Source organism: Meles meles, chromosome 2 (assembly GCF_922984935.1).
Source record: "Meles meles chromosome 2, mMelMel3.1 paternal haplotype, whole genome shotgun sequence".
NCBI classification, from domain to species: domain Eukaryota; kingdom Metazoa; phylum Chordata; class Mammalia; order Carnivora; family Mustelidae; genus Meles; species Meles meles.
Window position 1 is genome coordinate 121,526,641 of NC_060067.1, and position 144,179 is coordinate 121,670,819.

The 144,179-nt window shown below is 40.4% G+C and overlaps 4 protein-coding genes and 1 non-coding gene across 6 annotated transcripts; 3 read left to right on the top strand and 2 right to left on the bottom strand.

The window, feature by feature from the left end:
* Window positions 1-263: 263 nt before the first annotated feature.
* On the bottom strand, window positions 264-21,541 carry NUDT9 (nudix hydrolase 9). 2 transcript variants are annotated; one of them, XM_045997862.1, is made up of 8 exons: window positions 21,438-21,541; window positions 15,977-16,216; window positions 14,666-14,761; window positions 11,960-12,046; window positions 7,872-7,983; window positions 3,849-3,995; window positions 1,974-2,058; window positions 264-1,149 (listed from the first exon to the last, which is right to left on the bottom strand). In XM_045997862.1, the coding sequence occupies exons 2-8, from the start codon at window positions 16,171-16,173 to the stop codon at window positions 965-967; spliced, it is 909 nt and encodes a 302-aa protein (XP_045853818.1). In that variant the 5' UTR covers window positions 16,174-16,216; window positions 21,438-21,541; the 3' UTR covers window positions 264-964. The 2 variants fall into 2 exon arrangements, with proteins under 2 accessions (XP_045853818.1, XP_045853817.1); XM_045997861.1 differs by having other exon boundaries at window positions 265-1,149; window positions 21,156-21,541.
* Window positions 21,542-30,742: 9,201 nt separating this feature from the next.
* On the top strand, window positions 30,743-68,665 carry HSD17B11 (hydroxysteroid 17-beta dehydrogenase 11). Its single transcript, XM_045997046.1, has 7 exons — window positions 30,743-31,401; window positions 37,995-38,102; window positions 40,725-40,856; window positions 42,813-42,919; window positions 52,011-52,148; window positions 63,854-63,970; window positions 67,796-68,665. The coding sequence occupies exons 1-7, from the start codon at window positions 31,177-31,179 to the stop codon at window positions 67,884-67,886; spliced, it is 918 nt and encodes a 305-aa protein (XP_045853002.1). The 5' UTR covers window positions 30,743-31,176; the 3' UTR covers window positions 67,887-68,665.
* A 4,762-nt stretch (window positions 68,666-73,427) lies between these two features.
* On the bottom strand, window positions 73,428-74,216 carry LOC123937340 (cytochrome b5-like). Its single transcript, XM_045998115.1, is given in 2 exon segments — window positions 73,428-74,056; window positions 74,059-74,216. Coding segments are annotated over 2 exon segments (402 nt in total). The 5' UTR covers window positions 74,120-74,216; the 3' UTR covers window positions 73,428-73,715.
* A 5,003-nt stretch (window positions 74,217-79,219) lies between these two features.
* HSD17B13 (hydroxysteroid 17-beta dehydrogenase 13) lies at window positions 79,220-98,649 on the top strand. Its single transcript, XM_045998114.1, has 7 exons — window positions 79,220-79,534; window positions 83,307-83,414; window positions 84,413-84,544; window positions 86,691-86,797; window positions 88,465-88,602; window positions 91,795-91,911; window positions 97,573-98,649. The coding sequence occupies exons 1-7, from the start codon at window positions 79,325-79,327 to the stop codon at window positions 97,661-97,663; spliced, it is 903 nt and encodes a 300-aa protein (XP_045854070.1). The 5' UTR covers window positions 79,220-79,324; the 3' UTR covers window positions 97,664-98,649.
* Window positions 98,650-115,769: 17,120 nt separating this feature from the next.
* On the top strand, window positions 115,770-115,933 carry LOC123937627. The gene has a single exon (XR_006817506.1). It is a non-coding gene; the product is annotated as a U1 spliceosomal RNA (small nuclear RNA).
* The last annotated feature ends 28,246 nt before the right edge of the window (window positions 115,934-144,179 follow it).

Consider the following 144,179-nt stretch of genomic DNA (forward strand, 5'->3'; position numbering starts at 1 on the left):
ACCCACTGAGCCACCCAGGCTCCCCAGACCATCTATTCTTAATTCACTTATGATACATGCAGTTATAATAGAGTGAAATAAACGTATCATTTTACAATTCTCTGAACATATCTTTTAATTCAGAATTTTTTTTTTTTATTTATAAAGATTTTTATTTATTTATTTGACAGGGAGAGAAAAAGAGCACAAGCAGAGGGAGAGGGAGATGCAGGATCCCCACAGAGCAGGAAGCCCAATGCGGGACTCGATCTCAGGAACATGGGATCATGACCTGAGCTGAAGGCCACCGCTTAATTGACTCAGCCACTCAGGCATCCCTAATTGAGAATTTTTGAAAAGTGAGAACATGAGTTCTTGTTCACTGACCTTGATCTTTATTGACTAAAAGAGTGACTGAAACTTCCCCAAAACACTGATGATTCTAAAGTCAAGAAAAATATATAAGGTTTCCATTTTGAAAATTCCAAGATTACATAAAACAAAGTATGAGGCAAATAATTTAAAGATAGGCTAGACAATGGTGGTGCTCCTCCTAAAGGAGCCTGATGTGGCAAGAACATCCTTCAGACACCAGAAGATCAACAGAAAAAAAAAAAAAGAACTGATAAATAAGAACTAGATGGAAAACAGAAGTTATGGCTGACCATAAATTTATCTTTATTCAGATTATGATTCTTGAACAAGCATCAGTTGTTTAGACTTGGTTTAATCTATGCTTAATTAGAACACATACAAAATGATTATTTGTATTTCTTTTGACTGGAAAGCAGAAAATTCTGTGTTGCATTTCACCATATTTACTAATTATATTCTGATACGAACTTCTAAATGCAAATAGCTTTGAAAGTGAATAAAATAAATTCCAAGTGACCAACCCTGCCCTCTTGTAGGACGAGCTCTGTGATGCTGCTTTCTTTTCAGCACATGCCCCTTTGCTGGCTCATGGCTCCCTCAGTGATGCGGGCTACAACCCGCGGCACTCAGTTTCAGTTTCAGAGTCCTCATTCCAGTGTGCATCTCGCTTCTCGGCCACCAGTTTGATGAATTGAGAGTGACTGGCATAGAGCTGGAGTTGATCACTGATGTCCACCCATTTCACTTTTCCAGCATCATCGCCAGCTTCTAGGGTAAGGTTATCCATTACCTCACCTGTTACCAAAGAAAAAAAATATCACCAAGAAAAATTCATTCATTTATTTATTTTCAACATAATTCTGTAGCTTCAAGTAAATGTGGCCCAGTCCATTAAAAACTAGAATGTTCCAAATCTTCGAAATGTCCCAATTTTAATCAAGTTTCTAAATTTTTTAAAGAAAGATTTTATTTACTATTTACTTGAGAGAGAGAGGGGACGAGCAGGGAGAAAGGCAGAGGGACAAGCAGACTCTGCGCTGAGTGCGAAGCCCGAAGTCAGGCTCGATCCCAGGACCTTGAAATCATGACCTGAGCTGAAACCACTTAAATGAGCCACCCAGGCACCGCCCCCCAAGTTCCCAAATTTTAAGTAGAGGCACAAGTAAGGAAGCTTTTCTTTTTAAAAAGTAAGAATATCAGCCTTTAGAAAAAGAGTTCTATTAAATAAGTATGAAAACTTATGTCAAAATAAATTCTAGAGGGATTAGAGATTTAAATGTATAAAAAATAAAACAATTATTGGCAATTCATTTTACACTATTAAGGTAAGTGGGCCTTTCTAACCATGACCCCAAACCAGAAATCATAAATGAAAATATTTATAATTGTATTTACAAATAAATATAAACATATTAAAATACTTATCAAAAAATTAAAAGTAATGCTGCTCTCATTCACTATTGTACATTCATTACATATGAATGTAAATGGCATATTTCTGTAAGAAAATCTGCCAATGCTATCAAGAGCTTTGAAAAAGCAAATGCTCTTTGATGAGCATTCATTCCACAAGTATCAGAGTGCCTCTTACCCAGTTTAATAAACATAAGTCAGTTTACCTGTTTCATCATGGTAGTTCACAGCTTCTGTCTCCATCCATGCATTATCAGTGTTTCGAGGATCATCAACATATCCCTTATATATCTATTTTTAAAAGGAGGCAGAAAAAAAGTGTAGAAATAAATGGGGCGAGCAAATGTGTGTTACCTTCAGTAGAATCAGAAATATAAATATCCTGTTGCAAAACAGTGTGCATAAATAGTCAGGAGGCAATAATTATGCATTTATTTAGGATCAAAGAACAGCAACTAAGGGTACACAGATTTGGGTAGCAACCCACTGTCCCACTAGGGAGCAAGTCAGGGTTTTTTATTTTTTATTTTTATTTTTTTTAAGATTTTATTTATTTTGACACAAGGAGCAGCAGCAGAGGGAGAAGAAACAGGATCCTCGCTGAGCAGGGAGCCCAAGAGGGGGCTCGATCCCAGGATTCTGGGATCATGACCTAAGTCAAAGGCAGACACTTAAATGACTAACCCACCCAGGTGCCCCAATTCAGGCTTTTTTAAAGCTAGAAAGAAAATGCTTGTAGAAGTTGTTTACAAAGAATTCTGACTGGCGTTGGTACAGAAAACCAATCGCGGCTGAATGTAATTGGTTACTGAGGCTATCGCTAAGCAAGTCTGTTCTTTAGCAAGTTGCGGGTGTTTGTGTAGTCTTTGGAGTATTTGTGGTTTGGCCCAGTTTAAAAGTTCAGGGCTCCACCTGGTGAAGTGCATAAGGCCCACCTCCCTAAAGGCCTCTTAGCTTCATTTTAAAACCCCTTGACATAACTGACTCCATTATTTCACCTTTCATAAAGAAATGTAAATATCACAGAACCTTTCATGTAGCATTCTATATGCTTGTTTTAAATTTCCCAGGAAACAATATTGTCCAGAACCATTTGACTCAGCTTTAAAATTCACAAAAACCCTCAGGGCGCCTAGGTGGCTCAGTTGGTTAAGCATCTCACTCTTGATTTCAGCTCAGGTCATGATCTCAGAGTTCTGGGACTAAGCCTGGTATTCTGTCTCCCTCTGTCCCTTCTCCCACCTCCCATCCCCTCATGCGAAAATAAAAAATTCACAAAACCCTCAACTCCACAGACTTTAATTCCATAATCCCAGTCACATTTGGGCCATATGACTTTTTTAAAGGCTCTATAAGTATTTTTGTTTTCGTAATTTCTGTAATAATAGTTTCAGACATACAAAGAGTCTTTCAGTTATAAAGAGCTCTATAAATAAATTTGGTAAAGACTAATATTTAAGCTCTTAATACATGAAAAGATTTGGATCTAGCCATCTAACACAAATGTGACCAAAAACCTGAACATAAATAAGGAATCCCAATTCTAAAAGGAAACATAGCAAGTGGAATAAATGCCAGCATAAACAGAAGAAACTCTGTAGTACTTTTTCTTATCCTCAATACACATATACTGATGTGTACTTTTTTTAAATTACAAAGGGTATGTAGACAAAACAGAGATAAGACTTAAATGGTTATCCACCAAAAAAACTCTGAATAACGTAACTTAAAATGTAAATGTCTTTGTAAACAGCCAAATTCATATAGTTTTTTTTTTTTAAAGGTTCTCTGATGGATGGGTGAGCTCAGGGTCACATTAGCTCACATGTAGTCCAAAGAAAAACTCAGAGGAGAAAAATGTATTCTAATGTAATTGACCTAAAGTTGGGCTATATAACTAAGCAGAACTCATTTTCGGTGAAGATCTACTGAATTTAAGTTGTGTTTAGGAATATGTATTTCAAATACACAGGTAATTCACTTTATTCAGAGAATAAACTACTGGATTTCCAGGTGAACTTTTAAATAATTTTCACTTGTCCACGGGGCTAATTCCCTTCAGAGGAACCACCTTTTCTTACCACTAGATGTTCCTGGCTGAAGAGCTTGTGCAACTGTTCCTCTAATTCTCTCTTTTCTGCTCCAGATTTCTGTAAGGAGTTGAGAGCTTCTTCGCCAAACTCTCTTTTAAGTGTAGCACTAATCTTCTCTCCAGGATCCACCATCCCCTAAGAATCATATTTTAAGAGAAAAAAAAAGTAATACGCTTTAACTCATGCAACAGATATTTACTGGGTGATACAGTAAACATTGTTCTAGCTGCCCATAACGATGATCCCCATTCTCCTGTGCTATGTTCTTCTATAAACCATTTGATTCTAGAAGCAGCAGCCAGTCAGGGTATCCCATGTATTTGACCACAGTAATTGGTTCAAGGTTAGCATGTGGTAAACTGAGCCAAACAGACCTCTTTCCTGGTACCTTCCAACCTCAAGCTAAGGGGGAGGGCCTGGAAGCAAGGAAGAATACAGCAAGCTAATACTTCCCCATTGTTCATTCTAATCCATTTTTGTCCTATAGTGGAAAAAACCATTCTTGCAGATAGCAGTATATGTATAAAGAGTCGTCCTCTTACCAAACTATCTCCATTTCATAATATGGCATAAAATGTAAAATCCTCTACTGCTAAAAAAATTTTTAAATGTAAAAAAAAAAAAAAAAACACTGCTGGGGGCACCTGGGTGGCTCAGTTGGCTAAGCCGCTGCCTTCAGCTCAGGTCATGATCCATGGGATGGAGCACTGTGTTGGGCTCCCTACTCAGCGGGGAGTCTGCTTCTCCCTCTGCCCCTGTCTAACTGTGTGTGTGTGTGTCTCTCTCTCTCTCTCTCTCAAATAAGTAAACCTTAAAAACAAAACCAAACAAGTGGCGCCCAGGTGGCTCAGTGGGTTAAAGCCTCTGCCTTCAGCTCCGGTCATGATCCCAGGGTCCTGGGATCAAGCCCCACATTGGGCTCTCTGCTCAGCAGGGGGCCTGCTTCCTCCTCTCTCTCTCTCTCTGCCTGCCTCTCTGCCTACTTGTAATCTCTGTCAAATAAATTAATAAAATCTTAAAAAAATAAATTAAAATTAAAATTAAAAATTAAAAAAACAAAAATACCTCTGTTGCACAAACACCCGTTTTACTTTTTAATAAATTTTTTATTTTTTATTAACACATAATGTAATATTAGCCCTACGGGTAAGTTCTGTGAATCACCAGGTTTACACACTTCACAGCACTCACAGCACTCACCATAGCACATACCTTCCCCAATGTCCATAACCCAATCACCCTCTCCCTCCCCCTCCCCCCCACAACCCTCAGTTTGTTTTGTGAGATTAAGAGTCTCTCATGGTTTGTCTCCCTCCTGATCCCATCTTATTTCATTTTTTTCCTTCCTTACCCCTTAAGTCCCCAACTTTGCCTCTCAACTTCCTATCAGGGAGATCATATGATAATTGTCTTTCTCTGACTGACTTATTTCACTCAGCCTAATACCCTCTAGTTCCATCCACGTTGTCGCAAATGACAAGACTTCTTTTGATGGCTGCATAGTATTCCATTGTGTATATATACCACATCTTTATCCATTCATCTGTTGATGGACATCTAGGTTCTTTCCATAGTTTGGCTATTGTGGACATTGCTGCTATAAACATTCGGGTGCACGTGCCCCTTCAGATCACTGCATTTGTATCTTTAGGTTAAATACCCAGTACCACAATTGCCAGGTCGTAGGGTAGCCCTATTTTTAATTTTTTTGAGGAAACTCCATGCTGTTTTCCAGAGTGGCTGTATTCCCACCAACAGTGTAGGAGGGTTCTCCTTTCTCTGCATCCTCGCCAGCATCTGTCATTTCCTGACTTGTTAATTTTAGTCATTCCGACTGGCTGAGGTGGTATCTCATTGTGGTTTTGATTTGTATTTCCCTGATGCCAAGTGATATGGAACACTTTTTCATGTGTCTGTTGGCCATCTGGATGTCTTCTTTGCAGAAATGTCTGTTAATGTCCTCTGCCCATTTCTTGATTGGATTATCTGTTCTTTGGGTGTTGAGTTTGGTAAGTTCTTTTATAGATTTTGGATACTAGTCCTTTCTCTGATATGTCATTTGCAAATATCTTCTCCCATTCTGTTGGCTGTCTTTTGGTTTTGTTGACTGTTTCCTTTGCTGTGCAAAAGATTTTAATCTTGATGAAGTCCCAATAGTTCGTTTTTGCTCTTGCTTCCCTTGCCTTTGGTGCTGTTTCTAGGAAGAAGTTGCTGTGGCTGAGGTTGAAGAGGTTGCTGGTGTGTTCTCCTCAAGTATTTTGATGGATTCCTTTCTTACACTGTGGTCTTTCACCTATTTGGAGTCTTTTTGTGTGTGGTGTAAGGAAATGGTCCAATTTCATTATTCTGCATGTGGCTGTCCAATTTTCCCAACACCATTTGTGGAAAAGACTGTCTTTTTCCCATTGGACATTCTTTACTGCTTTGTCAAAGATTAGTTGACCATAGAGTTGAGGGTCTATTTCTGGGCTCTCTATTCTGTTCCACTGATCTGTGTCTGTTTTTGTGGCAGAATCATATTGTCTTGATGATGACAGCTTTGTAATAGAGCTTGAAGTCTGGAATTGTGATGCCACCAACTTTGGTTTTCTTTTTCAACATTCCTAGGGCTATTCGGGGTCTTTTCTGGTTCCATACAAATTTTAGGATTATTTGTTCCATTGGGATTTTGATAGGGATTGCATTAAACGTGTAGATTGCTTTAGGTAGCATAGACATTTTCACAATATTTGTTCTTCCAATCGATGAGCACGGAACATTTTTCCATTTCTTTGTGTCTTTCTCAATTTCTTTCATGAGTGCTTTATAGTTTTCTGAATACAGAATTCTTTGCCTCTTTGGTTAGGTTTATTCCTAGGTATCTTATGGTTTTGGGTGCAATTGTAAATGGGACTGACTTCTTAATTTCTCTTTCTTCTGTCTTGCTGTTGGCATATAGAAATGCAACTGATTTCTGTGCATTGATTTTATATCCTGACACTTTACTGAATTCCCGTACAAGTTCTAGTAGATTCGGAGTGCAGTCTTTTGGGTTTTCCACATAAAGTATCATATCATCTGCAAAGAGCAAGAGTTTGACTTCTTCTCTGACAATCTGGATGCCTTTTATTTCTTTTTGTTGTCTGATTGCTGAGGCTAGGACTTCTAGTACTATGTTGAATAGCAGTGGTGATAATGGACATCCCTGCCGTGTTCCTGAGCTTAGCGGCAAAGCTCTCAGTTTTTCTCCATTGAGAATGATATTCGCTGCGAGTTTTTCATTTTTGATGATATTAAAGTATGTACCCTCTATCCCTACTTAAGAGTTTTGATCAGGACAGGATGCTGTACTTTGTCAAATGCTTTTTCAGCATCTATTGAGAGTATCATATAGTTCTTCTACTTTCTTTTATCAATACAAACACCCATTTTAAAATACCACTGCAAATATACGCTGACATGAACGTAAAAAAATACACTATTCCTGATGATAGTATGGAATTTTTTTTAAACTACAAGAAACAGTAAGTAATAAAAGTTATCTTTTTTTAATGTCTAAAGTTATCAGAATTCAACAAAAGAATGCTCTCAGTTTTACTCGGACTTAGAGTAGAGGCTGCATTCTGAAACGGGATCCACCATTTATGAATACCTACTTTATGTCATGTGCTTTATCACTAGCAATCCCATGAAGCAGATATAATTATATTTATTTTAAAGAGAAGGGTTTGAACTCCAAATACTCAGCTCAGAGTAGAAAGACCAGGATACAAGCCTATGTCTAACTCCAAAGTCCATGTTCTTTTCCAAAGGTTTTATAATTAGACTCAAATTCTAACAACTTTGATGCATCATCTTACATTTGCTATTGACAGTGAGACTTCACTGCAGTGAGGAATGACAAAAGAATTCCTGAAGTGGGGAGGGAGGGAAGATAAATGAAGGGTAAAGATCCACACACAATAACCTTGCAGCAAATGAAGCAACTAAGAAGGACTTGAAACATTAATTTGATTTAATTTTAATTCTTACCCCTGGGATTGCCCATTCTCCACAGTCTTTCCTTTTTATTGCCACAAACTGTAAGATGTTTTTCCCAGAAATGGGATGGGTGATTTTATTTCCACTACTATCCCTTTTCCACCTATAAATAGTAATAGAAAATCATAACTGATTTAGAGCAAAGAAAAGGACCTGTCTCAAGCTTGAGACAAAGTTATAAAGATGTATTTTTCTTTATAACAAGACATATATAAGTTTACCTCAAATCAGCTAGTTTTACCAAAAAATTATTTTGTAATAGAAACACTCTGTATTTACAAACCAAGCCGGATATCTACTTTCCATAAAAGATACTGTATTCTCTGGAATAAAAATTCAGAATATAAATAGTTTTTACTACTTAAGTACTGTCAAAAAAAGAAGCTGAACAGAATTTAGAGACAGGGGCGTAAACTTAAAAAATAGTCCAAGGACATTTTTTAAGAATCACAAGTAGTGTATGGGCAACTGGGTGGCTCAGTCAGTTAAGTGTCTGACTCTTGATTTCAGGTCAGGTCATGATCTCATCAGGGTCATGGGACTGAGGCCCACACTGGGCCCTGCGCTCACTGCAGAGTCTGCTTATCCCCCACCCTTTGCCCCTCCCCCTGACTCTTGCTCACTCTCTCATATGAATAAAATCTTTTTAAAAAAATTTTTAAATAGGGGCGCCTGGGTGGCTCAGTGGGTTAAAGCCTCTGCCTTTCACTCAGGTCATGATCCCAGGGTCCTGGGATCGAGCTCCGCATCGGGCTCTCTGCTTGGCAGGGAGCCTGCTTCCTCCTCTCTCTCTGCCTGCCTCTCTGCCTACTTGTGACCTCTATCTGTCAAATAAATAAAATAAAAATCTTAAAAAAAAAAATTTTTTTAAATAGATAATTCCTTTCAGAATGCACTTCTTCTAACCATATCTTCTTTGCCAGAAATGCTGATACATCTCCCCCTTTCCCTTCTCTACCCCCACCACAGCCACCCTCAACACCCAATTTTAAGAATTATTCTAATATGAACTTAGGCAAAGATAAAGACTTTGAACTTCCAGTACTAAACCAAAATAGAAAGCCTAGTATCTAATCACTGCATGGCATTAGATTCAATGAAATAAATGAGGTGTTTTTTTTTTTAAGATTTACTTATGTATTTATTTTTTAAAGATTTTATTTATTTATTTGACAGAGAGATCACAAGTAGGCAGAGAGGCAGGCAGAGAGAGAGGAGGAAGCAGGCTCCCTGCAGAGCAGAGAGCCCGATGCCGGGCTCGATCCCAGGACTCTGGGATCATAGACCTGAGCCGAAGGCAGAGGCTTTAACCCACTGAGCCACCCAGGCGCCCCACCATTAACTTGTGATCTGATTTTATTCACAATAATATATTAACGCTTCCCATCACATTTTCATTTTAAAGTATCTAAAGGAATGTAAGATAGTTGTACACATAGAATTCCAGGAGAGGCACCTGGGAAGAGAAAAATTTAACACTTGCCCTGGAGAGTATGGACAGGAACATTAGTGAAATTCTATACTATACAATGCTGTTCTGAAACATGAAGGACTTGAAAAAAAAAGGGAATGGAATCTTTAAAAGTGACGAGGTGACTCCTAGGATTACTCATTAGTGAAAACCTGGTATAAAAGAGAACGTGCACAAGATCCGAAAACAAATACCCCTGATTCAAATTTCAGATCTACAAGATTTAGGTGAGTCACTTAACCTCAGTGAGTCTTCATTTTCAGATCTATCGAACAGATAGGTTAATACCTACTTTGAGTAGTTTTGTGAAAAACAAATGGACAAACTAACTTCCTACATTCTTCTCTTCCCTCCATTTCTACTGCCCCTCCTCAATTTAAAGGGACTCGGTTAACAGATCCATTACCCAGGCAGCAAAGAGCATCAACCTAACAGCACAGCTCAAAGCTAGACTCTGCCACCTGTGGGCTCTTTCACAGCCGTGGACCATCTCAAAGCCTTCAGGCGTCTCATTTTTATACGGACAGAATTAAGCTCAAAATGTCTATTATTTTGAAACAATGCAACATAATCACCACAACTCCCGTATATTTGTTCCCCCAAAGATAAAAATAAGCTAATGAGAAGCTAACTTTCAAGTCTCTAGCTTCCCTTTTCTTCCTGGCCCCTTATTAGCATTCCTGCTTCAAATGTTTCACACCTTCCTCATTTTAGCTAGTCTCAGCAAAACTGGAAAGAAACTGAGACTGTCATTAATATTTTTTACTTACATTCATTAATAAAAATGTATTAACTCTTCCCATTTCATTTGAACCATAAAGCTTCTAAAGGAATTTGAAACTGATAGGTAGGTTGGCAGGTGGATACGTAGGTAAGCAGATAGGGAGGGAGGTGGACTGGCAGGTGGGTAGGTGGATAGCTGGATGAAAGATTAAGTCTGGGTGGGGTGTGGGGTGAAGATCTCTTTTGACAAGAGAACTGAAAGGGCAAGCAGGCAAATAAGATGGGACAAATATTGGTGCCTCTTCAGTAACTTGAAAGTAAGGGAAATAAGCTACTTTCCTAGAGTTAAACTATGAAATCATATTCTTAGATCAGAGAAAAACAAAGTCTCCTGAAAGAAAGAAAGGCCTTTAAAATATCAAAACTAAAGAAGTAAAAATATTGAGAGTATTTACATCATTTAAAGAGAAGTAACAGGGGCATCTGGGTGGCTCAGTGGGTTAAGCTTCTGCCTTCTGCTCATGTCATGATTCCAGGGTCCTGGGATCGAGCCCCACATCGGCCTCCCTCCTAGGCAGGGAGCCTGCTTCCTCCTCTCTCTCTGCCTGCCTCTGCCTATTTGTGATCTCCGTCTGTCAAATAAATAAATAAAATCTTAAAAAAAATAAAATAAAGTAAAAAAAATAAGGGGAAGTAACAATTACATGTGAGAAGGGAATTGGTAAGTGAAGACATTCTAAAAATAAAGAAATTAAAAGAATGACAGAGATGATACAATATTCCAGATGTGCTGGAAAGATGATCCCTACGGAGACAGTCAAGTACATATAAACACTGGACTCACCTACCTTCTTTATTCTGATTCGTGCTCACCAAGGGGCCTTCTGAATACAATCTGGCTTACCAGATAGACTCCCTCAGGAAGAGAATGCCTGTTCCCTGTTCTGAAATCTTCACTGGCTCCAGTTCACACTCCTTAACTCTGGCATTCAATATTCTCCACACTAAAATTGCACAAAAATTAAATAAGCTTAATTACCCACTATTCTATAAAAATCTTCTGCTTCAACCAAGCTGGTCTTTTCACTGGCCCTCAGTACTCAGATACTACTACAAGCCTTGTTCTTGGCCCTCCTGCTGTCCCCCTATCTAAGCTTCAAGCTCAGCTCAAGTCCGCCTCCTTAACAATGCCTTTCTTGGGTGCTCCAGTTTACCATCATCATGACCCACATCTAAACTAATGGGGGGAGGGGGAGGGCAGCATAGGAGGAGAAGGATAGAGAAGAATTTAAGCAGGCTCCATGCCCAACACAGAGCCCACTGCAGGGTTTGAGCTCGGGACTTAAGATCATGACTCGAGCCAAAATCAAGAGTCAGACACTTAACCTACTGAGCTACCCACGCACATCTAATTTTCTAAAGCATCCTGTTATCACCCATGTTACCTGACATGTTTCTTTTTTTTTAAACCTTGACATGTTTTCTTATTGCATATTTTTCATCTTGCAAATGAAGCCATAGCAATTCTGTGACAGGGAGCTGAAACTTAAGATTCTTTTACTTTTTTATATCCTCCAAAACACCTACTCAATTCTGTGAACAAAGAGATGTTCAGTAAATACCAGGTGAGTTAACTTTGTTCAGATAATGCCTAAAATTATAGCTTTACACTTCTATCAGTATGATTTCACATGACGTCCATTTAAAATACAGATTTCACAAGTATACCTATATACACTCATGTATATATATAATCACACATACTTATGCAAGTATACATTATATATACACAAACATACATACATGTGTATATGTAAACACATGGTTACAGTCCGTATTTCTCCAATCACTTGGCTCTCTGCTACTGAAATGTTTTCATTCTTACCTGGTTATGATGGGATCTGCAGCATGATTTGGGCCCCATCGCCCCAAAAGCCCCCGGCCAACAAGTCCTGTCCGTCCTGCAGGATTTCTGGGACAAAAAATGTAATATCAATTGAATGTGTCCATCTTTTTTAACGTAACTTGATATGGCCCAGAAGAAGGCAGTAAGTACAGTAAGAGGGAAATAATATCTCATCTCAAATCCACTAGCATTATCACGTATCTGGCACTAAAATTACATATTTCCTTACACTGTTATTTAACTTTTTTGTGTGCATGTCTGAGCTCTGAGCTTGAACCAAGAGGAAGATCTCATTTTCAAAGTTGTTCTCAATATAAGAACTTTTTCAGTTTTCATCTATATTCCTAAATTTAAACCAGCACTTTTCTGGACTCGTACAACAGGGCAAACAAATGGTCTGTACCTAGTCATCATCTATCTCTACAACAGTGATGATTTATCTTTCAAGATACCCACCCTCATCTTCACTTTCTCACCATTCCCTTTTCTTAACTCCCGTCTCATACAATCCTTCTCATGAAAGTTTTGTTACTTTTTTTAAATTCATTTTTTTAAGTAATCCCTATGCCCAATGTGAGGCTCAAACCCATAACCCCAAGATCAAGAGTCACACATTCTTCCACCCCTATTTTTGTTACTTTTAAAAGTCCATTTCTTCTCAGTGGGTTCTGGATGTTTATTACCAATGCTATATATTTTGTAGCATATATGAGGTAGTAGTATTACTGAGGGTTTCAATATTTTTTTTTAAAGATTTTATTTTATTTATTTGACAGAGAGAGAGCACAAGTAGGCAGAGAGGCAGGCAGAGAGAGAGGAGGAAGCAGGGTCCCTGCGGAGCAGAGAGCCCGACGTGGGGCTCGATCCCAGGGCCCTGAGATCATGACCCAAGCCGAAGGCAGCGGCTTAACACACTGAGCCACCCAGGCGCCCCAGAGGGTTTCAATATTTTTAAAGAAAACAATTTTATAAAAATGCCAACTTACTGTTTAACCAAATAGCACAACCCAAATGTTAAAAAATCTATCAGGTAAACATGGCAACACTCACGCGTAATTTTATTCTAGTCATTATTCCTTAAACGTTCAACTTTCATTATGTACCAGTAAAACACTGTAACCTACAGTCCTACCTTATTATGATTTTATCTTTTGTTCTCCCAATACGTGAAGGTAAATAAACAAAGAGCCCAAATTTTCCCTATTGTCCAGCTCTTTTTATTCTGGTCTTCCCTGTGACTATTATTCAAGTTGAATGAGTTTTGCTATTGTTTTTGTACTAGGCTCTGAAATATTTCAGCAAGACTTACAAATAAAGACAAGACATCTGGCCAGGTGACAACAGTTTTACTTTTCAAGCTCACAGAGGGAGGGACAAGGTGGCCAACTATGTTTTATTCCATGTAACCAGACACACCTGAATAAAAATGATCAAAACCAGTATTAAGAGAGAGAATGTTAGATTTGTAGAAGGCCAAGCCTCTAACTTGTACATCAGAACTATAGAAAAGACACATAGACTATCCTGTAGCCTGAGAAGCAGAAAAAGTTGTTTGCAGTGAAAGAGAAATAAATGCAACACATAAAGAAAGCAGAGATGGATTTTCAATTCCACCCTTTCCTAAAGTTAGCTGCATTTATGCTTCAGGCTCCTTGAGATGATCCTATCAACCTAAAGTTCACCTGTTACTCAGGCTAGCTAGAATTGTTTCTATTAGTCAGACTCTTTGCTAAAACAATATGCTATCTTGCCTTTGCTGCCTTTCCTTTTACATGGGTATGTATCTTTTAACATATATCTTTTAATATATTTTACCCAGAAAAAGAACCCAAGGAATAAGTCAAATGCAATGTTATTAAAAAGATCCAATAAGAGGCGCCTGGGTGGCTCAGTGGGTTAAAGCCTCTGCCTTCAGCTCAGGTCATGATCCCAGGGTCCTAGGATCCAGCCCAGCGTCCGACTCTCTGCTCAGCAGGGAGCCTGCTTCCCTTCCTCTCTCTTGGCCTGCTTTTCTGCCTACTTGTGATCTCTGTCTGTCAAATAAATAAATAAAATCTTAAAAATAAATAAATAAATAATCAAAAGATCCAATAACACAGAAAAGTGAAGCTATGACCAAAGACTGAATTTAGCAAAACTGAAGGACCAGGTTATGGTTAAGAGGAGCACTATCACTGCCTTGTCCTTGAGAAACTAAGAATACAAATCACACTTTATCAAGGTAAGTGTGACTACAGATCTCTGCTCTTTTTTTGTTTTATTTGAGGCATGCTGATTTTCCAGTTCTTCCTAACTTCTTTACAGTAATACCTACACCTAATGTGGGTCTCCAACTCACAACCCCCAAATCAAGAGTCACATGCTCAACTGACTGAGCCAGCCAGGCACCCCTCCATATTCTGTTCATTAACTCAATTATTTCCACCTTCAAAGCAGAGTTACAAAAAAGTGCATTCAAATCCTGCTTCTCCCACTTACTATATGCAAACTGCTTACATTCTCTCTCCTTATCTATAAATGGAACTAAAATTATCCACCCACAGGGTTATTGTAATGTTTTAATTAGATCATACATATAAATTTTTCTGTACATTGTCTGGCACATACAAGCACTCGATAAATGTTAATTGGGTTTTCTACCCTTTGAAGACCCATTATTGTAAGATATCCATCCTCAGTACCTACCTGGGTCTTCCATTTTCAATCTCATACAAACCATTCTGGCTCTTTCTCTCAACATGCCCATCTTTTTCATTAAACTTGGGAGAGAAGTTACTTTCACTGGAATGAGAATACCAAAGCAAAATAAGAAATAATGGCCTAATACTACCAAGAGCTAAATAATGCCAGTCAATCTGTTATTTATAATAAAGTATGCCTGAAACTTAATTTTTTAAGAGCCAGTTTTCATTTACAAATCCATCTTACTCCTTCAAAACAGGTTCTTAAAAAAAGTGTTTACTGAAACCCCTTATAATACAAGGATGTGTATTATAATCCCTCTAGGAAGGACTATGCAGAAAATCTGCAGCTCCTCCCACATGCTACAAAAAAAGTCTATGTTACTATTAGCAAAGAGGAACTGTCTGTGGGCACAATACGGCAACTGATGGTTCCTATGTTTTTACTTATCTGACTAATAATCCCTTGGGAAGCATTTATAATAAATTGGCCCATTAAATCAAACTTATAAAACTGTTCTAAAACCACGGTGGCAGTTTAGCAGAGTGGTTAAAAGCATGAATCCTAGGAGTCACACCATCTACTTCACCATCTACTGGCTCTGTGACCAGATGCAACCTTTCTGTGCTTCCATTCTTTGTGTGTGTTTTTTCTACAAAGCAGAAATAACAACCCTGTCTGTCTTCCAGAACAATTTTAAGAATAAAATCATGCTTAGAAAACACTTAGTGCAATACTTAGTTCATAGTTAGTACTTAAAAAGCTCTATCATTATATTCATTAAAAGAACATAAAATGTGAAGTGATGTACTTCCATGAATTTAGGCAAAGGATTTTTGCTTGAGTGTTTGTTTTCTTCTCTATCCTTTAACTATCCCTTTTTTATTTTTGTCCCACTGCTCTAATTTTATCATCCTCCTGTTCTTAGTAATCTGAAAAAATTCTGAAAAATATTTTCACTACTTCAAATACGAGTCTAGCTATGGTGGAAAATAACCACAAAAGATATTCTACTGATAACCTAAACAGAACAAATAAAAATAAGTACCACCACGTGCCATTCTGTAAAACAGCTCCACAGTAAAACAGATTTACTTTTTTGGAAGAATCATCATAAAACCCCCAAAAGAACAGCAAACACGGATTGTCTTGCTTTAGCAAGAATTCAAGCCAATGTGGAAATTGAGTTTTGACAAAGTCAAACACTAGGTAAAAATAATTTTTCAGCTCTGCCAAAATGGTAACTTACAAATACAACCATTCTCTTCACCATCTTACACCCAGCTACCAGCTAATGCCAGCAAATCTGCTCACCTGATCTGAGGATCTGCCCACCTCGGTCCTGCCAAGACAGAAACTGCAGTGTACTCCACAGGATTATAGTCTTGCCACTCAACAAACCAGCCTACTTTCTCATTAGGAACCTGGCTGCGTTGGACTTTTGAACCCGGGTAAGGAGATGTCCGAGCCTTGCTGTGGGAATTCTCTCTGACACCACTAGAAGTAGACATGATGTTCGAGCTAAGATGAAACCCACAGGATGAAAATGTGTTTCTGAAAAGAATAAAAGAAAAAAACAATGTTTTACATAAATACCAAAAAAAAGAAATTAAAAATAAAGAACCTAACTCAAAGACCCAAAAACATACTTTTCAATTTCAAAGTATACAAGTCTAACATCTATGAGAAAATTATTTTCAAATATGAAAATTTTTAAAATATTGCCAAATTTTATTAATTGGAACCAACTCACTCTATTTCTTTTAGCTGAGAAAAAGGGACAGAAGCTTACATTTTTTAGCACAAAAGTTGGGGAAGTTTGTTATGAAAATTCAACCATAAAAACAAATGTAAAAGACTTTTTGAAACTAGTCTGTAATCTAACACATGTGTAAAATGTATGGCAAAATGGCTTGAAAAAGAACAAGAAAATGGAAATACCTGTTTTAAGTTCTTACATTGTACAAGAAGTAATGTAATACTACAGAAAGTCCAACTATGATAAACATATGAATTCTAAACTGATGACAGCATCCCTGCCCTGTTCTCACAGTATCAATGATCAGACAAACACCAACTGGCTAGGGTGGTGAAATAAGTCAATATGCTGTGTCTCCTTGTATCATACACTGGTAAGTACACAGTCATCATTTCTGAGGTATTCCTTACAAGAATGTATGACCAGAATCGAAAACATGAGGAAATAATAAAACAGAACCAGGTCAAGGGACAGCTTGCAAAATAAATATGTGTACTCTTTCAATCGGTAACAACATCATGAAAGACAGAGGAACTCTTCCAGATAGATGCAGACTAAAGAGACATGAAAACTAAATGCAATCAATGATGTGGGATTGGTTCTTGAACCAAAAAAGGAAAAAAAAAATTTTTGCAAGAGAGTCGTGAAATTTGAATGGGGTTATATAAATACTATTATTTTTTAAAGGATTTTATTTATTTATTTGTCAGAGAAAGAGGGAGAGAGCACAAGCAGGGGGAGCAGCAGGCAGAGGGAGAAGCAGGCTCCATTGTGGGGCTCCATCCCAGGACCTCAGGATCATGACCTATGCCAAATAACAGATGCTTAACCAACTGAGCCACTCAGGCATCCCTATAAATAATTTTAAAAGGTGATGCAAAAACCGTATTTATTTACTCCTCACAAAGAAACATTTGGGAGACAATGGCTTTTTTGGTGAATTCTATGAAACATGTAAAGAATTAACACCAATCCTCCTCAGATTCTTCCAAAAAAACTGAACATATCCAAATTTTTTCTGTGAAGCCACCATTATTATCCCGATATCAAAGCTAGACAAAGACACTACTAGAAAACTATAGACTAATATCCCTGATGCATATCGATGCACAAATCCTCAACAAAATAATAGCAAACAAGACTCAAGAGCACATTTAAAGGATGAGACATGATGACCAAGCGAGATTTATGGGAATGCAAGGATGTTTAAACATACAAAAATCAGGGACACCTGGGTGGCTCAGTCAGTTAGACCGCTGCCTTCAGCTCGGGTCATGATCCCAGGGTCCTGGGATCGAGTCCCACATCAGGCTCCGTGCTCGGCAGGGAGCCTGCTCCTCTCTCTGCCTCTGCCTGCCACTCTGTTGTGCGCTCACTCTCTCTCTCTCTGACAAATAAATAAATAAATAAAATCTTAAAAAGAAATACAAAAATCAATTAACGTAATACACATTAACAGAACGAAGGGAAAAAACACATGATTATCCCAACTTATACAGTAAAAGTTTGCCATAATCCAACACCCTTTCACAATAAAAACATTCAAAAAACTAGGAATAGAAGAAAGCTACCTCAAATAAAAAGCAAACAAAAGAAGAAGAAGAAGAAGAAGAAAACTACCTCAACATATTAAAAGGCCATATACAAAAAGCCCATTTTTTGGTGTGATAGTGAAAGACTGAAAACTTCCCAAGATCACAAAGAAGGGACCCCAAACAGTCCCTTGAAAACGAAAAAGTTGAAGTGTCATACTTCCTAATTCCAAAACTTACTACGAAGCTATAGTAATCATAACAGTGTAATACTGGCATAAAGACAGACATACATATCAATGGGATAGAATGGACAGCCCACATATAAACCCTCACATAGATAGTCAAATGATTTTTGACAAGGGTGCCAAGACTATTTAACAGGAAAGGACAGTCTTTTCAACAAATGGGGCTGGGAAAATTAGATATCCACATGCAAATGAAGATGGTCCCTTACTTTATAGCATATGCAAACTCTAATGCAAAATGGATCAAAGACCCAAACATAGACCTAAAACTATAAAACTCTTAAAACATACAGGGAAAATTTCATGTCACTAAACTTGACAATGATTTCTTGGATATAACCAAAAGCACAGGTAACAAAGAAAAACAGATAAATTGGACTACAACAAAATTGAAAACTTCTGGGCATTAATAAGCAGTCACTGGTTTTAGATATACCCTCACTTCACTCGGGGTTCCAAGCAATATAAAAACGAAGAGTAACTGGGGTGCCTGGTCGGTTAAGTGTCAGACTCTTGATTTCAGCTCAGGTCATGATCTCAGGGTCCTGGGATGGAGCCCCTCCTTGGCGCTGTGCTCAGTGGGGAGTCTTTTTGAAGACTGTTCTTTCTCTTTCTCCCTCTGCCCTCCCCCCCCATTCACACACAATCTCTAAAATAAATCTAAAATAAAATAAGTACATCTTAAAAAAAAGAGAGAGAGAGAAACTGGTAAGCAATTTTACATTGTTCTAGTGGCATCTATCAAAAATAGCACTCGTAACTTCCAAAGAATATAGTTTTTTTTTTTTAACTTGGAATATTTGTTTATTAATTTTTTAAATTTTTACTTTAACTGGAATTTGGTTGACACATGATGTTATATTATAAAAAGCACAGATGTTTATTACTTCCCTCCCAAATCCCACTGAAAAGAGATAAAGATGTACAAAAGGCAACAAAATCCACAGCAGGAGAGAGAAGAGACCACCACCACTGAATAAGAGATTGTAACCAACTCTGGAACACTGAAAAGAAATTTAAAAATTAAATAAAAATTTTTAAAAAAGAGATTGTAACCAATTTTAGGTAGAAAGTGGATGGGTTCATACTGACTTACAAACCAAAATACAACAAATTATATTTGAGAATAGGCACAAAAAGCTGGGTGAGAGATGCCATTCCTAAAAGAGGTGGCCTGAGTGGTTTCAAGCTTGAACTAGTGGGCCCAACTGTCCTAAGTGGGCAGTGGAGCAATAACCACGGAAATTGGTCACCCTCCTTCCCCAAATAAAAAGTTGGCATTAGTTATGTCTGCCCCTGGAATAAAGCCAAAAAGTTAAAATGGGAGACTAGAACCCCTATTGTGAATATTAGTGTTACAGAATACAGCAGCAATTTAGGCTTAAAATCACCACAGTTCACACGAGGATACACAATTAAGGCAGCTATGCTCAGCAGAGAATTCCCTCCACTAGTGTAAAGCCTGGAAAGGGGAAGGTGAGCATTCCCAGCCTGTGCACTGGCCACCTGCTCACACACACTCACCTGAAACCTTCCAGTCTATGTGCCAATGTTCTATCAGTCCTCCCGTTTAGAGAAAACAATGTCTATTACCTACATTAATCAAAATATAAACCAATAACTGGTGTCCACCAGATGTTTAAGAAAAAAAGAAGGAAAAAGGACTGAAAAGTAACAGGACCACTGACCCCTAACAGTTAATTCATGAAATAGAAGGTAATTTATTTTAATTATCATTTTTACAGATTCAGAAGTTTTTATATCCATAAAATACGAAAAGGCTGCTATTAGAGCAATTAGAGAAAAAGAAGTTCTTGTCAAAATTGGCAACTCAATAGAACAGATGACATAATAGACGAAATCTGAATTAGTACTCTGGAAGATAAATTTGAGTAAAATCTCTAAGAACACCATACAAAAAGGACAAACGAATAGAAAATGAGAGAAAAAGAGAACCAAGAGGTTCAATCCAGAAGGTCCAACAGTTATCACAAGAGTCCCAGGGTGGGGGGAGGAGGGAGACAGGACAAAAATGGGGGGAAAGGAGGGACAGAAGAAAATTTCCTTTTGCTCAAAGTAAACATGACATGCCATGGGGTGCCTGGGTGGCTCAGTGGATTGAGCCGCTGCCTTCGGCTCAGGTCATGATCTCAGGGTCCTGGGATCGAGCCCCGCATCGGGCTCTCTGCTCTGCAGGGAGCCTGCTTCCTCCTCTTTCTCTGCCTGCCTCTCTGCCTACTTGTGATCTCTCTCTCTGTCAAATAAATAAATAAAATCTTTAAAAAAAAAAAAAAAAACAAAAAAAAAACAAAAAAAAAACATGACATGCCAAACGAGAAGAATTTCTTGAAAACCATTCCTAGAGACATCAAACTCGTTCGTTACTCTGTACCTGGCATAATATCTAGGACCTCGTGTTTACTGAACAATGAATTAAAGGGGGGGGAAGCAATATAAAAGTAGGAGGCAGTATGAGATACCATAAATCCCTAAATTTATCCAGGAGTAAAGAGGTAGATGGTAAATATATTTTAAAAACTAGAGATGATAGGGAGGAATGACGACTTATACTTTTCATTTTACACCATTTATACTGTTCACATCTTTAAACTATATGCATGTATTAATTTTAATCACAATGTTTTAAGTATCAACCGGGAGGGGGGGTGGCACGGGACAACACCACAACCGAACAAGTGCAATTTAAACTCTCGGAAAACAGTAATACTGGTGACTTATGGAGGATGGCATAATTTCAGCATCAGAGACGAAGAAAAATTACTACCACCATTTTTCTTCAAAAGGTAAATAAAACATTTTGGAGCCTTTGTGAAAACATGAGTACCGCGATAAAAACTCAGGATGCAAGCAAAGCCTACAGAATCCGCAGGACCAGACGCTGGCTCCACCCACAACCCAAAGACTCAGAAGGCAGCACTACGAGAGAAAAATACCTGCACACCGGAATGCTGCAACAGCCCGAGGACTTGAGAGTCACAGAGGCCAAGGCCACAGAAAGAGACACTGTGGCTAAAGTCTTTCCCAGGATGCGATCAGCCATCAGCTGCCAGCGGGCGGCTTCGCGGAGCGAGGTCACGCTTAGCTGGGGCCACAGCCTCGGTCCGCCCCACGGCCCCAGGTATCTAGCGGGCACTAGGACCCGGCCCCTCCGGAGAAGGAGTATCTACGCCTTTCACAGAAACACACAAGACCGGGAGCGCTCCCCAAATAATCACCCGCTGGCACCGGTGAGACGAAGAGAACCAGACCCGCCAGCGACGCAGACAGTACCAGCGCCGGCAGCCGCGGAACCGCGACGCGGGTCCCGTGACCTCCCGCGTCCGTAACAGCGCTTTACAGCCGCGCCGTAAAGCAAGAACAGCGCCGGCTTCGCAGCGCTCTGCTTTTTCGACCTCCCAGTGCGCGCAGGCGTACTTGGAGTGGAGTGGGGAACTGTACCGAAAAAACGCCCGAAAAAGGAGAAAGTGAAAGAAGAAGGGGAGCTGGAAGGGGGGAAATGAGGAAGGAAAGAAAAGTGATTGAGAGAAGGTTGTTTACCTGTTTTTATTTTTGTTTATCGGCAGGAAGGAGTTACAGGCCCCTCACGTAGTGAACGACGGGTGTCCTAATCCTATCCGAAGAAGTTTGGTGGCAAAAGAGGTACTTAAGAGGTTTGCAATCCACTTAAGGCTTTTTTCTTCCTCTTACCAAGTCGCTAAATTTGACAGAGCTTTGCCGGATGTGGCCCTGGTAAACCCTTGGAGGAGCAAACCAGCTGTGAGCCGGCTGCTTAGCTTGGAGTAGGAATACAGAGCAACACCCAAGACAAACAAGGGGCAAAAATTAACCAAACCGTCAGACTGAAGATTGGTAATTCATATGTGTACAAAACAGTTTGTAATCTGGCCTTTTAATTTTTTTTAAGATTTTATTTATTTATTTGACAAGGCGAGATCACACGTAGGCAGAGAGAGAGGGAGAAGCAGGCTCCCCGCTGAGCAGAAAGCCAGATGCGGGGCTCGATCCCAGGACCCTGGGACCATGACCTGAGCCGCAGGCTGAGGCTTAACCCACTGAGCCACCCAGGTGCTCCCTGGCTTTTTAATTTTTTATATTCATTATCTTCTTAATGTGGCAAATATTTAACTTTTAAGTACATGATTCACTTTTTCAAGCGTGTGGTGTAGACACATTATAAAACATTGACTATCTCAAAAGCCAGATTAATCAAACTTTGAGAAGAATTGTTCTGAAGACTGAGGAATGCAGAACTTTTGGCGTATAACAGCTCCATCACAACCTCTACACTAAAAGACTTGACAAAACTAATAGGACTTCAGCACTTTGAGGCCTTGTTCCTAGGCTTGTCCCACAATAACCCTTAAAATGCCTGCGTGGAAAAGCTAACTGCAGGAGAATTGACTGTTCCAGGAAAAACCTCCTGATAGGGAGGCAGTACCTACACCTCTCTTAGAGCAGTTTCTTTCAAAAGCTTGCAATTATAAATCCTTTCTCTGCCCTTTGTGTTAAAAATCTGCTATCCAGAACTATTTCCTCAAGGACCTGAGAGCCCCTCACTTTAAAATGGAATCATTCAGAGAGAGAACTCTGTTCTATCTCCCAGTCCCTGTGAGAGAATAATGGCTTAACTTTAGTGGACATCTTTCTTCATCCTGGACTGCTGCCTCTTGTCATAAAGATAGAAGTTTTTTCTCTGACAGGCACCAGCTAACAAACCAGATGGCCTACTCATGTGAATCAGCAGCTCACCCCCCTTAACACCCCTCAGTGCCTTTCCCTTAGTACACTCCAGCCTTTAAAAGTCTCCGGCCTTCTGTTTCAGGGAGGTTTTTGTTTTTTTTTTTTTTTTATTAAAGATTTTATTTTATTTATTCAACAGAGAGAGAGATCACAAGTAGGCAGAGAGAGAGGAGGAAGCAGGCTCCCTGCGGAGCAGAGAGCCCGACGTGGGGCTTGATCCCAGGACCCTGAGATCATGACCCGAGCCGAAGGCAGCAGCTTAATCCACTGAGCCACCCAGGCGCCCCTGTTTCAGGGAGGTTTTTATTCACACAATAATTATTACTGAATAAAATGTGTCCTTAGCTAGTATCCAGGTTTGTTTATTTTTGACGGTTCTTTCGGATAGTAGAGTACTATTATTAAAATGAGTTTGCTTTTTAAAAAATAAATTTCTGAATTTGGCTTCCTCTGGTCAGATACACTTTGCCCTCATTGTTGACAGCCATTAGCCTCAGCCTTCAACTCAGGTCATGGTCTCAGGGTCCTGGGATGGAGCCCCACATCAGGCTCTCTACTCAGCGGGGAGCCTGCTTCCCTTTCTCTCTGCCTGTCTCTCTGCCTACTTGTGATCTCTGTCAAATAAATAAATAAATAAAATCTTTAAAAAAAAAAAAGTTTAGCTCCCTTGAGGTATGCTGACAAATGAGTCATTAAGAAGAAGAGAAATAAGGCAGTGAGCCACAAAATGTTTGACCAGAAACAAGAGAGAGACAGTTATTCTCACAGAACTTTCCTCAAGATCTAGTTTTCTAACTACATTCCATAAGGAGAGATTGGAATGTACTTAGCTTAAAGAACTAATGCAACTATGCAAACAAACCCAACTCCTCAGTACTAGGATATACCACTTTTAGCTCAGACAGCAGGTCTCGGGGTGGGGGGGGGGTTCCACCCTTTGGGAACATCTATTAGAGTGTAGTGAGTGTGGCTATTGCCCACTCTTGGGCAGAACCGAAATGCCATCTCTAATATTTACTGTTTTATACTACCTTCCATTTATCTAAATCCCAAAGAAAGTGGGTATCATTAGAACATAAGTAGAGAGAAGTGAGGGCTTTTGTATTTTATTTAATTTTTTTATTTAGTAACCACAAATCATCTGTAAGGGCTTCTTGCATTAGTTGGTGATATAGGCAAAAGATGCTGCTTAATGAATGTTTTTAAATAGGAAAGCAGTGTATGTGATTACCGGAATTGATTTCAGGCATACTAAAATTAAAAGTGATTAATAATTTCAACTGTTTCTCCCTCGTTCTGTTCATTTCATTACATAACAATATCTATGGATTGCTATTTACCAAGCAATGGTCTATGTTCCAGGAATAAAGTTGTGAAAAGACAGACAAGGTCCTGCTCTCATGATACTTACTGTCTAGGGGAGGTAAATGAACTATAAATAACTAAACAAACTAGGAATTGCCTATTAGGGAAAGTGTTATGAAGGGAGTAGACAACTTGCTGCATAAAAGAATAATAGAAACTGGAGTAACTATATTATAGGAGAAGAGTGTCAGCAAAGACTTCTCTGAGGAGATCACTCTTTTTTTTGAATTTTTTTATTAACATATAATGTATTATTAGCCCCAGGGGTACAGGTCTGTGAATCGCCGGGTTTACACACTTCACAGCACTCACCATAGCACATACCCTCCCCAATGTCCATAACCCCACCAACCTCTCCCTACCCCGCCCCCGCCCCGGGCCACCCTCAATTTGTTTTGTGAGATTAAGAGTCTCTTATGGTTTGTCTCCCTCCCATCCCATCTTTTAGCAGAAGTTTGTTTTTTTTTTTAATATTTTATTTATTTGAGAGAGAGAAATCACAACTAGGCAGAGAGGCAGGCAGAGAGAGAGGAGGAAGCAGGCTCTCCGCGGAGCAGAGAGCCCGATGCGGGGCTCGATCCCAGGACCCTGGGATCATGACCTGAGCCGAAGGCAGAAGCTTTAACCCACTGAGCCACCCAGGCGCCCCTCCCTCCCATCCCATCTTGTTTCATTTATTCTTTTCCTACCCCCCAAACACCCACAATGCTTCTCAATTTCTTCATATCAGGGAGATAATATGATAGTTGTCTTTCTGAGGAGATCACTCTTGAGAAATATTTAAGGATATGAAGCCGCCAGCCACTGGAAAACCTGGGGGAAAAGTATTCCAAGCAGAGAGGACTGTAAGTGCAAAATCTCTAAGGCAGAAAAGAGCTTGGCCATAATCAAGGAAATGCTATACTAAAGCATAGTAGTAAACCAGAAAGTGTGATCTGCAGTGAAGCCAGAGAGGTAGCCAGGATGATGGATGCAGCAGTCTGTTTCCCAATACCCATTTATTCATTCTTCTTTCTTCCATGTCACATGTAGAAATGTGTCGAGTTGGGGCACCTGTGTGGTTCAGTCAGTTGAACATCTGGCTTCAGCTCAGGTCATGATCCCAGGATCCTGGGATAGATGGAACACCATGTCTGGTTGACTGTTCAGTGGGGAGCTCGTTTCACCCTCTCTCTCAACGCCCCCCCCCCCCACAATTTCTCTCTCTCTGTTGAATAAATAAATAAAATTGGTGTTTGGGTTTGGGTTTTTTTAAATCTTTAAAAAAAAAAAAAAACAACTTACCCCCTATGGCAGCTAAGGGGACCACATGACCCTTTCCTGGCCAATGAGATGAATGTGGTAGCCTACCGTGTGGGTTTTCTGGGAAGGCCATTATTTTCCTGGCCAAAAGGGACTGGTGATTTATTAACTTTGCAATTTCCCCTCCCTCCTTTATTCCACTTGAAAGGAGGGCACATTTCCTAGAGAAGGAGTAGTCGTCTTGAGATTCTAATGACAAAAGCCATACACATGGATGGCGGAATAGGGTACAAGAAAGAACCTGAGGTTTGGGGGGGGGGGTTGTTTGTTTTGTTGTTGTTGTTGTTGTTGTTACTTCCTCAAGTAGTTGCACCAGTCCCGCATTGGTTGCTTCTGGGCTGATAAGGAAAATAGACCCCTTTATGACTAAGCTACTATAGGTTTATTTTCTGTAAAAATCTTGACCCAAGAACCAAATCATATAAGGTCTTATAGGCTATGGTAAGGAATTAGCAGTTTATCTCAAGTGCAATGGAAAGGCATTAACATTGTACCAAACTTCATTTCTCAAAACATGGAGAAGTAGGCCTTACAGAAGTTGGAACTGGATAAACAGCAACATAGCAGTAAAGGTTGGAATGAGAAGTCTTGTTACTAGACTCTTATTTTTTTTTAATATTTTATTTTATTTATTTGACACAGAGAGAGAGAGATCACAAGTAGAGCAGCAGACAGAGAGAGAGGAGGAAGCAGGCTCCCTGCGGAGCAGAGAGCCCGATGCGGGACTCGATCCCAGGACCCTGAGACCATGACCTGAGCAGCGGCTTAACCCACTGAGCCACCCAGGTGCCCCTTGTTACTAGACTCTTAATACTTGCCTCTACTGCTGTCCTCTCTCCTTTCCCATAATCCCCTGGGTCAGAAGTAGCCTACTTTCCTCTTTCCCTTATGATAAGGCTTTTCTTAATATCTTTTGTGTCCTTTCAATCAGTCACCGGTCCTGTCTCTTAATAAGTTAATGCATGTTGAAGGAAATTTAAACAAAAAATTTAAGTGACTTGTTGAAAATCACACAACTAGAGAGTGACAGCTGGAATTGCAGCCTAACTTTAGAGTTTTTGCTTTGACATTATGCTGCCTCGGTCCTCATAAAGGCCAAGAATGAATAGTTTTGAGATGACTCTGATTTCTTCTAGTCCAGTCTGCCCCAGTTCGTCTAATAGCAGCCTTCTGCTGAAGAAGGCCACTAATTAGTCATAAGAATGTAAATGCTATCTGTTGATTTTTGCTTTTAGAATCAACATAGACCAAGCACTGAAAATGTTACAATTACAAAATATAGATATGATCAGTCCTGAAAATATGAAAGTAAACCAGATAGGACAAGGTAGGAATGGACAGCTGAGGAAAACAGTAGGGCTTACCCTACTTTAACAGAATGGGAAGCCAGAAGTTTCATCATATAGGGGCAGGAGTAAGACATGAAAAGTGTCCATATAACCAGGGAAGGCTGGTGGCTTAGTCAGCTAATCCTCTGCCTTTAGCTCAGTTCAGGATCCCAGGTGCTTTTCCCTCTCTGGCTCCCCCTGCTTGTGCGCTCTTGGGCGCGCGCTCTCTCTCTCTCTCTCTGCTAAATAAATAAAATCCTTAAAAAATAATTTAAAAATTTTTTAAATATGACCAAACAAAAGTAGTGAGAATAGTGACATAATTGTATTGGGAATATATAGGGAGAAGGCTGTTAGGAGTGGAAAAAGTGAACTACATCCTCAGCTGTCATGGAGGAAAATCAATTAGTCTTGTCTAGTATTGATTAAGAAATGACACTGTAAGTCTTTCTTAGGAGCATAGATGTCAACTGTACAAGAGACCACTAAAAGGATTTAAAGTGTTTAATCTGAAGAGTTAGATAAGGGTAGGACTGAGGACTGTTGGTTTTTATTATCGACCCTGCTGAACCATTTCTTTTTTTTTAGATTTTATTTATTTATTTGAATGAGAGAGCGAGAGTGGGATTGGGAGAACAAGTGAGGGGCAGAGGGAGAAGCAGACTCCCCTCTGAGCGGGGAGCACAATGTGGGACTCAATCCCAGAACCATGGGATCACGACCTGAGCCAAAGACAGACGTTTAACAGACTGAGCCATCCAGGTGCCCCTTGTTGAACCATTTTTATTTTATATATTTATATATATATAAAATAAATTATAAATATATAAAAATAATTATATATTTATATAACTAACCATTTTTATTTGATATATTTTTATATGTTGAACCAGATATATTATTTATTTTGAATTCATGGATTCATTGCTTTAAAAAAAAATGTGGTCGAACAAGCTAACATTTAAATCCCTTCAGCTCTAAAAATCAGATTTCAGAGCCAAGTATGAAGATCATTCCATCCTAGAATGACTGAAAAACTATTGGAAGACCTCCTTTAGCACAGTCTGGCAATCATTTCTGAATGTTCTTCCTCAGTGTTCTTCAAAGTAACAGGGAAAAGAAAAGTGACTGTTCTTAACTGGCCTATGTAATTGCAAAGTATGGCGGCCTTTCCTTCTGAATCCACTAGGACTCTACAGAGCCAGCCTGGCAAACATAAACCTCTTACTGATGAGTGGTTAAAATACAGTAGTAACTATCATTCATTAAGTATATTTGTATGTAAGATGTCAGCTCTGTGCTTTTTAAATATCTCATTTACTCAACCAAGCTCCTAGTGTATCCATTTTACAGATGAATTAACTGAGAAGTCAGGAAAGGGTAAGTAATTAACCAGATATCACATAGCCAATAAAAAGTTGGCAGGAATTCAAAATCCTAGTTTTAAGGGTGCCTGGTGGCTCAGTCAGTTGAGCGTCCGACTCTGTTTCACCTCAGGTCGTGATCTCAGGGTCCTGAGATTGAGCCCCAAGTCAGGCTCTGCACTTAGGATTCTCTCCCTCCCCTACTACAACACACACACACCCCCCCCCCCACCCACCCACCCACACCCCCCCCCCCCCGCATGTGCTTGCCCTGTCTCTAAAAAACAACAACAAATAAAATCCTTGCTTTAATAGCTGCACTCTATTGCCTATTAATTAGGAATTAAGTTACCTAATGGTATGGGGGGAGGTGTAATGAATGCTGTAGGAGTTATGAACAATAAGAGATATTATGAGTAATAGTTTTTATCCTTTTGAATTTTTCAAAGTGATTTAGGGGTGGCTTAGCTTTTCTTTACCCTAAGAAAAAAGGCAGCATAGCATAGTGATAATGGCCTATATCTAAATTCAGCTCAACCATTTATACTATGACCTCAGGTGATCTGCTTATTTCTCTTAATCCTTTGTTTCTTTATTCATGAAATAGACATCTCATTGAAGCTACTTTTTTAGAATGTTGAGAGGGTAAAACGAACTGTGATTATATGTGAAGCACTTGGCATAATGCCTAGTTGTAGTAAGTGCTCAAATCATCATTGAAGGGCTCCTTAATATCTTTACCTACCCCCCCCTTTTAATGCCACTTCAACATCTGGGGGGGGGGGGCAGCATGTAATTAAGATGCTCCGCACAGAAAACATTTTAAACTTTCCCAATGAGAGGTATTTTTAAAAACCACAAATATGTAAACTTCCACACTTGGCTCCGTGTCAGCTTAGTAGCTAATTATCATTTACAAAACCATCCACATTATAATTTTATTAGTACTAATTATAGCACATTATAATGGATGGATAGTTGATAGAGCACTGTGCTTAATGCTAACTCATTTGAGCTTCACAAGAATCCTGTAGGATAAGTATTAATAACATCCCAATTTTACAAATTAAGAAATAACCCTCAGAGAAGTGAAGTCACATACCCATATAGGATTCAGGTGCGACTGTTTTCAAAACACTGCATTCTTTTCCTAGACCAGGGGAACTCTGGCCAACTTAGTGGGTTAAAACTACATGGTTCTCTTTAAATACAATTTTCTTTTTCTTTCTTTTTTTTTAGGATTTTATTTTTTTAAGTGATCGCCACACCCAAGGTGGGGCTTAAACCCACAAGTCTCATGGTCTACCAACCGAGCCAGTCAGGTGCTCCAAATACAATTTGCTTAATAAAAAATACTAGAGGGGCACCTGGGTGGCTCAGTGGGTTAAACCCTCTGCCTTCAGCTCAGGTCATGATCCCAGAGTCCTGGGATCCAGCCCCGCATCCGGCTCTCTGCTCCGCGGGGAGCCTGCTTCCTCCTCTCTCTCTGCCTGCCTCTCTGCCTAGTTGTGATTTCTCTCTGTCAAATAAATAAAATATTAAAAAAAAAATACTAGAGACAGAGTTTACATATATGAAAGTCAACACATATGAAAGCAAACACACATACACATGTAAAGTGTGTTTTCTTCCCATAGGTATTGGGCAAAAAGGTCTGACAAACACTGAACCTGTCCCTAGCCTTAGTTATGCATTTGCTTGTTGAGGGCGCTTTAAAGTTAATCCAACTGATCTATTCATTTAAAAGATAGGCAGATAAACAGTTTCTTTTCTACTTCCTAAGAGGCTCTTTAAAAATCTAGTGAGATAATATATGAGGAAAAAAGCTCTGGAAATGGGAAATTTTCTACGCAAGTATTTGTACTATTATAAACTTGGATCTGAGAACCATAAGAAAAGGTTGAAGATGATAGATGTATGAATTCTTTTTGAACTTTATTTTCTTTGTGATTTTCCTGCCTCTTAAATATAAAATGACCGTCAGTCATTCACATGGCAGAAGTCTCTTTCCAAGCACTGTAGTGTCACACAATTTGAATTACTCTCAAGATAATCTTTATGCAAGGTCATTTTCTATTTTATTACTCATTCTGGAAGCAGTGATTTATTAACCTCGATAAAGATACAATTATGTAAGTGTAATTTTTTTTCACAAATTGCAACAGGTTGAGTGAAAAAGGTTATCCAAACATACTGCTCTTCTTTGTCGAAACAAGGATCATAAGGATGATATGATACATTTCCTGGCCCTTGCTTATCGCTGCCCTTGAAAGGACAACATCTTCTCTGCCCTCCAGAAATCGCGTTTAGTTCAAACTAAAATGTGAGCCATAATTTCTCGGGGTGGGGGTGGGACGGAGGCGGGGGCTTGCGGAACAGCTGACCTTCTCCCCTTGTCCCTTTTAAGACAGGAAACTGCATTTGCATCCCTTCGCTAGCGGTGAGCATCAAGTTTCAAAGAAGCATCTGGACTGCGGACGCTGTCAGCCACCTTCGGAACTTGGGAGAGGAATTACCACATTTAGGAAAACAAGCGGGAGCTGTGCCCCGAAGGTCGGCTCGCGAGACCCCGAGGTAGTGGGTCAAAGGCGAGCGGACCGGGAAGCCGTGCCCTCCTCTGGACTTTGTCCCTCCCAGATTTCTGAGCCGGCGAGCAGCCGCTCCGCACTGCAGCCCGAACCAATTGTGAAAGACCTAACCAAGCCCAGCCCAGCGGAAGGAACGGTTTCAGAGTTGTTTTTCTCTGATAAAAGGAGCCCTTCCTTGTTCTGGCTTCTGTGCTCGCCGGTGTGTGACGGAACCAGCCCCCAGAAGCAGTTTGGAGGGACTGGGGGAAGGAAGCGCGCCCACAGCTCATGACAGCGAAAAGGATGAAATTCTTTCTGCAGTGCCTCCCGCTTCTGCCTTTACTCATCATCTTCACCTTAGAGTCTCTCCTGAAGCGTTTTATTCCTAAGAAGAGAAAATCAGTTACTGGGGAGATCGTCCTGATTACTGGAGCTGGACACGGAATTGGGAGACTAACTGCCTATGAATTTGCCAAACATAAAAGCAAACTGGTTCTGTGGGATATAAATAAGGTAATAGTGCTTCTTGTGTTTTACCTTCTGGAATCTTTAATTGTAGTCATGGATGCATTCTGTAAGCAACAAGCCGTACAGCATCTCTATGAAGTAGGGAGAAGAAAATTAATATTGGCATTTTATAGATCTATTAATGTTTATGATTACAGGATAAATGGACCTAGAGGATATAAGATTCGCGGTTACTACCATCACTAATTTTGCATTGTAAATGTATTCTTACTTTTGCCCAGAAAAGAATTTGTGATCTTCTCCAGAGCCTGATTTCACTGATCCCTCTATCTTAAATGGAAAGAGTAAAGTAATGGTTTTAAGTTAGTCTATTAAGAACTTGAACCTATTAAGAAAAAAATCCTACTTGCCATTACTGAGCTGAATGGGTTTAAAAGATACCCAACAGAAAAGAATATTACTGTATCATAGTAATTGCCAAAAATAATTCTTAAAATCATGTTTTAAAAACAATATAAAAGAAAAAAGCCCTTCGGGGTACCTGGCTGGCTCAGTTAGGAGTGCGTGGGACTCCTAATCTCAGGGTCATTGAGTTCCAGCCTCATGTCGGGCATCAAGTTTACTTAAAAAAGTAAAATTAAACAAAAAAAATTTTAAATAAAAATAAAAGGAAACACTCTTCAATATACATAATTTTTACAAGAATAAAGGTGTAGGCTTAGAATCTAACCTTTCATGTGGCCAGTGTTGGATGGACAGAGGGATTTCTGCGAGGCACCTGAAGGCCTGAAAAGCCATCTCTTACCCATTAGTCAACATCCAGCACTGTAGCTATAGACAAAAATTCGGGGAATGTGCCATTAGGAAGAGTTCTCCCAGTGAGTGGATGATTGAGATAGCAATCAGCAAGTACTTATTGAGTATCTGTTGTGGGGATAGTAAGGACAGAGCAAATAGGAAAACAATCTTGTAGGGAAAATAGACTTTAAATAATTATACATGCAATGGAAGGTACAAAGGAGGCCCAGTCTAGTCTGATGTGGTCATCGGTGGTGAATGTCAGGCATGGGGACAGGTCACAGTCGGCGGAGCCCTCCACCTCTTCATGAGCTGCCTCTGACTTCTAGAGCTTTAGATTCCTTTTCTGCAAAATGGGTAAAATAGCAGTACTTACCTTAAAGGAGTGGGAGGCTTATACCAAAGAGTACCCATAGTGTCTAGCAGTGTTTAGCAGTGTCTGGTATATGGTCTGGATAATAACACGTTAGTTACTATCCATTCACAAAGTGAAGTTTCAGCTAACATTGCAGGATTTAGGACTAAGAATTAGGTTACACATCTGTGTTAGTGGCTCCCAATGCCCTCTGCTTCATGAACTTCACACAAACTTCATGAACAAGGGACCGTAAATAAGATACGCTGCATAATAAATTATGTAATTGCTAGAAGGTGGTAAGTATAAAGAAAAGTAAAATATGAAAGGGGGTAAGGACTCTATTGTGGTGGTTGGGGGTGGGACAGGGAGGAACATGTTGATCTTACACAGAAAGCCTCCTGAGATGGAGAGAGTTGAGTCAAGATCAGAAGAGGCAGGCAGCCCCTCACATACCTCTGCAGGATCAGCAAATGCAGAGCATGGCACAGAGTGAGGGAAGGGAGAGAAGTAAAAGAAAAATCTAGATCTGTGCTTTTCAGTATAGTTGTGGCTACTAACCACTTAATGGTTGTTGAGCCTTTGAAATGTGGCTCGTCTGAATTGAGATGTGCTGTCGATGTTATTACACCCAGGACTTCAAAGACAGTATGGAAAAAAGGAATGCTGAGTATCTTACGAACAACTTTTACATAGATTACGTGTTGAAATACAGTATTTCATAATAATAACAAATATTCCAAAATAATATTTTGGGTATATTAAGTTGAATAAAGTACACTTCTTAATGCTATTTTTTCAAGTGTGGCTACTAGAAAAATTTAAATTAAGTATGTGGCTCACATTGTGTTTTATGAGACGGCACTGGTCCAGAAACTTCAACGGCAGCTCCTGATCATCCAGGTTCCTGGCAGCTATTGTTTGTGCTTCGGCTTTTCCTGAGGGAGCCAGTGGAAGGTTTTGAGCCAGATTCTAGGCTGTTGGATTGCAGGGAGAAAGAGCAGTTAGGAGACTGGTGGTAATCCAGGCCAGAGATGATGCTGGTTTTCCAGACCAGGGAAGTAGTAGCGAAAGTGGTCAGAAAATTCAGGATGGTGTAGTGAGTATTTATTATGTTAAATTCATCTCATTTAAATAAGCCATTTATTATTTTAAGGTTATATCCTCCCCACTTGTTTTGTGGGTGAAAGATACTTATATATTTAGTGAAATTACAACGATATTAACTGGTAGTTTCTGTGTTGGTGTTAACGTCCTTACTTGGCTAAATAAAAAGATGGGCAGTCCTGGTTCAGTATATATACTGCAGTCCACTGTTATTGAAATTCTACAGGTTTTAAAATTATGAAAGTGTGAGAACCACTAAACCTGACTGGGGAGGGAGAGTAAGGGTGGAAATTTCAAGCAGTCCAGGCAGCAGAAGCTAGAGATGTCCAACTTGTGGGTGGGTGACTAGGGAGGATGAGTGAAAAAGAGGAAAGCTTTAGATTGTTTTTCAGATCCCGCTGGAAGGGCTGGGAGGGGTCAGATCAAATTCTTCCCCTCCCCCGCCACTGCCCCAGGGTTCAAAGACCGATTATCTCCAGAGACAAATTTCTCAGATTAAGGCAAGCTGCAAGGGTAGCAATGCCCAAAGATACCCTTCTCAGGAGGTCGAGGGCAGACATCCTCCTACTCATCAGAAGTCCACAGAAAAGGAACATGAATTTAGGAGGGATTCATGGTAGCTTCAGCTTCGTTATTCTACTGAGACGGGCACCATGAATTTTTTATTGTTTCATGTAGATAATCACATTTCTTGACTAGTCTCACCCCCATGCCTGGTTAGATAAATTTGTGAAGATAAATTTATAGCAAGTGGTGAGCACCTATGATATACTCAAAGACTGTTTATCAAATAGAAAAGTGAATTAATGAATGAAAAAAGCACTGGAAACAATCAGAAAAACAGGTAGACGTTTAGTGGTCTAAGTAATGGGTAGAGAGCTTTAGTTGTGGGAATGAGAGGGCAAAGAAGGGTAAGTAAAGACTTAAGAGAGAGCCCAGGATTAAAAATTGAGAACTGAGTACAGCGCATTAGGAAAAAGGTTAACAAGGCAAGTTTTGAAGAATGATGAGCAGGTCCACTGTGCTGAGAAGAATTTTAAGGGCCCACTTTTTATTTCTCACCAAGTGAATATGGAGACTGTCTAAAATTTTTCGTGGCAGGATTTCCAACTTTAATTTGCTGCATAGTTCAGGAGGTATGGAGTGCAGACCTTGGCCCTAAGTGAGGAAGACCAGGGAAATAGACGAAAGCATGATTGCAGATGTAAAGGACGGGTATGCTTGTTGCTACACATGCTGCCCATTGACAGAGAAACCAGCACTAAGCAAATCTCCATCAATGGAATATAGGGCAAATGGAGCTTTATGTAGACTTTGTTTCAAGTAAGGACTGAATTTTGTGAATACCCAAAGAATCAGTACCATATACTTTAAAAACTTTCTTTATTGTAGTAAAATATGTGTTACATAAACATTTCCATTTTAACCATTTTTAAGTTTCAGTTTAGTTGTGTTGGCTACATTCACATTGTTACAAAATGACCTCTGCTATCCATCTCCAGAACTTTCTCGTCATCCCAAAATGGAACTTTGCACTCATTAAACAGTTACTCCCCAACCCCTGGCAACCACCATTCTACTTTCTGTCTCCGTGTATTTGACTATGCTAGGTATCTCATATAGCTAGAATTATGTAATATTTGTCCTTTTGTATGTGGCTTGTTTCACCAGGCTTAAGATCATCAAGGTTCATCCATGTTGTGGAATGTGGCAGCATTTTGGTCCTTTTGAAGGCTGAATAATATTCCATCATGTGTATATTCTACATTAATGAAATTATACTTTCAAAGGAAGGGGCCAGAAGCTGCCTGTCAGGTACAGGAGGGCAACATAAGGTTTACATGAGGTGTTCCAGTGTCCTTTGGGGAATAAGGGCTCCTCATTAGAGGACAAACAGCAGTTTGTGGGAGAGATTTCAGCAAAAGGGAAAACACCCTATTTCCTTTTACTGTCACACAGTAAGTTCACTGAGCAAACTGAATTCTTTCCATAACTGTCCAGATTGGGTTTTTCTGCAAGAGGAGTTAAAGTTTACCAGCAAATTCGTACACTAGTATTCTGCTCTGCCATTCTCTCTGTGGGTAAATGTAGTAAGTCTGTCCACTTGTGCGTTAGCTGATAATAATTTCTTGGGCTTGCAGAGCTCACAGCTAATCCTCGGTCCAAGGTATGGTTTGAGGCATTCTTTACAATGAAAAAGCTACAAAACTGGTAAAGGCAAACCAGCAAACAAGACAAATGGAAACAAAAAAAAAGAAAAATGAAAGCAGAACCCCTAAGGTCTAATCTTGAACTTCAGGTGACAAAATCAACACTCCAGACTGGGCTTGTCATCATTCCTTTTCTCAGATCCGCTTTCCTTGTGACTTGCATCTGACTGTTGCAACACCATGTTGCCATTTCCGCCCACTAAAAAGGAAGCACTTTTCAGCGACTGTTCTTCGCACCTGCCTCATCTAGCAGCCAAGACCTGCTGAGTTTGCCTCCTGAAGATAGGTTGTAAGGCTCAGTCTCTTCTCATTCTTTCCAGTTGTACCACAGCTCAAGCTTCTACCATCTGTTGGCTGAATCATTGTAAACTCCCTACTGTTTCTCTCTTCCTGCAGTGTTGACCCCTAAAATCTGTCCTCCATACATTAGCGAGAATAATCAGGATAATAAACAAATCTGATTCTGTAATTTAATCAGTGCCCACCCTCCCCAACTTTTTGGATAAAACCTAGTATGACACACAATGTCCTTTGATCTGGACTCCGGCTGGCCTCGAGCTTTATGACTCAGCAATGCCAATCTGCTAATATTTTCCCACTGGACACTTCTACTGTCAATCCCTTTGTTTACACTCTGCTTGCCTGCCCTTTTCCTTCTCTTTACCTGTTTGTTCTACTCACCCTGGTACCTTTTGTTCTAGAATTGTATTTCATGCCCCTCCTCTGTGTTCACATAACTCTATGTATATTGTTCTGTTATTATACTTATCATACATAGTGTATTAGTTTGAACCATATGAAACTGCCAGCATTCAGTCCTTTATTCCGACATAATAACAATTTCATGTGTCCTACCTAAATCTTATGCTTCCTTTATGTTTCTGCTAGACTGTGAGCTTGCTGAGGTTAATACTCTGTCTCTCTCATATTTCTGTCTGTAAGGTTGTTCTTTTTCTTAATATAACTTTTTAATTTTTTTAATTAACATATAATGTATTATTAGCCCCAGGGGTACAGGTCTGTGAATCACCAGGTTTGCACACTTCCCAGCACTCACCATAGCACAAACCTTCCCCAATGTCCATAACCCCACCACCCTCTTCTTACCCCCCCCCCCCCCCCCCCCCCCCGCAACCTTCAGTTTGTTTTGTGTGATTTAGAGTCTCTTATGGGGGTGGGGGGTGCCTGGGTGGCTCAGTTGGTTAAGCCACTGCCTTTGGCTCAGGTCATGATCCCAGGGTCCTGGGGTCAAGTCCCGCATGGGGCTCTCTGCTCAGCAGGGAGCCTGCTTCTCCTCTTCCCCTCTCTGCCTGCCTCTGCCTACTTCTGATCTGTCAAATAAATAAATAAAATCTTAAAAAAAAGTCTCTTATGGTTTGTCTCCCTCCCAATGCCATCCTGTTTGTTTCATTTATTCTTTCCCTACTCCCCAAACCCCCAAAACCTCTGTAAGGTTTTTCTAAGCACCATGACTGTGACCTACACATTAAAATGGTAAAAGAATGAATGAATGAATTTAATGAATTACCCCTTTTTATCTTGGCAGCTAGAAAATGGATGCTGGTGAATAGTTTTTAGTGACAGTAGTTTTTAATGGAAGAAAAAGCTCAATATTTTTAAAAATCTTGATGGTATTTATCACACATTCACAGTCATTCACATGAATGTGTCATAACACAATGTGTGTCATACCACACCTATTCACAAAGTATTAAAATTCGTGAATACAAAACAGGTATTTTAAGATTTCTATGTTCTTTTTTTTTTATTATTTTTTAAAGATTTTATTTATTTATTTGACAGAGAGGTAGAGAGAGCTCAAGCAGGCAGGGCCGCAGGCAGAGGGAGAAGTAGGCTCTCCGCAGAGCAGGGAGCCTAACATGGGCCTGGGATCATGACCTGAGCACAGGCAGCTGCTTAATCGACTAAGCCACCCAGGCACCTGTTCTTTTAAAAAACTTGCTTTAACTTTGGTTCTAATAAAAAACTAGTCAGAGTACTAAGAGCAAAGTGTAACTTATATTCCTGCCAAAGATCTGTCCAGTTAAATTCTTGCCCAACGCTAGTCCAAACAATTTGACTGTCCTTAATTTATTTTCACCTGTTGATACAATATGTTCACGGCATTTATGTTGTTCTCTTTATCAAATTTTTGTTGCCTTTTCTAGCACGGAATTGAGGACACAGCTGCTGAATGCCGGAGACTGGGTGCGAAGGCTCATGCCTTTGTGGTAGACTGCAGTAACCGAGAAGATATTTACAGCTCTGCGAAGAAGGTGAAATTTTGCATTTTGTTAGGATCGGATCGTGTCAGAGCCTGGAGGGATTCTGGAGATGACAGGGTCACGATGCAGACAAAGTAGCAGAAGTTTTGTGATTTGCCCACGATTGTGCAGTCAGCTAGTGGTGGACCCACAACTAGAACCTAGAACTGAATTTCCTAGACTTCAGTGTGTTCTAGACGCTTCCAGAGAGCCTGTTAAAAAATGACGCCCCTGAGGTTTGCTTTCGTGGATCCAAGCTTGGGCCCAGGAATCTGCCTGTTGAGTACCCCACATACCCACACCCATGTGATTCTGCTACAAGTAAATTCTTGGATGACACTGCAGATCACTGACAGGGTCTTCGGATGCCAAAGAACTGGGTTAAGGAGTTAGGATAAATTTAACTTTATCAGGCTCTGATCATGGATAGAGTTATCTCTATAAAGCAGTATTTGCCTCTTATATACAACTGAGATGTGCTGTGTATATATAATGATGGCTCACTCCAAATGCATTCATGCATATTCTTGTTAACTGAATGTCATAATAGTAAGAAAGCAGTAGGATTATCTGGGCAAATTCCTGAAAATACACATTCCTGGACCTTATCCCCGGATAATCTGATCCATTACAGTATAAAGATTCTGACTGAACCAGCCTTGAGAACCTCCTTGTTTGGGGACTTTTAGATTTGCAGACATTTTTAACTTCTAATTGTGAATTGTAACCTTGTATCTCAAGCTAATGCCTCTATTACTGGTGAGGCCTGAGCTAAGTAGACAAGAAACATCTGCATTTAACCATCACTATTTTACTTAAATTAAGGATGATTTTCCTTTAGAGAAATGTACACTCTTCCAGTTGCTACTGGCTATATGAGTGCGAGTTGCTTAACCTCTCTGTGCCTAAGTTTCCTCAGTTATAAAATGGGGATCACAGCAGTACCCACCTCAGGGTCGTTAGGAATAAGTGAATTAATGATGTAAAGTTTTTGGATCAGTACCTGGCACACAGTGATCGCGCCTCGACTTATCTGGGAATAAGCTGTTCTGGAAAAGGCGATTTCATTATTTGAACCTATTCCATGTGTTTTAACCCTACAGGAGAAGCGATATGCTTAAACAGAATATGCCCCATGCTGTGTGGTGATCAGCTATTTGGAAATTATTTTGATGTGGCCACTTTAGTATCAGGATGTTTTTATGTCAGGCTGTGGAGAGACAATAGGTGATGATGGGAAGCTCAAGGACGAAGGAAGGGACAAGTGTTCCTGGCCAGATTCTTCAGCAGGAGAAAGGAGCGGCTTATACATTCAGTCGTGCTAGTTTGGACGCATTACAGCAGCTCCATCGCTTCAGCCACACACCCTGTCCTGTTCTTCTCTGTATCTGAGGGGCATGATTCGGAACAACAGTTTTCAGATGGTGCTGGAGATGTGGCTGTAGGTACAAATAGTGTTGATCAAGGGCCCAGTATCTTAGCTTGACTCTTCCATACTTTCAGTACAACCTGATGAAGTTCATTTCTGAAGACAGGCCTTCAGCATTTGGCACACTGGTGTCCTGATGGGTTTTCCACCTCCTGGCTTCCTTTCTGTTTGAGCTTTGAGGTTTGTCTTGGCCTCTGAGGTCAGAAGATCCGGGAGAGTCTCAGCTCCAGGGGACCTTGAATAGTCATGTGACCTTGGTCAAGGAGGACCTATTCTGTGCTCCATGTTCCTCCTCCCTAAAGTAGCATACCCAGAGTTGCCAGCTCAAGGAATTATTGTGAGAATTAAATGAGATAAATAATGAAATCATGCAAAATGCTTAACACAATGAAAGCCTTTAACAAGCGATTTGCTACCTCCCCCTCAGTCCCCCAGCACACCCCAGCACTATCTAAATATGATAACTCCTAACAGAATTTAGCTTTTATTTGGAACACAATGTATAACAGAATGCATTGTAACTCTAGGGTCTATCCATCAAGAAGCTTAGTTACTCAAAGAACCGTAAAAATATCAGATAAGATATTGCAGCGTTGCCAACTGCCACCTGCGGGAGGAAGGCTGGAGAGGAACAGAACGGAGTGACTACAAAAATAAAGAAATAAAAGGTGTGACCAGCTTGATGGTATAATCAGTTTTACATAGACCCCCAGATAGTCCATGCATTTACCTACTCATTAAAAAAAATTTTTTGCTTACTTTTTAAGTAGTATTTAAAAAATAAATGCTGGGGGTTTTTTTGTTTTGGTTTGGTTTGGTTTTTTTGGCCACTTACTACATTTTTATTAGCCAAAGGCCTCTCAAGATAAAATCAACAGAGCAAAGTCAAGAGACCAAATTGCAAAAGAAAACTTCGACCTAACCAGACTTACAGGTAGAGCTCTTTTGAAACTAAGTAGCTAAGAATAAAAGGTTCTTTTTTCCATATTGGCACATAGGTTACAAAACTACTATCCCCAAATCTAATAGAGGAACGCTTAACTAAGTAGCTAAGAATAAAAGGTTCTTTTTTCCATATTGGCACATAGGTTACAAAACTACTATCCCCAAATCTAATAGAGGAACGCTTAGTTCTTTAATAATCCTTGCATGCAAACCTTCCTTCAGTATTCTTCATGATGCAGATAATTGTCTTAATTTTAAAGGTGAAGGAAGAAATTGGAGATGTTAGTATTTTAGTAAATAATGCTGGTGTCGTCTACACGTCGGATTTGTTTGCAACACAAGATCCTCAGATTGAAAAGACTTTTGAAGTTAATGTACTTGCACATTTCTGGGTAGGTATGACTTCTTTTATGAACACATTCCCTTTTGTAAAACCCAAAGACTATGTTTAAAGTGGAGAGTTCAGGACACCTGGATGGCTCAGTCCCTTAAGTGTCTGCCCTGGGCTCAGGTCATAATCCCAGGGTCTGGGAATCAAGTCCTTCATTGGGCTCCTTGCTCAGCAGGGAGCCCTCTCCCACTGCCTGGCCCTCCCCCGGCTTATGCCCCCTATCTCTCTCCCCTCTGACAAATAAATAAATAAAATCTTTAGAGATTTCAGCAGACATAAAAATGTATCAGATTAATATTGAAGTTTTTTTCCAGATACTAAGGATAATATGCAAAGAGGTCATTTTCAGGGTGCCTGGCTGGCTCCTTTGGAGGAAGAGCATGAGACTTATGATCTTGGGATTGTGAGTTCAAACCCCACATTGGGTTGAGATTATTAAGAGAAAACAGACTTTAAAAAAAAGAAGAGGTCATTTTTCATGCTCTGACCAAATCTCATCAACCATTCTTCTTCCTCCCTTAAAAATATTAATAACAGTAATTAATTAACAATAAACTTCAGGTGTTATATATGTTTTATAATTTTAAACTAGATTCTCACATCTATGTGATCTTGTTTATGAAGAAAAGGATTGGGGGTCATCTGAGTCCTCTTGTGTGGTTCTATTAAAGGTGAGCCCGGTTTACTTTCGGATTCTCCTGGGACTCGGGCCTTGAGTATTGTGTGGCCCCATAGTTGCAAACTTTATCATAAACCTCACCATTCAACGTCTATAGCTACAGATACATACATATATATAGAGAGAGAGAGTTTCTGAAGAGGCTAAAAATTGCCCAAATAATTCCTGAAAGGGTCCCTTAAAGTTTTGTTGGATGTGAGTTTGGGATACATAATCTCTAAAGAATATTGGAGTTAGTGAAATGTGGTATTATTTATGTCAATATTCTCAAGTTATTAGCATCTGTCTTTATATCTTCTTTTTGAAGATTTTATTTATTTTTTTAAAGGTTTTATTTATTTATTTGACACAGAAAGAGAGATCACAAGTAGGCAGAGAGGCAGGCAGAGATAGAAGGGAAAGCAGGCTCCCTGCTGAGCAGAGAGCCCGATGTGAGGCCTGATCCCAGAACCCTGAGATCATGACCTGAGCCGGAGGCAAAGGCTTAACCCACTGAGCCACCCAGGCGCCGCTGAAGATTTTATTTCTTATTTGACAGAGAGAGAACACAAGTAGGCAGAGTGACAGGCAGAGGGAGAGGGACAACAAGACCCCCCCCCCCCCCCCCCGCTCCCGCCACTGTCAAGCCGGGAGCCTGATGCAGGGCTTGATCCCAGGATCCTGAGATCACGACCCGAGCCAAAGGCAGAGGCTTAAGAGACTGAGCCACCCAGGCTAAAGATACCCAGTGCATCTTTATAACTGATGAAACTGCCTGTCTTTCTGCCTTTATTAGGATGTAGGGCATTGCCTTAATGTTTTGAATCCTCGTCACATAGTAGGTGCTCAATAAGTATTTATTGCATGAACAATTCAGTGACTACTGGAAGATTGCTATTCATTTCAGTATTTTGATGACATATCCAAACTATTTTCTAACAATTTCACATTATACATAAATTCTTTGATAACTCTAGTTATTACATCTATTCAATATACGAGATGATAGACAACATCAGTGATGAAAGACGTAGAGGCTCAGGGGATATTAGAAGTTCACAATTTTAGTGAAATGGATTCTCAAAGTTTTCAGTGTCCGTTGCTTTGCTTAGTTTTTCCAATCTAGGTATCATATCGAGGTGCCTTAATTTGCCACATTTGGCAATTAATTGGGGTTTTTTTCCCCTTTATTCTAGGAAAAATGTTAACAAAATATAGTTTTGTTTGGAAATTTTCCCAATGGGTCTGCAAATGAGAAATAACAGTATATTTTTCTCTATTCATAAACACTATTGCTAGACTGCAAAAGCATTTCTTCCAGCGATGATGAAGAATAATCATGGCCATATTGTCACTGTGGCTTCAGCAGCTGGGCATACTGGGGTCCCCTTCTTACTTGCTTATTGGTAAGTGAGCTTGTGTTCCCTTAACTTGTTTCTGTGTTTAACTTGTGTGTGATTTCTTATCCTGTCTAATGAAAACTACCATTAATGATGATAAACTTGAAGTTGCCCAAATAGAAAGTAGCACAAAGTCTCTTGTACAGCAGCATTATCAACCGTTAATCCCCTCCAGGCTGACCATTCTAGAGGTGGCTGCAGGGAAGTTATCTAATTAGAAGCCAGCTCTTTTTTTTTTTTTTTTTAATGTTTTGTTTATTTACTTGGGGGAGAGAGAGAGAGAGCTTTAGAAAGAGAGAGCAAGCACAAGAGGGAGAAGCAGGCTCCCTGCTGAGCAAGGAGCCCAGTTCGGGACTCAATCCCAAGACTCTGGGATCATGACCTGAGTCAAAGGCAGACGCTTAACCAACTGAGCCACCTAGGCGCTCCTTGAAGCCCGCTCTTAAAGCATTTTTCATCCCTTTTAGCAGCAAGAAGTGATAAGAGTAATATTTTTGTACCATGAATAAAAGTTAATAATAAATTTTAATAAAGTAATTTTATGGGAACAAAACAGTGTAAAGAGAAAGCATATAATCTGGAATTCTAAGTAGTAAAAGCATCCAAACAGTGAAATTGTTGTAAAAAAAAAAAAAAAAAAAAGAATCATAATAGTTATCCATTTAAAAACCCTTGTCGGGGTGCCTGGGTGGCTCAGTTGGTTAAGCAACTGCCTTCAGCTCAGGTCATGATCCTGGAGTCCCAGGATCGAGTTCCGCATCGGGCTCCCTGCTTGGCGGGGAGTCTGCTTCTCCCCCTGACCTCTCCCCTGTCACGCTTGCTCTCTCTCTCAAATAAATAAATAAAATCTTTAAAAAAAACAAACAAACCTATGCCATTATAATACCTGAAGAACTTACTGTAACAAGAATGGTGTGCTCCACTGTATACTGTGGAGAATTGTTCAGTGAGGCCACGATAGCCCAGGGGATCCTATGGGTTGCACACACCCCAACAGTGCCTGGCCATTTCTATATTTTAGCAAATAATGACTCTTAAAATGTTGAATTACTGTTCAAATAATATGTATTGTCAAATAAATGTACAGATATGCTCAAATTTGTTTTCTGCCATTTTGGAATTAAGTAACTATCTAAATTCTAGAAACAACAGATATAGTTGTATGGATATAAATTTATAAACATTGGCATGGATGGTATCTGTTTTTATCTAATATATACATATGTTTGTGTATGTGTGTGTGTATATGTGTATAAAAGATCTGTATCTTGGGGCGCCTGGGTGGCTCAGTGGGTTAAGCCGCTGCCTTCGGCTCAGGTCATGATCTCGGGGTCCTGGGATCGAGTCCCGCATCGGGCTCTCTGCTCAACGGAGAGCCTGCTTCCCTTCCTCTCTCTCTGCCTGCCTCTCTTGTGATTTCTCTCTGTCAAATAAATAAATCTTTAAAAAAAAAAAAAAAATCTGTATCTTGCATTTCATAAGTTCCCAAGGACACATATATACCAAGCCATTTTCCTCTGACCACACCTAGAGAGTGGTTATTCTTTGGTAATGATAAGTAATTTTATTTTGTTCCTTTTATTCATTTATATTTTCTTTCTTTCTTAGCATGTGTTTGTTTTCTAGTAGTTTTTAAAATCAACACAGACTTGGATTGAGGTTTTTTCTAAAAGATGAAAGGACTGCTGAGGCAATCACAGGACAGACCTGTGGTCCGGGGCCAGTAGAAGTTAGGTGATTGTCCCCCAGCCCTCTGAGGCTGATACGATTTAGCATTCCTGCACATGATGAAGGATAGCGGCAGGTGTTGCTTCTCAGCTACTATGTGACACCCTGATCCCCTGCCAGATTCTTAGTCCCCAGGCATGGGGAGAAGCCAAGAGAATCTAAGTCCCCCAGAGACTGGGAAAGCAGTCATGCCTCCTCCTTCTCTTTGCCCTAGTAAATACTGTAGCTTGTTTGATTTGGACTTGATTCTACTCCACTGAATGTTCAGCAGTGAAAATCAAGAGAGAATGTGTTTTGCAAGAGAAACAAATTTATTTTGGTCACCATTGGTAGTGCTTTCAGCAGAAGTAAAAGATCTCGCCGAATCTTGGCCAAAGCAGGAATGAAAAACACACAGTTGTGCGGATTGCAGACTACACAATTCTAGGCTGCACCGTTCATGTTCGGGTCCCTTTAAGCTCGAAAGATTCTCCAGGAGATGGCAGTAAAGTCATGTGAGAAGAGGAGTAGGTTTGTCTGCACACAAAGGCACTCTTTGGGCTGAAAGGCAGGGTCGCCAGCACACGAGTGCGTTGTCCACTTCCGGCGTTGGGGGGAGGGGCGGCTAGCTTGCCCCTGCAGGACTCCTTTTTGGCTCCTGGGCTGCACGTGGCCGGAGCTGCTGCAGTCTGTGATACTTCGTGATCGCAGCTGTCTTGGATTCACTTGACTGGTTTTTGCTCAGCCTCTGATCAATGATAGAACTTTCACAGAGACACACTGAAGACTCCTGCCAGCAGAAAGCAGTGTTTATCGGTGGTTGTTGTTAAGAACTGGGCGATACAGCTGAGACACTTTTTTTAAAACATAAACTTTTTAATTGAAGTATAGCCCTTCTTGGTAAAAATGCAGAGGTCATAAATGTGCAGCTCAATTAGCTACTGTGATGTGGACACATCTATGTAACCCTCTGCAGGTTCAAAAATAGGACAAGACCTTAGAACTCTTACCAACCCACAGTCCCCCTCTCCTTCTCGAAGGACTTGTATTGACTTGTCACACCACAGATGAATTCTGCCTCTTTTTAATCTTTATACACACGGATTCATGTTGTGTGTGTGAGGAATGTCCTGACTATTGCTGGTAGCCACGGATTCATCATTTTTTTGCCTGCCTAGTGTGCACGAGGTGACTAGATAGCGATGTATTTACCCATACTACTGTTTAGAAACTTCTGGGTTCTTTCCAGGATGGGACTGTTGTGGATCACATGGTTATGAATCTTGAGCCAGTCACTTACTAATGTGTGACCTTGGCAAGTTATTCAACTCCTTTGTGCTTCATTTTCTGCACCCATAGAAGAAGCTAATCACAGCAACTAACCAAATCCTCAGGATGCTGTAAAGTTTAAATCATATAACGTAATGCACTTAGAAAAGAATCTGGAGTCCTATAAGTGGTCAATAACAGGAGGGTTCCCGTTGGTGTTACATTCCACTTCGGCTTCCCTGTAGTTACACAGAACAGCAAAGTCCCACCTCTTATTTTAGCTTCCAGAATGGTTTGCCTCAGTGGAACTAATCCTGTATATTCTGGCTTCCAGTGTTGAGATGAAATGAGAGGGGATCTGGAATTACCCAGTTCTTTTCCCTGTAATCGAGCCTTCAGCTGTCACTGGCCTGAGTTGCTACAGCCACAGCAAAATAATTTATTATAGCTCCAATCACCTATGTTGGAAAAAAAAAAGTTGCAATTTATTTTGAAGTTACAGGTCAACAGTTTTAAATGATTAATGTGAAAAATCCAAGATCACAGAACTGGATTTGTGGTGAGAGACGTTCACCTTTTAATTCTATTCTAAAATGGTTTTGGCTGCTTGCTAAGTATTTTGTCCAAAAGTATCTGGATTTTTAAAAGAAAATATTTATTTATTTATTAAAGATTTTATTTATTTATTTGACAGAGAGGCAAAGAGATCACAAATAGGCAGAGAGGCAGGCAGAGAGGGGGAGAAGCAGGCTCTCCGCTGAGCAGAGAGCCCGATGTGGGGCTCGATCCCAGGACCCTGACAACTTGACCTGAGTCAAAGACAGAGGCTTAACCCACTGAGCCACCCAGGCACCCCTAAAAGAAAATTTTTAAAAGTACCATGAAACTCTGGCTAATATATCTTGTCAACTTAAAGAACCAATTTATGATCATGAAAGTCACCGGTGTGGGAAGACACGGCTAAATCAAGTCCTGACCTTTATTAGCTTATAATGAAATGTTATTTAAAAGAATGATTGGGATAAGAAATATTCATGTTATTAATAATAAGAAACTTGATGTAATATTTAAAAATGCAGAAAAAAATCCACTCATTTTTCACTTTCATATATACATATGTCTAAAGATTTATTTATTTATTTATTTGACAGAGATCACAAGTAGGCAGAGAGGCAGGCAGAGAGAGAGGAAGGAAAGCAGGCTCCCCGCTGAGCAGAGAGCCCAGTGTGGGGCTCGATCCCAGGACTCTGGAATCATGACCCGAGCCGAAGGCTTATACATATGTCTAAAAATAAATTCACCCTGAAGTTCAAAAATACAGAGTTCTTTTAATATGCTCAACATCATTAACTCTGAGCTTTTATGTACTTCTTCACTTTTGGTTCACTTAAGAAAAACCAGGGGCGCCTGGGTGGCTCAGTGGGTTAAGCCGCTGCCTTCAGCTCAGGTCATGATCTTGGGGTCCCGGGATCAAGTCCCGCATTGGGCTCTCTGCTCAGCAGGGAGCCTACTTCCCTCTCTCTCTCTGCCTGCCTCTCTATCTACTTGTGATCTCTCTCTGCCAAATAAATAAATAAAATCTTTAAAAAAAAAAAAAAAGAAAAGAAAAAGCAATAAAAAAGAAAAAAAAAAGAAAAACCAGAAACTACAATTTAGTAAAAGAAAAAAATTACTGATAGTCTTACCATGCAGAAATAATCATGGTTAGCATTTGTTATACTTTTTAAGGACATTTTAAATATAGGTATGTAGTCAAGCATTGAAAAAAATCTGCCTGCATGATCTTGGCTTTTTAAAACTTTTTTTTATTTTTATTTTTTAAAGATTTTATTTTTTTATTTGTCAGAGAGAGAAAGCGAGCGCGCGCGAGTACAAGCAGGCAGTGGGAGGCAGAGGCAGAGAGAGAAGCAGACTCCTCAGTGAGCAAGAAGCCTGGTGTGGAACTCAATCCCAGGACCCTGGGACCATGACCCGAGCCAAAAGCAGCAGCTTCACCAACTGAGCCACCCAGGCATCCCTTGACTTTTTAAAATTTAAAGATTTTATTTATTATTTATTTGACAGAGACACAGCAAGAGAGGGAACGCAAGCAGGGGGAGTGGGAAAGGGAGAAACAGGCTTCCTGCTGAGCAGGGAGCCCAATGCGGGGCTCAATCCCAGGACCCTGGGATCATGACCTGAGCTTTGAAAGCAGACACTTAATGACTGAGCCACCCAGGGGCCCCAAATTTTACATGAACATTTGGATGTTAATACATACATGTGCAGTGTCATTTTCATTTTTTGCATGCTATGCCGCTGTAGATATGTACCACTATTTGTGCAAATTATCCTTTATTGTTGCGCAGTTCATCTGTCAGGACTCTTTCAGTTGCGAGGAACACGACACTTAAACTGCTTCAGACCAGAAGACGGTTTTTTTTCCCCCCGCTCTGTAGTTCCACAGTGTCAGGCAGGCTCTCTGCCTCTGTCTGCTGGTGAGACAGCTACCAGCAGTTCCCGAGTGAAATCTTCGCAATAGCCAGCAGGTGGGGGAAAAGCCGTGATTTCTCAGCAATGCCTTCCAACGATCTAGTTGCAGAGATCACTCTAGGTTTATTCAGCCACTGGACAGGGGCCACCTGTGGCAGGCTAGTGACAGAGTGAGGTCTGCAGAATAAGGAAATAAAAATACCAAAGGGCAAAAACAAACAGCTGTCCACTCCACACGTTTAAAATTGTCTCCACCTATTGGCCTTCATGAACTATATATCCCAGAGACTAACCTTGAATATAAATCTTTAGGAACATGACCGATTATTTCTTTGGGATAAATACTTGTAAGAGGAAGGACTAGATCTAAGAGCATGGCGTATTTTTAATGAATTTGATACCTTTTGCCAAATTGCCTTCCAGAAAAAGTTGCCAATTAGCCTGTGCTTTGGAAAATAGAAAGCTGTGGAAAGTCCTCTCTCATCATTTTTGTTGTTGTTGTTTGTTTTCATTTTTATTTTTAAGCTTAGACACATACTGAAGGCTTAAAGAGAAAAGATTCCTAGTTCAGTGATTTAAAATGAAAACTTTCTGTACTTTGAAAAGCAACTCTAACAAATAAAAATTTCTTCATATCCTCACCATTACTGCTAGGCAAAAATCCCATCTTATTTTATCTTTTCAATTTATTTTTTTTAAAGATCTTATTTATTTATTTGATGGAGAGGGAGAGAGGCAGGGAGAGAGGGAGCACAAGCAGGGGGAATGAGAGAGGAAGAAGCAGGCTTCCTGCCAAGAGGGAGCCTGATGCAGGGCTCAATCCCAGGACCCTGGGATCATGACCTGAGCCGAAGGCAGATGCGTAACAACTGAGCCACCCAGGTGCCCCCCAACTTGTTTTAGTTTGTGTTTATTTTATTCCTGAAATAACACATTTTTATATGCATATACCCATTGGTATTTTTATATTGTGATTTTCCTGCTAATGTCCTTCAGCCGCTTATCAACTAGAGTACTGTCTTACTCATTTATAAAAGTTCCTGTCTTAACCCTTAGCCATGGCTTACGTGTTGCAACTGCTTTACCAGTTTGTCATTTGCCTCTTAACTAGGACGGGAGCTAATAAAGTTTAAAGTACATCTTACAGAGGCCTGGTTTATTGGCCTAATTTAAAGCCCGATTCTACCACTTTGTTTTGTGTCTTTGGGCAAGTCCTGTAACCCTGTTGAGGGAGCTCGTCTAGAAGACGTGACGGGCGAGCCGGACCTACGCAGTTGTAGGCTCCTTCCCACTGCCCTGTCCTTGGAACAGTATCCACATTCCCAAAAGCTGCCCCAAGGACACAGCCTTAAGATAGAAACGTTGTTTCTAAATGTTGTTTTCAAAAGTGTTGAGGGACGTCTGGGTGGCTCAATTGGTTAGGCGTCTGCCTTCGGCTCAGAACATGATCCCAGGGTCCTGGGATCAAGTCCCACATTGGGCTCCCTGCTCAGCGGGGAGCCTGCTTCTCCCTCTCCTGTCACTCTCCCTGCTTGTGCTCTCTCTCTCACACACTCTTTCTCGCAAATAAATAGATAAAAATCATTAAAAAAAGAAAGAAAAGAAAAGTGGCGTCAAGACTAACTGGATGGTATATATGCTGAACCCAGTTAAGGCCTCCTATATAAACTTTAAAGATTCTGGCAGGTGGGTGTGGAAATCTACTCACCTTATAGCTGCCCAAGATGAGCGTCCCAAGTTCCCTTGCTTATTAAGCCTGCCACCCACCAATACGGAGTAGTCTGCCTCTTTCTTTGGCCTCCCTACCCTGTGTGTGCAGCCGGGGGCAGTTTCAGTTTACACCCAACCAGCTCCCCCCACCCCAGTGCCTCAACTTCCTTTCTGATAAATGGGGATCATAGTCAAAGCTATTGCAAAGAGTCATCGTGGAGATTCAATGCAATAATACATCTGAATAACTGAGGACAGTGTCTGACAGGTAGTGATCAATTTTACATATGATTATTTTTGTGTCATTTTCAAGGTAAGATTTATATCTTACGTAAGTAAATCTAGCCATCTTTTAAGCTTTCAGTATATGTGTGAGCTCTAAAAAAAAAAAGTTGAGGGAACGTTCAACAGGTTTGTATTTTCCAAAGCACAGATTAATTGGCAAGAATTTACAACTACTTTGCATAATGGCTAATAAATACAGACTTATCGAAAAATAATCTGGTAAGTAATGGCCCCGAACTGCACATTTTAAAGTGGTTAAAATGGCAAATTTTGTTATATATATTTTCACACAATTTTAAAAAATTAAAATAATGTAATATTCCAAAAAACATTGAATTGTACACTTCAAATGAGTGGATTATAATACATGAATTTATTTCTTAATAAAAGTACTTTTTAAAAACCTAATTAGAAAAGTATCTGCTTAGAATATGATTAATTTTCCTTCTCTTCCCAAATGAAGGAGCTGTAACGATAAGAAGTGCTTTGCATTTTGATTCATTCATTTGACAAATATTTATTTATTTATTTATTTATTTATTAAGATTTTATTTATTTATTTGACAGAGAGAGATCACAAGTAGGCAGAGAGGCAGGCAGAGAGAGAGGGAAGCAGGCTCGCTGCTGAGCAGAGAGCCTGATGCGGGACTCGATCCCAGGACCCTGAGATGACCTAAGCTGAAGGCAGTGGCTTAACCCACTGAGCCACCCAGGTGCCCTTGACAAATATTTATTGAGCAGCTCTTATAAGCCAAGCACTGTGCAAGGCCCTGGGGATTTATTGGAAACCAAAATAATCATGAAACTTATAGTAAAAGTATGATGGGACGGATGTTTAAAAACAAATTCACCTCAGTGAATATTTAATCACAAATTCTAAGCAGGCTATCATGAAAAACTGAAGATTACTATACAGTGTGGAAATAATTTAGTCTAGGGGTCAGGGGAGACCTCTTTGAGGAACCTTTAAGTTGAGACTTAAAGGGAAAAATAAGAGTTGTCCAGGGGAGTTTTCCCAGGAATTCCTGTATATATTAGATAATTAATAGGCTATGGTGATATTAACTCTTAGGGAAACAACAAAAGCAAACACTTTGCCAATTTTCCTAGCGAGACCTTTGAACCTACTCAGTTCTTACTTCAGTAAGTGATGTGGGGATGTAGTAAGTGTTCTTCGCCAATACTTCTTAGACTTTAAGGATTGGTTTATTGATTTATTTTTGAGAGAGAGAGAGAGAGAGATCCACGCACTTAGCACAAGCAGGAGGGACAGAGGGAGAGGGAAAAAGAGAACCCCAAGCAAGCTCCGCTCTGAGTGCAGAGTCCAACCTGGGCTCCATCTCACCACCCTGAGACCATGACCTGAGCCAAAACCAAGAGACAGACACCTAACCAACCGATCCACCCAGGCGCCCTCCTTCTTAGACTTAAATGCCTATAAATTTACCTGAGGCTCTATACTCCGCGTTCTGATTCGGTAGGTCTGGGCTGGACCCTGAGATTTATTTCAGTTTTTTGAAATGAGAGATTCAAATGATGATGGCCATGAGGCCAGGCACAGGACCACACTTCACTAGGGAAAACGGACAGCGGAATTAAGGAGGTACAGCAGCTTCCTTGAATTATTTTGTGACCTCTCTCTGTTTGTTTCCAGTTCAAGCAAGTTTGCGGCTGTTGGATTTCATAATGCTTTGACTGAAGAACTGGCCGCTTTAGAAAGAACTGGAGTCAAAACAACATGTCTCTGCCCTAATTTCATAAACACTGGCTTCATCAAAAACCCACATACTGCGTAAGTTGAGACAAGAGGGTTGGTGATTACCACGAATATCAGCCATTCTGTGGGGTTTCTTAAATATTTTAATCCTTTAAACCTGCTATCTGATGCCCTTAGCTCATCTCAATTTCAGCTCCTATACAGGGTGGGAAAACAGGTGGTGAGACAGAGGGAGGGAGAATGTATATAAACAAATATGCGTTAACTCAGGTGAACTTGCTAATCCTTTTTTTTTCTTTTCCTGGGCAGTGGTTCTTTGACTTAAGTATACATACATTTCCCCAGCAGTGCTTGGGAACCATGTAGGGGTCCCACCCTCAGAGCTGTGGATTGCCTGGATTTGACTGGGAGAGGGTGGTGGTGGGAGGGGGACTTGGGGCTCTCTTTTAACAAGCACCATCAGCAATTCTGATACAGATAACCCAGGACTGGGTGAAAAACACCTTCCTTTGGTAATAGAGGTTATCCTCCAAAATGAGTACCAGTCTTTACTTGGTTAAAAAAGAAAATTATAGGGCCACCTGTGTGGCTTAGTTGGTTAAACTTCTGACTCTTGAATTCAGCTCAGGGCATGATCTCAGGGTCAGGAGATCGAGCCCTGCATGTGGCTCTGAGCGGGGCATGGACCCTGCTTAGGATTCTCTCTCTCCCACTCCCTCCACCCCTTCCCCACCCCATCTCCCTCTCTAAAATAAACAAATGAATAAATAAAAGTATAAAGGATCAGTTCTGAGGTTAACTTTTCATTTTTCTCCTCTTTGGGAATAGTTTTAATGTCTTTGTAAACATGATACGTACTTTTTGAAAATTCTGATACATAGAAAAATACAAATAAGTAGGAAAGTTTCTTTTTGAGTTTCCTTGAAACCCTCTATCCACTGCAGGCTACTCAACATTTTGATGAAGATCCTTCTAGACATCTCTCTGTATACTGTTTAAATGTCTGAATTTTATGTAAATGGTATATATTACAGTGGGGTTCTGAAGGCTATAAGTCAAGTACTTACTTCCCTCCGCAGTATGTCGTGGACATCATTTCCTGTCAGTGAATACAAAGTTTTACCATAAATTGTATTGATTACTTAGTCTGAACTGTTGTGTCTACTAGTGATCTTTTCCCCTGGCACAGCTGTTTTTGTTTGGTTTGGTTTGTTTTGTTTCTGACACAAAACTTAATTTAATAGAAATTTTGTTTGTAGTTCTTACATTCTCAATGTGAGCCAAGCTGGAACCCACTACTCCAGCCAGAAGTGGCCCAGTCCTGGGAGTAGGGGGAAAAGGGAGCTGGTGGGTGGGGGTCAGAGTTCAGGGGTTAGGAGCCCTCTTCTTAGTGCTGGAGGCTGGGGATGCCACCCTCTTTTCCTGTCCTGACTCTGGGATCAGGAAGGAAAGCAGATGGAATCTTGGACCTGGGGCTTCTCTTCCACACTCCCCTGCCACCCACCCCAGGTTGGAGGGGAAGTAAGGAATCGGGGGAGAGAAGGGGACAGAGGAGGGCAGAGATCTAATGCCAAATCCTAATGCCACACATTTTCATGTTTTGGTACCATCTCCTTCAGGTAGATTGGATTGGATTGAATTGAATTTTTTTTTTAAATTTTATTTATTTGTGAGAGAGAGAGAGAGCACGAACAGGGGGAGGGGCAGAGAGAAGGAGACTCTCCACTGGGCGGGGAGCCTGGCATGGGGCTAGAGATCATTCCTGAGCTGAAGACAGATGCTCAACCGACTGAGCCTCCTAGGCACCCCTCCTTGGGTAGATTTTAGAACTGGGGTTACTGGATCAGAGGGTAATACAAATTTTAAATATTCCTGTCTATTGCCCAGCTGCCTGGGGAGTGCTGCACCAGCCCGTACCATGGTGCTGGGAGAGCACCTCCACTTCCCACTTCCTCACTGGTCTGCCTTCTGCAGATGTTCTGCCCTTTCCCTCTGTGAAGCATCGTCTTTGTTTCCTGACGACCTAGTAGCTAGATTCAGGTGTTTTCTTTGGTTGTTCGGTAGTTTGACTTCTTTTGTGAATTGCCTGTTTTATGGCCGCTGCTCATTTTTTTCTACTGAGCTATCGAGTTTTGAAATTGGTATCTAGGAGTTTGTTGTACATTCAAGGTGCCTTTTTATATGTCATAGATGTTGCATGTATTTTGCCCCAGCTGGCTATTTGCCGTTAAACTTACTTAGTTCTACATTAAAACTTCTCAGGTTTTTTTTTTCCTTCCTGGCCTTTAGGTACAGCGAGGTGTTTATAAAGGTCTTCCCCTCCCCAAGCTTATGAAATTATCCACCTATATCTTTTTTTCTAGTACTTTTATGGCGGCATTGTCACATTTAGACCTTTGCTGCACCCACATTTACTTTAAGAAATAAGGTCATGGTCCTGCTTAATTGTTTTTCCCAAATAGTTAATAGGTTATTTTGCACTATTTAGTAAATACTACATCATTTATTTCAGTGCTTTGAAATGCCATCTTTATAATAAACCTGTGTATTTACTTGGATCTACTTTTGGATTATCTACTGTGCTAAGATTCGATTTTCTTTTTGAAGAGTTTATTTATTTATTTGACAGAGAGACAGTGAGAGAGGGAACACAAGCAGGGGGAGTGGGAGAGGGAGAAGCAGGCTTCCCGCTGAGCCAGGAGCCTGATGTGGGGTTCGGTCCCAGGACACCCAGGATCATGACGTGAGCTGAAGGCAGATACTTAACAACTGAGCCATCCAGCCACCCTAAGATTCCATTTTTAAATTTTATTTTGCCTTCTCAAAAATTTCCCCTCTTTCCCCCCATTCATCTACCTTTAATAGAAATATATTTTAAGTTAATGAAAAATATTCATTGTGCCACTTTGGGAAAATATCAGGTTCTATTTAAAAACAACTTAACCTAAATATGTCTACCCACAGGTAGAGTAGAAAGTCAACATCAGGTGGAAATTTGGTAGCTGTCCAAAGATCTCACACCCCCTGAAGAATCTATCAAATTGTCCAAGAGCCCATCTTTAAAAATTTATTTATTTTAGAGAGCCTACAGGAAGAGGGGCAGTGGGAGGAGAGAGAAACCCAAGTAGACTCCAGGCTGAGAGTGGAGCCCAGTGCAGGGCTTGATCCCATCACCCTGAGATCACAACCTGAGCCAAAGCCAAGAGTTGGACACCCAACTGACTGTGCCACCCAGGTGCCCCCAAGAGCCCATTTTTAGATACAGTTTTGTTAGAAAACAAAAGTGAGCATATTTACTTTGAGAAGGCCAGTGTTTTAATTCATCTGTATTAATCAAGTAAACCCTAATGGGACCCTGAAGAGAGAACATAAAGGACAAATTACTTTGGGGGCCTGAGGAGTAGAGCTGACCAGGAGGAGTAGAAAGAGGATAAAACTTCACTAACCTGTCAGCAAGTACTATATGATCTTACTTATGTGTGGACTCTAAAAAAGCTGGACTCATAAAAACACAGAGTAGAATAGTAGTTACCAGAGACTAGGATGGAAGCACTGGGGGGTGGGGGAGTGGGGGGTGGGGGGGAGCACTAGGGAGCTAATCATTTCAGAGCATAAACTTGCAACCAGTAGATGAATAACTCCTGGAGTTTCAGTGTGCAGCATAGTGATTGTAGTCAGCAATACTGCATTATAAACATCAAAGTTGCTAAGAGGTTAGATCTTAATTGTTCCCATGACCCCCACACACAATCAGTCATGTGGTAGGGGTGTTAACTAATTCCATGGTAATCATATTACAGTATATAAATGTATCAAATCAACACATCATACACCTTAAAGTTACATGTGTTATATGATATGTTGATTAGGTCTCAATAAAAATAAATAACTTTTTTTTTTTTTAAAAGAGTCCATTGTAATTAAAAGGAAGGGTGAAAGGAAGAGGTAAGTTCCATCCTCAAGGATAAGATTTGCCAGTTTCCTCCATTATTTTCAGGAGGAAAACCCTCATGGGGCCCTGATATATTTGGGTCAGTTTTTTCACCCTCATATATCAGGGGGCCTGATATAATATATTTGGCAGTTAAAAACAGACACCATATTTCTAAAAATTGTATTTGAATTTTTTAACCTTGCTCCCAGGACAGGGTTGCCCAAACTAACCTTCCTTGTGGACAAGAGTGCCCTCTTCTGGCAAAACTGTACTAGTGACAATTAAAAAAATAATAGGGACCCCTGCTGTGTATATATGTAGATGTGCATATGTACTTTGCTCACTTTTCTAACCATTTTGTTGCTTTTTTTTTTTAATGAAATTGCAAAGAGTAGGAACTTACTTACTTTTGATAGATTTATTAGATTGCCCTCCAGGATTCTCCCGAGTACTTTATACCCTATTCCCCTTACCTTTGCCAGCTTTGAATATTAGCACAAGTTTGTTTATTTATTTATTTATTTATTTTTATTATTATTTTTTTAAAGATTTATTTATTTGACAGAAATCACAAGAGAGGCAGGCAGAGAGAGAGGAAGGGAAGCAGGTTCTCCGCTGAGCGGAGAGCCCGATGCGGAACTCGATCCCAGGACCCCGAGATCATGACCTGAGCTGAAGGCAGCGGCTTAACCCACTGAGCCACCCAGGCGCCCTATTTATTTATTTTTAAAGATTTTATTGATTTATTTATTTGACAGACAGAGATCATAAGTAGGCAGAGAGGCAGGCAGAGAGAGAGACAGGGAAGCAGGCTTCCCGCTGAGCAGAGAGCCTGATGCGGGGCTCGATCCCAGGATCTTGGGATCACGATCGGAGCCAAAGGCAGAGGCTTTAACCCACTGAGCCACCAAGGTGCCCCAAGTTTATTTATTTTTTTTTAAAGATTTTATTTATTTATTTGAGAGAGAGAGAGAAAGAGAGAGCAAAAGCAGGGGGAGGGACAGAGGGAGAAGCAGGCTCATCACTGAGCAGGGAACCCAATGTGGGGCTCCATCCCAGGACCCGGGAATCATGACCTGAGCCGAAGGCAGATGCCTAACCAACTGAGCCACCCAGACCTCAACACACATTTAATCTCTATCAATATGATGAATAAAAAAGTACTTCTGTGTTATATTAATATATTTCTTAAAGATTTTATTTATTTATTTGACAGAGATCACAAGTAGGCAGAACAGCAGGCAGAGAGAGAGAGAGAGAGAGGGAAGCAGGCTCCCTACTGAGCAGAGCGCTTGATGCAGGGCTCGATTCCAGGACCCTGAGATCATGACCTGAGCCGAAGGCAGAGGCTTAACCCACTGAGCCACCCAGGCACCCTGTGTTATATTAATATTCTTTGATTATTAGAAAAGCTGATTGTCATCTTTTCATATTTAATAAGTCCTGTCATTTTCTTTACTCCACTCTGCTTATACAAATCAAGCTGCAGCATACAAACATTTATGAGATCAGCTTAAGGAAGTTCCCTGTGTTCCTAGTTTGTTGAGTGCTTTTTTTTTCCTCTATGAAAGCATGTTGGATTGTGTCACATGCTTTCTCTGTGCCTATTGACATGATCATGTGGGACTTTTCATATGATATATTATAATGATTGATTTTTATATGGTGAACCACCTAGCATTCTTGGGGTTTTTTGTGAGTTCTTTTTATTTATTTATTTTATTTTAGAGAGAAAGAGAGAGAGGAGCTGAGGGGAGGGCCAGAGGGAGAAGTAGAGAATCTCAAGCGGACTCCTCACCAAGCCTGATGCAGGGCTCAATTTCACAACCCTGAGATCATGAGCTCAGTTGGAACCAAGAATTGGACGCTTAACCAGCCAAGCCACCCAGATGCCCCCACCCTGCATTCTTGCAATAAATCTCATTTGGCTATGGTATATAATGTTCTTTTTTTTTTTTTTTTAAGATTTTATTTACTTATTTGAGAGAAAAAGAGTGAGAGAGAACACAAGCGAAGAGGGTCAGAGGGAGAAGGAGAAGCAGACTCCCTGCTGAGCAGAGAGCCTGACATGGGGCTTGATCAGGGTCTCCAGAATTATGACCTGAGCTGAAGGCAGATGCTTAACCAACTGAACCACCCAGCAACCTTTATAATCCTTTTACTATGATGCTGCATTTGGTTTGATGCTGGATTTTGTTTTATCTATACTCGTAAGAGATATTGTTATTTAGTTTTCTAGTGATACCTTAGTCTGGCTTCAGTTACAGGGTAATTCTGGCTTATAATAAGACTGAGCTAGGAAGTGTTATATTTTTTTTTTGAAGAACTTTAAGAAGGACTGGTGTTAATTCTTTAAACATTGAGTAGAGTTTCTCCTGAAGCCATTTGGTCCTGGGCTTTTCTTTGCCAGCGGGAGTTTTTTTGTTTTGGGTTTTTTTTTTTTTTTTTTTTTGGTTACTGATTCAATCTGTTATTAAAGGTTACACAGATTTTATATTTTTTCCTGAATTAGTTTTAGTGCTTTATGTGTTTCTAGGAATTTGTACACTTCTTCTAGATCATCTGATTGTGTTCATAGTATTCTCTTATAACCCCTTTTATGTCGTAAGGTGGGCAGTAATGTCCTCATTTTCATAATAATGTGTCTTCTCTCTTGGTCGGTCTAGCTAAAAGTTTGTTAATTTTGTTAATCTTTTCACAGAGCCAACTTTTGGTTTCATTTATTTTTTCTATGATAATCTATTCTCCATGTCATTTATCCCTGCTCTAATCATGATTTCTTTCATTTTGCTTGCTTTATATTTAGTTCTTTTTTTTAGTTTATTAAGGTGAGAAGTTAGGTTATGGATTTGAGACCTTGGGTTTTTTTAAATGTAGGAATTTATAGCTATACATTTCCCTCTGAGCACTGGTTTTGCTGCATCCCATAAATTTTGATATGTTGTATTCTTTCACTCATCTCAAACTATTTCCTAATTTCCTGTGATTTCCTCCTTGTCCCACTGGTTAATTTCCACATATTCGTGAATTTTCCAGTTTTCCTTCTGTTACTGATTCCTGATTTTATTCTGTTGTGGTTGGAGAGCATATTTTGTATGATTTTGGTCTTTTTAAAAATTTCACAAGAATTGTTTTGTGGTTTCACATACAGTCTGTCCTGGATGATGTTCTGTGTGCCATTAAGAAGAATGTTTTTGGATGGAGCATTCTCTAGATGGTGTGAGGTCCAGTAGGCTTTATACTATTGTTCAAGTTCTCTGTTTCTTTGCTAATTATGTCTAGTTTTGCAAGTCATTGTTGAGAGTAAGATTAATATCTCCAGTTCTTATTTTATTTTATTTATTTCTTTTTAGTGTTCCAGAATTCATTGTTTATGCACCACACCCAGTGCTCCATGCAATACATGCCCTCCTTAATAGCCACCACCAGGCTCCCCCAACCCCTGGTCCCCCTCCCCTCCAGAACCATCAGTTTGTTTCTCAGAGTCCACAGTCTCTCCTGCTCCGTCTTCTCTTCCAGTTTCCCCCAACTCCCTTCTCTCCATCTCCACATGTCCTCCGTATTATTCCTTATGCTCCACAAGTAAGCAAAATCATATGATTCCAGTTCTTATTTTTAAACTGTGTTTTCCCTCAATTCTGTCAATTTTTGCTTCATGTATTTTGGAGCTCTGTTATGTATATGAACAATTTTTAATTAAATATTCTTTCCTCACATAAGTTCTCTCCATTCCCAACAGCATAGCATAATCTAAATGTTTTAGATTTTTTGATAGCCAAGAATTTTTGCTCAACAGCCTTTTAAAAACATAAAACATCGACTCTCCTACATGAAATATACATAAAAATTTTTCTTTAAGAGCTTAATTTTCATCTGTGCTACACCAAGATAATAGTTTTGTTGCCTAGTACCATACAAAAGAAAATGCTATGTAAGAAGATGACAACATTTGTATAGTGTGACTGTGTACAGTGCTTCCATGCACATGAGCAGTGGCCTGCTGAAGCCAGCTTGTGTTCATTCAGCGACACCGTGTTGAGAGCTTGAAACCCACCCTGGTGAGCGTATTTACACCCTAGAAAGGAAATGCTACAAAACAGGGGAACTCTGTGCCCTAGAGAGCCAGCTGCAAAACATTTACTAGCATATCACTGCATTAACCCCGTTTTCAGATTAGATACAAAAACCAAAACCTCTAAACGTTGAAGAGTAGAAATATCTTCCCCAAACTTCCTCAACCACTTAAGTGGTAGTTAGATAATCAAATATAGTCCTTCTACCTGAAAATACTCTTTGTCCCTAAGGATCCCTATGCCCCCACACCAACAGAGAGGCCTGGAGTATTTTGGGACAGTTTCTACAAAATCCATCATGGGCATTTATTTAATAGGATTTGCAACTCTTATTAATAATAGACTGTCAGGGAAAAATAATTTTCCATGTACTAACATTTTAATGATTAAGATTTTATTCTGCCAAGATAGTATTTTCTGAAAGCCTTTTCTTTTTGGCCTTTTAAAAATCATGGTATTGGCCAGCCATTAAATTCAATGAAAATTTCTTTGGCAGAGGCTGAGACTTTGAGTAAAGCGATCAAGTACACGATCAAGTTTAGTCCGTGCAACACCATTTGACCCTTAGCTTCACAAGGCCACAGTGTGAGTGGGAAAGTATGCTGTTCTGCGTACACAGGTGTCTGTGCGTTTTCATGGAGCGTGGGAATAGTGAAGTCTGGTAGCAGTACGCTAGAAGTGAATTTCCTCCTGAACACTTGAAGGCACAAGCATCTTTCAGTTTCTGAGTTCATCCTTGTTGGCGCTCTGCTTATACCACAGGCCAAAGGAGGGCTTAGTCTTCTTCAGGCTTCGATTGCCTTTCATTTTTACCTCCTCTGGACCGAAAGCTGTCATCTTTGTTATTACATTTCCTCTTCTGTTGCATCTCCACATTTTTCCTATGTAATACTTCAGGGTCCAGGAGGAGCACAGTATTTTCATAAATGACTGCCCTATGCTGAGAATGAAAGATCGTACCATATATATTTTAAACTCTGCTCTCTGTCGTATATTCAATTATCATGCTCACTTTTTAATTTAAATTCAATTAGCCAACATATAGCAGATCCTTAGTTTTTGGTATAGTGTTCAGTGATTCATCAGTTGTGGATAACACCCAGTGCCCATTACATCACGTGCCCTCCTTAATGCCCGTCACCCAGTTACCCCATCCCCCCACCTACCTCCTCCACAGCAACCCTCAGTTTGTTCCTGGAGTCAAGAGTCAGTCTCTCATGGTTTGGCTCCCTTTCTGTTTTCTTCCCATTCAGTTTTCCCTCCCTTTCTTTACGATCCAATGCATTGTTTCTTATATTCCACTTAGGAATCGTGCTCACTTTTAAGTACAGTACTGTAGAATACTATATATATATGTGTGTGTATACATACACACACACACACACACACACACACACACAAATACTATATAATACTTCTCAACTGTCCTAATCTTACTTCACTGCATATTTTTTCTTTCCAAATGAACTATTCTATATTTGTTCCTAACAAATTTCATCCAATTCTTTTTGTCTCACTTCTCTTAACTAGTCACACACATTCAAAAATCTGCCTCCCCAGAATGTTACTCAAATAGTTTGGTGATGTTGGCAGATTTCATGAGTGGAATTAATTATATATCTTTTTTTCTAAGCCACCAATAACATTTTAAAAACTGAGGGCCAATTCTTGCATAACACTGTCCGAAGTGTGCATGATCTCACACGCAGATGGCAAAGGCCACCGTTTGGAGACCACCTGCTACTCCACAGTTAGTATGCCAGCGTGATTATACAGTGAGGATGCAGTACGGGACTAATAAGGCTGAAAAGTAAATCAAGACTTAGTAAATATACGGGCTCCCTATGGAGATGAAGGACCTAGAGCTGGGCACATTTTTCGTTTTGTTTTGTTTTTAAAAATATTTTTATTTTGGGGCGCCTGGGTGGCTCAGTTGGTTGAGCCTCTACCTTCGGCTCAGGTCATGATCTCGGGGTCCTGGGATCGATTCCCACATCGGACTCTCTGCTCAGCAGGGAGCCTGCTTCCCCCTCTCTCTCTGCCTGCCTCTCTGCCTACTTGTGATCTCTGTCTGTCAGATAAATAAATAAAATCTTTAAAAAATATATTTTTTTACTTTATTTTTAATTTAAATTCAATTAATTAACATACATTATTTGTTTCAGGGGTACAGGTCTGTGATTTATCAATCTTATATAATACCCAGTGCTCATTACAATGCATGCCCTCCCCAGTGTTTATCGCCCACTTACCCCATCCCTCCACCCCACTTCCCTCCAGCAACCCTCAGTTTGTTTCCTAAGATTAAGAGTCCCTTATGGTTTGTCTCCCTCTCTGGTTTCGTCTTGTTTCATTTTCCCCTCTCTTCCCCTATGATCCTCTGCCTTGTTTCCTAAATTCCACGTTATCAGTGAGGTCATATAATTGTCTTTCTCTGATTGACTTGTTTTGCTTTGCATAATACTCTCTACTTCCATCCATGTTGTTGCAAATGGCAAGACTTCATTTTTTGTGGCTGCATAATATTCCATTGTGTATATATACCACATCTTCTTTATCCATTCATCTGTTGATGGACATCAAACTGTAGACATCCATAGTTTGGCTATTGTGGACATTGCTGCTATGAACACTGGGGTTCAGGTGTCCCTTTTGATCACTACATTTGTATCTTTGGGGTAAATACCCAGTAGTGCAATTGCTGGGTTGTAGGGTAGCTCTCTTTTCAACTTTTTGAGGAGCCTCCATGCTGTTTTCCAGAGTGGCTGTACCAGCTTGCATTCCCACCAACAGGGTAGTAAGGTTCTCCTGTCTCCGTATCTTCGCCGATACCTGTCTGTTCCTGACTTGTTAATTTTAGCCATTCTGAATGGTGCGAGGTGGTATCTCATTGTGGTTTTGATTTGTGTTTCCCTGAGGATGAGTGACGTTGAGCACTTCTTCGTGTGTCTGTTGGCCATATGGATGTCTTCTTTGCAAAATGTCTGTTCCTATCTTCTGCCCACTTTTTGATTGGATTATTTATTCTTTGGGTTTTCGGTTTGATAATTCTTTATAGATTTTGGATACTAGGAGCCAGGCACATTTTTATATTTTAATTTTCTCTGACACTTTAGAAATTGTTTGCTGATGAGTCTTGGTGTATAATAAAACTTGTATAATGATATTTGACTTTTTCCCCAAGATTTCTAAAGATTCATTTTAAGATTTCATTTATTTATTTGAAAGACGGAGAGAGAAAGAGAGCACAGGCAGGAGGAGATGGAGAGGAAGAGGGAAAAGCAGACTTCCCACTGAGCAGGGAGCCCACTGATGTGGAGCTCCCTCCCAGGACTCTGGGACCATGACCTGAGCTGAAGGCACAGACGCCTGATTGACTGAGCTACCCCGGTGCTCCAAAACTTCTAAAGATTTAGAAGTGAATTTGTCAGTCCTGATCCAGTTCAGTTATTTTTGACTCCTGGTTACTTACATAATTCTCATTTGCAAAATAGGGACTGTAGTCTCTCCGTCACAGGTTGTTGCAAACTTCAGTGAGAGGACCTATGGAGCGTGTTTAGCTCAGTGCATAATACATGATAAGCACCAAATAAGTGGATGTTGTTAATATTCATGCTAAAGCAGCTACTATTTTTGAGCACTTCTAATGGGCCAGATGCTACAAGGCTGTTATGTTATGATTCCTATGGTAATTTAACTTCTTTGTTTAGCACCTAACTAAAGTAGACGCTTCTGTGAAGTGTTTTGTTGCTGATGACTGCTTCTGATTTCAGTTTGGGACCCACCCTGGAACCTGAGGAAGTGGTAGACAGGCTGATGAATGGGATCCTGACTGAGCAGAAAATGATTTTCATTCCATCTTCTATAAGCTTTTTAATAGTGGCAGAAAAGTAAGTGACATTTACATTTATCAGCATTAGAAGATTTATGTATTACATGTTTTTGTTTAGATTTAAACCAGACATTTGATAAAGTACAATTAAATGGAATTAGGTTAAAAAAAAAAAGGTAAGTTTCAACGTCTATCAGTTGTTTTTTCTTAAACATTTTTATTTGTCAAAGAGAGAGAGAGCACAAGCAGGGGGGGCAGCAGGCAGAAGGAGAAGCAGACTCCCCTCTGACCAGAGAACCTGGTGTGGGACTCAATACCAGGACCCTGGGATCATGACCTGCGCCAAAGGCAGACGCTTAACCAGCTGGGCCACCCGGGCATCCCAATCCATCAGTTTCTAAAACCACGTTTGTTAATCCTTGAAGCAACGTTTGTATAGCAGTTGAGTAAATGAACTAAATAATTTCCACAAGTTTTTAAGTTTTCTTTGTAGAGAACAAAAGGTGTATATTTCTGAAAGTCTTGTCTCTTGGATGAATGACTATAGAGAAGTATAGTTTTTAAGCATTATTACGTAACGGAATCCTAGAACAACAATATTGGAAGAGATCATAGTTAGGTTTTAGGTATTCATCTAAATACGCAAAGATAATCATCAAGCTCTTATTTTGTGCAAAGTCACACTGAGGGATAGGAATTGTTAAATACGCCTTTATAATTTTAAAGATCCTTGAGCCTTACTACTTGCACGGACCAGTGGCATCAGCATCACCTGGGGGTTTGTTAGAAAAACAGAATCTCTGGATATCCTGAGTCAGAGTTTGATTCCTTCAGGATCCACAGCTGATTGGAATGCATATTCAAATTTGAGAAGCATTTCTTTAGGGCAGTAGAGCTCAGCTTTGGTCATGTTAGAATTCGCTTGGGAGTTTTCAAAATAGTGAGGCCTGGGACCTGCTCCCCATGACTGATGTAATTGGCCTGGAGTGTGGGCTGGTCTCTGAGATACAACTTTCCAAGTGATTCTGATGTACAGCCAAGATTGGAACCCACTGGCTTAACTACCTTCCTGATAACACATTGCCTCATTACTCATATGGAAACACTGTGTGGCAGTGAGGCTGGTCCAGGTCGTGAGGGGAATGTGAAGAGGTGACTTGGGTTAGAAGAGGGAAGGAAGGAAAGAAGGAAGCCAGACAGCCAGCCAGCTTCTTGTTCTCAGTTCCTACAGTTGGGCTTCTGCAACATGGTGGGGTATCAGGATCGCTTGGGAAAATAATTTTTTTTTTTTAAAGATTTTATTTATTTATTTGACAGACAGATCACAAGTAGGGAGAGAGGCAGGCAGAGAGAGAGAGAGAGGAGGAAGCAGGCTCCCTGCCAAGCAGAGAGCCCGACGCGGGACTCGATCCCAGGACCCTGGGACCACGACCCAAGCGAAAGGCAGAGGCTCTAACCCACTGAGCCACCTAGGCACTTATTTGAGAGAAAGTGAGAGAGATAGCGAGAGAGAGCATGGGCAGGGAGGAGAGGGAGAAGCAGGTTCCACGTGAGCAGGGAGCCCGACATGGGGCTCGATCCCAGGACCCTGAGATCATGACCTGAGCTGAAGGTAGACACTTAACTGACTGAGCCACCCAGGCACCCTGGGAAGATAATTTTAAAAAATAGATGCTCTGGATCTCACCTCTAAAGGATTTAATGTAGGATATTTTGGTTGGGACCCAGACATCTGTATTTTAATAGGCAACTGTCACAGGCAGTTGGTTCAAGATTGTTCTTTGAGAATAACTTAACCTAGGAACTGAAAAAATTTCAAGAGATCAAAAGCATACATGATACATGTCAGGCTTTTTAGTCCCTTCTGCAAGGAGCTATAGTTGTACATCCCTTAGAAGTTTAGGTGGTAAAACTCAAGGATCTCCTGGGAATAACCAGGTTAAAACCTGCGATGTATTTAGCATTATTTTTGTTACATTTCATAAGTAAGCACTCAGTGACTACAGTCCCTTAGATTGTAAGTCTGTGAGGGAAGGAAGTTCACCTGTTTTCATCACTGTGTGTCACCCCTTACTTTGAAGAGTTGATGGACATATGGAGGGGCACCAGAATCTTTGTTGATTTAATAAATTAATTCTACTTCCTAGACCATTAGTATAGAGACTCAGATTTTGTGCTTTGGAGTTAATGGAAGCTGTGTTTGTGACTTGCTCACCACATGAACACAAAATGAGTTGTTTAACTTCCTTTTATTTTTTTAAAGGTTTTATTTATTTGTCAGAGAGTGTGTGTGCACCTGTATGAGTGGGGGAGGGGCAGAGGAAGAAGCAGGCTCCATGCGGAGCAAAGAGCCCAATGTGGGACTCAATCCCAGGATTATGACCTAGGATTATGAGCTCTGCCAAAGGCAGACTCTTAACCAAGTGAGCCACCCAGGCATCCCGAGTTGTTTAACTTCTTTGAAGCTCATTGTCTTCATCTGCCACATGGGGACAATAAGACATTATAGGATCGTGAGAAATAAAATAATGCATTTAAAGTATTCAGTATATTATAAATACTCAGTAAATGTTATATACAGCTATTATTATTATTATTATTAACATTGTTACTAGCATTGCCCTGATTTTTCTCTGACTGAATCACTTTGGTGCTCAGTTGCCAGGCCTTTTTTTAATGCCATCTGGTCAGATGTATGTATATTCAGCTGACCCTGAACAGCATGGCTTTGAAATGCAGGGGTCCAGAGATGGATTTTTTTTTTTTTTTTTTATACAGCACAGTACTGTAAATGTATTTTCTCTTCCTTATGGCTTTCTTAGTAACATTTTCTTTAGTTTACTTTATTATAAGAATATAGTATGGGGGAGAGGTAAGATAATATAGTGTATAATACATATAACATGTAAACGTGTTATTAACTGTTTAGCTTCTCAGTAAGGCTTCCTTCTGATCAACAGTAGGCTTTTAGTGGTTAAGTTTTTGGAGCATCAAAAGACACGTGTGTTGTGTAAGGTCAGCTATAGTTACGGCGACTTACATATTCTGTTTAGATTCTCTCAGTCTTACTGAAATGTGATGAATTCCTCAATATTCTTTTTTTTTAAGATTTTATTTATTTATATGACAGAGATCACAAGTAGGCAGAGGGGCAGGCAGAGAAAAAGGAAGGGAAGCAGGCTCCCCTCTGAGCAGAGAGCCCGATGCGGGGCTCGATCCCAGGACCCTGAGATCATGACCTGAGCCGAAGGCAGCGGCTTAACCCACTGAGCCACCCAGGTGCCCACAAATACCTATTGTTAAGTGGGGACTAGGGCAATAAGACTGAAGTCTGGTTTTTTAAAAGAAATATCCAAAAAACTTCTTTATTCTTAAAGAGAGAAAGAAAGAAAAAAGAAAGAGAAAGGAAGAAAGTCCAACAAAATAGTTTTCATCTTTTTTTTTTTTTTTTGACAGAGAGGAAGAGCACAAGTAGGCAGAGAGGCAGGCAGCAGAAAGGGGGGAGAGCAGACGGTTGAGGGGGCGGGAAGCAGGCTCCCTGCTGAGCAGAGAGCCTGATGCGGGGCTTGATCCTAGGACCCTGAGATCATGACCTGAGCTGAAGGCAGAGGCTTAACCCACTGAGCCACCCAGGTGCCCCAAAATAGTTTCCATCTTGTATGTGCCTATTCCTCCTTCCTCTCTTTGTATGTGATTATATTCCAGTATCTGATTTATACATTACATGTAGCTGCCTCATACATAGAATGTAACTAAAGTTCTTTTTCTCATACAAAAAAATGATGATACATGATAAATGTAAGTATTTTAAAAGACGAGATATTTACAAATGCACTTAATGTTAATTTCCTAATTATTTTCATGTACCTTTTTCTTTTTTTAGGATCCTTCCGGAGCGTTTCCTGGCATTTTTAAAACGAAAGATCAATGTTAGGTTTGATGCAGTTATTGGATATAAAACTAAAGGACAATAAGTCCTACACTGACTACATTCCACATTTGTTGATGTAAATACATATCTTCAAAAATACCAGCTTTCCAAAACATCATTATATCTAAGTAGCGTAACTTAAATTCTTCTTCATACATTAGCTATAAATAAGTAGGACTGATTTACTAGGATTAGGTTGATTTCATCTAATACTAATCATAACTTAAACGAATGTTTAGACTTCTGCTTTTCCTAATTAACTTTTCTTCTTCAGTATCATCTTTTGAGGCCCTGTAGGTCCTCATTTATTATCACTTGTCCTTAAGGTGAAAGCTAATTTCATATAATACAAAGAGGGGAGTATCTTGGGAATTCACCTTATAGAAAATGGAGAAAAGGAACAAAAATAATTTTATAATTTCTAAGATTTCGTGCCTTGTGAAGTCTTTGCAAAATTTGTACTATAAATGTATAAGATATATTTTTATTTCTAATTGCACTTAAATTTTATATAATTCACATGTTTCCTTTTCTAGTCTCCATAAAAACAAAAACTTAGGCTCTCTAAATACAGTGAAGGACTGTATCTACTGGCATTTCACAATGAGTTTCATATGATGTAAGAAATGTCACCGAAACATTTCATCTTACACATTACCACTCTGTTTCCTCAAAGATGCCTCACATTCCAAAGCCAAACATTTCAGCTCAAGGAAACTAGAGAGCCACACGTGTTGCAGGTATAAAAGCATCATTGGGATTTGAGGCAGAGAATTAGGAGAATGTACCCACGGTGGCAACAATAAACAGATTTAATCTCTTGTCTCCATCTTTTCATCTTGAAGAGAACTTTCCCTAACCTTCAAATGAAAGGAAAATGGATTATGTAATCAAAGGTCTTTTTTTTTTTTTATACCCAGAAATTTCTCAGATATGAGTGATGCTCAGTGTGATGAGAATGTAAGATCCAACCTATAAATGGAAAAACTAAGCAGGCTTGTTGGATTTCTATTGAAGAAAAATATTTCCAAGATGGTATTAGACACATACACAAAGGAGAGAACTTTGGTCCTTGTGTCAGAAGGTCCATACTCAGAAAACATATAAATCAGAATATTCACCCTTGTGAAATGGAGTAAATGAGTCACATTAGGTACATAACTTCAGGGTAAAAGATCTTAATTCTTCTTCTACACAGAAATATATTTATTTAATATTTATGGATTTACCTCCGGCAATTCTGTGTAGCAGGCGATGTTGAAGGCATTGTTGAAATTCCTGTAGGGAGCAGGAGCCCAGAAGAACCTTAGAGGTTGGAGCCCCAGCTCTGGCGAAAGCTTAATGAATACTATACAGGGTTCCGAGATTTTGTTCTCTGCTATCAGCATGAAGGTCTCTTCATGAGACTCAGCATGAGACTCTAGGTCTCGAAACTTGTAACATATATTTTAAGTCTCAACACTTGACTCAGTCAAAAAATTAAGTCATCTCATCAGTGCCACTGCGGATTAGAAGGATCATAGGATAATCTACTGAAGGAGGTTACACTGGAGATTCTATAATGAGAGAATTTCACAGCAGGTATTCCTACAATAAATTTCTCCCTACCTGTCCGCTTCCTTCTTCTGGTACAGAGAATCCAAATACAATTGCTGTCAGACTACATTCTACCTTCAGTGGATATCTGAGTCAGGAATACCTGCCTTCGAAAATGTTGTTACATTTATTTATTTAGATTTTATTTATTTGACAAAGAGATGCAACGAGAGCGGGAACACAAACGGGGGAGTGGGAGTGGGAGAGGGAGAAGGAGAAGCAGGCTTCCCACGGAGCAGAGAGCCCGATGCAGGGCTCGATCCTAGGACCCTGGGATCACGACCCGAGCCGAAGCAGATGCTTAATGACTGAGTCACGCAGGTGCCCCAACACTGTTACACTTAAATAACATAATTTGAGATTCTTCTCCACCCATGAGTTGTACTGTGGGAGCACTCTGTTAGAGAACCTGTGAATAACCCCAGAATTCATAGATTTGCCTCACCCCTGGCCTGTTAGCAGAGACTCACAGTAGAGGGTGGAGAGTCTTTTATAGTCTGCTTAGAAGTCATCTGAAATACATATCATGTTTGTTCTTTTCATGAAGTGATTCCTGTTCCAGCTTACCAAGCAGAACAATGAAGTAAGCGAGGAGAACATCTTCAGCAAACACTTCAGGAAGATAACTAAGGCCCCAAATATACAGATAACTTTGCTCTTCTCACAGTAAACATGTTCAGCTCTTAACACACTTGTCTGAAATTAACACTTTGGTGGGGTCTGGCATTAACCATGACTAGAAGGAAGTACTACTTGGATAGTGTGTTGACAGAGTGGGACTCAGTCCCTTTTAGGAACGTTAACCACATGCTAGCATGGTTTGCCGTTTAATTCTCCAGTAGTTCTGTGTAGCAGGCGATGTTGAAGGCATTATTGAAATTCCCACAGGGAGATTCTTCCCCAGAAGAATCTTAGAGGCTGGAGCTCCAGCTCTGCTGAGAGGTTAATGAATGCTGTAGAGGTTCAGGGCTTTTATTCTCTGCCTTGTTTCCAAAAAAAAAAAAAAGTTTGCTCTGATTCACTAACATCAGGCAATTACTGCTGTGACTCTAGGTCTGAAAACTTTTAACTGTTATTTGAGTGAATGAATTCTAACTCTGAACCCACTTCTCCCCCAATTTAGTAGGGAAATTCTTCTTAGCCATCAATAGGGCTACCTCTGAGAGTCACACGAAAATCAAAGAGGCTTAGGATGTCTTGGGGTAAACAGGAAAGACTCTAATTGTCAGCTCACGGTATTCTGTGGTACTAAACTGAGACCTTGATGTCAGATGACTTTCTGTTTTGTGGGGTAGGGAAATTCTGACTGTTGGCAAGGAACCAGCCCTCGCTGGACACACCATAAAGCCTTCCTGAGCCCTCGCTATCACCCTGGGAGCCTCGCCATGGGATGACTAGGACTGACTGGCTTTCCCTAGCCCCTTAGGGAATACTCCCAGGCTTGCCTTCAAAAACACTCTTCCCAAAAAAAAAAAAAAAAAAACACTCGGGGCGCCTGGGTGGCTCAGTGGGTTAAGCCGCTGCCTTCGGCTCAGGTCATGATCTCAGGGTCCTGGGATCGAGCCCCACATTGGGTTCTCTACTCGGCAGGAGGCCTGCATCCCCCTCTCTCTCTGCCTGCCTCTCTACTTGTGATCTCTCTCTCTCTCTCTGTCAAATAAATAAATAAAACCTTTAAAAAAAAAAAAAACAAAACAAAACACTTCCCCATCCCTGTCCCCAAGCCACCTATCCTCCCTCCCTCGCCAGCTCCCTGCTTTTTAATGGAAATGAGGGTTAGAAAGAGTGAAGAATCAGGTCAAGGCAAAGGGTTAAAATTGACTCTTAGTAGGTCCTCAACACCAGCTTGGCTAGTGCTTGAATAACTAATAAGGGTTTTGCTGTGGGGAAGGGGGCAATTACGAAGAGCGTCCTCTCCCAGGCCGGGTGATAGATTTACTCCCTTGAAGAATTCTGTGTGGTTTCTGTGTGGTTCTTCCGATTTTATAGCCCAAAGAGATTCAACAAATTTAACCTTAAATCACACAGCTACTCAGAGGTCAAGATGAGGCACTGGGTGTGGTGCATAAATGATGAATTTTTGGAACACTGAAAAGAAATAAAATTGTATAAATGAGGGGCGCCTGGGTGGCTCAGTGGGTGAAGCCTCTGCCTTCGGCTCAGGTCATGATCTCAGGGTCCTAAGATTGAGCCCCACATCTGGCTCTCTGCTCAGCAGGGAGCCTGCCCCCCCCCCCGCCTGCCTCTCTGCCTACTTGTGATCTCTGTCAAATAAATAAAATCTTTTTTAAAAAATTATATAAATGAAAAATGAATGCAAGTTTGCTGACCTCACTATTCTAGCATCAGGGGAATTCTTGGAGAGTTGAGCTATCACTCTAAACACAGTCTACTTGGTTTTACCCAAGCTTTTCTTGGTATTCAAACAATATTCCACTATCAGCCAATGCTAATCTCTGATTGAAGCTCTTTCATCTAGGAATTATTTTAAAGTGGAACAAAATGTTACATGCAGATACCCAAGTATTCTACCTGAAAAAAGTCTAGCCTGGACTGGCACAATATCACAACAGTCTGAAGTTTCCTGAAATTAAAATGCTGTGCCTGAAAATACTGGGATATTCTTGATCTGCCCTGGACATCACACGCTTCCCCAAAATACATACGAATTCCCACTTGACCATAGATCCAAACTGACCACTCAAGTTTTTTTGTTTTTTCTCTTTCATTTCTCTCTTTTTTTTTTAATTGGTATAGGGATGACTAGACAATCTAGGGATAGAGAGAGATGTGCCTTTTACTTTCATAGTCTTCCGTATGATTACAAGTGGCCTGGTATGGCCAAAAGAGCACTGGGCACTCTAATTCAAGCTCGCCATGCTGGAACCTCCATTTCCTCATCTGTAAAAGGACCGAATTTGACTGTATGATCTCCTCCACTATCTCCAGTTCCAGTTACATAAATGTCTTATAAGCAATACACACGAAACCTAGCATCTTCTCTATACCCTCCATGTTCCCTGACAGAGACTACCAAGTGTCCCAGCTAAAAACCTAGAATTACACCTGCCTCCTTCCCCTGGCTCACCTTCATCTCTCACCTCCCCCAAACCCCCCAACCTCTGGCACATAACATTCAATATTGGTCATCATGCCCACATTTCCAGCCTGACTCTCTCCTCTGAATGCCACACACATAAGCAATCACCTTCTTTAATGTCTCTGCAGGTGTGACCAGCAGACCTTTCACTCCTTGATTTCTGAAACTGAGCGGGTGTCCCAAACCTATTCCAAACCCCATTATTCCAGTTGCTCAGGCCAAAAAACTTAGTGTCACCCTTGACTCCTCCCCCATTCAATACAAAAGCAGTTCTGTTTGCTCTACCTTGAGAATATCTCCAGAATTCTATCACCTCTTACTACCCACCCCCTGCCGCCATCATCTCCTGTTCCCCCTAGCACAGCAGCCCAAATAATTCTTCATGAAAAAACACAAAAATTGTCAAAATAGGCTCTATGACCAGTGTGGAGCCCAATGTGGAGCTTGAACTCAGGACCCTGAGATTAAGACCTGAGCTGAGGTCAGAAGTTGGACACAACTGATTGAGCCACCTAGGCACCCCCAGAATGAGTCTTTAAAATACAAGATTATGTCATGCTTCAGCTCAGAATCCCCCATTAGCTTCTCACCTAAAACTTAAAGCTAAAGTCCTTACCATGAATTAGAAGGCCATATGAAATCAAGTCTTCTTACCCAACCTACCTGCCTTAGTCAGAGTTCTTCAGAGAAACAGAACCAGAAGGAGATTTCATATACATACATACATAAAAGGAGGGATAATATTTCAAGGAATTGAAGAATTAGGTCACGTTATTGAGGGAGGCTAGCAACTCTGAAACCTGTGGGAGGCTGGCAGGCTAGAAACTCTTGGGCAAAAGTTGATGCTACAGTCTTTTTTTTTTTTTCTTTGACAGGCAAACATGGTGGTATATTTTAAAAGCCAAATGTATTTTTAAAAGATCATGCTTACAATAAGTAAATTATGTAGTGATGGAACATCAAAAAAAGTTGATGAACAAAAGGCACATTCTAAGAGTTCAGGAGTAGAAAGAACAGAAGAGTTATTTTGGTTTGGTTTGAAGTAGGAGAAAAGGGAAACAGGTATGTTAAAATTATTTTTCAGGTGAAGGTTTCTGTCAGTTGAAGCAGTTAACATTGGCTTCTTTCTCCCTGGTCCAAAGCAGTCTCTTCTTTCCTTGGCTTCTGAGAATGTGTTTAATCTTCCGCGGTATAGAAGTGATACATCAGAGCCACCACAAGCGCAGAGATGGCTGGGATCACCCAGTTGGTCCACCAGCTGGAATTAGAATCAACAGTAGTAATGAGAGTTTCCGAAGGCTTGGCTAACTTTGCTCTGTCATCCGGATGGAGCTCCCCAATGATGTATGTTTGGGACAGTTCTCTAGCGTCTGTAGAGTGTCCCACGTCCTCAAAATTCTCAGTAGCATCCCCTCCAGCTTGTTCCCTTAACACTTCTTCCCCACCAGGATGCTCCTCCAAGAACTTGGTCAAATCGTACACCTTGTGGTGCAGAATCAACCAGGTGCTCTTGCTGTGTTGTGCTTCTGGATCTCTTCCAGGGTGTAGTACTTGACGGTCTGGTCCGACTGCTCGGCCATTTCGAACGCGGAGAGCCTCGGGCCGTGTAGACACCAGCGGAACCGGGAGGAGCGGAGCGCGCGTCTCAGCCAGCTGGGCCCGGGACATTCCCCGGGCCCCGGCTCGGCGCCCAGAGATGCTACAGTCTTGAGGCAGAATTTTTTCCAACTCGGGTGTCTTAGTCAGTTCAGGCTGTTACAGCACAATACCAAAGACCAGGTGGATTTTAAGCAACTCAAATTTTCCTCCCAGTTCTAAAGGCTGGGAGTTCCAAAATCAAGCCACCAGGACTTAGCATCTGGGGAAAGCCTGCCTCCTGATTCACAGCCAACCAGCCTGTCTTCTTGCTGTGTCCTCACATGGCAGAAGGGACAAGGGAGCTGTTTGGGATCTCTCTTACAAGAATCCTAACCCCATTCATGAGGGCTCCACCCATTTGAACTAATCATCTCCGCATACCATTACTTAGAGGATTAAGTTTCAATATCCAAACAGTCTACAGCACAGACTCCTCCTAGTCCTCGGATGTTCCATGATCTCTCAACTCCCAGTGACTCTACACGTGGTTTCCTGTATCTGGAAGATCCTTCCCCATGTGGCCAACCCCTACTCCCCCGTTACTTCCCATGTATGGCTCAGCTCCCACCCTCCCCCCATCCTCAGGTCTGGTGATGCTCACAGAGCACCTTACATTTAGGACCTTCATAGCCCTTTGCACCAGGTGGAGAGTAAAGAGGCAAGAGATTTCTCTCCTTCTAAGGAAATGGGGAGCCAGAAAACAGAGGTGATCACTGTGTAATGCTTTGATGGTATGATATGAAAGATGGGATAGCAAACAGGAGTGGGGAGGAAAAAGCTTTCGCAGAATATTTTTACAATGGTAGAGAACAGAAAGTAGTTGAAAGCCAAAGAGACAAGTCCTGTAGGCAGGAAGAAGTTGGAATTGATAGGGAAAGAATAATCAGAGGAACATGGAAAGAAATATTGAGATGTACACTCTAGAGATCAAGACCCTCTCTTTGCTATTATAAGGAAAGAAGTTGGATTGATATGCAGAGATGAAACAAGGGGTTTCATAAATTAAAAATACACTGATGCTGAACATGGAGGTTGTTTGGATAGAAACTAGGCTCCGGGGAACCTGGGGGCTCAGTCGGTTAAGCATCTGCCTTCAGCTCAGGTCATGAACCCAGGATCCTGGGATAGAGCCCAGTCAGACTCCCTGCTCAGTGGAGAGTCTGCTTTTCTCTGTCCCTCTGCCCCTCCCCACTGCTTGTGCACTCACTCTCTCTCAAATAAATAAATAAAATTAAAAAAAAAAAAAAGACAAACTAGGTTTAGGAGCCTCAAGAAATTTATAAGACATTTAAGATTACCTAATACTGCTTTATCAGCTTGGCAATACACAGAACCTTTGACAATGTACTAATGAGCTCTCCAGAAAGGAGGGAAGAAGTATTTATTTGAAGAGATTTTTTAAAAATTATTTTTTTAAGATTTTTTATTTATTTATTTGACAGAGAGAGATCACAAGTAGACAGAGAGGCAGGCAGAGAGAGAGAGAGAGAGAGAGAGAGGGAAGCAGGCTCGCTGCTGAGCAGAGAGCCCGAAGCGGGACTCGATCCCAGGACCCTGAGATCATGACCTGAGCCGAAGGCAGCGGCTTAACCCACTGAGCCACCCAGGTGCCCCTAAAAATTATTTTAATTAACATATAATGTATTATTTGCCCCAGGGGTACAGGTCTGCGAATCATCAGTCTTACACATTTCACAGCACTCACCATAGTGCATACCCTCCCCAATGTCCATAACCTGGCCACTCTATCCATCTCCCTCACCCCCTAGCAGCCCTCAGTTTGTTTTGTGTCTCTTATGGTGAGGCTAAGAATCTATATGCAGAAAACTATAAAGTACTCATGAAAGAAATTGAGGGAGACACAAAGAAATGGAAAAATGTTCCATGCTCCTGGATTGGAAGAATAAATATTGTGAAAATGTCTATGCTACCTAAAGCAATCTACATGTTTAATGCAATCCCTATCAAAATACCATCCATTTTTTCAAAGAAATGGAACAAATAATCCTAAAATTTATATGGAACCAGAAAAGACCTCAAATAGCCAAAGGAATATTGAAAAAGAAAGCCAAAGTTGGTGGCATCACAATTCCGGACTTCAAGCTCTATTACAAAGCTGTCATCATCAAGACAGCATGGTACTGGCACAAAAACAGACACATAGATCAATGGAACAGAATAGAGAGCCCAGAAATAGACCCTCAACTCTATGGTCAACTCATCTTCGACAAAGCAGGAAAGAATGTCCAATGGAAAAAAGACAGCCTCTTCAATAAATGGTGCTGGGAAAATTGGACAGCCACATGCAGAAAAATGAAATTGGACCACTTCCTTACACCACACACGAAAATAGACTCCAAATGGATGAAGGACCTCAATTGAGAAAGGAATCCATCAAAATCCTTGAGGAAAACGCAGGCAGCAACCTCTTCGACCTCAGCCGCAGCAACATCTTCCTAGGAACATCGCCAAAGGCAAGGAAAGCAAGGGCAAAAATGAACTATTGGGATTTCACCAAGATCAAAAGCTTTTGCACAGCAAAGGAAACAGTTAACAAACCAAAAGACAACTGACAGAATGGGAGAAGATATTTGCAAACGACATATCAGATAAAGGGCTAGTGTCCAAAATCTATAAGGAACTTAGCAAACTCAACACCCAAAGAACAAACAATCCAATCAAGAAATGGGCAGAAGACATGAACAGACATTTCTGCAAAGAAGACATCCAGATGGCCAACAGACACATGAAAAAGTGCTCCACATCACTCGGCATCAGGGAAATACAAATCAAAACCACAATGAGATATCACCTCACACCAGTCAGAACGGCTAAAATTAACAAGTCAGGAAATGACAGATGCTGGCGAGGATGCGGAGAAAGGGGAACCCTCCTACACTGTTGGTGGGAATGCAAGCTGGTGCAACCACTCTGGAAAACAGCATGGAGGTTCCTCAAAATGTTGAAAATAGAACTACCCTATGACCCAGCAATTGCACTACGGGGTATTTACCCTAAAGATACAAACATAGTGATCCGAAAGGGCACGTGCACCTGAATGTTTATAGCAGCAATGTCTACAATAGCCAAACTGTGGAAGGAACCTAGATGTCCATCAACAGATGAATGGATAAAGAAGATGTGGTATATATACACAATGGAATACTATGCAGCCATCAAAAGAAATGAAATCTTGCCATTTGCGACGACGTGGATGGAACTAGAGGGTACCATGCTTAGTGAAATAAGTCAATCGGAGAAAGACAACTATCATATGATATCCCTGATATGAGGACGTGGAGGTGCAACATGGGGGGTTTGGGGGATAGGAGAAGAATAAATGAAACAAGATGGGATTGAGAGGGAGACAAACCATAAGTGACTCTTAATCTCACAAAACAAACTGAGGGTTGCTGGGGGAAGGAGGTTATGGACACTGGGGAGGGTATGTGCTATGGTGAGTGCTGTGAAGTGTATAAACCTGGTGATTCACAGACCTGTACCCTGGGGATAAAAATACTTTATATGTTTATAAAAAAATAAGAAATAAATAAAAAAATTTTTTTAAAAAGAGTCTCTTATGGTTTGTCTCCTTCCCGATCCCATCTTGTTTCATTTTTTCCTTCCCTACACCCCACGACCCCGCCTGCCTCTCAACTTCCTCATATCAGAGAGATCATATGACAATTGTCTTTCTCTGGTTGACTTATTTTGCTCAGCATAATACCCTTTAGTTCCATCCACATCGTTGCAAATGGCAAGATTTTGGGGGTTTTATGGCTCATAGTATTCCGTTGCATGTATATACTACATTATTTGAAGAGATCATATTCCTCAACTTGAACATGGCAGATTACTATAGTTAGACTAAGCAAACAGTGGGTTATAGTAATGTACATAAATCCTCTAACTTTCTCATTTCATGGTCTCCAAAGAAAGAGTGGTATTTCCTGAAAATCAAGGTTCCAAACTCTGTCCCTGTGTATTTGACTAATTTAGGTCATTTAAGTGAAGTCATGCAATATTTGTCCTTTTGTGGCCCTCATTTCACCTAGCATGTTTGGAAGGTTCATGAATGTTGTAGCATGTATCAGAAATGCGTTCATTTTTAGAAAGGAATAATATGCCCTTGTATGTTTCTAATACATTTTGTTTATCCATGCATCCGTTCACGGACACCTGAGTTGTTTCTACTCTGGGGGTATTGGAAGTCACACAACTTTTATTGCTTCTCAGCCTTTTGGCTAAGACCAAGTGCAAGTTGTACCACTTTTTTTTTTTAATGTTTTATTTATTTGAGAGAGAGAGACAGTAAGAGAGAGCAGGAGCGAGGAGAAGGTCAGAGGGAGAAGCAGACTCCCCGTGGAGCTGGGAGCCTGATGCGGAACTCGATCCTGGGACTCCAGGATCATGACCTGAGCTGAAAGCAGTCGCTTAACCAACTGAGCCACCCAGGCGCCCACAAGTCGTACAGATCACAAGTAGACTTTTAAGTGCAGTCTTGGCTCCTGAGCTAATGCTCATTCCCATAGTATCACAGAGGGAACTGATTGCTTTATAGAACCTCCAATCTCCTCCAAACTAAGAGGTTTTCAGAGAAATGAGCACCTCCTGTAAAATAAGTAGTTCACAGAAATATTGATGCTGAGCTTTCCTGAATAAATGAATCACACTAGGGTTAGTGGGCCCATATTTAAGTCTCCTAAAGATAATATCTCTCCTTTCTCCTTTTCCTTCAATTAAACACCCACCCACAAACACACACAAACACACTGGTTTACAGAGAGATACCAAGAGACAAGCAAAACACCATTAGGGGATGTGCTCTCTCTGGAATTATTTCTAGAGGGGAAACTTCCCTGTGCAACACAGCATACAACTGCTTCTCAGTAAGCCAGTCCAAAGAGCACTTCTTCAAGGATTCCGTGTCCTGTGCCAAGCTTTCAGTAACAATTGCATCACTTCCAAACTCAGGTGTTTCCAATCTACTAGAACACGTGGACAAAGCCAGCAGCAAATCTGGCTTACTTCTGCCAGTCCCATCCACACTTGGAGCACAGCTCTTTCCGGGAGCTCTGTGGAGAGGGTGGCTCCCTGCTGGCGTTAGACGAGGACAGAGCCAGAGGAGAAGAGTACAGAGCAGAGCCATGAATATTATCCTGGATCTCCTCCTGCTCCTGCTCACCATCATCTACTCCTACTTGGAGGCACTGGTGAAGGTTTTCTTTCCCCGAAGGAGAAAATCGGTGGCTGGGGAGATCGTTCTCATTACAGGAGCCGGGCATGGAATCGGGAGGTGGACTGCATATGAATTTGCAAAACGGAAGAGCCGGCTGGTTCTGTGGGATATTAATAAGGTAACACATTCACGTGCCCATCTTTTGAAGTCACAAGTAAGACATTTGTTGTAAAAATTATTTAACTTAGCAACTGCTGACCTTTGTATTTTTCTTTTTCAACGTTTAGTAAACTCTCCAGTGCAGTATTCTACATATGTATTGGGATGGTTTGACAAAGGGAACATAATTGAGAACTAAGCAGTGATTTTTTTTTTTTAATGCCATGATATGCAGGTTGATAACACGGACTCAGAGGCAGGCTGCTTCCAAGCTTCCCCGTTTCCTTATCTTTTTTTTTTTTTTTAAGATTTTATTATTTATTTGAGAGAGAAAGAGAGAGCAAGCATGAGCGGGGGGAAGGGTTGAGAGAGGGAGAAGCAGGCACCCCGCTGAGCAAGGAGCCCAGTGTGGAACTCGATCCCAAGACACTGGGACCATGACTTGAGCTGAAGGCAGATGCTTAACCAACTGAGCCTCCCAGGTGCCCCACCGTTTCCTTCTCTTTGAGATTTTTTTTTTAAGATTTTTAAAGTTTTGTTTGACAAAGAGATAGAGATCACAAGTAGGAAGAGAGGCAGGCAGAGAGAGGGAGGGAAGCAGGCTCCCTGCTGAGCAGAGAGCCGCTGCGGGGCTCGATGCCAGGACCCTGAGATCACGACCTGAGCCTAAGGCAGAGGCTTAACCCACTGAGTCACCCAGGAGCCCCTAGGAATGTTTTTTACATTGTTAAAAGTATGTCAAACAAGGCAAAAACCAAATAAAGAAACAAAGAAGAACATACGATAGAACCTCTTAGTGCCTTTCCTCACATGCAGACCATCCTAAAATATTTACTCTGGCAATTTACACAATAGTTTGTGGACTCCTGGGCAACAGGATTAAACAAGTGAATATTAAACAAGTGAATGCTCGGCCGTAGTAAACATTAGTCGTGTTAAATAAAACCCACAACCAGTGGGTCGGGCTTTCTCTTGAGCATTCATATTTTTCTTGTACTGTTATTTGTAAACACTATATTAGCTACTCAAAACTGAAATAACTGAAATTTTGTATCATTTCCCCTAAACTTGTGAATTCTGGTAAGGCCATGAAAATATACATAGAAAAATGTTGCAGGATTTTAAGATTGGAAAAACTGTAAAGTTTTTTTTTTTAAGAATCAGGTTTTCCACAAAGCACAGTGAGATCTTAACTGCCACCGTATTACTACTCTCTGACGTTCTTTGCTATCATGTCCAGTTGGCCCCTGCTTCTGAAAGCCTCCAGAAATGTCACTTGGGGGCACCTGGCTGACTCAGTCGATGGAGCACGTGACTCTTGATCTTGGGGTTCTAAGTCCAAGCCCCACACTGAGGGTAGAGATTACTTAAAAGTAAAATCTTTAAAAAGAAAGGTCATTTGAACTTAGAAAAGTAATTCTTCTCTGGTTCTTTCCAGACACTAAGGATAGTATACAAGGAAAAGTTGACACATTTCTGTGTAACAGACCCAGGCATTTAATGAGTCGATGTACATGAAAGTGGTTTGGCTTCGGTTTGGTCCTTGAAGAGATTCCAGTGCAGTCTTTAGAAGAGGACGAGAATTTTAAATTGAGAAAACTTGTCTGCTGTTCTCAAGCACTCATCAAAAAAAGAGAACTAAGTATAAATCCATGAAAAAGACTTGATAAAATCTAACCTTTGGATCTTTCCAGATGTGTGTTTTGGGGGAGAAAATTCACACTTATTACATTTTTAAAGTTCCAGTGACAAAGAAAAAAAAATTGACTTATTTAAGATTCTGCCTGAAGGACGAGTTGCCTCACCTCACAGGATTTCTTTGAATCCTTGAATTTTATGGTTAAACATTAAAGGCATTAAACGATTCACTCTAAGGCTACAAATGTAACTCAGATCTTCTTTACCTGTAGAAGGTCCCAACTCTTTTTGTTATGGCTGGCTTCTTTTGCCTGACCTAATGAATCATCTTAGCAGTTTCCCCTCACTCAATCTGAACTGTTGCTTTAGGAAAATTCTGGAAAGTGGAGTAAACAATGCAAGCTGGAGTTGAAGCTAAAGCACCTATTTTGCTTACAAAGACAAGGTATTACATTTTGTAGTTCTATAGCTCGGTTGTAAGACTGACAAATTTTTAATTCTTCAATCAAAGCCTCTGGGGAAAGCTCTGGTGACCAGTGCTCTCTACTGACCATGAATCTAGAGACAAGAGAATGCATGGTGGTTCCTGTAATTGGGCAATGAGCAAGCTACCAACTGAAGCCGAAATTGGGGAAAGAGCGCCTGTCCTCCTTTACTCCTCTGCAACTCCCAAAAGACTATGAGGGGACATTGACTCTGTGACTTCATGTCCTAATTTCTGTTCAGGTCTCTTTGGGATTTCAGGCTACTGCTCTGGGGCTTAGCCTGAAGTAGTGGAATATGAAGGACCCCGGTGAGACAGGGCTGGCTAAGGGAACCCACCTGCCACTCATTCAGGGACTGCCTGCGCCGCCCCCCCCCCCCCCCCCCCCCCCCCCGCAACAGCCACACAACTAACAACCCATTGTGAGAAAAGGGCTTTCAGAAGTCCTTGCCTCTTAATCACAAAGAGTCTATAAATTGTGAGAGGAAAAAGTGGAATTTTTAAAACCTTATAATCTTAATAAAATCAACAGAAGTCAAAACTTGAAAAGAATTCTAATTTTCTAGAAATGCAGGTCAAGAAACAACAGGACAATTTTATCTTAGGAAGAAGGTCTTTGAATTCAGGCTGAAAATAAGTTTCTCCCTCTCCATGTCCTGCAATAGTTACAAAGTTACCACAAAGTTACTACATTTGCAAACTTGAGGAGACTATTCAGCGGCCCTCCCCCATTTTCACTCCAGAACACTTGCACACAAGATTATATCCCCAAGAGTAGTTTGTCTCCCTATAAAAGTCTTCCTCAAATAAAGATACCGCTTTCTTCTTCCCTCCTAGGGGGTTCAATTAGAATCCTCGAGAAAACTATGACAGGCAGAGGCATAGACTTTAAAATTACCATCGGGGCGCCTGGGTGGCTCAGTGGTTTAAGCTGCTGCCTTCAGCTCAGGTCATGATCTCGGGGTCCTGGGATCGAGTCCCGCATCAGGCTCTCTGCTTGGCAGGGAGCCTGCTTCCTCCTCTCTCTCTCTCTCTGCCTGCCTCTCTCCCTACTTGTGATCTCTATCTGTCAAATAAATAAATAAAATCTTTAAAAAAAAAAAAATTACCATCATTTAGAATTGCTCTACTACCTATTATATGGTTGGTGCTCAATAAATATATGTAAAATATATGTATATATTTTATATATATTTAAATATATAAATATATAAAACATGTAAAATGAAAAGCTGAGTTTTCTTTTCTCGTGTCCTCAAACATCTCCATTCACGACCCCACCAAGAGCAATATCTTTCAAGCGTGTTCTAGCTGTGAGAGTAGCCTGCTTTAGAAAAACTGCCTCCTGGAGAACCCTCTAACCCAAGATAAAAAGCTAGGAAAACATGAAGGATTTTCCCCCTCCACTTTGAGAAGAAGGGCTGTTGAGAATAAAGCCAAACAAGGTGAAAACACGTGACAGATGGAAGCCCTGGCTGGCAGAAAAGCCAGGTAAAATCTCTTTGCATATTAGGCAAGCAGCGTCTCTCCTGAAACTTTCTCACAAACAAGGAGGGCATTCTGGACATGAATTTTAATCTTTAAAGACATTTCTTCTCCAGTTCTTTCTCTCCCACTCTTGTCCCCTAACTGACCTACATCTTTCTGCGTTTGTCTTTTCCGATTACAGCGCGGTGTTGAGGAAACAGCAGCCGAATGCAGAAAACTGGGGGCCACTGCCCACGCCTATGTGGTGGACTGCGGTAACCGAGACGACATTTATAACTCTGTGAAGCAGGTGAGACTTCAGATGACACATTTCTTCAAATGATTTTGTATCCTTTGACATGGAAAATGTAAAGTTTCTTTCTGGCAGCCTGATTTCGATTAGAACTGAGGAGGCTGTGTGAGGAAGGAAGGACATACATTATCTCCTTGCATAGAATCCACTCAACTCTGACTATTCCTATTGTTAAATATTAGGGTCAATTTCTTTGTGCTCAGAAATTTGAGCAGTGGTGCGGAGTGACAGAGAAGAGATTTATCCCCGGGAGAAAGGATCACTTTCTAGTTTCGTTTTAGTCTTATTACTTTGGCACTAATTCCTTTTTTATCTACAGTTTTTTTTCTTTGAGGGATTTTATTTATGTTGCTGGTAACTTAGCGTTCTATAGAAAATGTAATGTTAATAATATGACAATGTTTAAAAGAGTAGATATCAAATGCAATGAACTGAGCACACTGATAAATGACTGCAGGATTTAATCTCCCCAATAACCCTATTGACCTCATTTGACCGATAAGCAAACTGAGGTTCAGAGGGGTTAGGCTGTCCGTGGTCACATGGCTAGTAGGTGGTAGGACCAAGATTACTTAGATGTTGAAAAAACAGTTTCTCCTAGCTTTATGACAGTGTTCCCTTGACATCCACTTTTTTTTTTAAGATTTATTTATTTATTTGACAGAGATCACAAGTAGGCAAAGAGGCAGGCAGAGGGAGGAGGGAGGGAAGCAGAGACCCCGATGTGGGGCTCGATCCCAGGACCCTGAGACCATGACCTGAGCCAAAGGCAGAGGCTTCACCCTCTGAGCCACCCAGGCGCCCAACATCCACTTTTTTGACTCAAGTTTTGTCCTGCCTGAACTCTGAGAGATCTGATCTAGTGCAATAAAGAATCTAATCCCTGAATGACCTCAGCCCTGAAACTTTGTTTCTTTTCTTTTTTTCAAAACTTTGAGTTTCTATAACACATCCAGTGAATGTGTTTTGTTTTTTTTGTTTTTTCCATTTCAAAGGTAAAGAAAGAAGTGGGAGATGTGACCATCCTGGTGAATAATGCCGGGACAATATATCCAGCTGACCTTCTTAGTACCAAGGATGAAGAGATCACTAGAACTTTTGAGGTCAACATCCTGGGACATTTTTGGGTGAGTGTGAGAAAACTTTCTGGTGTGTGGATATCTCAGACTCCTCTTTAGGTGTAGTTAAGTTCACACCTTTATATTTGCCTTAAATCAAGAATCACCAAATTAATTTGAGTGGGAGAGTCTCTGACAGAAGGGCATGGAGTTTGAAGGGACACAACTCACCAGAATGTAGGCTAGTGGGTCTGTCTTATCCACCAGAACCTAACACAAAACATGACCTGGATGGACCGAGTGCTCAATATATTCGTGGAGCTTTGCTAAAGGTTGTCAGTGTACATCTTTTCACTGCTTTAAAGGAAATATATACAATATACATTCACTTGTGACCTCATACCATGGAATTTTAGAACTGAAAAGACAACATAAATCACTACTGGAATGTATATAGGGGTTAGGAACTTGTCTGCACAGGACTCAGACAAGCTCTAGATCTGTGACAAACTTAGATATATGGCTCTACAGACCTCTTATAATTGGTTATCAGAAGACCAAAGGGGTGCCTGGATGGCTCAGTTGTTAAGCAGCTGCCTTTGGCTCAGGTCATGATCCCAGGGTGCTGGGATCAAGCCCCACACGGTTCCCTGCTCAGTGGAAAGCCTGCTTCCCCCTCTCCCACTCCCCCTGCTTGTGTACTCTCTCTCACTGTGTCTGTCAAATAAATAAAATCTTAGGGGGAAAAAAAAGGAGACTGAACTATGAGTTTGTAGAAGGCATTTACATGGATTTATCTTTCAGTGGCCCAATATTAAGTCTAGAGCCTAGAGCAAATCTCGATTCTGGAAGAGAAGGAAGAGATGTATCCCCCCTGCATCTGCCCAGACCCCACACATGCTAGTGAGGATTGATTATTATGCCCACCAAACTACATAGGGACCTCATGTGTTAGTTATCTATAGCTACATAGCACATTATATCAAAATTTAACGGCTTAGAGCAACAATAAATGTTCGTTTTCCTTTCAGAGTTTGTGGGTCAGAAATTTGGGAGTGGCTTGGTTTGGCAGTTCTGGCTGTGAGAATTTGCTATAGGGTCTGTAGGGTGTGGTTATTTCGTAAAATACTGATATTTCTCACAAGACAGCAAAAGCTTTTGGGAGACAAAGAATGGCTTTCTGTTTCCTGTAACATCAACATATAATACACAATGTCACAAATAGGGAGATACTAAATGTAATCATGATAGACCATGATTGTGGATAGGACAAAACTCAGCTTTTTCTACTTAACTTGATATAGTAACACAAGGTTTCAATTCTTCTAATTAGAATGATAAAGCTCCAAACCAAAAAGAAAAAAAGAAAAGATTAAAAAAAAAAAATTTACATGATACTAGATTACCATAGGGGATATTTTCAGTTCTGAAAACACTAAATTTTTCCCTTGATATTATTCAGTTGACATATCCATAAAAGAGATATTTGATTCCTTCTGAAGGGACAAGAGAGGAATTTTATTTTTAAGATTTTTGTTTATTGGGGCACCTGGGTGGCTCAGTCGGTTAAGTGTCTCCCTTCGGCTCAGGTTATGATCCCAAAGTCCAGGGATCAAGCCCCGAACTGGGCTCCCTGCTCAGCAGGGAACCTGCTTCTCCTTCCTCTCACCCCATTGATTCTCTGTCTCTCTCTCTCTCTCTCCCCCTCTCTCAAATAAATAAAACCTTTGAAAAAAAAGGTTTTTAAAATGTATTTATTTAGAGAGAGAGTGTACAGGAGCCCACAAGCACAGGGAGAGGCAGTGGGAGAGGGAGAGAAAGAATCGCAAGCACACTCTGCACTGAGCCTAGAACGCAACAAGGGCTCCATCTCGTGACCCTGAGATCGTGACCTGAGCCAAAATCAGGAGTCAGACACTTAACTGACAGAGCCGCCCAGGTCCCCCAGGGAAGAAGGGGACATATTAAAATGAGTTCTTAAAATGTGATATTTAGTACACAGCCCTCAATGCCAGCTCAAACAAATACATTTCAATCTTTTTCATTTCTGTCATTTACATAGAAGTGATCATGGAATATTGACACGTATTTCACTTCATCTCTAAAGTTGTCTCAAATGTTATTTTTTCTTAAAAAGAAAACTACCTAATTTAGAAACCTAACACCTGTGCCATGTTCGTTTTTTTTTTTTTTTCTTTCTGCAATGATTTTTAAGATCACAAAAGCACTTCTTCCATCCATGATGAAGAGAAATCATGGCCACATTGTCACAGTGGCTTCAGTGTGTGGCCATGGAGTGATTCCTTATCTTATTCCATATTGGTAAGTAATATTTTCCAACAATGACATATATATATATATATCATGTCTTTTAAGGGTTTATTAGACCTTAGATTCCAATCCTCATCGCAGGGTTATTACAGAATTTACATAGTAATCTAGAATAAACTTTTAAATGACTCCTCCTAAAACAGTGAAATTGGTTGTAATTGTTAAGATAGATTTCTGAAACTCCTCTGTAAAGCAATGAAATGTAATGCCTAGTATGTTTCCATTGTATCCTGTCACAAGTCATGTTGATGAAAGAAACAGGGACCCACAGACTAAGAAGTAAAACCTACAGTAGAGTCCAGATGAACAGAAATGGGTGCCATCACCTGTATGCCCAAGATCAGCTCACCACAGCGAGCCCTGGACCAAAACATTTTCCAGTGTGCTTCTGCCATGAAAGATGGTGTGTGTATGAGAGAGAGGGACTGAGCCTCTAGCTGATTAAAAGATGCAGATAGTACATTCCATGATCTACCCCCCGGTAGACTAAAGAGAAAAGGTTGGGGGGGCCCCGAGTATACACTCTTCGCAAAATCTCTTTTTCTTGTGAATTCCTTCAATGGTATCTCATTTCCTTACTTCGGCTTCAAATCAACCTTATCGAAAAACTTGCTAACAGTTGGTCCAGTTCTTTTTATAACAGGCAACACATGAGTCTCAGTGGGAGGGTGTGGGTAATTAATAGATTTATTATGTACTTAGACATCATGGTCAAGGTTAAACCTGAGTCATGGACAAAACTACTTTTTTGTGCCACTGAAAGTAGCACTATAGTTAAATTTCAATGTCGGGGTCATTGCACACACATAAGGGTTGTTTCAAGCTGCCTCTGCTGTCTTAAAATATAAGAATTTCACAGATTAAACATTTGCTGTTGTTTTAATGTTTAGAAATGTGGAAACCCAATGTAATACTTTTCCTTTTTTGCTTCTCCCTTAAGAAAGCAGCTGGTCTTTAATTTTACTGTTCTTATTGTCACCTGATTTGAAAATACAATGAACATTTATATAGATTCTTACAGGTAATGAAATTATAAGGCATATGCCAAACAATTTAATCCTCAAGTCAGCCCTATATTTTATTACTTTCATTTAAAAATCAGAACATCCAAGAAGATAAAGTGATATGCTGAAGGTTGCACACACAGGCACACCCACGCCACCTGAAGTCTTTTCATTTACTCCAGATTTTCACAATGAAATTAAGAAGCCAAAGTGGCCTCTAAGGTCAAGAGAGAAACTAGAAACTCACTTAGCAAGAGGAGAAATGTGTAGAGTCCCACAGGGGTTGCAGTGTAAATATTAGTTATGTAGTTTTTCTAAGTATGTTTTTCCTGTTTCTTTCCTGTTTCGTACATTTTCAAAATAAAAACAACAGTTACAACTGATCAGAAAACAGCCTGACCAGAAAACCTTACACTAGGGTAGAAATGTGAGCAGTAAGCCAGTTAATACATTACTAGGATCCATTCTATTGCTATCGTTGCTTAGTAAGAAACTGATACATTCAGAATTCTGTAAAATCATGTTAAGAAAATGTAGACGAAAACTGATGACCAAGTGGAAGATTTAGGACGCTGGTTTCTACTTGTTCTCAAACCAAACTGGCATTGCCTTCTTAGAGGAAGCTAGTAATGATGGTGGGTAATTCTCTTGCAGTGCCAGCAAATTTGCTGCTGTTGGCTTCCATAGAGCTCTGACATCAGAACTTGAAACCTTGGGGAAAACTGGAATCAAAACCTCGTGTCTCTGCCCAGTTTTTGTGAATACTGGGTTCACCAAAAACCCAAGCACAAGGTGAGGTCGAAGTCAAGTTAGGATGAGAATATGGTGTGAGAAATTGATATGAAATCTGTACAAGAAATCTTTAGGTGGATCAACTGAGAAAAATATGGAAAAAATGAAAAAGGAAAAATGTTTCTTCTTAATATTGTAATGCCTTTAAGTTTTCACTTTGAAATTAGATGAATAAAGGGGGAAAATGACTAGCAGAAGTGGCCGGCTGCCAACGAGTTAGGCAATGGGGTGTTTGTTTGCTTCCAGGTGAAAGGTTCAACACACTCAGGTGCCAAGAGGGAATGAGAGGGGGGTGGGACAGGCCGGAGAGGTGTGCTCAGGGATGTCAAGAGTGTCCTCTCCTAGAAGCCCCACCCCCAAAATGAATATTATGTAACATCCCCCTTGCCCAATCATGGTTCCTCCTCCTCAGACTATGGAAAGATACAAGTATACGCCCCCTTTCCATCTTCCACCGTGCTAGCATGAAGTACTCCCAACATTTTTCAAACTGCTCTGATCCTAAGAATCCTCACCTGTGCTTCCATAGGAAATAAATGTGCTATGGGTCTTCCTTAGAGATTCTGATTGAGTAGGCCGAGATGAGCTCCAAGAATGAGATGTTTTGCTTTGCTTTACAAGCATACCTATACCTACCAGGTAAGTCTGGAGACCGGTTTGGACAACACTGATGTATTAAATATAACCCCAGCATTTGATCTCCATTACCTCCTTGTCCTCCATGAAAATGCACATGCTCCTAGGAGCAGCAGTAAATTGAGCCCCTAACCCTTTTATCAAGATGAATTTCTATGAGAACTTTATCTCTGGTAAGGGAGGATTGGAAACCATAAGAGAGGCAGAAAGGGGGGAGGCAGAAAGGTAAGGAGATGGTCCCTAAAATTCAGATACCTTCACAAATTGCCTCGATTCTGGTATATATTCTGCTGCAGATTAACAAAAGACACTAAGCTTGCTTATCTGCAGCCAGTTTGTTATAAAAGGGAACTAGTCCTTGATATATTCCTTCGAAAGAGCTAACAATATGGACATTGGGGAGGGTATGTGCTATGGTGAGTGCTGTGAAGTGTGTAAACCTGGTGATTCACTGACCTGTACCCCTGGGGATAAAAATACATTATATGTTTATTAAAAATTTTTTTTAATTTTTTAATTAAAATTAAAACTGCGCCTGGGTGGCTCAGTGGGTTGAGCCTCTGCCTTCAGCTCAGGTCATGATCCCAGGGTCCTGGGATCGAGCCCCGCATCGGGCTCTCTGCTCAGCAGGGAGCCTGCTTCCTCCTTTCTCTCTCTCTCTCTGCCTGCCTCTCTGCCTACTTGTGATCTCTGTCTGTCAAATAAATAAATAAACAAACAAACAAAAGTAAAAATAAATAAATAAAATCTTAAAAAAAAATAAAAGTGTTGGAAGACGGAAGTAAAAAAAAAAAAAAGAGCTAACAAATTCTCTGTAAAACTTAGCCTCCTTTGAAGCCACTGACTCTGAGCTCCGGATTAGCTGTGTGGTCCCTGGAGCTGTGGTCCCCTACAGGCAGTGGAGTTTTTAATAGTGCTAGACCACAGGCACTTATCAAGTACACAATATTTAACTAAATACTGTGGTATGATTGGGACTCTGGACTCCGTTTGCTTAAACAGCAAATTGGGCCAAATAAAACCCTCTTGGTAAGCATATAGGACTAGTGTGTGCCAAGAGGACCAGGTCCACTGGTGGGGAAGACACAGTAGATGAGAAGAGTAAGGGTAATGGGACCCCAGAGAGTGTGGAGGCCTGAGAGTGACCCTTCGGGGCTGATAGGCAATGCTGAAGATTGACCCAGAAAGCTGGATTCCGAATCCCCTTGGCAAAGGCTAAAATATTTATATACAAATGTCAGGCTTGCCTCAGACACTGGGTTGAAGAAACCAGGTAGGAAAACTCAGGGAGGGAAGAGGCAGAACCCAATAATTTAGAAAGGTATTGATTTATATTACTCTGTGCTGACTTGCTACTCAATGCCACGGAAACCTCCATCCCCAAATAATCTGGAGTCAATCACAGAACATGTCAGGAAAGGAAGTTACAACTTAGCTCTTCTACCTTTTCCTGTTCAGCCTGTGCCCAGACTTCTTAGTTTTGATGTAACACTTTCAGTCCATTTATATTTTAATTTCTTGTCATCATCTTGCACGAGTGGGTCTTCCACTCCGAGCCTGTGGTGATAAATGCTTCTCGGGAACTCACGTACACAGTTTTCGGTATGTACAAGGTCACGCCTCCAGAATGCAGTATGCTCCCTGTGCGCGTCCTGAACTCTCATTAAATTGTAACATAGGCAGTTCAGAGGTGGACCACAAGAATTAGATGCCTTCAAAATAATCCAGTTTTGCAATGCCTGGGTGGCTCAGTCAGTGGAGGGGCAGCCTTCGGCTCAGGTCATGATCCCAGGGTCCTGGGTTCGAGTCCCACATCCAGCTCTCTGATCGGGAGAGAGCCTGCTTCTCCCTCTGCCTGCTCAACCTGCTGCTTGTGCATGTTCACGTTCTCTCTCTCACACAAATAAAATCTCAAAACAACAACAACAACAATAGTCCAGCTTTATGGGATAACTCCAGTAGAAACAAATTATGCTTAGCAATAACCTTGTATCCCGGAAGCCCTGAAGAAAGATGTCAGATGTTTCCTTTCTGTCCCAAGAATAATCCTACCCACTACTCTTCCTTGCCTGGAACCTCTTCACCTCTATCATCTAATTCCTCTCTACCACTTGATACATTTTTTAAAGACTTTTTTATTTATTAGAGAGCATGAACAGAAGGGGCAGAGGGAGAAGGAGAGAGAAAATCCTCCAGCAGACTCCCTGCTGAGAGTAGAGCTCATTACAAGGCTCGATCCCAGGACCGTGAGATCATGACCTGAGCAGAAACCGAGAGTCGGATGCTTAACTAACTGAGCCACAGGGCGCCCCTCCACCCTTTTGATATTTTGAGGGAGTGAGCCATTAAACATGCCCAGTGGATGGGAAAGTTTAAGATTGTGATAACAAAACATCCCCATGTCAGTGTGGGGTGGGTGGGAGCAGGTGGCATTTCTTCAGTGCATCCTAGAACCTTTTAAATCCTAATTTGGTGTCATGATAAGTTAAATTTCCTGCCTCTGATAATTAAAGCAACAACAACAAAAATAACCAAACTTTTTTCTTCTTATCACAGACTGTGGCCTCTCTTGGAGACAGACACAGTTGCAAGAAGCTTGATAGACGGAATACTTACCAATAAGAAGATGATTTTTGTTCCATCGTATTTCAATATCTATATAATACTAGACAAGTAAGTACAGCACAAAAACATCTAAAATGCTAAAAACACCAATAGAGCTGTCATTAGGATGAAGAGTATTTCAGCTGTGAAAGTTGCTGTGGAAACCCTCTCCCAGGCCTGGGGAGAACAGTTAAGTTTTCTCTGTTACTGCCTTATTCAGTCCCCCCAAAAAAGAATGATTCGTTTTCTCTACCACATCTACCATCTCACTTTAGTCTTTGCTAGAGACCATCCAACTGAAGGAAAAACAGTTTAAAGAAAATGCAATATAGCTGAAAATAAAGGGTCTATTTAAAAGCCTGCTCGAGTTTTGATGGAAGTTGCATTGAATCTATTGATCAACCAGGGGAGAATTGACTTTAACAATAGTGAGTCTTCCAACCCAAGAAAACAAAGAACAGAAAATATCTTTCCTATTTTTTCTCTTATCTTCCTTAATATCTCTACACATTTTATCATTTTCAGCATACAGTCTTATACACCTTTTATCAGATGCATCCCAAAATTTTTATATTTTTGGTGTTATTGAAAATGGCATTAAAAATTTTTTCTATTACCCATTGTTTGTTACTAATATATGTTTGATTTTTGCATTTTAGCACCCTTGCAAAATTCATTTCTAGCAGTTTTTGTAGATTCTAACAGATTTTTTTACAGATTATTTCAGATGATCATATTGTCTGCAAAGAAAGGCACTTCTACTTCTTCTTTTCTAATCCATATGGATTTTGTTTCTTATTGCACTGGCTAGAACTTTACATGCAATTTCAGATAGAATTGGTGAAAGCATACATCCAAGTATTCCTCCTAAGCTTAAGAGAAGAGTATTAAGTATTTCACAAGTAAGTATAACATTAGCTGTAGATGTTTTTTCATAGATGCTTTTTATCATGTTTAGAAAGTTCCCTTCTATTACTATTTTGATGAGAGTTTTTATCAAATGCTTTTGCTAACTGTATTAAGATCATATTTTCGTTCATTTTCATTTCCATTTGTTGATATGGTATATTTTGCTGATTAATTTTAAAGCATAAATTATCCCTCCATTGTAATGTGTTTGTCTGATTTTGTATCAGTATAATATTGACCTCATAGAGTGAGTTGGAAAGTATACCCTCCTCTTCCCTTTTCCAAAAGAGCTTTTGTGGGATTGGCATTATTTTTTCTTTAAACATTTTGTAGAATTCACTAGTGAAGCCATCTGGGCCTATTTTCTTTATAGAAAAGTTTTAACTACAATCTAATTTCTTTAAAACCTATAGGGCTATTCGGAGTACTTATTTGTTCTTGGTAATGTGTGTCCTTCAGGGAATTTGTCCATTTCATCTAAGTTGTCAAATTTATTGGAATAAATTTATTCATAATCTTCCCTTATTGTATTTTTAATATATTCAGAACATCTCATTCCTGTTACTGGTATTTTTTATTTTTTATTCTCTTCAGTCTATCTAGAGGTTTATCAATTTATTGATTTTTTTCCAAAGAACTAGCATTTGGTGTATTTTTTTTAAGGTTTTATTTATTTGACAGATCACAAGTAGGCAGAGAGGCAGGCGGGTGGGCGGGGGAGCAGGCTCCCTGCTGAGCAGAGAGCCCGATGCAGGGCTCGATCCCAGGACCCCGAGATCATGACCTGAGCCGAAGGCAGAGGCTTAACCCACTGAGCCACCCAGGTGCCCCAATTTTTCTATGTATTTTTTTATTTTTCATATGTTCTATTTCACTAACTTCTGATCTTTATCATTTCTTTTATGCTGACTCTTTTCCATTTAATTTTCCCTTCTTTTTCTAGTTAGCGTGGAAACTCAGTTCATTGATTTTTTTCTAGTATATGTACTTAATGCTATAAAGTTCCCCTGTGTACTATTTTCAGTTCTGTCCCTCAATTTCTAACATATTATGTTTTTGTTTATATTCTGTTCAGAATACTTTCTGGTTTCCCTTTTGTATCATGGGTTGCTTAGAAATGCATTTTTTAGTTTCTAACTTTTTGGAGATTTTCCTGGTTTCTAATTTAATTACTTTTTAATTATATATTTTAAATTTATTGAGACAAGGTTAAGCTTGGAAAATGGTTTATTTTGGTAAGTGTTCCATGTGTACCCAAAAAGAATGAATAGAGTATTCCTTATTGTTGAGTGTTCTATAAATGTCAGCTTAGATCAAATTGATGGTGTTATTCAAATCTTTTGTGTTTTTACTGATTTTCTGACTATTTTATCAATTATTGAAAGGAATCTCAATCTTTAACTATAATTATGAATTTGTCTATTTTCTTTCTTTTCATTTTTGCTTCATGTATTTTGAAGTTCTATTATTATGTGCATAGCAATTAGGATTATTATGTCCTCTGGATGAATTAACTCCTCTGTCATGTTGGAAATAACCTTATTTATCCCTGGAAATATACTTTGCTGTGAAATCTACTGATATTAATACAGCCACTTCAGCTTCTTTAGATTAATGTTCTTAGTATATCTTGTTCTTTTCTTTTACTCTTAACCTATTTATCTCCTTATATTTTAAATGTGTTTTTGTAGGCAGTATATATTTCTTTATTTTTTTTAAAGATTATTTATTTATTTATTTGACAGACAGAGATCACAAGTAGGCAGAGAGGCAGGCAGAGAGAGAGAGGAGGAAGCAGGCTGTCCGCAGAGCAGAGAGCCCAATGCGGGGCTCGATCCCAGAACCCTGGGATCACGACCCAAGTCGAAGGCAGAGGCCTTAACCCACTGAGCCACCCAGGCACCCCTATAGTTCTTTTTTTTAATCTAATTTGGCAATCTACACCTTTTAATTGGGGGTATTTAGACTCTTTACATTTAATATGAATATTGACATAGTTAGATTTAAATCTAGGTATAAAGCTTGCTATTTGTTTTCTATTCATCCCATTTATTCTTGGTTCCTTTTTCTCTTTTTCTGCCTCCTTTTGCTTTAGTTGAATATTTTCATGTTTCCATTTTATTTCGTCTTTTGGCTTACTAACTATAATTCTTTGTTTTGTTACTTTAGTTATTGCTTTAGAATTCATAGTATATGTCTTTAACTTATCACAGTCAATCTTCAAATGATATTATACCACTTTCTGTATAGTCTAAGAACCTTACAATGGCATACTTCTATCTCTCCCCTCTGACTTATGCTATGATTGTCATACATTTTAATTCTACATCTGTTAAAAAAAATACATTATGTAGTTTTTGTGTGTTTAAACAGTCAATATCTTTTTAAAGAGATTTAAATAACCAGGTAAATTCTTTAATGTTTATCCACATGGTTAATATTTCTGGTGCTCTTCATTCATCTGTGTAGACCCAGACTTCTATCGGGTTTCATTTTCCCTCTGCCTGAAGTGTATCCTTTAACACTTTCTCAGAGAAGTTCTGCTGGTTGTGAATTCTTTTGCTTTGTGTATGATTAACAAATTCTTTATATGTCCTAAGTTTTGAAAGATATATTTATTGAGTATAGAATTCTAGGTTGGCAGTTTTTTGTTTTTCAGTACTTAAATGACATTCTTTGTCACCTCTATGATTTCCATATCATCTCTGCTGGAGGCTGTTCTATCTAAAGCAAAGATTGCTTTTAAAGGAATACAATATGGTAAAGTGATTAAGAATGAAGGCTCTACCTAAGATTAAAAACCGCTTTACCACTTATATGGAGTGTTTTGACCATGGATGAGTTATTTAACCTCTGTGGCCTCAGGTTTTCCATACATAAAATGCAAATGGTGTTAATACCTCCTTTCTAAGCATACCATAAAAATACCAGAAGACAAGTGAAGCCCCTGCCATTAAGAACAACAACAACAACAGCAATGCGGAAGTCAGATATTAAAGGCTTAGGAAGCAGAACTTGCATAACATTCTAGGAAAAAGGGCATCTTTAGAGCATGCAACTCTTTTTTTTTTTTTTTAAGATTTCTTATTTATTTATTTGACAGAGAGAGAGCACAAGTAGGCAGAGAGGCAGGCAGAGAGAGAGGAGGAAGCAGGCTCCCTGCTGAGCAGAGAGCCCGATGCGGGGCTCAATCCCAGGACCCTGAGATCATGACCTGAGCTGAAGGCAGAGGCTTAACCCACTGAGCCACCCAGGCACCCCGAGCATGCAACTCTTGATCTTGGGATTGTGAGTTCAAACCCAACAGTGGTTGGAGAGATTACTTAAAAATTAAAGAAAATCTTTAAAATATGCTAAGAAGAGATAGGAATATTTACCCAGAGGAGATAATCTCAGCTTTCTTTTGAAGGACAGTTTATGATCGACTAAAATGGTATCAATGAGAAGATAACAATGCTAACTTCACAAGGCCTTGGGTCATTTTGAAAGCAATCCACATAAACGGTGCTACCTTGGAATGGAACAATTCAAGAACGGGGACAAACTTCATTGCTACATCAATTTCAATCTTCCATTTTAGCTTAAATAGACTAACTTAAGTTAGCATAACGTCAGCCTCATGGTAACATCATCTCAAGGGTTGCCTAAAGGTCTTGTTGCTAAGCAAATGTAAGAAAGGAGTTTCATGGGATTCCTCCTCTCTTGGGGCTCAAAAACGGGTCATATTAATGTTGAAAAAAATCAAAATCATAGCATATTTTCTTATGAACAAGATACTAAGCATAGTCATCCTGTCAGGTTTGGAGAATAGGTGTCCTTGTACAAGAAACAAGAGTCTCAAAGTCTTTGGTATTATTGTGGAATTGTCATGATGGTTCCGCAGCAACAGGGACTTACCATTTATCTTCTTCACATCTAATTCCTTTTACAGAGATAGACAATGTTGTGAGCAGATGCAGTTACTCGCATGGAGGTTTCTTTGTGAGAATAGTTAAATAGTTATACTTGTCTTTCTCCCAGCCAGAACTTCACTGCCCCTTTGCTTATTCTTTTTTTTTTTTTTTCCCCTTTGCTTATTCTATCCATCCAACCCAGGCAAGGATGTAAATCTTGCATTAGTCAACACCAAAGTGATTTTCCACATGACTTTCTTTGCAGAATGTGTTACACCTTCCTTCTTAAATTCACACATATGCTCTTCCTTTCATCTGCCTACTCAAATCTTACCCATCCTTGAACATTTTTGAAGTTTTCCTTCTCTATTCTAGCCCACATGAATTCTCCTCACAGTTATAGCCCTTAACTAGAGAAGGCTGGTATTTCTCATTCATTGCCTCCTCTTGGCCTCTCAGCTCAACAATAAGCTACTCAGGCCATAGCTGAGTACTTTGGTCTACCTTCTTATAAGCTGTGTAACAGATAGTAAATATTTAAGGAGAAGTGAAGGGATGTAGGTTCGGCAGTGTCTTTCTGTGAATGCTTCCTATCACGATTCATTGACAGTTTCAGCAAAGAGTCCAGACCTTCAGTTTCACATCTTTATCATATAAAATCTCCTTTAATATTTCACTAATATGAGAAGGTTTGAAGAGCAGTATATATCAGTGCTTTCTTTATATGTCCACAGTATTTGAACTACGAGTATTAAAAGACACACTCACACACAAAAGAGAGAGGGGTAGATGTGAAGGGAAAAAGGAGGAACACAGGAAGACTAAATGCAAACCAGATAACTCTCCATAATTTTAACGGACAACAAAAAAGAACTCTCATGTCAAAAATTTTTAATTGAGAATTTTTCATCTTTTTTTTTTCATACAGATTTCTTCCTGAACGAGCCTTGGCAGCTATAAATCATTTACAGAACATTCAATTTGAAGCAGTGATTGGCCACAAAACCAAAATGAAATGAATAATTGAGCTCCAGCCAGAGATGTACGCACCTTAATGATGTAAATCTAAGTTTAGAATCAATGCATCAAAGCTTAATTTCACATTTTTCAATGCTGTTAATATTAAAAACATTGGTTTGACATTAGCAGCACTCAAATGAATGAGACTAATTACCTGTCTTTCTCAAGAATATTAATGTAGCTCTAACAGATCCATTTTTCATCCCATGCCTCTTAAAAACTTCTGTGCTTACATATACATACTCAAAATGCCACTATTCTTAAGATATTTTATTTCTTTTCTTTCTGCTTCGAGGGGAACAAGGCTACCTCTGTGCAAGTATATACAAAGCAAACTTATTTACACAGGGAAGGTCTAAGACCTTGTCAACACGTACGCTGGGTGAGCTAACAGTTAAGAGATTAAGTTTAAGCAGCCAGTAGTCCTCTAAAGGACAAAGAAGTTAGTTCTATGAAATTCAACATTTGGAAGCTTTCTCTAGCTTCTCCCGTTTCATCAGTGCAACAGTATTCTATAGTTTCTTGCTTGATTCTGTCCTTTGTATAGCTCTTATGTCCACCAGGAGTAGACACTCTGTACTTTCTGCTCTTTTCATAACCTCTTAAAATACTGTGCTATTACAAAAGGTGACCCTCTCTTGAATCTCAGGATATCTGAAATTTTAACCCCATGATAACTTCCTTCTTTGTAGCTTGTGCTTTCACGTATCATTGGTATCAGAGATGTTTAGACAGTTTTGAGCTTCAGAAATAAAAACTAACAGAGAAAGGAGTTAGGCTGACTACCTAATACTAGACAGTGGATCTAAGAGATGAAAGAGTGGTCTCTTTCTTAAATAGAAAAAAAAATCTGATTCCCACTACATCAAGAGTAATCTTATTTTGGGGTTTTTTCTCATATATAATAGACTGCTTTTACATCAACTATATGCCTGTTTTTATTAAAAATGATAGATTAAAAACTAATCATTAATAAAAATTTCTTGAAATTTTTATAAGTATGTTGTGCTTTTAAAAAATAACCTCTTGGGTGCCTGGGTGGCTCAGTTGGCTAAGCAACTGCCTTTGGCTCAGATCATGATCCTGGAATCCCGGTCCCACATCGGGCTCCCTGCTCACAGGGAGTCTCCTTCTCCCATCACCTCTCTCCTGTCATGCTTTCTCTCTCTCATTCTCTCTCTCTCAAATAAATAAGTAAAATCTTTTAAAAATTAAATAATAAATAATAACCTCTTGTGGTTATTAAATATTTTTTATTTATTTGACAGAGAGAAATCACAACTAGGCAGAGAGGCAGGCAGAGAGAGAGGAGGAAGCAGTCTCCCCGCAGAGCAGAGAGCCCGATGTGGGGCTCGATCCCAGGACTCTGGGATCATGACCTGAGCTGAAGGCAGAGGCTTTAACCCACTGAGCCACCCAGGCGCCCCACCTCTTGTGGTTATTAAAAAGAGATTTAATTTCTAATCTCTCAGTCTCAATGAATCTCCTTCAGAAAGTAAGGATCTGGATGGTGACAGCTAGAACCTGTAGATACTAAGAGGTTCTGGGGTTCTCTCAGCTTTGGCTTCTTTGACAGCAGGAGTGTTGGTTTATCAAATGACTTACTGAATCCTTTCTGTGTGTGGCACTGAATGAAGTATTATTGTTCGAGATTTTTTTTCCTAGCTACTTTGGCAATAATTTTTATTCACAATGATGTTTTATTTTTTTAATTATTTTTTAAAGATTTTATTTGTCAGAGCACAAGCAGGGGGAGAGGCAGGCAGAGGGAGAAGCAGACTCCTTACCTAGCAAGGAGCCCATTGTGGGACTCGATCCAGGACACTGGGATCATGACCTGAGCTGAAGGCAGACGGTTAGCTGACTGAGCCATTCACGTGCCCCTGATGACATTTTAATTCCTTGTTTTAAAACTAAGAACTGTAGGGACGCTCAGGTGGTTCTGTTGGTTGAGTGTCTGCCTTTAGCTTGGGTCATGATTCCACAGTCCTGGGATCGAGTCCCAGGTCAGCTCCCTGCTCAGCAGGGAGTCTGCTTCTTCCTCTGCCCGACTCTCTCCCTACTTGTGCTCTCTCTCTCACTCTCTGACAAATGAATAAATAAAATCTTACAAAAAATAAAACTAAGAACTGTATAAGTGAAGCTTAAAATGTGTTATTTTAAAAGTATGGTTACAAAATTTCCAAAAAGAAATATGTAAAGTAGAAAATACAAGCCTACCCCCCCACAATCCCATTCCTCAGAGGTCAGGCTATTAATGCACAACCTTCTGGTCATTTTATAATGCATATACAGGCATATATATGATAAATACATTACATTATTTTATTCTATGTGTTATTGTATGTGTTACATAATAGGCTGATAACATAATAGGTTGATAACATGTATTATATTCTGTAACGTGTTTTTTTAACTTACCAATGTATCACAAACAGCCTTTTCTTTCAGTAGAGTTTAACCTCATCCTTTTTCTTGGGCTTACAGTACTAAATGATATTATAATAAACAATCCCTTTGTAACAGACATTTTTAATATTTCCAATTTCTTATTGCTCAACAAATCCAAAAAGATTGAAATAATATCATGCATATTTTACAACCACAACAATATGAAACTAGAAATCAGTCACAGGAAATATCTGGAAAGAAAACATATATATGGAACCTAAGTAACATGGTACTAAACAATGAATGGATCACCCAAGAAATCAAAGAAGAAACAAAAAACTACATGGAGACAGGGGCACCTGGGTGACTCACTCAGTTGAGCATCCAGTTCCTGATTTTGGCTCAGGTCATGATCTTGGGATCGTGAGATGAAGCCTTGTGTCATGCTCTGCACTCAGCATGGAGTCTGCTTGAGATTCTCTCTCCTCTGCCCCTCCACACCCACTCTCATATTCTCTCTCTCAAATAAATGAATAAAATCTTTAAAAAAAAATACATGGAGACAAATGAAAAGGAAATTACAATGGTCCAAAATCTTTGGATGCAGCAAAAGATGTCCGAAGAGGGAAGATTACAGGGGTACAGACCTACCTCAAGAAGCAAGAAAAACCTCAAACAACCTAACCTTACGCCCAAAGGAACTAGAAAAGAAAAACCAAAAGCCAGTAGAAGAAAGGAAATAACAAAAATGAGAGCAGAAATAAATGAAACAGAGACCCCCCCAAAAAATAAATAAATAAATAAAACACAAAACAAAACAAAACAAAAACCTGAATAGGGCAAGGAAACCAAGAGCTAGTTCTTTGAAAAGATCAAGAAAACTGATCAACATTTAGCCAGACTCATGAAGTGTGGGGGGTGGGTGGGCATCAAATGAAATCAGAAACGAAAGAGAAGAAAGAGCAACCAACACCACAGAAATACAAAGGACTATAAGAGAGTATTCTGAAAAGTATATACCAACAAATTGGACATCCTTAAAGTAATGGATAAATTACTAAAAATATATGACCTTCCAAAACTGAATCAGGAAGTAGTAGAAAATGTAAACAAACTGGTTACAGTTTGTTCAAATGAAACTGAATCAGTGATCAAAGACTCCCAACAACAACAAACACCCAACAACAAAAGTCCAGGACCAGATGGACTCGCAGGTGAAACTATCAAATATTTAAAGAAGAGTTAATATCTATTCTTCTCAAATTATTCCAAAAAACCAGAAGAGGAATAAAAGCTTCCAGATTTACTCTACAAAGCCAGGATTGCCCTGATACCAAAGCCAGATAAAGACACTACCAAAAAAAAAAAAAAAAAAAAGAAGAAGAAGAAGAAGAAGAAAGAAAGAAAGAAAACTACAGCCCAGTATCTCTGATGGACACAGAAGCAAAAATCCTCAACAAAATATTAGCAAACTAAAAATAACAACACATTTTTTAAAAATCAGCATGATCAAGTAGGATATATTCTCAGGATTCAGAGAGTGATTCAATATTCACCAGTCAATCAATGTGATACTTCTCATTAACAAGAGAAAGGATTAAAAAAAACCTATGATCATTTCAATAGATGTAGAAAAAGCATTTGACTAGATTCAACATGTATTCAAGATTTTTAAAAAACTCAATAAAATGGGGCTAGAGGGAATATACCTCAACATAATAAATGTTGTATATATTTTTTAAAAACCTATAGATAACATTATAATCAATGGTGAAAAACTGAGAGCCTTACTTCTAAGATCAGGAACAAGACAAGGATGTCCACTCTCACCACTTCTATTCAACAAAATAGTACTGGAAGTCCTAGGTGCAGCAGTCAAGCAAGAAAAAGGAAATAAGTGTATCCCAATTAATAAGGAAGAAGTTAAACTGTCACTATTCGCAGATGACATACTATTTATAGAAAAGTTTAAAGATTCCATCAAGAAACTACTAGAACTGAAAAAAAATTCCGTAAAGTCACAGGATATAAAATTAATATACAGAAATCTATGGCATTTCTATGCACTAAAAATGAAATAGCAGAAAGAGAAATTAAGAAAGCAATCTTATTTACAATGGCACCAAAAAGAATAAGACACCTAGAAAGAAATTTAACCAAGAGGTGAAAGACCTATACTTTGAAAACTATAAAGCTTTGATGAAAGAAATTGAAGATGACCCAAACAAATGGAAGGATATTCCATGCTCATGGATTGGAAGAACAATATTGTTTAAATGTCCATACTACCCACAGCGATCTTCAGATTTAATCTTCAGACCTTCTTCAAATTTTATCAAAATACCAACAGCATTTTTCATAAAACTAGAACAAATAATCCTAAAATGTGTATGGAACCACAGAAGACCTAAATAGCCAAAGCAATCTTGAAAAAGAAGAACAAAGCTGGAGGCAACACAATCCCAGGTTTTAAGATACGTTACGAAGCTGTAATAATCAAAACCAGTATGGTATTAACACAAAAATAGATGCACAGGTCAGTAGAACACAATAAAGAGCCCAGAAATAAACCCACACTTATGTGGTCAATTAATCTACAACAAAGGAGGCAAGAATATGCAATGGGAAAAGACAGTCTCTTCAACAAAAGGTGTCTGGAAAACTGGATAAGCTTCATGCAAAAGAATGAAATTGGACCATTTTCATAGGCTATACACAAAAATAAATTCAAAATGGATTAAAGATCTGAAACCATAAACTCCTAGAGGGAAACATAGGCAATAATCTCTTTGACATTGGTCATAGAAATATTTTTCTATGCATATCTCCTGAGGCAAGGGAAATGAAGGCAAAAATTAAACTACACTAAAATAAAAACTTTTGTACAGTGAAGGAGCTCGTCAACAAAACAAAAAGGCAACTTACCAAATGAGAGCAGATATTTGCAAATGATACATCAAGTAAGGAGTTAATACCCGAAACATATAATGAACTGATATAACTTAGCACCAAAAACCACAAATAATCCAATGAAAAAATGGGCAAAAAACATAAGAAGACATTTTTCCAAAGAAGACATGCAGATCACCAACAGATGCGTGAAAAGATGCTCAACCTCACTTATCATGAGGGGAATGCAAATCAAAGCCACAGTGAGCTCTCACCTCACACCTGTCAGAATCAAAAAGACAAGAAGCAACAGGTGTTGGTGAGGATGTGGAGAAAGGAACCCTTGTGCACTTTTGGTGGGAATGTAAACTGGTGCAGCCACTGTGAAAAATAGCATGGAGGTTCTTCAGAAAGTTAAAAATAGAGATACCATATGACACAGTAATCCCACTACTCTGTATTTACCCAAAGAAAATACTATTTCAATACTAAAAACACTAATTTAAAAAGACATCGGCACCCCTATGTTCCCTGCAACATTCTTTATAATAGCCAAGATATGGAGGCAGCCCAAGTGTCCACTGATAGATGAATGGTTAAAGAAGCCATGGTGTGATATATATATATATATAATTATATTTATTAAAAATATATATGTATAAATGTATACAAATATGTATATGTAAAATTTTATATGTATACAAAATTTATATGTATACAAATATATGTATTTATATATAATATTCCATATATATGAATATATATGGAATATATATATATATTTATTTATGGATTCATAAATCCATGTGGATCTATGGAATACTACTCAGCCAGAAAAAATGAAATCTTGCTATTTGCAACAACATGGATGGATCTGAGGGCATTATGCTGAGTGAAATAATAAATCAGTCAGAGAGAGACAAATACCATATGATTTCAGTTATGTGTGAAATTTAAGAACCAAAATGAATGAATAAAAAGAAAAAGAGACAAACCAAAAAACCCAAAACTCTTAAATACAGAGTTCGTGAGATATACATGTTGAATTTGTGATCCTTAAATATAGAGATCGCAAGTAGGCAGAGATGTTGGACTTGATCCCAGGACCGTGAGACCATGACCTGATCTGAAGGCAGAGGCTTAACCCACAGAGCCACCCAGGTGCCCCAACAAATGATTTTTTTTTTAGATTTTTTTTATTTAAAAATTCTGGAAAGATATACACTGAAATACTTCCAGTGGATGGTAGGATTTGAGATGATTTTTTACTTTTTTCTATTGTCATTTCTATTTTCAAGGTCTTTCCAGACTTTCATTTGTCTGTCTGTCTGGGTTAGGACTTTTTTTCCTCTTTCATTTTGACAATTAACATTTAAAATATAAAATTTTCACAAGAAAAGTTTTTTCATTTTGGATCAGGAGTGCTCTGTGATTAGAAATTGTGCCAGAAGGGGCACCTGGGTGGTTCAGTCAGTTAACCATCCAACTCTTGATTTCAGCTCAGGTCATGATTTCAGGGTCGCAAGACTAAGTCCCACGATGAGTACCACAGGGCTCCTCATAAGTGTGGAGCCTGTCTAAGATTGTCTCTTTCCCTCACCCTCTGTCCTCACCCTGCCTCTAAATACATACATACACACATACATACATACATACATAGGGGGAATTAGAAAAAGAAATTATATTAAGAAAATACTATCGAGGAGTTAAAGACCTTTGTATTTTTTTCTTGGCTTTTGATTATATAGATTTATAAAATATACATAAAAATAGTATAATGAATCTCTTTTCCCATCAGGTAGCCTCTCCAAGTTCTCAGCTCTTGGCCAATTTGTTTGATTTGTATTTCCACCCTCTTTCACCTCTTCTGTTATTATTTTTTTTGAAGATTTTATTTTATTTATTTGACAGAGAGAGAGTGAGAGCAGGAACATAAGAAGGGGCAGTGGGAAAGGGAGAAGCAAGCTTCCCACCAAGCAGGGCAATGCGGGACTCGATCCCAGAACCCCGGGATCATGACCTGAGCCAAAGGCAGACACTTAACTGAGTCACCCAGGTGCCCTATTATTTTTTGAATATATGATTTTAAAAACCACCTAACACTGGGGCATCTCGGTGACTTAGTCGGTTAAGCATCCTCCTTCAGCTCAGGTCATGATCCCAGCATCCTGGGATCGAGTACTGCATGGGGCTCCTAGCCCAGCGGAGAGTCTGCTTCTCCCTTTGCCTGCTGCTCCCCCTGCTTGTGCTCCCTCTCTCTGACAAATAAGTAAATAAATCTTAAAAAAAAAAAAAAGGTGGGTATCCAAGGGGAGCCTGGCTACTCAATTGGAAGAGCATGCAACTCTTGATCTCAGGGTTGTGACTTTGAGCCCCACGTTGAGTGTAGAGATTACTTAAAATCGAATTGATATTGAAGCTCACCAATTTATGTTTCCAGAGTTAGGACAAAACAAATACCCCATTCAAGCACTAAAACTGGATAATATATACAGAGATTGCCTTAACATGATAACTTTAGATTTTCACCAGTATCAACGTTTGCCACAAAACAGCAAAAGACTACAAACAATCCAGATGGTAAACACGTTTTAGAGAAAAATTCTTAAATCAGAAAACTGTATGTTATCAGCTATATCTTATTAAAACTCAATTCTGACATTTTAAATTTTTTATTCAAGTATAATTAATGTACAGTGTTATATTAGTTTCAGGTGTACAGTGTAATGATTCAACAATTCTATATATTATTCAGTGCTCATCATGGTAAGTGTGCTCTTAAACCACTTCTATTCCACCCACCCCCCTTCTCCCCTCTAGCAACCACCAGGTTATTTGCTATGTAGTTTGAATGCTTTATTTTATTTTTTAAGATTGTATTTTTAAGTAATCTCTACACCCATCGTGGGACCAGAACTCACAACCCCGAGAACAAGAGTCACACACTTCACTGACTGAGCCCATATAGTTTGAGCATTTTAATATCAGTGAGATAACTGGCAAAATTTGAATAAGTTTCCCAGTTTTAATCATTGTACTATGGTTTATGTAAGATATTATGGTTTATGTAAGAAACTGGTTGAAGATTATACTTGTACTATGTTTACCACAATTATGTAAATCTGAAATTATTTCAAAACGAGTGCTAGTTTCTCTATAAGTAATTGACATCTGAGTAAAACTTGGATTTTCCCTTTTAAAATTCCAAGCTTGATGGGTTAGAGATCGAGAAATGCACCCTGTGAGAAGGTCAAGCTAAAAGGATGACGGTCTTGGTCATTCTACATTTGAATAAGCATCAGGGAACTTGCTGAGACCTTCCTGCCCAGAGACCCAGCCACATTTCTGATGTGTAAAGGAGGACCAAGTGCCAACAAGCAAACACAGACACCCACCAAGTCCTTCATCTTTGACTTTTTATATAAAATGGGATTTTTTCAGGGTGCCTAGCGTCTGCCTTCAGCTCAGGTCATGATCTCCAGGTCCTGGGATTGAGCCCCAGCATGGAGCTCCCTGCTCAGTGGGGAGTCTGCTTCTCCCTCTCCCTCTGGCCCTTCTTCCTCATGCCTACTCCCCTCAAATAAAGAAATAAAATCCTTTAAACAAACTAACAAAAATGGAATTTGCATCTGCAAAAAGACAAACTAGGGTGCCTGGATGGCTCAGTCATTAAGCATCTGCCTTTGGCTCAGCATGATCCCAGGATCCCAGGGATTGAGTCCCACATCAGGCTCCCTGCACCACAGGGGGTCTGCTTTTCTCTCTGCCCCTCCTCCTACTTGTTCTTTCTCTCTCAATCTCTCTCAAATAATAAATTAAATCTTTTAAAAAAGAGATGACCTAAATATGAAACTTAGACCCACCCAGAACACAGGACAAAGGAGATTTAGAGTCACTTATCGTTAGCATAAAGGAAAATATACAAGTTAAATAAACTTTACTTGTTTTCTTAATAATTGCACATTATTACATTTTTATGAATTTCTTCTCCATGCTTTCTTCCTCTGTGTCTGCATGAGCTTATCACAAGGTCTCCTTATGTTTGATAAATTTGAGCTAATGCCTGACCCTTTCTTGTGCAATTAATACCATCTTTGAGCCTGATATTTAAAACTACGAGTAGCTATTAATTTCATAGTAGTTATTGTCCTAACTAAGCAAGCACAAGTCTTATCTTAGAGATAAAGCCCTAGGCGGTAGAGCCAGGTACAAAAGAAAACTGAGCTAAGTTGATATAACATAAGGCAAAGAGATGGTCTAAGAAAAATTCAAAGCAACCATTTCACTTAAATGGTGCCAAAGATGCAATTTCAGTCAACCAGATGGTTTTCTATCATATAGACAGTACTTGAATGTTAGTTCCTTTTCTAGCTTTCTAGTCATGCCAATATGTTGAGGACAAGATGAGCTTCGTGGAAAGGAAATCTGAGGGGCTGCTGGAGGCCCCGCGCTCGGGAGGGCCCCACGATTGTTTTCACACTCTGCAGTCACCATCTTGAAATTCACAGTAATTTTAAAACAGGAGATCCCCTGTTTTCATTTTGTGCAGGGCCTTGCAATTTGTGGATCTGCTCCCGGCTGAAGGCGCCTCCAACTACCAATCCGCTCTCATCCAGGACAAGATTTTGTGGATGTCAGTGGCTAAAGCCCAGCCCCAGCCCCTGTCCCATCAAATTGAAAAGTAAGATTCCAGCCTTAAGACTATTATCATTTATCTAAAAGGTACTCGGTGAATGTGAATTTCCATCCCTTTCCCTCACTCCTTCACATTTTTCCTTTCCCCTTTCCCTCTTCCTTGCTTTATTCTCCTTTTCTCCTTCCATTTCTTCCCCTTCTGATTCACCCACCACCTTACCAATTCTTCCTCCTTCATTCTGCCTCCTGTCTTCCATTTCTGATGCTTCACACTACCACCCCTCTTTCCCCCTTTCCTTACTTTTGAATTCTCTCCCACCCCCACACCCCGTTCAGGGTGAGATCGTCAAGAGCTGGTACCCGGGGAGCCAGCATGGCCAGAGACAATCAGGCTTAGCATTTCCGCTAATGCCAGCTCTGCACTCCTCACGTGACCGTGCTCGCTGGTCCTTTCGACCCTGCAGAGACGGAGTCAACGACCGTCCCTTGACTTTTCCAACACACATTTAAAATTTGTATCTCCGGCTTTCTAATTTTTCCAGCCTGAATGCTGGGAAAATCCACCTTTCGGTTAAAAATGTGTTGGAAAACAAGTTGCTCTTCGAAATGACCTAAAGAGGAATCTGAGGGAGACGAGGTAGACCAGACACCAGGAGGCTCCTGGAATCTTGGAACTCTGGGTAAGCCAGTCTGACTGTAGTCACTCTTGTCAGCATGGAAACTGTTAATGTGTGTTATTCACTCTTACGTAACCTGTCACCAGATGGGGTTAAGATCAGTCTGTACGTGCTTCACAGAAGGAGCTGCCCTCTTTTTTCAAAACCTTGCTAAATATGAGAAAGGTAAGCATTATACATTTTGGCTGGCAGAGCTTAAACAAACACATCTGGGGGTGGTGCCCACACAAATGGCAGAAGTTGCTCTTGATTTGCCAGGACCTCTGCCAAGTGAAGGTCTGATGATTTGGGTCTGAAGGACTTTGTGCAGTTTCATTAAAGAAAATGTATTATTTGAACTGAAACATGACCCAAGATTGCACAGAGGAATATCTTAGTTCAGTCAAGGTAAGAGATGCACTAATCTTCAGTAGGTTCTGGAAAAGAAGTCAAAATTCTTACTCTTACTGATGGGGGCAAAGTGCAAAGAGCTCCTTCAATATTGCTTGCTTTTTTTTTTTTTTTTTTTTTTTTTTTTTTTTTTAATATTTTATTTATTTATTTGACAGAGAGAGAGGTCACAAGCAGGCAGAGAGGCAGGCAGAGAGAGAGAAACAGGCTCCCCACTGAGCAGAGAGCCCGATGCGGGGCTCGATCCCAGGACCCTGAGATCATGACCTGAGCTGAAGGCAGAGGCTTAAACCACTGAGCCACCCAGGCGCCCCTGCTTGCTTTTTTATTAAGGGACTGCGCTTTTCTATTTTTTCTAAGTATTTATTTGAGAGAGAGAGAGAGATAGAAGAGGTGGGGAGAGGGGCAGAGCGAGAAAGACAAGCAGACTCCCTGCTGAGCAGGGAGCTCAACATGGGGCTCGATCCCAGAACCCTGAGATCATGACCTGAGCCAAAGTCAGACACTTAACCAACTGAGCCACCCAGAAGACCCAGGACTGCGATTTTCTAGAGGCAGAGGCATTGTGATAGTAGAGAGAGGGGGAAAATAATATTTTTGTGGTTCAGTGACCAAAGTATTTTGTCAAGTCAATAAAGGTGTATGAGTAACACAAGATGTTGTAACAAACAAACTCCACATTTCCAGTGGTTAATTAATACCATGAAAATGTGTTTCTTACTCTTATAAAGGACCCAGGCAGGTATGCCCGGTTGGAGGGCAGTTTTCGATTGTTTCAGGGTACAGTTCCCTTCCTTCTTGAAGTCTGTCTGTTTTCCAAGATCTCAGGGCTTTCTAAATCAGATGGTATACGAGAGAACTGGAGAAGCCTCATCCACTTCTAAAAATCCAGTAGCCCATCCGAATATCTATCAACAGATGAGTGGATAAACCAAATGTGATAGATGCACACAATGGAATATTCCACCTTTAAAAGGAAGGAAATTCTGACACATACGACAACATGGGTGAACTTTGAAGACATCATATTAAGTGAAGTAAGCCAGAGGAAAAAGGACGAATATACAAATATTATATTTCCAGTTATATGAGGTTCCTTGACCAGTCAAATATGTGTAGACAGGGGCACCTGGGTGCCTCGGTCAGTTGAGCATCCAACTCTTGGTTTCACCTCAGGTCATGATCTCAGAGTCCTGGGATTGAGGCCCACGATAAGCTCTTCACTCAGTGGAATCTGCTTCAGAGTCTCTCTCCCTGTCTCTCTCTGCAATAAATCAAATCTTTAAAAAACAAAACAAAACAAAAAAACCAAATGTGTGTAGACAGAAAGTAGAACAGTGGTGGCCAGGAACTGGTGGGAGGAAGGAATGAGGAGTTATTCCTTAAAACATACAGAGTTTCAACATCATTCATCATCAGGGAAATGCAAATCAAAACCACAATGAGATATCACCTTATACCTGTCAGAATGGTTAAAATTAAAAAACATGGGGCACCTGGGTGGCTCAGTGGGATAAGCCTCTGCCTTCGGCTCAGGTCATGATCTCAGGGTCCTGGGATCGAGCCCTGCATCAGGCTCTCTGCTCAGCAGGGAGCCTGCTTCGCCTCTTCTCTCCGCCTGCCTCTCTGCCTACTTGTGATCTCTCTCTCTCTGTGTCAAATAAATAAACAAAATCTTTAAAAAACATAAATAAAATTAGGGGCACCTGGGTGGCTCAGTGGGTTAAGCCTCTGCCTTCAGCTCAGGTCATGATCCCAGGGTCCTGGGATCGAGCCCCACATCGGGCTCTCTGCTCAGCAGGGGACCTGCTCCCCACCGCCTGCTTCTCCACCTACTTGTGATCTCTCTCTCTGTCAAATAAATAAATCTTAAGAAAAATTTTTTTAAATTTAATTTAATTTAATAACACAAGAAACAATAACTTTTGGCAAGGATGTTGAGAAAAAGGAACACTCGCACATCATTGGTGGGAATGCAAAGTGGTACAACCGCTCTGGAGGACAGTATGGAGGTTCCTCAAAAAGTTAAAAATAAGGGCGCCTGGGTGGCTCAGTAGGTTAAAGCCTCTGCCTTCGGCTCAGGTCATGATCTCAGGGTTCTGGGATCGAGCCCCACATCGGGCTCTCTGCTCAGCAGGGAGCCTGCTTCCCACTCTCTCTCTGCCTTCCTCTCTGCCTACTTGTGATCTCTGTCTGTTAAATAAATATAAAATCTTAAAAAAAAAGTTAAAAATAGAACTACCCTAAAATTCAGTTATCACATTCCCAGATATTTACCCCCAAAATACAAAAACACAATTCAAAGGGGTATATTCCCCCTATGTGTATTGCAGCATTATTTATAATAGCCAAATTATGAAAGCAACCCATGTGTCCATCAACAGATGAATGGATAAAGGTGTGGTATAGGGGCCCTAGATGCCTCATTAGTTGGGCATTGGACTCTTGGTTATGGCTTAGGGTTGTGGGATTGAGCCCCCCTTTGGGCTCCATACTGAGCACCAAGTCTGCTTGAGCTTCTCTCTCTCTCTCTCTCTCCCTTTCCCACTGCCCCTCCCACCCTCTGCCCTCCAACTCACATGCATGCTGTCTCTTTCTCTCTCTAAAATAAAAATAAATAAATCTCTTTTTAAAAGGGAGGAGTGCCTGGGTGGCTCAGTCGGTTAAGTGTCAGACTCTTGATTTCGGCTCAGCTCATGATTTCAGGGTCATGAGATCCGGCCCCGTTTGGGGCTCCGCACTGGGTGTGGCCCTTGCTTAAGATTCTCTTTCCCTCTCACTCTGCCCCTCCCCCCAACTCATGCTAACTCTGCCTCTCGCTCTTAAAGAAGTCTTCTTCTTTAAGAAGAGAGAAGGAGGAGAAGGAGGAGGAGGAGGAGAAATGATATATAGATATACAATGGAATATTCCTCATCCATAAGAAAGAGTGAAATCTCGCCACTTGCAAAGACACAGATGGAGCTAGAGAGTATAATGCCAAGCGAAATAAGTCCGAGAAAGACAAATACCATATGATCTCATTCATACGTGGAAGTTAAGAAACAAAACAAATGAACGAAGGGGGGAAAAAAGAGAGAGAGAGAGAGACAAACGAAGAAACTGACTACAGACAACAAACTGATGGTTACCAGAGAGGAGGTGTGAGAGGAGCTGGGTAAAATAGGTAATGGGGATTAAAGAACACATTTATCACGATGAGCACTAATAATGTAAAGAATTGTTGAATCACTATATTGTACACCTGAAATTAATATAACTCTGTGTGTTAGGTGTACTAGAATTAAAAATATTTTAAAGCTTAAAAATAATAAATATATATAAAATATATATATATATATATATATATATATATATATATAAACTGAATAGAGCTTTAGTTTGGGATGATGAAAAAGGTCTAGAGATGGTGGTGATAATTGTACAACAATGTGAATGTACTAACCAACACTGGACTATAGCTGAACCATTTAAAAATGGTTAAAACAGTAAATTTTATATTATGTATATTTTATCACAATAATACTAATACTAAAGCCTTCAACCAGGAACTAGTTTAGAAAGCCTGGGGACAACGAGCCCCTGGCTGGATAGTGAGCAAGACACAGCACACTGTTAGAGGAAGCACAATGTTTGGGTGGACAGCTGACCTTTTCTGCCATCACCAGGAAGGGAAAGGGGCAAAGCACTCAAGTATTCTTTTTCAAAAATGATCCCTGCCTGATCCTCACTCATCCTGATTCAAATATGATGTTTTCTGGGTCATGATTTGCTCTCAACGTGAATAGTTTATTCTCACCTTTTTTTTTTTTTTTAAGATTTATTTATTTGACAGAGAGAAATCACAAGAGAGGCAGGCAGAGAGAGAGGAAGGGAAGCAGGCTCTCCGCTGAGCAGAGAGCCCGATGTGGGACTCGATCCCAGGACCCCGAGATCATGACCTGAGCTGAAGGCAGCAGCTTAACCCACTGAGCCACCCAGGCGCCCCTATTCTCACCTTTTAAAATATTGTCTCTGTAGCTAATATTTATCGAGCCCTTAACCATGCTCTGGCCAGTGCTCTAAATGGCCTGCACATATTAAATTATTTAACCAGGGGTGCCTGGGTGGCTCAGTGAGTTAAGCCTCTGCCTTTGGCTCAGGTCATGGTCTCAGGGTCCTGGGATCGAGTTCCGCATCAGGCTCTCTACTTGGCAGGGAGCCTGCTTACACCGCCTCTGTCTGCCTCTCTGCCTACTTGTGATCTCTCTCTCTCTGTCAAATAAATAAAATATTTTTTAAAAATAAAATAAATAAATAAATAAAATTATTTAACCGTAGTAAAACATTTATGAGGTAGATATTCTTGTTATCCTTACTTTAAAGTAGAGGCGCCTGGGTGGCTCAGTCGGTTCAGCATTCGACTCTCGATTTTGGCTCAGTTCGTGATCTCATGATCGAGCCCCACATCGGCATCAACGCTCTGCGCAGAGTCTGCTGGAGATTCTCTCACTCCTCCTTCCTCTGCTCCTCCCCCAACTTGGGCTCTAAATAAATAAGTAAATAAATGAAATCTGCAAAAAGTAAAATAAAATACAGGACCTGAGGCACAGAGAGATTATGTAGGCAGGCCAGGATGCACAGCTACTGAATAGCATAGACAGGACTGGACCCACTGTCTGGTAGATCCTGTATTCTTGACCACTATACAGTACTACCTTCTGGAAGCTGTGGTATATTGACTGATCGGTGCTATATATGGCTAAGCCAGTAGTTCAGCTGCTCCTAATGCTGGCTTACACAATAGAGAAGGTTTAATTTCTCTTATTTTAAAAGACTAAGGTATTGGATGGTCCAGGAGAAGAAGCCAGCTCTGCTCTACAATGTCATTTAGAGACCCAGACTCTTCCTTTTGCCCCACCTTCCCTGAAGGTGTATCCCTTGTGCTCCAGCACGTCCTGGTTCCAGACCAAAGGAACTGAGAAAGAGGAAGAGAAAGGAAAGGAGCTTCCTTCTAAGTATATGGTCTGGCAGTCATAAGTGCCACTTCATTCCTATGGCTCAGCCATAACTTAGTTGTATTGTTACACATAACTATAAGGGGAGCTGAGAATTTAGTGTCTAGCTAGGCAGTCATGGACACATTTGGAACTTAGGGGAGATTTGATTATTAGCAATCTCTCCCATGCATGGTCATCACGTAAAAATCCTATGCTTAATCATCAGACTATAGGTAGTAACCAGGTACCAGAGATAGAGACTTACTAAGAACAGTTTGTATTGAAAGCAAGGTGGAGAAATTCTAGGTCATAGAGAATAAGGTGAAAAACAGTCTGTAGAAGAAGGTAGGACAGATTGGTGCTGGGATGAACCCTGATTTTGGAGTCCAAAAGACTCAGGGTCTAATCTGCCTCTTCCATTTACTAGTGTGTGAGGATGGGCAACTTAGTAAACTTCCCTCAACTTTGGTTTTTCTCATCTGTAAGATGAAATTGACAGTAATACCTACTTTCAGAATTATTTTGGCAATTAATAAGATGAGGTGTATAACGTCTAATAAACATGTCAAGTTTAACGTCCCCGAAACCAAGCTCTCAATATTCATTCTTAAACCAGCTCTTCATGGGGTCTTTTCTATCACAGTAGATGGCAACCTCATCTTTTTGAGTCTCAGGCTAAAATCCTTGGAGTTGTCATTGATTGTCATTTTCCTTCTTCATGTCTAAACCATCAGCAAATCCTGTCCACTCTTCACTCAAACCACATCTGTAATTCAGCCCCTCCTCACCATGTGTCCTCTGCTGCCACCCTGGTCCAAGTCATTGTCTCACTTTGCCTGGATTATTGCAACAGTCTCCTAAATTTCTCCTGCCTTCTACCTGGGCATCCTACAATATTCCCCAGCAGCCAAAGTCATCTTTTTTTTTTTTTAAAGATTTTATTTATTTATTTGACACAGATCACAAGTAGACAGAGAGGCAGGCAGAGAGAGAGAGAGAGAGAGAGAGGGAAGCAGGCTCCCCGCTGAGCAGAGAGCCAGATGCGGGACTCGATCCCAGGACCCCGAGATCATGACCTGAGCCGAAGGCAGCGGTTTAACCCACTGAGCCACCCAGGCACCCCAAAGTCATCTTTTAAAATACAAGACTGGGGCGCCTGGGTGGCTTAGTGGATAAAAGCCTCTGCCTTTGGCTCAGGTCATGATCCCAGGGTCCTGGGATCGAGCCCCACTCTCTGCTCAGCAGGAAGCCTGCTTCCTCCTCTCTCTCTCTCTCTGCCTGCCTCTCTGTCTACTTGTGATCTCTCTGTCAAATAAATAAATAAAATCTTAAAAAAAAATACAAGACTGGGGCACCTGGGTGGCTCAGTGGGTTAAGCCTCTGCCTTTGACTCGGGTCATGATCTCAGGGTCCTGGGATCGAGCCCCGCATCGGGCTCTCTGCTTAGCGGGGAGCTTGCTTCCTCCTCTCTCTCTCTCTCTCTCTGCCTGCCTCACTGCATACTTGTGATCTCTATCTGTCAAATAAATAAAATATTTAAAAAAAAATACAAGACTGATTCTGTTCAAGGTTGTTGACCCTGATAGCCAGCTCTTTCCCAGAAAAATCGTTTTTTTCAGAAATAGCAAAGGAATTGCCAGTCAAGATATTCAAGCTATGGCAAACCATAAGCACGTCTGGAGATGAAGGGATAGAAACCTTTACAGAGAAAAGGAGGAAACTGGGAGGGACTGCTTTGAATTAAAGTCGTTTGGAGGAAAGCAAGAGATCAGGGTATTGATGGTTTCTCATTGGCTGGGTTGTGGTAATTTTTTATTGGTTGAGCTTGCTGCTGGCCAAGGAAGCAAGGTATGTCTCTTTCTGTTGGGTCTACAATTGATGACAAGTGGTAGGGTGTACGAGGTTCCCCTCTGGCCTCCTTACTCCATTTTAAATGAGGTTTCTTTTATTCAATTTCACATTTCCCCTTTTTGATCCAGATTTTCTCCAAAGTAGCACTGGTCAAGAGTTTGGTTTTCTGCATTTAGTGGTTTTTGTCCTTTGGTGCCAGGAAGGACCTTTTCCGGTTGTTATGTCCCACATCAGAGGGCAGGTGCATAGCAGTTGGAAACTATTTAAGGCCATAATTGGTCTCAAGGGGGTTAGGATACTAACCTGGCAGGGGAGATACCATGATCATGTAGACTGTTTTCTGAGGGTGAGGCTCATCCTTTGTATTCCAGATGGGCTGACCCCTGAGATGTCCCCAAATGCGGGAAACTCAACTGCATAATTTGTGGTAGCACAGGACTTGTTTGCACCCACCCCTGGGCAAACACACACACACACACACACACACACACAAACCCCAAAACAAAAAAAAAAAAACAAGGTTGGTTAGGAGAGAGAATTCTCAGGCAGTTCTTATCCGAAGTCTATAGCTTGTCAAGGTCATAAATGTCAGAGAGCACATCAAAGCACTAAACTGGTGTCACCCTACAGAATTTAGTTCTACAAAGATTTGCCAAGCAGCAGGCACAAGACTTAAAAATAATTATGTAAAGCAGAATCAAAAGTAACATGACAAATCTAGTTTTTATGATGGTTCTGAACCAGGAGCCCAAAACTGAAGGTAACGCACTAAGTAGGTCGAAAGAAGGCGGGGGGGGGGGGGGGGGGGGGGGGAGACGGTCAATAGGTGAAATTTGTTATAACCAACGGGCTTGTTCCCTGATCTCATGTAATTGAATTTCTACGCCTTCAGAGGCATTTATCCATATGCAATAGGTGGATTTGTGATTGTACAAATGCCCCCTTGTTCAGCAGTTAGGTAATCAAGGGCTCTGGGATTGTCAAAAAGTACTTTGGTCAAGTCAGGTGATCGTGGTTCGGCTGCTACTGCTTTAGCTGTGGAATCAGTTAGCTATCTTATGCTAGGGAGAGATTTCCGATGATTCGTTGGCATGTGCTCTGAGTCAGAGCAGGAAGGCTTATTTTGAAAGGATATTAGAAAGGAAGTTTTCATTTTGGAAAATGCTTCTTTTCCAAAGAAATGTAGCTGAGGCATCGTTCAAGCCTCCACCCAAATGTCATATCCTCACGGGTCCTTCCATGAGCACCCCACCTACACCAGCCTCTTCATCCTGCTGGTCTTCACTCTGTCTTATTTCTTTCCTAGCACCTCCTCCTATCTGACACTGGTTACTATTTATTTGCATACTCATTTAATGGCTGTCTCCCTTCCATGAGATTATAAGCTCCAAGAGAGCTAGCATCTTACCAGTTTTACTACAGCATCCCAATGGCTTGATACAGTGGCTGCTCTTTACTTGTTAAATATTTCTTAAATTAATGAACGTGCGAGGGGCATCGGGCTGGCTTGGTCGGTGGTGGAGCTTGTGACTCTTGATCTTGGGGTTATGAGTTCAAGCCCCACACTGGGTGTAAAGATTACTTAAAATAAATAAAGGAATGAATAAGCCTGAAAAAAAAAATAAAATGAAGGTGCAGGATAGTTTCGTGAAGAGGTGTATCCATTAAGGTAATAGTAACCACTGTAACAGATAAATCCGCATATCCCAGTGGCTTGTAGAATAGTTTATTCACCATTTAAATGAAATCCTTTCAGGAGAGCAAGCTATTCTGTGTGTGTTTCTGTTCTCCTACTGGGCTTTCCTGTCCTCCGCATTTGGTCAGCAGAGGGAATAAGAGGCTGGTGAATCACCAGTGAAAGCTTTTGTAGGCTAGAGGTGACATACATTACCTCCTCTTGTTTTATTTTGGCTGGCTCTCATTCATATGGCTGCTTCATTCAAAATCTGTAAGTTTGAAATCTGTTCAAAATGAGTTGAGCGGCAACTAGCTGGCTTAGCTGGTGAGCATGTAATTCTTGCTCTTGAGGCCATGAGTTTAAGTTACACCATGAGTTGGGCGTAAAGCTTACGTTCACAAAAATTTTTTTCCATCATCACTTGCTTTTTAAATTTTTTTAAGATTTTATTTATTTATTTGACGGAGAGGGAGAGAGACCGTACAAGCAGGGGGAGCAGGAGGCAGAGCCCCCTGCTCAGTAGGGAGTTTAATGCAGGGCTAGATCCCAAGGTCCTGAGTTCACAATCTGAGCCCAAGATCAAGGCTGAACCAACTGAGCCACCCAGGCACCCCCAGACACTCTCTGAATAATGAAGCAAACCTTTATATTTTAGTTGTGAATTGTATTCTGACATTGAAAAATCATTGGTTGGTAATAATAAGATGAATTAATGTTTTTAAAAAATGTGAAGCTGTCATTGATTAAAGAATGAATCAAATCAGTCACAGAAACACTAAAATGTCTGCTCTTGTCCTGATGCTCCCCAAGACGGTAAAAAGGTCAAACACAAAAAACCTAAAGATAAATTGTTTATGTAAAATGCATTCATTTATAACAGAATTGCCATAAATTTAAGGGAAAATAAAATTTTAAAGTTAACTTTTAGTAAATACTTGTGGCAACTGTAAGTTAAAACATCACTTTTTTTCCTAATAAGCTATGGTCAGGATAGTTTTCTTGGGTGTCCTTAATCATGTCATATTGCCTTCGTCTTTTCTATGACCGTCTGTCTATAGAACAATCTCTATAGAATCAGTTCCTCCATTTATAACACATGTCTTCCTCCTCAAGCAAACAGTATTATAATTTAACCTTAAATACTGCATCTACAAGATGATTTTGGGGGGAAGAAACCAAATAATTAATCCCAGAAAACGAAGAACACCAGAGGAAAAGGGAAATGAGGCTAATAGTAGGGCAGGCAAGAGAACACAACTTTGGTCTAGTGATGGGAAATGGGAAACAGGACAGGAGGTGGGTGCATGTGTGGCTTGTGCCTGAGTGGGAGTTGTGATAGTGTTTAATCACTTCTGGACAAAGTCACGTCTTCTTAAAACCTTTCTACACTGGATTACAACTGTCTGTTGCTCTCCTGCTTCTCCACTGGATCAAGTTCCTTGAGTGTAGGAACCTTGTCCTTTCTTCTTCAGATTCCCAGCTCTTCCGTGATGCCTATACACAGGAAGGCCTCAATTCATGTTTAAATGAAATTCTATAATAAGACTGTTGAAATGACCTTGAGAGAAGAATGCTTCCCACATCCTCCTCCAGAAGGCCAGCCATCCTCTGGGCAAGAGATTGGCAGCTATTTTTTAAGAAACTGAACCACACAAGAGGAAAGTTCTATATATTCTGACATGTGGGGATCCAAAATGGAAAAATCTGATGGTCCTCTGAAAAAACTACAGTGAACCAGCCAATGTCTCCAGAATTTCTATTTGATTTTTTAGAACTGGGGACACAGGATTGCCAGGCATTTGAAAAATATGCCTCCTGCATGGCAGATACAGACCATAAACAATTTTTTAAAGACTGAAAATAAACAATAAAGAGAGGAAAATAAAAACTTAAACTTTAATTGATATCCTCAGAGAGATATGAAAAGATACTGCGTACAAGAAACAAAGAGGATATTATTGAAAGGAAACAGCAGAGAATAAAATAGAGTTCTTAACAATCACAGATTAGATGACAGGCATAAAAAAATTCTGTGAAAACTTTGGCAGGTGAAATTGAGAAAATAGCTAGGAAGAAGAACAAAAAGAGAAAAAAAGAAAAGGAAAAGGTTTTTATTGTTTTTGTTCTTGTTTTTAGTCTATCCAGCACACTCAATATCTGTCTAATAGAAAGAAAATAAAGATATACTTAAAAATAAGAAAGGGAGGAAATTTCAATAAAACCAAAGAAGAAAGGTAACTAGAATTAATGGAAATAATTGTCCATACTGAAAGGACAACTTATATGTGAGTGTCCAGATTAAAGGTTGCTACTAACACGGAATGAGAAAATATTTATTAAAAAGTGCATGATCACCCTAAAGGTACAAATGCAGTGATCCGAAGGGGCACATGCACCTGAATGTTTATAGCAGCAATGTCTACAATAGCCAACTATGGAAAGAACCTAGATGTCCATCAACAGATGAATGGATAAAGAAGATGTGGTATATATATACAATGGAATACTATGCAGCCATCAAAAGAAATGAAATCTTGCCATTTCCGACGACAAGGATGGAACTAGAGGGTATTATGCTTAGCAAAATAAGTCAATCAGAGAAAGACAATTATTATATGATCTCCCCAATATGAGGAAGTTGAGAGGCAACATGGGGGGATTGGGGGGTAGGCAAAGAATAAATGAAACAAGATGGGATCAGGAGAGAGACAAACCATAAGAGACTCTTAATCTCATGAAATAAAATGAGGGTGGCTGGGGGAGGCGGGTAGGGAGAGGGTGGTGAGGTTATGGACATTGGAGAAGGTATGTGCTATGGTGAGTGCTGTGAAGTGTGTAAACCTGGTGATTCACAGACCTGTACCCCTGGGACTAATAATACATTATATGTTAATTTTAAAAATCTAAAAAAAAAAAAAGTTCATGATCTGAAATTGCAAACCCCTAAGGCAAAGATGATTCTAAACACTCATGGAGAGAAAATCACTTCGCGTTTAAAAGTTTGATGAGGGATGCCTCAGTGGCTCAGATGGTGAGGCATCTGCCTTTGGCTTGGGTCATGATCCCAGGGTCCTGGGATCAAGTCCCACATCAGGCTCCCTGCTCAGCCAGGAGCTTGCTTCTCCCTCTGCTTGCTGCTCTCCCTGCTTGTGCTCTCTTTCTTTTTCACTGACAAATAAATAAAATCTAAAATAAATAAATAAATATAAGTAAGAAATAGAAGTTTGAGGAGATGGGGTGCCCAGGTGGCTCAGTCGGTTAAGCAACTCACTCTTGGTTTCAGCTCAGGTCGTGATCTCAGGGTGGTAGGACTGATCCCCACACGGGGCTCTGTACTCAGTTGTAGTCTGCTGTCTTTCTCTCTTTCTCTCTCTCTCAAATAAAAAAAAAAAACTAAATAAAACCTTTAAAAGAACATTTGAGGAGATAATGGTATCACACTTCTCAACAGCAACATGAGGGAGCTAAAAGACTAGGGAGCGATGCCTATAAATTTCTGAGGAGAACTAGTTTTAAAACTAGAGCTCTATAAGCAAATTATGAGGGAAATATTGGCTAGAGGGAGACATTCTCAGGCAAGTTTGAAAATGTAGATGCAAACACAATTGAAAGCTTGTCAACCTGCCATACGGCCTTTCTCAAGAAATAACGAGAAGATACGCTTCATCGAAATGACAGGATAAATTAAGATAATATCTACTTCAAAGGGGTACCTGGGTGGCTCAGTTGTTAGCGTCTGCCTTCGGCTCAGGTCGTGATCCCAGAATCCTGGGATTGAGTCCCGAATCGGGCTCCCTGCTCAGTGGGAAACCTGCTTCTCCCTCTCCCACTCCTCCTACCTGTGTTCCCCCTCTGTCTCTCTCTCTCTCTGTCAAATAAATACATAAATAGAATTTTTTTAAAGATTTTATTTATTTATTTGACAGACAGAGATCACAAGTAGGCAGAGAGAGAGAGAGAGAGAGGAGGAAGCGGGCTCTCTGCTCAGCAGAGAGCCCGATGTGGGGCTTGATCCCAGGACTCTGAGATCATGACCTGAGCCGGAGGCAGAGGCTTTAACCCACTGAGCTACCCAGGCGCCCCAAATATTTTTTTTTTATTTTAAATCTTTTTTTTTTAAGATTTTATTTATTTATTTGTCAGAGAGAGAGAGACAGAGAGAGAAAGAACACAAGTAGGCAGAGAGGTAGGCAGAGGCAGAGGGAGAAGCAGGCTCCCCGCCAAGCAAGGAGCCTGACACGGGACTCGATCCCAGGACGCTGGGATCATGACCTGAGCCGAAGGCAGCCGCTTAACCAACTGAGCCACCCAGGTGTCCCTTTTTTTTTTTTTAATTTTAAAAAAATACCTACTTCAAGAATTAGAAGAAAAACAGGGAAATACAAGAGAGGTGAGGTTACAGCAGGCCCACAGAGTGACAAGAGCAGATTGGAACACGAGGCAGAAGAGTTCCAGGAGGGCCATTTCCATGATGTGCCCGAGCCAACTTGTACAGGCTCACAAGAAGACACTGTGTCCTTCTCTTTCCAACCCTGCAGTCAGTGACAGCACGACTGGTAGCTTGAAGTAGGTCCTATGTAAATCTGTATTTACACAATGAAAGGGGAAAAGCTAAACTTCAGAGTTCAGTTGCCCCATCCCCCTCCCCAAGGTCAGCTAGTTTTTAATCATTTACCAGCCCACTCCGGAACTTAGCAGAATTGCTGTTAAGTTTACTATGTGGAAATTGATAGTAAGAAGTATTTTACAAATCTATTGGGAATGTGGGAAACTTTAGCCGTAATTTCAAAACTAAGCAAGTGGGGGGAAAATGAGGTATTTACTATCTCTAGAAAGAACAAGAAGTACACAGTAAAAATAGTATAATACATTCTCTGGCTCAGCTATGAGCAAATTTTATGGAATTGTAATAATGACAACCCAGAATATGGATGTAATCAAAATTGGAGTATCATTGTACTGGAGAGAAGGAAAGAGGGGAAAGGGTCTGTGAAAGGGAGCTGAAATCTTCACTGTCATACTGGAAGTGGAGGCAGGCACGTGAAAGCCCTTCTCAGATTTCTAATGCGGGAAACACACATAGCCATCCAACGGGCCCAGTTGCTGCACTTTGAAATCCATCACTACCTTTATGCCGAGTCTATACTTCCCAGGGGCTGCTCCCAGCAGTGACTGAGAGAGAAAGGGACATTAAGGTGAACTGGTTTCTGGGAGAGAGGGGATTTCTCCAATGGGTAACGATGATTCAAAGAGTCCCCAAGGGCCTTGCTGACTTTTCCTTCGAATTGCTCTGCACTATAAAGTGATTCCGCCCAATCTTCCCCCCTTTCCCTCTCTCTGACTTGGGAAGCCCTGCAGAACCGTCTGACAGCATTTCAGTTTTCCCTTCATTCCCTCTCCATCTGTCCTTAGAAGCATTGTCCTAATAAATTTCCCACTTTTGTGTCTGCCTCTTGGAGGGTCTAGACTAACCCAGAAGTCAGTTAATAATACCGAAAGTTAATCAAAAAATGGCTGTAGATACCCTATTTTCCTAGGATATGCATGTAACTGTCAAAAGAAAAAGCTAAAAAAAAAAAAAGAAAAAACTAAAAGAAGCGATAAGGGGGCATACATTTTTAGAAGTCTTCCGTATGACTCGACTTTTTAATATGTGTATGTATTAACTTTGTAAGTAAATTGTCTTTAAAATGACAGACCACTACGGTAGGCATTGCTTGCTTTAGATTATTGAGGGAAACCAAGATTTTATCTCGATTTTATCAACTGTACTTCTGGGAGATGATCAGTCCCTGCAAAGACTCCTTGCACTTTCTTTTGGGCGTTAGTAGTTTCAGGCTCTTTCATTAAACTCCTTGCAGACAGCGCCACCAAGAGGGAGCAAAACTATCTGCCATCGGAGGGCCGATGCTGAAATGAAAACACTATTTGCAATGTCCTTGAGTTGTTTCTGTGTTTAATATGTGCGGAACAATAGGTTTTAGAGATGTTAATTTTTCTCCTCCTCTCCTCCCTATTTTGGGTAGACAAGTGTTTAGTATTACTTTGCCGTAGAATTTTCGCAAAGGCCATCAAAAGTGGTATAAATCCTCACTAAAACTTTTAAATAAAATCCAGGAGAGTAACTTTTCACACTTATACAAATGTTTTATATGCTATGACCGTTTACTAAAACATTATATTTTATTACCTAAAAACAATAATAACTCATTCACCATCTTCATGATCATTTTTCCATGCTATGTTCAAGTCTTCATAAAAAACTTACCCAATCCCAATCCTTTAAAGATTTCAGTGAGAATGTAGTGGGAAAGTCTAGTTAAATTGGTAGATTGAGACATAAACTTACCACCATTCCTTTTCATAATTTCTCTAAAATAGCAATTAAGGAATCTTTAAAAACTATAAAAGGACAGGGGCCCATGGGTGGTTCAGTGGGCTAAGCCTCTGCCTTCGCCTCAGGTCATGGTCTCAGGGTCCTGGGATTGAGTCCAGCATCAGGTTCTCTGCTCAATGGGAAGCCTGCTTCCCCCTCTCTCTCTCTCTGCCTGCCTCTCTGACTACTTGTGATCTCTCTCTGTCAAATAAATAAATTAAAAAAAAAAAACTATAGAAGGACAGAATTTTTAAAAAAAGAAAAAAGACTACAACAGAGAAGAGAATGTAGAAAGCATATGGATGTGTGCTAAGTAACTAAGTAGAACAGAAAAAAATCTGAAACCTAAAACCCCTTAGGGTAAACCAAAAAGAAGCAAACTAATTCTTTCACCTAACTTTTGAGTAAATTAAAGTAAAACAAGTAAACAAGTGTGATATCCTCAAGTTTTAAGACATGTGTAGGACATAAGATATTCTTAGAACAAGAAAAATGTACTAATTTATAAAAGGAACATTTTGAGGGGTACCTGGGTAGCTCAGTTGGTTATGTATCTGACTTTGGCTCAGGTTGTGATCTTGGGGTCCTGCGTTTTAGCCCCAGTCAGGGTGGTGCTCAGCAGGGAGTCTGCTTGTCCTTCCCCTTCTTCCTCTGCCCCTCCCCCCACTTGTGTTCTCACTTCCTCATTCACTGGCTTGCTCTCTATCTCAAATAAATAAATAAAATCTTAAACACACACACACAAAGGTTTAGAAGGTAAAGCCAAGGAGATTTCACAGAAATTAAAACAGAGACAAAGAGATTTAAAATAAAAGAAAGGACAGATAAGAAAACAAGAGAACCAGAAAAGTTCCAAATAATAAAAGAAAGGAAGGGAGGAAATTAACAAAAAAGTATTACAAAAAAATTCCCCTATTCATTTAGTCATGAATTCATTTGTTCATATTTAGTGAGTACCTATGATGTGCCAGAACCTGGGGAATGCAGCAGTAAAGAGTAAGGCAGTAAAATTCCTGATCTTCCGGAGCTTACTCAGAAATGAATGTTGTAACTCTTCAGATAGAAAGAGCCCACTGAATATCATAGCCAATAAATTTTAAAATATTGGCAGTAAAGCACATCAACATGAATTTTCAGAACACCAGGATGATGATAATATCTTTCAGAAAGAGAAAATCTTTCAGAAAGAGAAAGAAGTTTATATACAAAATCTTGTGAATGGAAAAAAACAGTCTTCTCAACACACACACAGGAACTAGAAGACAATGGAACAATGTCTTCATAATCTCAGAAGAAATTATTTTCTACTGAAAATTAAGTTCCCATCCAAATCAACATGAGGGTAGAATATAGTCATTTTCAAACATTCTAAGTTTTCAAAACTTTATTTATCATATAGCTTTTATTGGGAATCTACTTAGAAGAGGTTCTCCACACGATGAAAAGTTAACTAAAAAAGACGTAGGATCTAGGGAACAGGGAATCCCACACAAGAAAGGCAAAGGAAGTTCCAGGATGATAGTTGTGCATCAGACCTAGAGAGCAACCAATCCCAACTGGAACAGAAGGCCAAGGAGCTCCAGGGGTGGCTATTTGTAGAAAGAGTGAGAGCAAGAGAGAGGGGTCACAGGGAGTAAATGGCTTACCTGATTCATATGTACAACTTAAGAGGACATTTACCCTGCTATCAAGCACTATGAATGAATGAGTAAAGGATGGATGAATAAAACAAGAATACCCGAAAAACAAAAAAGGCAGTTTTTTGGAGGTGTAAGATAACTAATTGGTTGAAAGTAATTAAGAATATGTAAAATAGGAGCACCCGGGTTGCTTAGTTGGTTGGATGTCTGACTCGTGGTTTCCCCTCAGGTCATGATCTCCAGGTCAGGAGATGGAGCCCACTGTTGGGCTCTATGGTGAGCATGGAACCTACTTGAGATTCTCTCTCTCTCTTTCTGCTCCTCCCGTCCTTCATGCACATGAAATAGTAGAGTGAACCTGTTATTTATCAAGAAATAAATAACTGTCAGCCCCTAGAAAAATTTTGCTATGGCCAATGTCAAAGACATTACTGTCTGTGCTCTCTTCTAGGATTTTCATGGTTTCAGGTCTCACATTTAGGTCCTTAGTCCATCCTGAGTTTTTGTTGTTGTTTTTTTTTTAAGATTTTTTGTATTTATTTATCAAAGATTGAGAGAGAGAGCACGAGTAGGGGTAGCAGCAGGCAGAGGGAGAAGCAGGGTCCCTGCTGAGCAAGGAGCCCAATGCAGGACTCTATCCTATAATCCTGAGATCATGGCCTGAGCCAAAGGCAGACCCTTAACCAACTGAGCAAACCAGGTATCCCCAATGTGAGTTTATTTTTGTGTCTGGTGTAAGAAAGCGGCCCAGTTTCACTCTTTTACCTATAGCTGTCCAGTTTTCCCAACACAACTTGTTGAAGGGACTGTCTTTTTCCCTTTGCATATTCTTGCCTCTTCTTTATTGGGACTACATCAAAAATAAAAAGCTTCTGTACAGCAAAAGAAAGTCAACAAAACTAAAAGACAATCTACTGAATTGGAGAAGATATTTGCAAATGACATATCCAATGAAGGGCTAATATCCAATATAGGGGATGTTGGATATTAACATAGAGAACTTGTACAACTCGACCCTACAAAACTCAGATAATCCAATTTAAAAATGGGCAAAAGTTGTGAACAGACATTTCTCCAAAGAAGACACACAGATGGCCAACAGACATATGAAAAACTACTCAGCATCACTCATTATCAGGGAAATGTAAATCAACATCTCATTAGATGTCACCTCACAGCTCTCTTAAGGCTAAAATAAAAAACACAAGAAACAAGTGCTGGTGAGGATGTGAAGAAAAATTAATCTTCTTGCACTGTTGGTGGGAAAGCAAACTGGTGCGGCCACTCTGGAAAACAGTATGGAGATTCCTCAAAAAGTTAAAAATAGGGGCGCCTGGGTGGCTCAGTGGGTTAAGCCTCTGCCTTTGGCTCAGGTCATGATCCCAGGGTCCTGGGATCCAGCCCCGAGTCGGCCTCTCTGCTCAGCAGGGAGCCTGCTTCCTCCTCTCTCTCTCTGCCTGCCTCTCTGCCTACTTGTGATCTCTGTCTGTCAGATAAATAAATAAAAATCTTAAAAAAAAAAAAGTTAAAAATAAAACTACCCTAAGATTCAGTAATCACTCCACTGGGTATTGACTCAAAAAATACAAAAAAAATAATTCAAAGGGATACATGCACCCCTGTGTTTATTGTAGTGTTATTTACAATAGCCAAATTATGGGAGCAGCCCACGTGTCCGTCGATAGTTGAATGAATAAAGAAGATGTGGTATATATAGACAATGGAATATTATTCCAGAAAAAAAAGAACGAAATGTTGCCATTTTCAACAACGTGGGTGGAACTAGAGAGTATAATGCTAAGGGAAGTAAGTCAGTCAGAGAAAGATAAATATCATATGATCTCACTCATTTGTGGAATTTAGGAAACAACAAATGAACAGAGTGGGAGGGGGGACAGATAAAAAACAGACTCTTGACTATAGAGAACAGATGGTTACCTGAGGGGAGGTGATGGGGGATGGGAGAAATAGGTGAAGGGGATTAAGAGTACACTTATTAGGATGAGCACTGAGTAACGTAGAGAATTTTTGAATCACTATATTGTACACCTGAAACTAATATAACACTGTATGTTAACCGTACTGGCATTAAAAAAGAAACAAGCAAAAGAAAAGAAAAAACAAAACCCAAAAAACCCTCAGAGATAGACACTGATCAGTGGGGATGATTGTGGTGGTGAGGGTGGGAGAAGAGGACTTAAACGCATTTTTTTTTTTTTTTAGTTTTTCTGCTAATTCCAACAACTGACAGTTCTTGAAGTCAGTGTCCATTAATTCCTGTTTTTCTTGATTTTGTGTTCACTCTTTACTACTTCTTGATATGTCTAGAAAAATTTTAGTTTTGTGCAAAACATTGTGAGTAATACGTTGTTTAAAATTTTTTTAAATAAGTAAATGAGTGTGGCAGAGGGTACTGCTTTTCATTATAGGTCTTGTTAAAATCTGAGTACATGTCTTTCTCTGATAAAAATTTAAATTGTAGGGCACCTGGGTGGCCCTGTGGGTTAATCCTCTGCCTTTGGCTCAGGTCATGATCTCAGGTTCCTGGGATTGAGGCCTGCATCAGGCTCTCTGCTCGGCAGGGAGCCTGCTTCCCCTCTCTCTGCCTGCCTCTCTGCCTTGTGATCTTGTGATCGCTCTCTGTCAAATAAATAAATAAAAATTTTTTAAAAATAAAATAATTTAAATTATAAAAATGTAGTTAAAATTGATGCTACTTGAAATAGTTGTCAAACAGTATATCATAAAATAGAAAAATGATTACTCGATAAATCTATTCTATTTAACAAATTTTTTAAAAAGTGCGCTCTTCTGGCTAGTTCAGGTACTCACTGAATTTGAAGAAAGAACAGAGGAATAAGTCATCCATGAAAATAAGTCCTGGTCCATTACCCTAGAACAAAGAGAAATCAGGTAAGTATACGTATCATGTGAGCATTTCATAATGTGCAGAATTGTTGAATCGCTACATTGTGTTCCTAAACCTAATATCACATTGTCTTTCAACTATAATTCAACTGTAAAAAAAAAAAAAGTTTTATTTATTTTTATTTATTTATTTTTTTAAAGATTTTATTTATTTATTTGACAGAGATCACAAGTAGGCAGAGAGGCAGGCAGAGAGAGAGGAGGAAGCAGGCTCCCTGCTGAGCAGAGAGCCTGATGCAGGGCTTGATCCCAGGACCCTGAGATAATGACCTGAGCTGAAGGCAGAGGCTTTAACCCACTGAGCCACCCAGGCGCCCCTATTTATTTATTTTTAAGTAGGCTCCATGCCCAGTGTAGAGCCCAGTACAGGGCTTAAATTCACAACCCTATGATCAAGACCTGAGCTGAGATCAAGAGTCAGATGCTTAACTGACTGAGCCACCCAGGTACCCCAATAGTTAAAAAAAAAAATTAAATCAGGAAAGGCCTAAAGCAATTTAGACAGTGGGTCAAAAACAGATTATTAAATAAGCACAAGGTTCTGATCTGCCTTCTGCTCACCATCTCTCATTTTTCATGGAAGTCATGTTTGAAAGGGAACACTGAGGGACGCCTGGGTGGCTCAGACGTTTAAGCGTCTGCCTTCAGCTCAGGTCATGGTCTCAGGATCCTGGCATGGAGTCCGGCATCGGGATCCCTGCTCAGCAGAGCGTCTGCTTCTCCTTCTCCCTCTGCCTCTCCCCCTGCTTGTGCTCTCTCTCTCTCAAATGAATAAGTTAAATATCTAAAAAAGAAAAAAATAATTTAAAAAGGGAACCCTGAGTCGTTTTGCAGCAAGATTAGACTCATATTCTCCTTACTTCCTAAAAGGAAAGTGGTATAAAATTCTCAGTGTCTGAAGACGTAAGAGGAAAAAATGTTAAGTATTTGTAAAGCATTAAAAACTGGAAAAGGGAGAGAGAGAGCACAAGTGCACTAGAGAAGATTTTATAACTTGGCAACTTTTGTTATTATATCAACCTTGGGCAAATGACTCTGAAGTCTCATCTGAGATGGATATAATACCAATCCAGGAACATAACTGTAAATTCCCAAGCATTTAAAATAAAAAAGCATTCTTTAAGTTCTTTCATGTAAAGTGTAGCTAAATAAGTAAAACACAGAGATTCTCCAAGAAAGAGAAAGAGTGGAATAAATAAAAGGACAAAACCTCCTATCCTCCCTCAATGATTAATGATACAATAGAGATGAAAAAAAAATGCATTTCACTATGATCCATTCTTGGTCATGTACCCATTAATAGTTTGTCCTCCCCTTCACCTACGAATCATGCTTAATAATGGATGTCAAATGGACTGGAGACTAGCTTTATAGCACATAAGGGAAAACAGCAATGGTGATTAAGTAGCCCCTCTCCTCCCTCCTTCCTTTTGTTCTTCCTCTTACACGTTCTCCTTCTTTTCAAATAATCTAGTCGGTTGTTTTTTTTTTGTTTTTAAAGATTTTATTTATTTATTTGACAGAGAGAGATCACAAGTAGGCAGAGAGATCACAAGTAGGCAGAGAGAGTGAGAGGGAAGCAGGCTCCCTGCCAAGCAGAGAGCCCGATGCGGGACTCGATCCCAGGACCCTGAGATCATGACCTGAGCCGAAGGCAGCGGCTTAAACCACTGAGCCACCCAGGAGCCCGGTTGTTTGTTTTTTTTTTTTTTTTTTAAAGATTTTATTTATTTACTAAAGAGAGAGAGTGAGTAAGAGAGAGTGTGAGAGGGTAGAGGGTCAGACTCCCCACCAAGCAGGAAGTCCAGTGTGGGACTCAATCCCGGGACTCGGGATCATGACCTGAGCTGAAGGCAGTTGCCCAATCAACTGAGCCACCAGGCGCCCTCAAACAATCCGTTTAAATAGGGCCAAATGGATAAGCAGAATAAGGAGATTTCGAGCAATGAGCACAGGGAGTATCCCAGCTATGCTTTTCACAACAGTAAAGGGAAATTCTTTCATTACCCTGGGAGAGATTCTGCATCAAATTAGAGTCTTCAGGAGAGGAGAGGCAAACAGAAAGCATTACCAAGTCAACAATATTTGGGTTAAAGGTGAAGTAGTTCTCTGTTGAGGGAGCCCTTAAAAATTATTCCACCTAGGGCTATTTGAAGCTATTTGGCGAAACCAACTAAAAAAAGAAAAATAGACTACAAAAGTAAAGATGAAAAATTACCTCCTCCCAAAATATGGCACTAAATAGTTCTGGCCGTAGCATGACCTTTCCAAATCTGTTTTCTGGTGCATTGGAGTGGAAAAGTCGAATTCATCAGAATTCCCTTCAGGGAGGGTGCTGTATTTGTACAGAAGACAAGCCTTGTGGAACCTGTGTATGTTGGAAGCTCAGAAATGGAGAGCGTCCGAATGTGGGTAAAATGCCCTGTGTAGGACAGGGAGATGGGTTTTGTGGTAGATTCAGAAAAGGAAGAGAGGGAGACAGAGAGAGGGTAGATGGAGGATAACAAAAGCCCATGAGGTGACATCTCTTTAAGACTACCACCACCATTCCTCAGGCAGATCTACTGGAAAAAATCATGAAAGGCTTGAGGTGAGTGAGTTGAAAGTGGTGAAGGGACAGATCTCCCCTCCAGGATCTCGTGGGGGCTGATCGGAGCTGCACCTGAAGGGAATGGAATGCTGAAGGCAGAGGAAAGCATGAGGAGTCAAGAGGACATTGGACCCTCGCAGACCATGATATTGGGGTTTGAGCCAAGCTTAGCCAACTCTTTGAGGGGCCAGGTGCCCAAATGACATACAGGTAACACATTATTTGTTCGTCAACTGAGAAAAGAGACAGAGCAGAAATAAAACAAAAGTATTTATTTGGGGGTCTCAGAATTGTAATTCAGGGAGCGCGGACATGGGTAGAAACCCAAACTGTGTGCCCCTAGGGAACAAAAAGCAGGGGTTTTGAAAGACCAAAGAGAGTGCTTATATGAGTTGGTGACAAATAATTTTGATTGGTGTTGGCAGCAGAAAACTAACCTTGGCTGAACATAATGGGTTGCTAAGACTATCACGAAGCAAAGCAGCGAATCACAGGTGTTAGTGCCGTCTTTGGAATCTCTGCAGCTTGGACCAGTTCAGTAGTTCATGGCTCCATCTGCTGAGGACATGAGTAAGTCTCACTTCCTTGATGGCCCCTTGACATGAGTGCCACCATTTCGCTTCACCTTTCACAGTTTTATTTTGTGCTTTTGCTTTTCAGCTTATTGAGGCTGCTTTGAGCGAAGGTGAAAACCCCAGTTTGATCTCAGACGAAACCGCCATTTTAGAACCAGGTACGCCCCTCACAGTTACTGCCAAACTGGGAGACGCCTAGAGGACAAAGGGGGGGCATGAGCTGTAAGAGCTCTGGAATTCAACCCGTGTCGCAGGGAAATTAAGGAGACTGCTGAGGTAGTGATTACAGACTGGGATAGGGGATTGAAAGGTGCAGTTTAAGAGAGAATATTTCAGACAAGAAACCCAGCCATACCCGGTGTGCTATGAGCTTCTTGGAATCCCAAAGCCCAAGAAACTCTTAATGACATAGGAGGCTGGGTGTTGATATCCCCCTAGCCCTTATCCTACTTTACCTACCTAAAAAGGATTTTCAAAAGACTGATGCTTCTGTGGAGCTGATGATCAAACCCCAGTCTATGCTCCAGTTACTAAAGACAATTTGGAAGAAAACAAGGATAGGACAGAAGGCTTTGGAGTTCTAAGGAGAGCATGCCACTGACATAAAGGAAAAAATGGCCATTAATATAAAATGGGCTGGGTCCAGCACTGGGAACTGGAAAGCACTCAAAGGCAGCCACGCATTTCTATTGGTGATAAAATGCTTGCCAGAGTTCGAGAGAAAATTGCTACAACTCGTATGCCAGTTTGGAGGCTATGCACTAATAGGAATTTGGAAAGATCTCTACATATGTGTTAATATTCAGAGGTCTTTTGCTGTGAGAGATGGCAGGGAGCATAATTTGGAAAACAGGGCCAGTTGGAAGACATTGCTCTCATAGTGATTTAAGCAAAACATTATTGTAAAGATTAAGTTTCAAGGATCTCTTTCCCTGCCCCACCCAGGGCGAAATGGTATACCATTTCAGATTCAGAAGTAATACAAAGGTGACTCAATCCCCCTTGTCGCCCATCGTCCCTGGTAGCTAATTACACATCCATGTAGAACCAATGGCTGTGTAATTAATAAATGGTGTTCCCATATGTAAGTCCTTCACCTAAGAAACCCCACGCCTTGCAGATTCGATTCTTGGCTCTCTCTACATATTCAGCAAAGAGAATATGTCCTTACTTCTGGTCTTTCCTCTGGCACTCTGTCCTAGCACCAGGATATAGCTTCCTTTGTACAGATCTCTGGCGGGAGCACAATTACTATCTTAGGTAAGGATTCCCTACCCTTGCTCCTGGATCCAAGCCATAAAGAGAGGGCATCCAGATGAAAATCAATATTTATAGCCTTAAAGGCCCAAATAGCAACGTTCAATAAACATAAGCAATATGTAAAGTATAACGATTCTTTCTCCAAGGTTCCAACACCTGAAAACATAAAAATCCGAGGAATACACCTAAAACAAAAATGCAGGATACAAAATACTCTAGAATAGTCCCAACTTGTGCCTGGCAAGTGTTTTGCTTGAATCCCAGCCTCTCTGATATTTTTCTGTCCTTGAAATAGTCTCAGGATCGTTTCCAAATAGTCCTTGCTATGCCAGGCCAGATGGAAAAACGACAAGAAAGAAAGAGAAGAGGGGAGAAGAAAGAAGTTGCCTTTATAATGTAGATTACAAAATCGAATCAGCTAAAGAGCAGTGATCTGAAAATGTCCTAACTCGCCGGACAGTTTTATCATGTAAAGTGAGTGACTAGGGGAATTGCTACTCTGTGGCAAACTCTGACAAACAGGGAGGAATTTGTTGTTGAAGTGGAAATGACAAGACTTTCTGGAGAAAGTTATATGTCACTCAGGACTGGAAATATACAGCGTGAAGGAGCAGGGTCTCGGGGAAGCACACAGTGGCTCTCTTCAAGTATTTGAAAAACATCCATGTGGAAGAGAGACTCAGATTATTTTATTTCTCCCTAAGAAGTAGAACTAGGTCCAGGGCACCTGGGAGGCTCTGTTGGCTGAGTGCCCTGCTCTGGGTTTCAGCTCAGGTCATGATCTCATAGGTCATGCCATCGAGCTCCTGTCAGTCTCTGTGCTCAGGGAAAGTTGCTTGAAGATTCTCTCCCTCTATGCTCCCCTCACTATGTCTCTCTCAAATAAATAAATAAATCTTTAAAAAAAAAAAAAGAACTAGGTCCAATGAATAGAAACTACAGGGGAGTAGATTTCAGTTGTTATAAAGAAATAAGTTTCAAAAATACTCATTACTATTTAAAGATTTGATAACTATAATTATCAGAGCCACCTTTAGGGGGTTTTGTTTTGTTTTTAATCTCATATTACACAAAAGTAGAGAAGATTATTATTAAGGGTGGGGAGTTCTGTGTTGCGAGGGGTGTCTCTAAGCTATGGCTGGAAAGCCCCCTGGTCAGAATTGGCCCTGTGAGCACTGGGAAGAGTATCAGTTAGATATTGCTACAAAACAAACCACTCCAGAGTGTACTGGTTTAAAACAAAACTAATTTAAATCTGGGGGTCAGCGCTTTGAGCTAAGTTAGTTGGACAATTCTCCTGATCTTGGCTAAGTTCAGTCAACTGCTGGGTCCATTGGGAACTGGGACATTGTCTGCTGTGGCGTTGATCCTGGAGCTGGCTAGCTTCCCGCAGCAGAAAGGAAGGTCCCAGCAGAGCAAGACAAAGTGTGCTAAGCACTAGCATACCATCAAGTCACAAGGTCAACCAAGATTCGGGAAGTGGGGAAAGAGACTTCACCTCTTCACAGGAGGAGATAAAAAGTCATATTGAAAAGGGTTGAGGCACAGAGAGGAGTGAAGAATTGTAGTCATTTTCACTCTCTTGTATGAAAACTCACTCAAGGATGTTTAGCAGAAGAATAATGAAATCGAATAAGCATTCTAGAATGATCATCCTAACAGTATGTTGAGAGCCATTGCTTTAACATCCCTCAAATTATACCACAAAAGACACACACGTTCTAGACAGTCTTTACTTTCCATGGTTCTGATATGCACAAAATTCAGTTACCATGGGTTTAAGCTCAACAGCATCATTCACCACTGCTCTGGCAGCAGGGTATAGTTATCGCCTGATTATATAAGGTATCAACTCCGGGCTTGTTCTTTAGTCCACAGATCTCTGTGTAAGTAACAGATGCCCATGACGATCACTGACCCATCACATCACTGTCTTCAAAGTCTGTCCGTGATGGGTCACTGCTCATCTGTAATGCGGGTCACCGGCAGCCAGGAAAGCATGTAGTTGTGGAAGCCCCTCGTCTCCCGGTAATAAACCCATGTGATATTTTACAAAAACAGATCATCGAAAGAGGGAATTGGCCAAGAAAGTACAGCCAAGAAACAAAAAGTGGTAACCTTTGATGTCAAATTCAAATGGAGCAGAAGGGGAGCGCTAAAGAAATAGCTGACCGCGGGCCTGGTGACATTACGTATGCAGCTAGAGGAACGGGGCAACAGCAAACTTTGTAGCCATAAACGAAGAAAGTCATTTAGACAAAAAGGAAAAAGATGTCCCAGGGGAAATGACAAGAAAAAAATCCTTGGGGCGCCTGGGTGGCTCAGTGGGTTAAGCCGCTGCCTTCAGCTCAGGTCATGATCTCGGGTTCCTGGGATCGAGTCCCTCATCGGGCTCTCTGCTCAGCAGGGAACCTGCTTCCCTCTCTCTCTCTCTGCCTGCCTCTCTGCCTACTTGTGATCTCTCTTTGTAAAAAAAAAAAAAAAAAAATCCTTTACATTAAGGCAATTCTCAGAGCTATTTTACAACACTGAAAGCATGAAGGATAATATGTGGATCCTAACTTCAAAAAGAGAATGGGAATTAGCCAAGGTGGAGAAAAGATAAATTATACGATGAGAAGAAGGCAAGTGCTAGTCAAAATTCTTGTGATAAGTTTTTATAAATCTCCTAATTCTCAGCCTAAGGCTTTAAATTACAGTGGACAAAATAAATATTAGTTTCACTGTTCTTTTTCATTTCCATATACGTTTATAACCAACAGTGAGACAATTTTTAATGTTTTCACAAAAGGTCACAGAACAGTTGTAATTCTTCCCATTGATTATTAAGAAAATGCTGGGAGATTATTAAGATAAATGGTTAAACCATAGCTCTCCTCCCTCCACAATTAAATGGATAAAGATAAACATCTCTCTTTTTTGAGAAAAAGAAGAGGAAAAGAAGAGACAGGGAAAGGACAAACATGGGCCTTGCATGGGTTACAGGTGTTTCTTCTGAGAATCTTCTTCTAAAACAAGTATGAGAGACTTGTTTTAAGGTAATAAGAAAACGGCCATATTTGTTTTTGTTTTTTGTTTTTAAGATTTTATTTACTTATTTGAAAGAGGAAGAGAATGAAAGAGCACAAGCAGGGGGGACAGTAGAGGGAGAGGGAGAAGCAGACTCCCCGGCCAGCAGGGAGCTGGATGCAGGACTCCTAAGACCCCCCGGATCATGACCTGAGCCAAAGGCAGACGCTTGACCTTTGGAGCCATCCAGGCACCCATATTTATTTTTTGAACAAACACCTACACCGTGCCAGACACTGTCCTGAGCACTTTGTGAATTTTTACTCAGGGAATCATAACAATTCTTTCTGGTTTTCGTATTTATCTCTCTTTATAGATGTAGAAACTGAGGCACAGCAAGGTTAAGTAACTTGCCCGGTATCACATAACGAGTAAGTAGCAAAGCTGGAATTTGAACCCAGGTAGACTGGTCACAGAGTCTGTGCTGTTTGTCACCGGACGATGACATGTGATTGTTTCCACCCAGAAGCTGAGTTTGCTGTGTTTTTATTTTACTTGCCTGATCCCTCCCACTGACTCGTTTGTTCTGCTGAAACTTGGAAAACATTACATCTTTACCCTGTATAAGAACTTGTACCTGAACGGCAGATCTCTGGTTTTCATTCAGTTCAATGGTCCGTGAACTTGGGTGAGACCGCATTCTACATAGGACATACATGTGCCTTTGTTTCCTGAAGAAAGAGGGGATAATTTTTGTAAACTGACAGTCTTTGAAGAAATCGTTATAATTGGGGTGCCTGGGTGGTAGAGTCAGTTGAGCTGTGGACTCTTGGTTTTAGCTCAGGTCTGATGTCAGGGTCTTGGGGTTGAGCCCTCCATTGGGCTCCACGCTGAGCATGGAGTCTGCTTAAGCCTGACCCTAGCTAGATCCCACAACCCTGAGATCATGACCTGAGCTGAAACCAAGTGTCAGAGGATCAACCAACTGAGCCATCCAGGTGCCCAATAAAGAAAATCTTAAAAAAAAAAAAAAAAAAAAAGTTATACTCTCTCAGCTCTGGTGTTAATATGGACCAGGCCATGTGCTAAGCACATTAATGAGCAGTTTCTCCCAAGCACCACACAGCTCTAGGAGGTAAGTACCATTATAATGTCCATTTTATATATTAGAAAACTAAGGTTAAAGAGGTCAAGTAAGGTTCTAGGGCAGTGGTGCCGGCTGGGTGGGGGCAACTGAGAGTCCCTGATGCCATCTCCCAGGAACTTGGGGAGCTGCGGCAGCACTGTGCTGGGTAGGGAGGGGCAGATCAGGGGGACCCCTGCCTCCCCCTGCAGTTCAGTCATGAGAAAGAGCCTGGAGGGAGTTCAGGGACCTGGGTTCAAGTCCTATTTCCGCTAATACCTCGCTTTACTGTCGTTGGGCCTCAGCTTTTTGTTTAGGAAATGAACGCTGTTCTCCGGGCCCTTCCTTCCACAGGTGGTGGTTATAAAGTCACAGAAGCTCTTCAGAAGTTGCAGTCTGCAACCTTCGTTTTCACCCACAGATGGCAGGGACCAGCAGAGGGGTCCGGGATCCCCTGGGTTTGGAGCACAGCCTGGAAGGGCAGGTGTGCAATCACTATGGAGGTTAAGAAGGGCCCTGCTCATCTACCGCCGCCAGGAATTTAGGACCCTCAGCCCTGAGTCTTGACTTTACAGAAGCTACATTTGGAAGTGAGGAGTCCTTGGACCAGAAGAGGCGTGAACCTGGGTTCCCACACCCACTCACCTGGGCAGATCGCTTTCCTTCTTTGGGTCCCAGTGCTTTTGAGCTGTAAGGGAAGAGTTGAGAGCTTGAACCCTAAGTCTGGCTCCCAGGGTTCCTAAAGCCTCCACCGTACACCTGAAAGGAGGAGCAACAAACTGACTTTCTGTTCTTCATCTATCTGTGGTTCTAAATTATACAAGTAACATTGTGACTGTTTGACAAGAGCCTCTTCCTAAGACGAAGGGCTGAGTGGGAACTACCCATTTCTACCCCAGGGCCTGGTCTGTTTTAGCCTGGCCTGGGACAATCTTTCTACTAAAAGATGGAGGAGAGTATTGGGTTGGAGAGTAGACTCTTTAGATCGGTGGACAAACTAAGACCTGGCCCACCTGGGTGGTTTTCACATGTTTTAATGACTGAGAAAAAAATGAAAAGGATACTATTTTGTGACATGTGAAAATGATAGGAAACTGAAATTTCAGTATCTATAAATGAAATATTTGGGGGAACACACACACACACACACACACACACACACACACGAAGAGGTTAAGTAACTTGTTCAAAGGGGCAGAGCCAACAGATGTGGAGCGTGGACTTGAAGCCAAATTTCTCCGAATCTGAAGGTCATTGTTTTGTCCACAGCCTATGTCATTCTGTGTCATTTTCCACGACGGGTTATTTCCTTTCAAGAATAGTCAAGGAAAGAGCTTGGGGAACAACAGAAGCCAGGTGCTGCTTTACAAATAAAATTCTTCCCCTGAAAAATGGTAAGCCACACAGTGACTAGCCACTGATAAATAAAAACTAGAAAACAAAATTTAAATGGAAGTTTTAAAATCAAACTGTAATGCAGCATCCCTTCAAAGGCGTAACTGTCACTAATATTTCTTACCTCTTCCAGAGCATTTCTCAGAAAAGACATACACTTTACAAGCCCCTGACATGAGTCCTCCTCAACACACTTAAGTGTCCTGAATTTTCCAAAATAGTTTTTCAGAACCTAGACTGTTTCCACAGTGTTCAATGGCCCCCATGGGTGTTCAATACTACTCTGTTTTCATTGTCTCTGCTTTTCTCTATTTCCCATTATCAGTGAATGAAGAGAACACTTCAGGAAATAGGCCCTATACCCTTTCAAGCATAATGTCCTTGAAAAAGAGAAAAAGAGAAAGACGAAGGAAAGAGTGTATGTTAAATGGATTTTAAACACTATTCCTGATTAAATGGATTTTAAAAACATCCCTGATGTTTTTTCAAGATGGATTGATTAACTTATAATTTGGAGGCCATTCTACATGTCTGTTTATAATTTGGCTATTTTATTGTAAGTAATTTAAATGACTTTCTATATTTATGTCTTTCTTTTTCTAAGTTATTTTACTTATTATTATTATTTTTCTCAGGATCCCAGTGTTGCCAAGTAATTACCTTTGTCTCCTTGTGGAGGGATGTGGGGGAGACAAGGTTGCCATTTCATTTTTTTCCTCTTCAGTTACAAGTTACTTTCCCCCTCTTTCCCTCTTCCCTCCCCCCAAAAAGAGTAGTAACTTTTGAAAAGTAAAAGCTGCATTCGTTTTGGAAGAGTTTGTTTGGTTATGAACTTTTAACACAAACTTTACCTGTTCCATTAGGAATTTATCAAAATACACTCAGGAAAATATAAAAAAGAAAAACAACACACCTGATTTACAATGGAATGTTTTATTATATTTCACATTAACCATAAGGTATCTATTTATTAATTCATCAATCCTAAATTCTCAAATTTTCCTCAAGAATAACTCCTTTGTGTTTCTCCCCTACCCCAACCACGGCCTCATGTTTTTTTTAGAATTTTGAATATTCAACAAAATACATTTTTAAGTAATAAAGAATTTCCTCCATTTTTAGGTGTTGGACATGTTACCCGAAACTGCATTCCTCTCTTGCAGTCACGCCAAAAGTCACAAGCAAGCCAAAGAACAGGAAAGGGAAGGGTATACTTGCAACATGCAAAGGAGAACACTGGATATTTCCCTAAACAGCATCTCCTTGAACAACAAAACTGGGTAAGTATTGAGCTAAGGGTGCATACATGTACATGAAGGGGCTTGAGCAAGGGGGAGTTCAGCATGGAATTGGGGCATCATCAACTCTCTGGCTCCCGCTGGTCTGGTATCTGAGTGCTCACAGGAGGTTCAGTCCTGCAAAATTAACTCAAGAATGTGTGTCCACTCGGTCTTTGCCTTTGAACCAGCACTGAGAGTTTTACTCTTGATTTATTATTGTTCCTGATATGATTAGATCATCTCCTGGCCTGATAGCGGCTGTTTGTTCTTACCTTCTTTTGTTCTTTTAGAATCCTTGACTACTGAATCATTGCAGGTCTGTTCTGCAATTTCAACCTGTTCCGGGAAGTTCTGCAAAAAATGTGCTTGGGGCGAGGAGTGCCGGTCAGACATAGGTCACAGGATGGGGGGGTTGGGGCTCAAATGACTTTTCTTATGTCAGAAAGCTGTGTGTCATCTTTCTTTTTCTGGGGTCCCCTGACTCTTTCTGCCTACAGAGAGAGGGATGTGAGTGCTGACCATGTAGTTTTCCCCTCAAAGCCATGGGTCAAGCCTGCACAGAGGGTAGAGAAAGAATGAAGCATTAAACTGAATTGAACTGAGTATTATTTTTTTTAAGATTTTATTTATTTATTTGAGAGAATGAGAGGGAGAGAGCATAAGAGGTGAGAGTTCAGAGGGAGAAGCAAACTCTCCACCGCCCCCCGCCCATCAGGGATCCTGACGCAGGACTTGATATGGGACTCCAGGATCATGACCTGAGCTAAAGGCAGTCGCTTAACCAACTGAGCCACCCAGGCAGCCTGAACTGAGTATTATTTTTTTTTAATTTTTTATTTTATTTATTTGACAGAGAGAGAGATCACAAGTAGGCAGAGAGGTAGGCAGAGAGAGGAGGAAGCAGGCTCCCTGCGGAGCAGAGAGCCCAACGCGGGGCTCGATCCCAGGACCCTGAGATCATGACCTGAGCCGAAGGCAGCGGCTTAATCCACTGAGCCACCCAGGCGCCCCTGAACTGAGTATTATTAACTAAAATGGGTATGGCAGGGATTCGATGAGGCAAGGAAGCGTCTTTGCCCTCAAACAGTGGTAAGAAGACAAATAGTTCATCAAGGGCAACAGGAAAATCTCCCTCAACATTCATTAACACAAACCCACAAATACACCCCTTTCTGATGTCTTTCCTCCAGTCTTCTCTTCACTGGCCCAAGATGCCTAAATCAGGTGTTTTTACTTGCGTAACCTAAAGTTCACATGAAAGGTTGAAGAATTTCTCTACACATCCCTAAAAAGCACACAGAATGTGGCATCATTTTTCTCAGCATTCATTCCTCTGGGAAAACGCCTACATGGATAAAATGACTGTAGCCGCCCCCTTTCAAACCAGGACCAAAGAAAAAGTGCAGTCTGCCCCCCTTCCTAGGGCCACCATCCATCTTCATGCATCACTCCCCGAAGCTCTAGCATTACAGGGAGTTACAGCTAATGCTAGATTGAAGGGTTCAATGGGTGGAAGAATTAAACGAAAACAAAAACAAAAGAGCCATCACAAACTGCAAATTAAGGGATCCGCAAAACCCCTGCTGCTTTAAAAAGCCCATTGGGCCTTGCCAATACACTAATTAATATAATAAAACACACAAAGATCTTGCTTAAAATTAAGGGAGCAGGCTGCCCACGGCTTGCTGCCCACTCTCTGAGCAAGCATCTGCTTAGAATGTCACCAATTGTCTCCTTGGGAGGTTGAAGGAAGGGAGGGGGAAATTGCTTTGGCAGAGGCTAACAGTTAACTATGCCCCTTTTGAAAATAGAATTCTTACCCTGTTTTTAATGCCAAGCACATACAATGTCAAGTAAATTGGTCTCGATACAAGACATGACAGAACTGCAACAAATGCAAGAAAGCGCTCCTGCTTAACTCTAACAAAAATAATGGGAAAAGGGGCGCCTGGGTGGCTCAGTGGATTAAGCTGCTGCCTTCAGCTCAGATCATGATCTTGGGGCCCTGGGATCGAGCCCCGCATCGGGCTCTCTGCTCCACAGGGAGCCTGCTTCCTCCTCTCTCTCTGCCTGCCTCTCTACGACTTGTGATCTCTCTGTCAAATAAATAAATAAAAATCTTTTAAAAAAAAAATAATGGGAAAAAATGTATGTACGATTAATCTCAAATGCTCACCAGTATCTGAAAATTTGCTTCTTCCCAATTTTTAGAACTCTTTTGTGCCTCGAACAGAGTGTGGTACAGATAAACACGGGTTTCATAACTCTGGTAGAAAACCAGACACCTGTTGACATTCCACAGACATTGTTCATGTCAGCGATTCAATATTCGTTCCTGAGGTCCAAGCCCAGAGGCCAAATATCTTGTTTTGCTTTGTTCAATCAAGAGTCATTAGGGGCGCCTGGGTGGCTCAGTGGGTTAAATCCTCTGCCTTCCGCTCAGGTCATGATCTCAGGGTCCTGGGATCGAGCCCCACATCAGGCTCTCTGCTGACCAGGGAGCCTGCTTCTTCCTCTCTTTCTGCCTGCCTCTCTGCCTACTTATGATCTCTGTCTGTCAAATAAATAAATAAAATATTTAAAAAAAAAAACTAAACTAAAGCTTCCTTAGGCAGTTTCCATTCTGGTCTGCAAGAAACAGTGCACAGGTAGGAAAAGTTAAGTAACACTACTGAGAAATAAGAACTGAGCAACTCATCAGGAGTTAGGAGCTGTATTTCTATTACTGTTTCTTACACCACTTTTTAAAAATTTTATTTATTTGACAGAGGGAGACACAGCAAGCGAGGGAGCAGAAGCAGGGGGAGTGGGAGAGAAAGAGGCAGACTTCCCACCAAGCATGGAGCCTGATGTGGGGCTCGATCCCAGGGACCTGGGATCATGATCTGAGCTGAAGGTAGATGCTTAAGGACTGAGCCACCCAGGCGCCCCTCTTACACCATTTTTAAAGTATTTTCTGTGTGCTGGCCATTGTGGTAGGCCACAGACCTACAGGATTTCATTTGGTTCTCACTGTTGTGCTTCAGAGATTTTATGAACCCTAGTTTTATAGAAAAGGAAACAGAGACTCAGGTCACTCAAGGTGATGCTGATAGGAAAAAACGAGTTAAGCATTGCAGATATCTCACTTCAAAGATTGTACTCTTTCCAAGATGTCTTGCTGTCTCCTGTTTTTCAAACTTATAAAGTATGTTTCTGCACCTTCTCAGAGCTACAGAGATATTTAGGAACCGTATAATAAATTGCCAAGTACTCATCGTCCATCGTCAGTAATTATCTCCTTGTAGCCAACTTCATTTTATTTATACCTGCTCACTCCTCCCCTCACTCATTAGATTATTTTTAAGCAAAGTCCATATACCATGTTGTTTCACCTGGATTTTAGGATGTATCTCTAAAGACAGGGGCTGTTGTTAAAACAACAACAACAAGAAGAACCCATAATCACAATACCATTATGACACTTTAAAAATGAACAATAATTCTTGGGGTGCTTGGGTGACTCAGTGGGTTAAAGCTTCTGCCTTCAGCTCAGGTCATGATTGCGGGGTCCTGGGATGGAGCCCCACATCGGGCTCTCTGCTCAGTGGAAAGCCTGCTTCCCCCTCTCTCTCTGCCTGCCTGTCGGTTACTTGTGAGCTCTCTCTGTCAAACAAATAAATAAAATCTTTTTTAAAAAATGAACAATAGGGTGCCTGGGTGGCTCAGTGGGTTAAAGCCTCTGCCTTCAGCTCAGGTCATGATCCCAGGGTCCTGGGATCGAGTCCCATGTCGGGCTCTCTGCTCAGCAGGGAGCCTGCTTCCACCTCTCTCTCTGCCTGCCTCTCTGCCTGCTTGTGATCTCTGTCTGTCAAATAAATAAAACCTTTAAAAAAAAAAAGAACAATAATTCTTAATCCAAATATCCAATCCATGTTTAAGTTACTCCTTTTGCCCCATAATTCTTTAATAGTTGTTTTGTTCAATTCAGAATCCAATCAGAATTCACACTTTGCATGTGGCTCCTAGGTCTCTTGAGTTTCTTGAAACTTGTGGTTCTCCCTTCAACACTTTCTTGGCAGTCTGTTGTTGAGGAAACCAAAATAGGAGACGGGCTCAGATACACAAGCATACAAAGGGATTCATGGGCCATGGTGAGAACTTGGGGTTTTCAGTGCTGTGGAAGGCCGCTAGGAAAGTAAAATGTGATCTCGATTTTATCTAGCCTCCTTCTCGCTACCGTGTGGACAGTGGATCATGGGGGCGAGTGGAACCAGGCAGAATCATTGCCATCTCCGGCATTTAGACACTGCTCTTTTTTTTTTTTTTAAATATTTTATTTATTTAACAGACAGAAATCACAACTAGGCAGAGAGAGAGGAGGAAGCAGGCTCCCCGCAGGGCAGAGAGCCCGATGTGGGGCTCGATCCCAGGACTCCGAGATCATGACCTGAGCCGAAGGCAGAGGCTTTAACCCACTGAGCCACCCAGGCGCCCCTAGACACTGCTCTTAATCTTGCGTCCCTCAGCCATGACTTCACATGAAGATTTTCCTGTTTTCGAGATTATCAGCAACTACACTGGATGTGGACATTTCCTACCAAACAGCTCTCTTGGGGATAAGAGATGACTTTCTTTTCAGGATTCTCGATAACGAACATGAGTGAACGTACAGCAGATGAATCTTGGCATGGCCGAGAACTAGCCCTCGCTGGCTCTGAAGTGCTCCCCTCTGTGAAGAGACAAAGTGGACCTCGGCCAGACTTGCCAGCATGAACTGAACCCCACTGTTCACAGCAGCTTGTAGCACAAGCCTTACTGAGTCTGCTTGAGTTGGCAACATTAAAAGAAACTCGGCCCTTGTTAATTATG

Excerpts from the sequence above, each read along its gene's own strand:
- NUDT9 (XM_045997861.1), bottom strand. The coding sequence starts at position 21,262 with ATGGCTGATCGCATCCTGGGAAAGACTTTAGCCACAGTGTCTCTTTCT. Across the intron at positions 7,984-11,959 it reads GCAGATCCCATCATAACCAG|GTGGAAAAGGGATAGTAGTG; the intron begins GTAAGAATGAAA and ends TACTATTTATAG. Across the intron at positions 3,996-7,871 it reads GAGAATGGGCAATCCCAGGG|GGGATGGTGGATCCTGGAGA; the intron begins GTAAGAATTAAA and ends TATGATTCTTAG.
- HSD17B13 (XM_045998114.1), top strand. The coding sequence starts at position 79,325 with ATGAATATTATCCTGGATCTCCTCCTGCTCCTGCTCACCATCATCTAC. Across the intron at positions 83,415-84,412 it reads TTTATAACTCTGTGAAGCAG|GTAAAGAAAGAAGTGGGAGA; the intron begins GTGAGACTTCAG and ends TCCATTTCAAAG. Across the intron at positions 86,798-88,464 it reads CCTTATCTTATTCCATATTG|TGCCAGCAAATTTGCTGCTG; the intron begins GTAAGTAATATT and ends ATTCTCTTGCAG.
- HSD17B11 (XM_045997046.1), top strand. The coding sequence starts at position 31,177 with ATGACAGCGAAAAGGATGAAATTCTTTCTGCAGTGCCTCCCGCTTCTG. Across the intron at positions 31,402-37,994 it reads TTCTGTGGGATATAAATAAG|CACGGAATTGAGGACACAGC; the intron begins GTAATAGTGCTT and ends TGCCTTTTCTAG. Across the intron at positions 63,971-67,795 it reads TTTTTAATAGTGGCAGAAAA|GATCCTTCCGGAGCGTTTCC; the intron begins GTAAGTGACATT and ends TTCTTTTTTTAG.